Source organism: Danio aesculapii, chromosome 12, assembly GCF_903798145.1.
Source record: "Danio aesculapii chromosome 12, fDanAes4.1, whole genome shotgun sequence".
In the NCBI taxonomy this organism is placed as follows: Eukaryota; Metazoa; Chordata; class Actinopteri; order Cypriniformes; family Danionidae; genus Danio; species Danio aesculapii.
In genome coordinates this window covers 11,787,814-11,920,900 of record NC_079446.1, presented here as the reverse complement: position 1 = coordinate 11,920,900, position 133,087 = coordinate 11,787,814, and the positions used below count along the sequence as shown (strand labels likewise).

Here is a 133,087-nt window from a genome sequence, read left to right as displayed (position 1 = left end):
GAATCTGTCCATTTTGGAGTCTGAGGACAGTGTAGCTGTTTTTATAGCCTGTGGCTTTAAATCCAAATGAGCTGCTTCTCCCCGCCCACCGCTCCAACGTGCATGTCTGCTTCTCAACCGTCAGTGATAAAGACTGACACGGATGAAGCTGAAATAATGTCACTAGTCAAAAATACCAAGTAAGTTTATTTGATGTATTTGTTGTGGAGTCTATTCAAGCCTTTCTGAAACGATGAGGATCAATGTTGATACAGTACATCACCAAATAATTTCCTCCGCATGCTCCAGTTTCCCCCACAAGTCCAAAAACAGGTGGTACAGTTTAGGTGAATTGGGTAGTGTATTAATGTGTATGAATATTTCCCAGTGATGGGTTGCAGCTGGAAGGGCATCCGCTGCGTAAAACATATGCTGGATAAGTTGGCGGTTCATTCCGCTGTGGCGACCCCATGACTCGGCATGCTTTCTTGGATGTAAAGAGAATTTTATGAATTTTGGACAAAGGGTTGAGAAGTTATAGGCAAAAAAAAGCTAATTTTCTCCGAACCACTAGGAGGCAGTGCAGCTCCCTTCAGAACTTTTTTGTAATAACACACACCAAGTTTTGTGTGAATACGTCCATGCGTTACGGAGATAACAAAAGTCAAATTTTTAACTTATGTCAATTTTCACAAGCTCTACATTAGATTTGTTCCCAAGTTAATCAAAAACGGTTCATATAATCAACTTACGAGGACAAGTTTGTTCAAATAGGTTTTGCAAAAAAAAAATTATGATGGAAAAGGACGTCGTAGGGTATGTTTCATTTGTCTTAAGCCAGAGTTTTGATTGTAGCCCATTCGGTTCAAAAGTTCTAAAAATAAACATAAGTGAAATTTTGGACATGTGGTGGCGCTGAAGAGTTTGAGTTAGAGAGTCCAAATTTGTTGTGGTTGAAGATCAAACTGTCCTCTATCAGTGTGCCAAAGTTGCTTCAAAACAGTTGATATGGCTGCCATAGACTCCCTGAGCGGAAGAAGAAGAAGAAGAAGAAGAAGAAGAAGAAGAAGAAGAAGAAGAAGACGAAATGCCTGGTGCTTGGCCCCTCATAAACAAAAACTGGATGAACAACAACAACAAAAAAACTTTATAGTACAAACTATTGCGATTTCTTTTTCCAAAATAACTCAAATGTAATAAAAGGGCTAATATTTTTATTTGATTAATTCATTTATTTGTCAATTATTTGTGAATCTTTAATTCTTTTTCAAGTGTTTAACCGAGGAAGGGAATTTTCACACATAACCTATTATATTTTTCTCTTCTCTTTTAGTTTGGCCGGAATAAAATCAGTTTTTTAAATTAATTAATATTATCCCCCTTAGGAAATCTTTTTGTTTAACTAGCTACAAAACAAACTGTTGTCCAGTGATTTGCCCAATTAACCTAGTTAGCCTAATTATCTTACTTAAGTCTTTATATTGCACTTTAAGCTCAATACTAGTATTTTGCAAAATAAGTAGTAAAATGTATGTACTGTCATTACGGCAAAGACAAAATAAATTATTACTAGAAATGAGTTATTCATTTTATAATCTTCTCTCTGTTAAAAAGCACTTGGGAAATATATTTAAAATGCTTAAAAGTTCATTAATTTTGCTGTCAACTGTATATTATTTAACTATTGTCAGTCTTACGAATCATTTAATTTGAAATATGTTCTCTAGAGTCTATTTTTGAGTGATCGAGTATATATACATCAGTATGCTTGGTTGGATTCATGTATTTTTACCCATTTTTGAAATACAGTATCCACAAGTAACAAACTTTCCCTGGACCAGATATTTCATGAAGGCTGTCTTGTGGCTGTCTGATTCCTTTCTAAACATTATACTCCTGAGAACGGCCTGATGACAGACACCTGAAGCTGTCAAAATGACTGTGAATACCACGCCGCACAACAAAGACTTGTTTACATTGGACATATGATCTAAATACATGATCAAAATACAATGAGCTTCAACTGAACTGATGAGGTAAATAGCAGAAGCATCTTTTATTTTTATTAGAAATGTCTTATGTTTCCAGATTGTAATGCACAACAGCGAGTGTTTGTTCTTGATTTGATAAAGAGCATATCAGCCCAGATCTCAGAGACAAATGACTTCCGCGTGGATCTATTTCCAGACGCTCTGCGTATTGTAACAGTGACTTTTATGAACCTGACAATAGCATTTACAGCTAAAAGATTCACATGATAATGTATATACTATATGCAATACAGAATGGCAAGCCTTTTTGGAAAATAAAGACAAGGTGGTATATATTACTTCCTATTGCAGTGGGGTCAAATAAAGTTCTCTGTGACTTTTGCCCTCTTTTGGCCTTTTCTGAATAAGGAATGAAATTAGATCAGCTAGTCGTTACTAACCTGATTTAGTTTCCAAGTCAAAATTAGGCTTGAAAGCATCACTCTCATTTCTGAGACAGCCATGAAGCTACTTTAATATTCACTTGCAGTGCAAATATAGAGTGCCAGTGCCTGCCCAGTTTTCAGGCACTAGATTTTGGAAAAAATGTTAACATTAATTTTTCCAATGGGGATTTTTTTAAAAACTTAATATATGCAAGAATAGGAAGTTGCTGCAGACTTTCACTGCGTTCCATTCTGAAGGGCTCATCTGCCTTAAACCCCTAAATTCAATTCATTTCATTCACCTTTATTTGTCTAGCGCTTTTACAATGTAGATTGTGTCAATTTAAATGCTCCAATAGTATCTGGATGCAGCCTTTATGATGCAGCCTTTATCTGGATGCAGCCTTTATAATGCAAGCTGAGATTGCATCACTCAGCGGTGCAATCTCAGACACAATGCACTGAAATGGAGCGAGTGATGTCACTGTGAGGGGTAGGGTTAGGGGTGGGGTTAGGTGAGCCCATTAAAAAGCATTGGATGCAGCTCAGATTGCACTGAACCGGGTCTGTATCCAGACCCCTCTCGAATGCCCCGGAGTGACAGCTTCAAAGGGATTAAAAATTCAGGGGTCAAAAAAGCAATTTTTTAGAACACACTTCTGAGTCACCTTAATGAAACTATCAAGATGTGCCTTCATCACACTTTTTGATCAGTCATTAAAGAGCCCTTATTATGCATTAAAAATGCCATATTTTGGTTTCGGGGTCTCCAACAACAGTCTGATAAGCATGCAAGGTCAAAAACACTTTCATTGTCTTCTAATATGCATTTATTTTGACCTAATTATTCCAACGACTCCCATATGATTCGTTCAGCGATTCATTTGTTCGCAAACCCCTCCTTAGCGCGAAGCTAATCTGCGCTGATTGGTCTGATGACTCAATCTGTTGTGATTGGTCGACTGTGTTCAGTGTGAGACAGAGAGAAATGCCCAACACGACTTATCAACAAGTAGTCACAGTGCAGTGTATGTGTGAGCCTAATGCAGAAGTGCATTAAAGCAATGCAGTTAAACACCAGAATATTGCTCTATTCTTAACCATAAGTAAAAACAGAGACACACATTTAGTATTAATCCACACAGTGGCAAAAGCTGAACTATTTTGAAACTTGACCGCCTTCCTTTAACAAACGGCCGATGAATGCCCTGTTGTAAGCATGTAGATTGCTGAAGCACTCATCAGAAAAATGACAGGAACACAGCACAAGGCTGGGGCTATAATGCTGAGGTATTTTTGCAAAAATAAAACTTCAACCACTGACTCTGGGACAAGTTGATCTTGATCTCATCTGTCCATAGAATGTTGTTCCAGCACTGTGAAGGATTTTTTTAGAACTCTAATCTGGCCTTTCTCTTTTTGAGGCTCACCAATGGTTTACATCTTGTGGTGCACCCTCTGTATTCACTCTGGTGTTGTCTTCTCTTGATAGTTGACTCTGACACACATAAACCTACCTCCTGGAGAGTGATCTTGATCTGGCCAACTGTTATGAAGGGTGTTTTCTTCACAAGGGAAAGAATTCTTCAGTCGGCCAGCACAGTTGTTTCCGTGGTCTTCTTTTGGTGTTGCTGAGCTCACTCGTGCACTCTTTCTTTTTAAGAATGTTCCAAACAGTTGTTTTGGCCATGCCTGATATTTTTGCTATCTCTCTGATGGGTTTGTTTTTCAGCCTAATGATGGCTAGCTTGACTGATAGTGACAGCTCTTTAGATCTCATCTTGAGAGTTGACAGTAACAGATTCCAAATGCAAATAGCACACTTGAAATAAACTCTGGACATTTTATTTGCTCATTGTAATTAGGATAATGAGGGAATAACACACACTTGGCTATGGAACAGCTTAGAAGCCAATTGTCCAATTACTTTTGGTCCCTTAATAAGTGGGAGGTACATATGCAAACGGTTGTAGTTCATACAGCATTCACCTGATTTTGATGTGAATACCCTCAAATTAAAGCTGACAGTCTGCAGTTAAAGCACATCTTGTTCATTTTATTTGAAATTCATTGTGTTGGTGGTACAGTGCCAAAAATGTTAGAATTGTGTCGATGTTTCAATATTTATGGACCTAACTGTATTTTCTCACAACACATGCAAATACATATCCAGGACCAGGCCGTATCCTGAGCTGCTACTGTGGTGGTCATGGAAGAGTGGAGAACATGAGACTGATTCCTGTGATGCTCCAGAGACAGACGAGTCTTCGCTGTGGCCAGCTTCCAGCCTCTGCCACTGAGACTGCAGCTCTGCACAAGACGTTTGGCCAGCGGAGAAATTAAAATGATCGTGCCCAACTGAGCCTGGTTTCTCTCAAGGTTTTTTTTCTTCACTTTCGCCATTTAGTGAAGTTTTTTTTCCCTCTCCACTGTTGCACTGGCTTGCATGGTTTGGGATCTGTAGAGCTGCGCATCGTTGGATTTGCTCTTCAGTATTTGGACTCTCAGTAGTGATTATTAAACCACACTGAACTGAGCTCAACTGAACTGAACTTAAACACTACAAACTGAACTACACTGTTCCTATTTACTATGACCTTTTATGTGAAGCTGCTTTGACACAATCTACATTGTATAAGCGCTATACAAATAAAGGTGAATTGAATTGAATAAATGCACTGCAAAAGCACAGGAAATGTGTTGGGGGACCCCAAAAGGTGATGATCTTGCTGTTTTGTCAGATTTATTATAACATATTACAACTTACAAACTTATTTTAACATCCTTATTGAAAGGTTCCTTGTTGGTTGTTAATTTTGAACCCTAATGCTGTACTCACAAAAACTGCGTCACTTGGTCTAGTTTACGCTCGGTTTACCTCATGTGAATTTTTGCGCAATATACACCATTGAGATGAATTCTGCATGATTGAGGCAAATGTGCATTCTACATCAATCACTGTATGTAATATTCTCACGTGAATACTTAATTTTACTTTGCCGAACTTTGCTTCAGTTTATTATGTTGAACCCAGAATAAAAATTTGTAACTTATGACCAGGATGTTAAAATAAACAAAATACTATTGTAGGCTATACTCAAATTTTAATCCCCACTATAAATATATATATTTAAACTTGGGAATCAGTTAAAAGTCTGTATTCTTGCTTTAGGTAGACGCATATGTAAATGAAGGTTGGGTATAGCATTCAGGACAGGCACAAGGACTATTCTTTTGAATAACACACATCTGCTTTCCACTGAACAAACAAACAGCATCAGGTCATGTGGGTTTGAGCCCACAGCAGTGCACACACTTATATGAGCTGAACTAACACAATAATCTCACCAGAGTTTGTTTTATTCTAATTACACCTGACATACTGTCAACACACCCTTCAGTGCATCATGCAATAGCAAAACGAAATTACTCACAGCAAAGGTGTTGGAGGGAGTTTAGAAAGAGAAAATTGAAGTGTATACTGCCTAATAGGAGTAAATAAATAAAACGTCACGTATTTAGGTACCATTTGTAAGAGGTGGGTCAGTGTAATTATAAATGTAAACGCAGAAATTGAATCATGTAAATGACATGCAGGAATTAAACATAAGTACAATGTAAAAACACTATATATATATAAATATATATATAGGGCTGGGTATCGTTCCAAAATGTTCGATACCGATACAGATACCCTGAAATCGATACCGATTCCGAACGATACTTTTTTCGATAGTTTTATTTTAAGAAATATATTTTAACAATATTACATAACACATAATCTCAGACAAACTTTGGTTTTATTTTTTTAGGATGTTTGTGACACTTTTCACAGCAGGTCTATCTCTAAGACCAATAAACAAAGGAACAAAAGCACAAAATGAACAAAGTGTAGTTAACACAATATATTAGTGCAAACAGTTTTAATAAAGTTCAAGCAGTTTTAAGTCAATCAATTTTAAGTATTTGTGAGGCTTACTGCTGCTTAAAGGTTTAGTTCAGCCAAAAATTGAAATTCTGTCATTAATTATCTACAAATGAAGATATTTTGGATTTAATCCAAGAGCTTTCTGATCCTCCCATGGATAAATCATTGAATAAAGTTATTTTTGTTTACTTTGTGCACAGAAGTATTCTTGCAGCTTCATATAATTATGATTGAACCACTTATATCGCATAGACTTATGTTGACTATGTTTTTGGTTCCTTTCTGGGCATTGAAAATGCATATCCAGTAAATCTAACCTTTCTCCACAGTAGAAAAAGGCAGCAAACCTTTAACAATAAAATTTGTAACGGCCCTGTGGCATTCATCTTTCCTTTCTTTGTTCATTTTTACTTTTTCTGCCAGTGTAAATGGATTATCACTTGATGGTCTCCTAGTTCCAGGGTCAGGAGGAGCAGAGACTATAACATTAATGTGAAGAAAACATGAAAGCTAAACTGTTAATGCAGCCAATGATAAGGACATTTATATAAGATGAGTTTAATGCGAGGTAAACTTCATCATTTACTGTTAAAAGCATTTTAGTATCAACTTAGCCAGCTATTTAAAGCCATTGAAACAGAACATAACATAACGTTACACAGCATACGTTAGGTCAAAAAAGGATTAATAAATTTACCCCGCACAAGCTTAGGCCCCGTTTACACTGTCAGGTCTTGATGCCCAATTCTGATTTGTTGCCTATATCAGATTTTTTTGTCTGTCCGTTTACACGTTCTTTTAATTGTGACCCATATCCAATTAATATCTTACACTTGCCGTACAATTTACGATGCATGCATAAACGCGGGTTCTAGCATCTGTGCCCCCACTCAGTTTACGTAATGGTATGGCCCTGATGTGTGTGTGTAAATGAAGATGTAGCCTTTGCCTGTGTGCGCATTGGTGTTGTTGGAGAGAATAAAGTTGTTCTACTGTATGTGTAGCCCGCATTGAGTGTATTATTAGCGACAAAAAGCAAAAGTTACAACATGAAGTTCGCCCAACTTTAAAATGATTTTGAGGCGGAGGAGCTGGGAAAGGGCCGTCATCGCAGCTTGCGCTAATGGTTTATATGCTGTATGATGTAACGATACGAGAGCGATCTCAGGTCTGGTGGGAGCAAATTGTGGCGACTGACCACTTTCTTCCATGTTTCCTCTGTTGTTGTTGTTTACCGCGTCGGAATCTCCACACACGCTCTTCCTTCTACATCATTAAACCGCGGAGAAGCACCACATTGTCACAAGTTTAATGATGATCAGAACAGAACGCCTTAATAAATCCGATCTGCCTCTTTACATGACAGTCGCATTGTCACATATCCGATTTATATCTGATTTACTTCCACATGAAGGAGACCTGAAACCGATTGCTGAATATCCAAACGCATGGGTTTTGTTCTGTTTACACGGTCATCAAACAGATCCGATCTGTGTCACATATGAGCAAAAAATGGGAATTGGGTCACATTTAACTGGCACTGTAAACGGGGCCTTAAACTTAACTTTAACGGTACACAAGCAAGAAGTGCTAAAAGTTAACTGATTTTGTATGTCTGTTTGACAAGCTCTGGGCGAGTGGGCGTAACCGCCGCAAACTTGATTTTCAAGACAGCCTCGCCGCAGCGCAGCCAATAACCAGCATTTGATCCGGGCACGTTAAGGATGCAGGTTTTCTAGCTCTCTGACGTTGACAAGATTATACCGTTGGGTATCGAAATTTGGTACCGAATGAAAAAGATTTTTTCGATACTCGATAGTATCAAGACGATTCGGTCGGTGCTTAAAAAGTATCGAACTCGATACCCAGTCCTATATATATATATATATATATATATATATATATATATATATATATATATATATATATATATATATATATATATATATATATATAAACTGTGTAACAATACGTGTATTGGTTTGAACCGTTCGGTACGAGACTTTCAGTTAGGTACACATTACAAACCGAACGATTCAGACTAATATCTAAAATAGGCATCCCAAATGATGTGACAGGCAACATGCTGCCTTCCCCGCCCACCTCCAAACATTACTCCAGTCAGGAAAAGGCTACACGAGCTCGAAAAATGGCTAGTAATGTTAATGTAATCCTCATAGACCTTTTTCTTGGCTGCTGCGTGGAGGGCGCCATAGCGACCAGCGTCTTCAGGTAGAATGTTTAGAACTTCCATTTACAGCATTTACAACTGGTAATTTGCGATCTAAAAATTGGTTTCAATAGTGTTTTGAGTGGATTTGAGTGTTTTTGTCACACACAACTTTTTTTGCTGCATCGAAAACATACCGAACCGTGACACCACTGTGTCTTATCGAACCAAACCGTGATTTTTGTGAACCGTACACCCCTAATATATATATATATAATATATATATAATATATATATATATATATATATATATATATATATATATATATATATATATATATCATAAGTGCATTGTAACAAGGGATTAGTGTAAATGTAGGTAGTAATTATGTGGGACAATGTATTTGTGGATTTTACTTGGATTATGTCAGCGTGCATTATGGGAATGAGCTCTATATTGTTTTTGTTGTTATGGTGTTCATTCATTTTCCTTTTGCTTTGTCTCTATTTCATAGGTCGCCACAGCGGAATGAACCGCCAACTATTCCAGCATATGTTTTACGCAGTGCATGCCCTTCCAACTGCAACCCAGTACTGGGAAACACCCATACACAGTCATTTTCTCTCTCTCTCTCACACACACACACACACACACACACACACACACACACACACACACACACGCACATACGCACACACACCCACACACTACGGACAATTTAGCTTACCCAGTTGACCTATAGCAAATGTCTTTGAACCCTCGTGAACATGGGAGAACATGCAAACTCCCCACAGAAATGCCAACTGGCCCAGGCAGGGCTTGACCCAGCAACTGTCTTGCTGTGAGGCAACAGTGCTAACCACTGAGCCACCGTTGATGTTGATGTTACAGGGCTTTATGGATGTGTTCTTGTTATAGTTTTTACATTAAATGTTATAAATTGTGTTTGTTTGTTTGTTTAATTCTTGTTTTTAAACTGACTCATGGGAGTAGGTTTGTGTTTTTCTGGCAGTGTCAAGAAAAAATGTTTATTGAGGAAAAAAATTCCCCTGTGGACAAAATGAAAGGAATTTTTTCTATTGGAATGAATCTAAGCTTAAACAAGTTTAACAGGTCGACAATATGCAAATATATTTGTACTAGATGCAGTTGATAAACAATAACAATTGCTGAAGTCATATATTCATTATTAATGTGCATAGTCATGTATTCTTTGTTTTATTGTTGCCCTTGTTTAAGGGTAAAGGATCTGAGGGTTAAAACAACACAACCCTTAAGGCTGCGTGAAATCAAAATTTGTAATGTTTATTTTGCTAGCGCACATTGTGTCTTTAGGTGAACAATTAATCTGTGCAAGTTAATCCACTGAATACAAAGTCTGTTTTGGTAATCTTTAATCAAATCTGATCATTAGCTTCCACATTTCGTGTGGTGGTCCTTCTCTGTTGACATCCGTTTGACGGCTTCAGTTGCACAACCCAGACTCATTCTGAAAACAGTCCTATATACATTTTTGGTGAGCACCAAATATGTCCCGGGAGGTACGTTTTTTTGTTTCAGTTTTTGTTTTCGTGAGTTCATCATAGGCCGCTCTGTACACTTCTTTAAATCTCAAATTTTTCTCACTAGTGCCATTCACGCCTGCTGTTCTCATGTAAATTCACCAGAGGCTGCTGTCACCTGACTGAATGATTGACTGACTGACTGACTGACTGACCAATAGACTGACCCCCGTCTTTTTTTCCCCTAAACTCAAGTGTTTTCAAAAGCAGCGATTGACCTGCCCACCCACCTTAACCCAACCAACAGTTTAAAAAAAACTATCCAGAAAAAGAAAAGCCCACTGATTTTTACAACATTTTCAGATTTTACCACATTCTCACCCTAATATTTACTTGTTTATTTGTCCTGTGGTGAGCCAATACCACAATGGTGTGTTCTTTCTCCTCTCCTTTACATCCCATGCACAAATGATTGTCATACTTCCTTTGAAAATTGGTACATTCTTAAGTTTGCGGATGACACTGTTATTGCAAGTTTGTTGGTTGGTGAGAAGGAAGGAAATTGACCTGTTGTTGATTATTTTACAAACTGAATGTCGAAAGGCTGGTCTAAGTCTGAACACAGATGAAAATTTGTGAAGTTTCATATTGATAGGTCTCTGATGGTGGCATTTTAAAAGGCCTATATAGAATCCATTTTAACCTTCTTATTGATTTGTTGGTTTGCTTCTTTAAAAGTAAAACAGAAGAACTCACTGTCTAAGATTTTAAATACCTGTAGTAAAGTATTATGGGTAAAAGCCAGGTGTTAAAGAAAGCCCATCAAATTACATCGGATGTATCCCATCCTCTTTTTGATTAATTCTAAACACTTATTTCAGGATCTCGGTATAGGGTTCCTTTGGGAAGGACCAACAGATTTAAATTTTCATTTGTTCTTTGTGCAATTGATTTGCTGAATTTTAATGGGAAGAGGTAGTTACTGTTTTTTTTTTTTTTTTTTTTTGTACTATTAACGTTGTTTATTGTTTGTCTTGTGGTATGTAGCAAGTGTGTGGTATGATAAATGTGTTGTAAATCTATTACGCTGCAGAACAAATCGCCCCAAAAGAGGACAATAAAGTTTATAGTAACAGTAATTTTATTTTTTGGCTTGTATTTTTTTCTTACCTGCTTTCTGGAACCGATCTTGGCCTGACCCAAACCCCATCATTGCAGTCAACTCCTCTCTGCATCTCAACTCTGCCAACGTATGCTGCGAGCCACCGGATAATCTGGTAACAGTGGGAAAGCCGTCCTCACAGAGGTAAGCGGTCAGCTGGCAAACGCAAAAAGGAACGGCGTCATACCACTCCGAAGCATTCATTTTGTACTTCTGGCTCCATAATTCGCAATCTCCAGAAATGTATATAGGGCTACGTTTTCAGAATAAGTCTATGTTGCAGATGCGATATTATTAACCACACCCCTCTTACCGTTAGTTTGCTATGAGGGAATGATGCACAAAAAGAAAGCCTCGCCCCCTACTCAATATTCTATTTCAGAGGGGAGTACATTAACATACTTAATAAGTCCTGCAACTTCCGGTTCACATAGACTTTAAATAAAAGATAGATTTTTAAAAGAATATTACAGTTGGTATGTTTGACTATTGATCTTTCATAAGCAAGGTTCCACTCAGTACAATAACACAGACCTAATATATCTAATGTAATCTTTCCAATATAGTGCATTAAAGCTAATAAGACAGGCCATCATTTGTAAATTTTCCTCCATAAAGTCCCCGTCTGCTGTCTGTGATTGAGAATGGGTCTGGATGAAGGCAGGTGCTTCATTTCAAGTCTCGAGTCCAGCTCTGTGTGTCTTTTAACAGAGGCTTTGATGTCTCTCCATCCCTGATAACCGATACCACGGTAAACCCGACACCAGCACAGCACTCCGACGGGATTCAGCAGAGGAGAGAGCAGTACAGTAAGGAAAAAAATGGAGCCTGTTGGTCTTGTTTTGGTGTTAAGTTTTTGATACCTCGCTAATAATGTTGAAGGAGGGTTAGCGAGTTCATCGTTGTACTCTTTCTTACATTTCTATTATCTGAGCGGACATCAGATATATGATACTTTTCAATGTGTGCAACTTGCGTGAGATGCATTGTACTGTATATCCTCTTATAGTCTGGTGATCTTGTTTAAGTAGCTTCAAAGGAAGGTGTCAGAAACCATAAGAGAAGGCTTTTCATTCATTTATGCATTTATTTTCCTTTGGCTTAGTCCCTGATTTATCAGGGGTCGCCACAGCAGAATGAACTGCCAACTACTCTGGCATATGATTTACACAGCAGATGCCCTTCCAGCTGTAACCCAGTATGCTACTGGGAAAAGAAGGCAATTTTATTTTATTTTATTTTATTTTATTTTATTTTATTTTATTCAAATTTTATTTTATTTCTGTATTTGTTAATAACTCTATAAATCATGATAAAAAAATCTCCAGTCTAATCCCATAAGAAAACATAACTGTTTTACATATTGTCAGAAATCTATATTGTATACAATTTTATTCCTGTGAAAGCGTGTGATTTTTAAAAGAAGGCGTGCCCCCAAACTTCAAATGAGATTACAAATTTATATAATTAGTCTTTTTATTTTAAAAAATTACAAATTGGTGTTAGGGTCTTTTTTGTAGCTCATACAATAGAGCGTGGTACTCGCAATGCTAAGGTTGTAGGCTTGATCAGGTCCAGCGTTAGACATAGGCAAAATAGGCAAATGCTCAGGTCCTGGTCAGTACTTTGGAGCACCAAAATGAAAGGTTTTTATTATTATATATTAAATTTTTTATTACCCATACACTACCTGACAAAAGTCTTGTCACCTATCCAAGTTTTGGGAACAACAAAAACCTTCTAGTTGATCATTTGGCATCAGAAGTGGCTTATATGAAAGGCAAAGGCCTCTAGATTACAGTACGCTTATTTTACCAAAAATAAAATATGAACATGCCTTGAATTTCAATTATTTAATTAGGACAGTAAGGTCTGACTTTGCTGAGTCAAAAGTCTTGTCACTTAACAGAAATAATGTACAGTATAGAATATAAAGACATGGTGTAGTGGAAAAAGAATTAATATTGTGAATGACTCCCATGAGCTTGGATCATGCATTGTTCATTGTTAGTCATAGCAAATGCATTCACTAGCATGTTAACAAATGTTACCTTGTTGTATTTATAGTAGCTTTTCCCTTTTCAATTATCTTCATTATGTTGGAATTATAATTTGTTTCTTCAGGGAGTGTATAAAAAAACAGTAACTAAAAAAGCTATATGTAGTTCTTTTGTAAATGTTTGAAAAGCATGATTATTGTTGAAATGGGATGGAAGGCAAGGGACAGCAGGTAAAATCTTGCCTAGGGCAGCAGACTAGCCAGGGCTGGTCCAGGGTAGACTTTTAAAGCAGAGCAAAAACTGATCAAATGTGTACATTCAATGCAATTTAAGTTATTTATTATTATTATTATTTTATTATTTTATTATACAATTATTGATTATTAGGGCGTCACAGTGGCGCAGTGGGTAGCACGATCGCCTCACAGCAAGAAGGTCGCTGGTTTGAGTCCCGCCTGGGTCAGTTGGCATTTCTGTGTGGAGTTTGCATGTTCTCCCCATGTTCACGTGGGTTCTGGTTGATCCAGTTTCCCCAAAGACATGCGGTATAGGTGAATTAAATAAACTAAATTGGCTGTAGTGTATGAGAGTGTATGGGTGTTTCCCAGTACTGGGTCGTTGCTGGAAGGGCATATGCTGTGTAAAACATATGTAGGAATAGTTGGTGGTTCATTCTGCTGTCGTGCCCCTGATAAATAGGGGACTAAGCCTCTCTTACACTGAAACAAATTATTCAAAGATGATTCCTTGGATTTACTCAATTTTTTAACGTGGAGTGGTTGTAAACAATTTATTTGGGCTGAATTTAAACAAACAAATTAAGTTGAACATTATTCAATTTTATTTGTTTGTTTAAATTCAACACAAATAAATTGTTTGCAACAGTTTTGCATGCAACACTTTTTTCAGTGTAGGAAAATTAATGAATAAGGAAATGAATGAATGAATAAATTGTATTGAGCCTCAAAGTTACAAAATATATCTTCCTGATATTTAAAACTATTTTAGCCTGAATATATATATATATATTATTTGCAGCATGATCTAGTTAATAAAAGCAATTTGTTGTTCAATAATTCTTGATTTGACACACCCTCAGCTTAAGTCTGATTTTCCTGCTGGCGATTATGACATTATGCTGCCATTCCTTCACATGTAATCATTTCATGATTACGATAATTCTTTCATGGCTTAAAGGCAGCTTAACCTGTACAACTGCCAGATCATGTGATATTAGTCTAATATAATATACCAGTAGAGGGACGTCCATTTCTGCTCATCCTTCCTTCAAGAAAATGATTACAAAGTGCGAGTGTGTGATACATGGCCTTATAGATTCTTTGTGGTGGTCTGTCGGAAATGAAAGAAATGTTTTAAAAAGGAAATGTATGAAATATGAGCCTATAGGAGATGATTTGGCTGCAGGCGAGCGGTCGAGTCATTATGTTGAGTACGATTGGTCTGTCATCTATCAGTAGGTGGTTTGCAGAACTGTGTCCTGTGGTGGATTAGCAGCTTTCTAATGGACTCGCTGGAAGCCCAGGGGAACGACAGGCCTTACATCTGGCAGGTGTGCAGTTCGGCCTGAATGGCATATTCATAGCTGTACATGGATTTGCTGATTGCTCAGGTTTTAACCTACACACTGTACAACATGGAAAAAGTTTACACAAATATCCAGGAACACGTTTGTGTGATAAAGAAACCATTAAAACATATTTATTCACAGTTACTTTCTCTCTTGCATCAGATTATGGCTGCATTATAGGGTTAGGGTTAGTCAATATGACACTTACATGTTGCACAGCAGACGCTTTTAGCAATGTTTTTCTCATGGTAAAACCTGACACAATGCAGGGGAGCAAATATATATGATACACACAGTAAGATGTTTTTACTTTTTTATTTTGGTGCATAAAGGTATTCTTGAAGATTTGTATGATTATATTTTAACCGCTGAATTTACATGGAATGATTTGACAATGTTTTTAGTTGGTTTTCTGGACTTTAAACATCTCAAGACCACTGCGGCCAAATGAGGATGAGGGAGCTCTCAGATTTCTCAGACCTCTAACCATTGACATCCATAGTATGGAGACATAGTATAGTAGACGTCCAACCTCATATTAACACATAATCACACATGTTTTGTGTCTAAATGCAAAATTCCTCAAGGCAACACGTTATTTTCCCAAGAGATGTACAGTAGGTATTAAATTAAATAATTTATCATTTATCAAAGAATAGTCTCCACAATGTAAAAAATTATATGATCAATTAGTCCTGACAGCATATGTTTTAGACCATTGCAACTTATTAAACTAAATTAATCTTGTTCTAACTTAAATTTATAAGTTATGCAAGCTGTTATGAGTCAGTTTAACATAATATAAGTTAAATGGACTCACAAGGTTAATTTGATTCAGCTTAAAAATGTAAGGCAACCAGGATTTTTCTACAGTGCAATCATATCTTCAAAGACAAATAATTTCTAAACTCCTTGTTTCTGAGAGTCTACCCTGCTCTGATTGGTCAGATATGCCAGTCTGTTGTGATTGGTTTACTCTTTACAGCATGTGCCAGAAATTAACAATGTTGGGGGTAACACATTACAAGTAACATAAGTTACGTAATAATAATAACACTTTTCTAAGTAAAGAGTAAAGTAACGCATTACTTTTAAGAAGTAAGTAAAAATATTTGAGTTACTTTTTTGAAAATGTAACACGAGTTACTTTTTAGTTTAATTAATTAGCTTTTAAAAAATAAATTGCTGAATTAAAATTAAAGTAGCCACAATGAATCAAGCAATCAATGAGAGAATGTGTTCATTATTTTGAACACATCGAAGAAAAGGAAAAGGGGATTATAGTCTCAATGAACAGTGATTTTACTTAAGACAAGTAGTCAATAGGCTCATTCTGAAAACGTAGCCCTATATACTTCGCGATTTTTGTAGCCAGAAGTACGTACGGCTGCATTTCATATTTGAAACATAAGCTACCAGCTGACCGCTTACCTTGGTATGGACAGCTTTCCCGCTGTTACGTTTGTCCAGTTAGCTTGCCATGTATGTCGGCAGATTTGAAGAGCAGTGTGGAGTTGACTACAACTATGGGGTTCGAGTCTGGGTAAAAAAACGGTTCCAGAAAGCAGGTGAGACAACAACAGAAGCCAAAAAATAAAATAAACAAGTAAATAACAGGGTGAAAACGTGGTAAAAATCAGGTGAGGGCTTTTCTTTTTCTGGATTGCTTTTTAAAACTGTCGGTTGGGTTTGGGAAAGTGGGTGAGCAGGTGAATCTGTGCTTTAGAAAACATTATTGGTTGGGTTTAGGGAAGGAGGAGCATGGGTCAGTCGATCGGTAATTCAGTCAGTTAGTCAGTCAGTCAGTCAGCAGTGGCCTCTGGTGGATTTATGCAAGAACAGCAGGCAAAAATGGCACTTGCGAGGGAAATTTGAGAGCTCAAAAACAGGAATGCAAAAAAACGTACCTCATGTGATGTATTTGGCGCTCTCCAGATGTACATAGCGGTACGTTTTCAGAATGAGCCTAGGTTGCAACTAGTACAACAGTAGCAAACACATTGCTTTAAACTTTCAATAACAGCATGTATAGCTCTGGGGTCAGGAAGTTCTCAGATAATATTATCCTAAAATAAACTTGTTTTGATTGTGTTTATTTTAAGATAAATAAAGGTGCAGGTTATACAGTGTGCTGTTAATTGCAGAGCTCCGCTGTTAAAAAAAGAAAGAAAGAAAGAAAGAAAGAAAGAAAGAAAGAAAGAAAGAAAGAAAGAAAGAAAGAAAGAAAGAAAGAAAGAAAGAAAGAAAGAAGTTCTGAAAGAGATCAAGCCTCAGCAGCAGGTCATAAAAACTCAAAAGTAATGTAACACATTACTCACCATAAAAAGTAATTAAGTAACTCAACTAGTTACATTTTTGGGGAGTCACTCAATATTGTAATCCATTACTTTCTAAAGTAACTTTCCCCAAAACTAGAAATATAACCATATGTGAATTTCAGCTCTGGAGGCTTCATCAATCCTCAATGATTGTAGACACTGTATAATGGCAACAGTGGCATCAATCTTACCATATCAATTAATTCGAAAAACAACGATGAAACACTGGAAGAACTAGTTGATTCACCACTACCCTCTAACTGGATTAGCTTTGTTGTTGCTGTCATTTTATTTGTCATTCACTTTGTTTGATCTTTTTAACATTTCACATTCAAGGCTGTACATCTGACACTTTACAAATGTTATATCTGAGATGCATAATAGAGGTACTTTAAATTGTTTTTTTACTTGCTTCTGCAAACCGAAATTGCATCGTAAACATAACTACAGGCAGAAGAAGTGAAAGAGTGAGAGGCAGGTGTTCAGTAGCAGTAAATTCGCTCTTCACACAAACTGAAAATGGTGAATATTCAGGCCCAGTCATGCTTGTCTGTTTCTGTTTCTCTCGCTGTCTCTGTTCATATGAAGCAGAGACACAAATAGCCAGACTGCTTTTACAACCATTAATTCTGGAATCTAATATGTAACTTTACAGTTCAAATGAATGTTGAGTGATTGTGTGTGTGTGTGTGTGTGTGTGTGTGTGTGTGTGTGTGTGTGTGTGTGTGTGTGTGTGTGTGTGCGTGTGTGTGTGTGTGTGTGTGCGTGAGTGTGTGTGTGTGTGTGTGTGCGTGTGTGTGTGTGTGTGTGTGCGTGTGTCTGTTTGTGTTTTTAGGACTGACATGACAGGACAAGCAAAGTGAATGTTTCTCTGTTAATTCCTGACAGCCCAGACATACAGCTAAAATAAAACAAAATGAAACAGACTGAGAAAACAGATGAAGGCAAAGCAGTCCATCAAACTACACCTCAATGTCCAGTCACGTAATTCACAGATTCTCAGAAAAGGACATAATTAATGTGTCCTTTATGTGAGCAGAAAAGAGCTCTTTAAGCCCTGTCATACTTTTGTGTTGAAAGGTTACGAGTGTCAACTGGTTGGGTGAGTTCTGAGGGTGGAGTACAGTAAATACTGGAGGAAGGGGTTTGACAGATGCTTTAGGCCTGCTGAAGCCTGAGAGTGTTTACATCTCTTTACAGGAATCTCTTTTCACACTTTATTATATCCCTCAACTCTTAAACAAATATAAGGAATTAAGAGGGGTTCCACTTCTGAGTACAACAAGAAAGAATAAATAAATGAATGAATGATGTGGTGAATGAATAAATGATTTATTGAATGGATAGATGGATGAATGATTGACTTATTGAATGAATTAATGATTGAATGAATTAATGATTTATTGAATGAATGAATGAATTTGTTTATTGAATGAATGAATGAATGAATGATTGAATAAATGAATGAATGATTTATTGAATGAATGAATGAATTATTTATTTATTGAATGAATGAATGATTTATTGAATGAATTAATGATCTATTAAATGAATGATTTATTGAATGAATGAATGAATGAATGAATGAACGAATGAATGATTTACTGAATGGATGGATGGATTAGTGAATGATTTATTGAATGAATGAATGAATTATTTATTTAATGGATGGATGGATGAATTAATGATTTTTTGAATGAATGAATGAATCATTAATTGAATGGATGGATGGATGAATGAATGATTTATTGAATAAATGAATGAAAGCAAGAAATGATGGATGGATCGAATGATTGAATTGATAATTTATTGAATAAATGAATAAATGAACGTTTGATTAATCGGTTGATAGATTGAATGAATGAATGAATGAATGAATGAATGATGGATTGAATGATTGAATTAATGATTTATTGAGCAAATTAATGAATGATTGATTCTATGATTTATTGAATAATTGATTCATTGAATGAATGAATGATTTATTGAATGAATGATTAATTGATTCATTCAAAGAATGCATGAATAAATGAATAATTAATTGATTGAATGTATGATTCATTAAATTATTTATTTAATGAATGAATGAATGAACGAACGAACGACCGAACGACCGACCGACCGACCGACCGAACGAATGAACGAACGAACGAACGAACGAACGAACGAACGAACGAACGAATGAACGAACGAATGAACAAACGAACGAACAAACGAACGAACGAACGAACGAACGAATGAATGAATAATGAACGAACAAACAAGCAAACGAACGAATGAACAAATGAACGAACAAACGATTGAATGAATGAACGAATGAATGGGTTGTTGGTTGGTTGGTTGGTTTGTAGGTTGGTTAGTTGTTTAATTGATTGATTGATTGATTGATTGATTGATTGATTGATTGATTGAACGAATGAAGCTCAAGTTGTGTCATGACGTTTCCAGATTGTGATTAACAGTGTAACTCTTTCTGTCTCTCGCCAAGCTGAGAGGATCAGAAAATGAAAAAAAATATGATCTGGAAATCTGGAAGGCTATAAAAAGAAAAATAAGTGCTTCCTGCCGGCAGTTTCTGAGGACGAAAATGTAATTTCCAAATGGAAGTTAAGGGGAACTTATAGTGAAAGGCTATAAAAAGATATTAAATACTTCCTGATTGCAGTTTCTGTGGTCTAAAATATCCCTAAGGACTGGGAATCAAGGGATCTGAAGATGGACAATGCAATTTAAGAACATTAATAAATAACACATCAATGCACAGAAGAAGATGCAGAGGTTTGCTTGTCCTATAAAGAATGTATTCTGGCAACATGTTTTTACCAGATCTCTGGCTAACTGTGTGCCTAAACTCTGACTCAGCTCTCAGGTAATCCTGCATTCATATAGTTTTATCACAAATTATGTAAATATGTTTATTGTAGGCAACACGATGGCTCAGTGGTTAGCACTGTCGCCTCACAGCAAGAAGGTTGCTGGTTTAAGCCCTGGTTGGGTCAGTTGGCATTTTTGTGTGGAGTTTGTATGTTCTCCCCATGTTCATGTGGGTTTCCTTCGGGTGCTCCGGTTTGCCCCACTGTCCAAAGACATGCGGCTATAGGTGAATTGAAAAAACAAATTGGCCGTAGTGTATGTTTGCGAATGAGTGTGTATGGATGTTTCCCATTACTAGGTTGCAGCTGGAAGGACATCCACTGTGTTGGCGGTTCATTCCGTGGTGATGACCCCTGATGAATGAAGGCACTAAGCCAAAGGAAAATGAATGAATGAATGTTGTAAAAATAAGATTGGTGTGTTTATTGATTCAAGGCACACTCTTAGAAATGAAGCTACGAGAGCTAGCACTTTTCAAAAGGCCCACATTTGTACTTTAAAGTGTCACGAAACACCAAAACACATTTTTTGAGCTGTTGACAGTCATATATGTGTCCCACGCTGCTAAAAACACTATTAGGACACATTTTTTCACAAAAAAAAAAATATTATTATATGTTATTTCATGCAAATCCGTTCTTCCGGTTTGAAACAAATTTTTGAAGCTTCGTCACGGCTATGAGATCCTTGCGTGTATTCCAGTGTGTAGACTGGCTGTTTGTACCTGGGAGTACTTTATGACGTCTCTGAGTGTGAGGCATTAATTCATGAGAAAGACTTGGTTCAAACTAATCAGCGTGCTGTATTGTGTATGAGGTGCAACTTCATTAATGTGCATGATAGCTTCGAAGACAGTTTTTACCTACAGTGTTCAGATGGCAGAGAGACGCCACGTTGTGTTGCCAAAACAAGTGGAAGAAGAAGAATTGTTTGGAGACAGGTCGTCAGTGTTGCGTTTCTAAATGTGCTGCAACAAAGGTTTGTATTCATTTCCCGCTATGAGAACGCAGCTGGACTCACGTGTGGATTACAGTGCACGCGACACGCCACAGAAATACATTTGTAAGGAACTTTTTTTTACCAGAGAGCTTTTCGCATCTAGAAATGGTGAAATCCCGATTTGCTGCTCGTCTCCTTTTAAAAAAGACGCGGCTCCAGTTGGTGTTGATTGTCCTGTCTCTACAGATTTGGTAAGCGATCAGTGCCCTTTGTTTGTTTACTCAGATGGCAAAGTTAGTCAGTATCGTCAGCAGTACTCTTTCAGTGTTTAAAGACAGACCTTAGTCAAAATGTTTTAGTTACTAAGTTTACAGTACGCTAATATCACTACAATACTATGGACTGAAAGATCCACAGCAAATGCTGCTCTCCGAATGTAAACATGTAAACAATCAAACTATTTCCCTCGTGTAAGATTTTCACCACATTTTGTGACAGGATAGTCTATACACACACGGCTTTCTTACGCTACCTATCTGAGTGCATCTAAGTTAACGTTTTTTTTTTCTCCCATACGCCGTGCGATAACATTCTATTAAAACTTCACTCTTCTAGCAGTTTATTGTCTGCAATATCTCGTTTGTCACGTGGGGAGCATGCATGAAATGTTCCTGAATGAAAGTGAAAGTGCCAAACTGCAGTTAAAAATTTAAAATTTGTCAAATAATTCGATTACTGTTGCCCATGTAAACACAGTCACGGTCTTTCTCCCCTGCGCCTATGTGTTTGTTTTGCCTCTGTGAAATCAGCGTGTGCTCAAACGGAAACTCCCATTTTTATCCAAAACCTTCCCTCTTTCCCTCCCTCGACACTCCCACCTAAACAGAGCTGGACACACCCACTTTCCTGACTTTTTCCAAACTAGAGGTGTGATAACACCCTGCTGAAACAGGGGGGTTTCGTGGTCCTTTAAGAGGCCATTTACATATCAAGTCATATTGGGAGTGACGTGCATGTTGCTTGGAAGTAGTGCAACATGCTTGCACTTTCGAGGCGCCCTCAGTTGAAAACATCTAAAGTTTTCAGAATGCTGCGAGCACACTGGACAAGAATTGACTGACACATTTCAGTAAGCTAATAACCTCAGACAAACACAGAACACCCAAACACTGCAGTGCTATTTTAATTTTCTCCATAAATAAAACTTAGAGCAGCACAGGGGTGCAGTGGGTAGCACGCTTGCCTCACAGCAAGAAGGATGCTGGTTCGAGCCTCAGCTCCATCAGTTGGCATTTTTGTGTGGAGTATGCATGTTCTCCCTGTTTTCGCCTGGGTTTCCTCCGGGTACTCCGGTTTCCCCCACAGTCAAAACACATTCGCTATAGGTGAATAGAATAAACTAAATTTGCCATAGTGTATGTGTGTGAATAAAGAAGTGTGTTGGTGTTTCCCAGTGTTAGGTTGCGGCTGGAATGGCATCCGCTGGGTCAAACATATGCTGGATAAGTTGGTGGTTCATCCCCTGATTAATAAAGTGACTAAGCTGAAAAGAAAATGAATAAATGAATGAATTAAAATTATATCAGAGCTGCAGCAATGGTTTGCTAGTTTGTCATCCTCTGAGATAGTGGTTCATGGTCACCTAGCAAAAACAGACAACAAGGGAGTGTGAGGAAAATGGTGAAGGAAGCGATGTGCTCATGTTTCCACACGCTTTTAGATGCAATTTATGAACGGCCCCTAGGGGCAGGCGTAGACTTAACCAATAAGTGAGGTAAGCAGCCACTAAGAGCTAACTAGGATTAAGGGGCCCCAACTAGTGCCAAGAAGTCTATATTAATCATATAAATCTTTTATACATTTTCTATCATTAGTTGTAAAATCTGTCTATAACTGTTAAGATTTTAACGTTCTTACTTTTCAAAACCAGGGGCGTCCATACTGCACATGCGCAAGGTGTGAGCACTTCAAAGACACTGCCAGTCTGCCAGCGATTAGAGTAAAGCTGAGAAAGAGTGTGCAAGAGTGCGACTTTTGAGAAAATTTGGGGGAAAATGTTGAAATAAGACAAACAATGACACGAAGCTTCATCTGCGATCCTGCTTTCTGACCGAAACACCTGTCAGATGAAGAGCGCTGTGAGCTTGTTAAGAGAGCGCCTGTTCAAATCAAATAAAATTCTCAGTGAACAGTAATGGCTCGTTTCCACTGACTGGTACGGTACGGTACGGTTCGGGTCGGTACGGGTCACCTTATCATATGAGCTTGCATTTCCACTACCAAGGGTACCCTTTTGGTGGGCGTGGTGTACGACAGAAAGTTTCAGTCAACGTCATTCTCGCTCGGTTAAATGTCTACAATAAAGCTGTACAGGTCGCTCACATATCATATAAGAAGCTCTTCTCACAAAACAGATGCTTTACACACAGAAATACTGGTGTAGAAATGTTTATTACTAACTTTTCTATGAACATGAGTTGATTATAACTGCAGATCAATGACAGTGCGAAACAGCCTACTGTAACGTCTGTAATTATATTAAATAAATAACTAAATAAATGAACATATATAAACACATACCGCCCCATACAGTCTCTGATGTGTTACCTACAGAAGAACTACAAACAGCAGACATTTTCGTCCGTATTTAGGTTCAAAAACAACCCAAAATATAGCCTACAGTCAGTGTAAACCTCTCATTTGTGTCTGTAATCTTCAGCAGCACATGTAGCCTCTGTTAGAGAACAATTCATATTCTCTAACAGGCTCATATTAGTGCAAAAGGTGATAATAACAATAATAGTTAAACAAGGCAGTTTGTTCACATTTGCTGAAAAAATAATGTGCTCCTTTTTTCAGGCTCCTCCCTTGTTTTTTCCGCGCTTCACTCTCGTGTTTGTCAGCGTCTGACAGGATCGGGTTTCAAAAGCACGTCAATAATCAAGCGCAGGTTATTATCATCAGCTCAAGAAGTTTGTTATTTCAGATATTGACACGCGGCGAACACAAGCAAGAAAGTGAAACCACTCGCGCCTCAGACTGGCTCGTAAAAAAAAACAGGGCACAGGGTAAATCTGCTCTTCTTCTTGGATTTGTGGCTGTTCATCATGACGACTGCAAGGTTTGTTTGAGCCCAGGTCGACCATGGCTTGTTATTATATGTATATATAATTCCGCTGTAATCTCTCGGCTGTGCGTGTATTTTAAACATGGCGGGTTTTTTGTTTTCATTCTGGCTTGTTGCGTAAGCGAATGACGCCTCTCTGTAAACCAATAGCGTTCAGCTGCGCGTCTAGCTCCGTCTTTTGGTACCCTTTCTCGTGTTTGGTACCCTTTCGAAAAAGTGGTATGGTACGTTTTGGTTCGGTATGCCTTTTGACAGTGGAAACGGCCATAAAAGCGTACCAAACCAAACCGTACCATACCGTACCACTCAGTTGAAATGGGCCAAAACAGCCGCTGATTCACAAAATATTCAGCAATTATTTAATTCATTTGAAAAATACTGACAAAACAAGTTTGATTGTGAATTAAATTTGTTTAATTTTTTTTTTAAGTAGTATTAAATTTATCACAAAAATGACTAATTAACTGTACACAGTTTGTGAACTTTTTTATTTGTGAATTTATTGCATTTTTAGTTTCGTATGTATCATATTTGATACATATTTTAGACCCATTGTGTCACTAAAAGCTATAAACTTTGCACACCTGTAAAACCATGCTGAATACAATGTTTTACTTGTACAAAAATACAAAAGTGTTTTTTTTTTTTTTACATTTTGCTAAAGGGCCTAAATAAAGACTTCAGATAAAAAAAAAGATTTTTTTGCTGTGCATTATTTCTTGGCTTAGGTATTAAAGGGTTAAGAAGATAAATGTTCCTTTAACCCTGTACTGCACGGATTATGATAGATCTATAAAAAATATATTTGACTGATATTTATGATATGATGCCATATTGAATTGGGTAAGCTAACTTCTCCGTAGTGTATCTGTGTGAATGGAAGTGTGTGGGTGTTTCCCAGTGATGGGTTGCAGCTGGAAGGGCATCCGCTGCATAAAACATTTGCTGGATAAGTTGGCGGTTCATTCCGCTGTGGTGACCCCAGATTAATAAAGGGACTAAGTCGAAAAGAAAATGAATGAATGAATAAACAAATATGTGTGCTGCAGTGTGCTGCTTTTTCAACCAAGGCTATCATGCACCACACGTGGACTAGTTTATGGAGATTACTATGAGAAAGGCTAGGATGACTACGCAGATGAGACAGAGGGAGTCGGCAAATTTAACATGATGCTGATGCTGCCCTGTTTACAAGGTATGTAATGTAGGTATGTTTACAATGCCAATGGATATTGGATAAGATGAAATCATCCAGCCTGAAATATACAACAATCTCTTTGAAACTCCAAGTGGTTTTACAAGAGAAAAGTTAAAGGACTACAAGTCTTTGGATCCCAACAATGTTGTTCTGTGTGATCATGTGCAAGAAATAATGTTCCATAGTTACCAGATTCAAAACTTTGCGGTGCTAAAAAGGTTCTGCCTAGCCAAAGACAAGGAAAAAAAATGGAGCTATACAAGGCCTGGGTAATCCTCAACAATATTCCGGGGGGGTTTATATTGAATATGTTGCTCTGTTATTCGCAGATGATGTTGTTCTGTTGGCTTCACCTTTAGCATGCACTGGGGTGGTTTGAAGCCGAGTGTGACGCAGCTGGGGTGAGAATCGGCACCTCCATGTCCGAGGTCAAGGTGCTCCACTGAAAAAAGGTGGTTTGCCATCTTCAGGTTAGAGGAAAGTACCTCAGGTGGAGGAGTTGAAGTATCTTGGGGTTTTGTTCACGAGTGAGGAAAGAATGGTCGATGTACCGGTCCGTTGTGGTAAAAAAGGAGCTGAGCCAAAAGGCAAAGCTCTCGATTTACCGGTCAATCTACGTCCCTACTCTCACCTATGGTCATGAGCTTTGGAAATGAGTTTTCTTTTGCAAGGTGGCAAGCCGTACCCTTATAGTGAGAAGCTCTGTAACCCGGGAGGAGCTCGGAGTAGAGCTGCTGCTCCTCCACATCAAGAGAAGTCAGCTGAGGTGGCTCAGGCATCTGGGCGAATTTCGAATGCCTCCTGGACGCCTACCTAGGTAGGTGTTGCAGGCATGTCCCACCGGGATGAGACCTCGGGGAAGACCCAGAACAGGCTGAAGGGACTATGGGGGGGGGGGGTAATTCTGACTTCAACTGTATCTTATCTTCTTATTTTTATATTTCAGTCCTCACAGCCACCATACATATTGGTACATCAGATGTACATGCTAGTACCTAATCATTTCAAGAGGTGAACCTTTCTTCTTTTTAGGAACATTTATGAATGTTTGATCATTTATGGGTGTATGTCTCGCTCCAGCTTTATTTCTGAAAGTGCAATAAAGTGGTCGCATTTGATTTTAATGTTCAATTTACGCTATTAGCAAACAATATATTAACACTTTTAGCTCAATAAATGACTAATTAGTAGGCCCACATGGAATCTGAAAGCGCAGAATTCCGCAGATTTTTAGCCCATCATTGATTCTGTTTATTTACTTGTGTAAATCTGTGTAAATATTTATTTATTCAGTTTTTAAATTAATTTCAGTAATATTATTGACTAATAAGAAAATATTCAAATGTTTTTTTTTTACAATACAGTTTGCAAAGTAAAAATTTCTGTCTTTTAGTAGATATATTATACGAGAGACTTTTACCAAATAAAGTGAATTTGTATAAAAAAGGTATTACTTTTTATTTCATATATTAAGGTTTTAGTTATTTTAACAAAATTCTGCACAGAAATAGCAAAAAATGTCAGCAGATTCCATCTGGCCCTACTAATTAGCTGTTTATTAATAGTAAGACAGTTGTAGTTTAGGTATTGGATAGGATTAGGGATGTAAAATAAGATCATACTTTATAAATGATTGATATCTTAATAATTGGCAGGTAATAACAAAGTAGTAAATGGTGTGAATTGTTACATAAACTAAAGGTATATATATAGTTTGCTAAAGACTAGTTATTTTAGTTTTATTTCAAGTGACGAACAAGAAATATTTAGTGATCACAAGAACATTCCTTCTTCGTATTATTAAATCAAGGAACAGTTTATGAGGCCAAAAATGGAGCAAATGCTGCTTGGAATAAGAGGAAACTCAGGGATTTAATGCACAATTAACCATTTTATTGTTTGGTCTGAAACCACATTCATTTAATTGCACTTTAGAACCACTTGACTGCACACGCACTCCTTCAGGAGCCAAGAGATCCTGATTATTTCTGCTCAACAGGAAAAGAGAAGAAATGCGCAGAAACACACTCTAACAAACACAAACACAGACATTCCTCTCCCATAAATGCCCTCCACAGCATTTCGTGGTATGAGCACCTCATGTTTATTTGTCTGTTTTTGTCTACGAAGCAAAAAATAAAAATAAAAGAAATGTACAAAACGTTTGGTGGGACTTTGAATTGATTATATACAAGAAATATACTCCTATGTAGGTTTTAGCCTACATACAAGAACAGTTCATTTAGACTAGAAGATGCTGTTTGCCCATTGTCAGTCTTGGACAAAGTTTAAAAATCAGGCACGAGGTAAAGTACAAATATCCTAAAAATATATTATTACAGTATAACAATTAAAGGTCACACTTTATTTTGATGGTCTGTTTGATGAATTTAAGTTACATTGCATCTACATTCCAACAAATTCTCATTAGATTATAAGTAGACTGTTAGGTTGAGGTTAGGGTTAGTGTAAATTGACATGTACTTGCAAAGTTTCTTATAGTCAGTTTAATGTCTGTTGAAGGAGCAGCATCAGCAGATATTAGGCAGACAGTCTACTAATACTCTAATGGACTATCAAAATAAAGTGTTACCCAATTAAGACCCTGATTTTAAATTTAACTTGAGTCAAAGGACAAGCGTTTTAGATTTTTAATGTACTTTGAGGTGCTGTTTGTAAGTTTTTGACTCTTCTAGTGCATAAAAATACTATAATATGTTTGTATATATTAAAGAAACATGCTAAGTGAACATTCTTGTTTATCTGAAAAACAATGCTAAAGTCAGATATTCTGCTTTGAAAATGTGTGTTATGTGCCAGAACGTCTGTCTTTGATTTGGTCATTTAACCCGCCCAATGCCAGTTTAGCCAATTATTTTCACCACCCCGGGTAGCCTTGGTGGAAAACAGCGTATTTGATTCATTCAGTCAGGAAGACTCTCAAAGCAAGTGTCTTTGACCGAAATGCGACCTCCGGTGGACAGTAGCAGACTCTGAAATGGGACGCAGATTCAGAGTTCCACGTGAGGTGGTTATTAATTAGCCACAATTAGCAATTATAGTAATTATTAATTAGGTGAGCAGGATACATTGTAACCTCGTGTCCTAACAAAACACTACATGATGAGATACGTGATAAGCAATTTGGCTGTTTGCACCAAACATGATAGAAATTTAAAAACAGCCATTCAGAAGCACAGAATATGTGCACTCACTGCACTCCAACGAAATGGTAAGGTTTATGGTAAGGTTTATAATCTAATTAATACATATTAAACCTCTTTAACATTATTAAATGTAGATGCTAAATCACTGATATGCATGTGTTGGCAATACCTAGTTCAACCACTGGTGTCAAACTTACATACGGCATCTTTGAGTATTAAAAGTAATTACTGATGAATGATTATTCTGTATTTTGTATCTTGTAAGTCGCCATACTCATAATAATTCAAGTATAAATTAGTGAAAATAACAAAATAAATTGTATATCCTTGTATATGACAACAATAAACAAAAATGTGTGCTGATAAATATAAAATACAATATTAAAAAGACAAAACAGGATAAAAAGTTTAAAATTTTAAGATATTTCTGATTTTTAGATAAAATTACAGAATCTTTTTTTTTCCGTGATAAATACACATGATTATATTGAATATGTTGCTCTGTTATTCGCAGATGATGTTGTTCTGTTGGCTTCACCTTTAGCATGCAATGGGGTGGTTTTGTGCCGAGTGTGACGCAGCTGGGGTGAGAATCGGCACCTCCATGTCCGAGGTCATGGTGCTCCACTGAAAAAAGGTGGTTTGCCACCTTCAGGTTAGAGGAAAGTACCTCAGGTGGAGGAGTTGAAGTATCTTGGGGTTTTGTTCACGAGTGAGGAAAGAATGGTCGATGTACCGGTCCGTTGTGGTAAAAAAGGAGCTGAGCCAAAAGGCAAAGCTCTCGATTTACCGGTCAATCTACGTCCCTACTCTGACCTATGGTCATGAGCTTTGGAAATGAGTTTTCTTTTGCAAGGTGGCAAGCCGTACCCTTATAGTGAGAAGCTCTGTAACCCGGGAGGAGCTCGGAGTAGAGCTGCTGCTTCTCCACATCAAGAGAAGTCAGCTGAGGTGGCTCAGGCATCTGGGCGAATTTCGAATGCCTCCTGGACGCCTACCCAGGTAGGTGTTGCAGGCATGTCCCACCGGGATGAGACCTCGGGGAAGACCCAGAACAGGCTGAAGGGACTATGTCTCTCAGCTGGCCTGGGAATGCCTCAGGATCCTCCCAGAGGAGCAGGGGGAAGTGTCTGGGGAAAGGGAAGTCTGGCGCTCTCTCCTAAGACTGCTGCCCCTGCGACCTGGCCCCGGGAAAATCGAATGAAAATGAATGAATGATTGAATGATACATACAAACACACACACACACACACACACACGCACAAACACAATTGTTTTGTGAATTCTGGGGACATTCCACAGGTTTCCATTGCTTTTATTTCAGCACAAACTGTATTTTCTCACCCTACCCAAACACTATCTCTAAATCCAATCCTCAAAGCAAACTGTGAACACCTCCTTTACTTCCTGAAAGAAATGAATTCTCCATGGTTTAAAAGCCTTTTGAACAATGAGAACATGGGCAATGTCCCCACAAGTCATCTTCTCCTTGTGATACCCATGTCACTACAAACATTACACACGCACCCACACACACACACAGAGGAATGCTGGCTCCTATGGCGGTCTGCTTATTGACCCAGAACTGAACATCACAGCGGGAATGAGACATTGGTTGTGTCAACAGTTTTCCTAATACCCCAAATCCTCAGACGTTTGTGCAGATGTGAGATCTACAGGTCAGAAGAAGTCAATCGTGTCAAGAGACCTGAAACAATCAGCGAGATTAATCAGGTTTCATCTGAAATGCCAGAAACAAGTGACCTAAATCAGAAAAATGTTAAACACTGTAAAAAACAATTAGTTTCTTTGTGTTTTAAAAAAGTGAGAAAATCTATTGTAAATTGGGCTCGGAGTTAACTTAAGTTTTATAATTAAGCATAGAATTCCTTTATTTCCCAATACTGGGTTGCGGCGAGAAGGGACTTTGTAAACAATATACTGGAATAGTCGGTGGTTCAATCCACTGTGGCAACCTCTGATGAATAAGGAACTAAGTCAAAGGAAAATGAATGAATAAATGAAGAATTCATTCATTAAAGGGCACCTATGAGGTATAGTGTATCCACAGACATATTGGAGTGAAACAAACACAACAAGTCTCTTTTTTTTTAATTTACTGACGTTAAAATATGACCCAAATCCAAGTGATTTTCCCCACCCACCAAATTGATTGACAGATGCCATGTTTCTATAGCAACATGTATACACATGTCCACACAACTTTTTTTTTTTTGCAAATAAACTGGGATTAAAATATTTGTTCTAACTCTCTGTGATTTTTAGAAGTTTATAAGTTAAAATGCTTTAAAACAGAGCATGTGTGTACTGTGGCTGAGAGAGCTTAACGTGCTGCAATTTAAGAAAAGATCTTCATCGGTTGGACAGCACACGTGTTGCAAATCTTCACAACACAAACAAATTAAGAAAACCTGCTGCATTTTCAGCGTTTGCAAATAGCACAGAACGCAATGGAAATGTTTCAAGGGGACCCTAGAACGTGTTTAGGTTATGGTTATTTAGGTAAATTGGGTAAAAATACGAAAACAAGGAAATCGGGATGTTAAAATAAACAAAAAACTCACCTTATAAGATCACCTATGACTTCACTGAGCAATAGTTACGACACAATAAACATTTCGCAATGGTGTCCATCAAGTTTTAAGGTTGCCCTTGAAACATTTCCATTGTGTTCCATTCTATTTCAAGTGTTGTAAGAAAATGTAGGTGTTTCGTAATTTGTTTGCGTTGTGAGAAAATGCAGTGCGTTTTATTTATTTGTTTGTGTTGTGGGGAAAAGCAGCGTGTTTTTAACATAGACTGTAAAAGATCTGGACGTAGTATCCGTGACGTCACCCATAGGTTTCTGAAGAGCGCAAATGAAGCTACAAGTAGGTGTGGCTAACCGTCGCCATTTTGTTCACGCGTCATCGCACCGACCGCGGGATACCAAACAAAGGCAAAGACGCGGAGCTACAGACGCCTGCTAGCATTTAGCTTTGACAGGCTTTTCTTTGGAAGAAACGCTTAATACTTCATTACCTGCGACTTGTTTGTGTTCTGACCACATGTGCTTGAGTGTACACTATATCAATAAAGGGTTTAGTCTTTTAAAAAAAACTGTTGTAATACAGTGAGCCACTAAGCATTGTTCTTATGATGTTTTTCTACAGGAGGAAAACGCCAATTACTTCCAAATATAGTCTGTGTTAGTAAATGCAAGGCTATTTATGAAATCCAGGCATAACACTGCATGACAACATTTCAGATGACTGTTCTAGAGCCTACAGCTAACCAGTCTGAGATTTTGGAGTGCTTTACAAGTTCTAAAGAAAATTATAAATGATAAATTATCTTAAATAAAACAATACATTTATAGAGATGGTATATAAGTATATAAGAATTTCACTCACCTGGGAAATGGAGGCGACTTGAATGGTTTGTGACCACAATTCAGCGTCTAATCAGAGTTCAGCGGCTAATCAGCCAGAATGACATGATGGTGACCAGCAAGACCTAGCTATTACTCAAGTGATAATTATGCCCTTAATTATGCAGACTTATTATAACTTAATAAAAATGAAATGGATGAGTTTTAAAAAAGTTCAACCCCCTCACAGTTGTAATGAAGGGTAATATTAGCTATATGAACCTAAACCATCTTTTTGTACCAGGCTGTAAACATATTTTTATCAGCTGTAAAATTGGTCAATTTAGCATTGCAGTCAGTGAACATCTGGACTTTCTGGAGCCAGCCCCTATAGGCGAGTCAATGAATTGCAGTTTCAGTTACTTCCACATTGGCTTCACGAGGGTTTTTAATATGTATGCTTTGTGAGGATTTGCAAACGGATGAAGATCTTTTCTTAATTTGCTGGTGTTTTTCTAATTACATGTGTTACATCCACTGTATGTTTGTATAAAAGACAGTAAAATCACTATCTAATTCTTAATCGCTATAAACACTGTGTGTGTGTGTGTGTGTATGTGTGTGTGTGTGTATGTGTATGTGTGTGTGTGTGTGTGTGTGTGTGTGTGTGTGTACTGCAAACAACAATTATGTGAGACTCATCATTTCAGAAAGGCTTGAATAAACTGCAGCACAAATACATCAAATAAACTTGCTTGGTATTGTTGATTAATGAGCTGTATTTCATCTTCATCCGAGTATGTCTCTGTCACTGACGGCTGTTTATCTGACGTAACGCAGAATAAGCAGTCATGCAAATGGAAGCGGTGGGCGTGGAGAAGCAGCTCAATCGCATTTAAAGCCACAGGCTATAAAAACAGCTACAATGTATTCAGACACCAAAATGGGCAGATTCTGGAGGCTATAATAAATTATCTGACGTTGTGTTTTGATCTGAAACTTTACAGACACATTCTAGAGACACCAAAGGCTCATCTTACATCTTGTAAAAGGTGTAAAACCGGTGCCCTATAAGTAAAGCAAACTAATCTTATTTTACAGTTCACTACAGCAAAAATGGCAAGAATATTTGTATGAGGAAAATAAAACGCAACACAATCATACAGTTGCAATCTTTTAAGTTTATTATCTCTCGTTTGTAATAGTAAGCGCATCAAACCTACTTTAGGAATTCTAGTAAATTCACATTTATATAATACAGTGTACATAACAGTAAATATGTGTAATATACAGTATCGTTTGTTCCTGCAGATCCTTTCCAAATAAACCCAATGAAACCTCTTTTCATCCTCTCGTGCTCCACACACTCACAAAGTCAGTGAGAATCTCCATGAAACACTCCATGTTCCAACAACAACAATTATGCCTTTAGCTGACTGTCAGAAAGCAATGCATCAGATCCACCCAGAGATATGTGCTCTGATACTGTGTAACACCACGGAAATATTCTACAGAAAACACGAAACCAAAAATGCACATCTGTCAAATAAAAAGTGGATTATTTTATACAAGAAAATAGGATATGGCAAACTGTACAAAAGTTAAAGTTAAAGAGGGAAAATTGGCAAATCATGTGAACGTCCTGTAACTGTAAGGTTTGATATTAAACACAGCAAATCTTTACACATGATAAGTCAAATCAAAACAACACCAACCTGATGTCAGGCTCAAGCATTTGTTTTACAAAATGTATATTATACTTTAAGTGCTACATTCTAAAACAAAAAAACAAAACAAAGAAAATGCCTTCATTTAAAGATATAAGAATGAACAGTGTGTTTGCATTGTTCCAAAAACATATGGCCAAAAAACATTTGTGAGCAGAAAAGTCTTCTTCAATATCTTGGGTAATATTAATATTTAAATATTAATAATGTACAGCGCTGCATTACTTTTTAAACTGATTGTGCTTCACAAGAATACTGAATACTGACAGTCATGCAGCTAGAGAATTGTTTCATATATTCGGGAAAACTATAGTAGTAAACCTCCGACCATAAACTGACCATTTTCCATTTTCATGTATATAAAAAGCCCAGCTCTGTTCAGACTGTCAGTCCAAATACAAACTGGTGTACATATTTGGAACAGTTTATATCAAGCAACAATTATACATCCTTTAAAATCTGCTTTTTAATATTTCTGGTATTACATTTTTTGGAGTTTAGTTCCATTCTGGAAACTCTGAGATCAGATTTGTAAAAATCTCGCCCCTTAAAGAGATATTTCAGTCAAAAATTAAAACTCACTCCCCTTCAAGTGGTTCCAATCTTGATGAGTATTTTTATTCTGTTGAACACAAACAAAGATATTTTGAAGACACCAAAAAAACTGTAACTATTGATTTCCATAGTGTGAAAAACAGATACTATGTAAGTCACTGGTTACAGGTTAACATTTTTCCAAATATCTTCTTTTGTGTTCAACAGAAGAAAGACACTCATAAATGATTAATAAATGATGTAAACAGTGACTAAACGATATCTTTTATTTTGGGGTGATCGTCCTTTTAACTAGCTAATAACTTTACATTAACAACCAAACTGTTGATAGTAATGTCTCATAGGTAGAGGATTAATAACATCAATTTAAGGACTCTTATATTTATCTTTATTTTTGAGCTTACTTCATGTCACTAAAGGTCAAGATTGTTTTCTAAGGTTGTTGATATAATGCAATAATAAAGTTAAGTTTCTTTTAGCTTTGTGTGACTTTAATGTCATCATCAGGAGCCAAAGGAATTCATTTTATGTGGCCTGTTTATGACATTTTTCTATCTTTAAAGTGACAGAAACCCAAATTTTAAGAATTACTACCTTTTTATTTTTGCCAGAACTTTCCCTTTAAGTTCCAATCAAAATCTTTGTTATGCTGTTTGCTAATTCTAGTTGAAACTATTCTTTCAAGAAACCATGAATCATTCATTCATTCATTTTCTTTTGGCTTTTCGGTTCAGTCCCTTTATTAATCAGGGGTTCCCACAGCGGAATGAACTGCCAGCTTATCCAGCATATGTTTTACGCAACGGATACCCTTCCAGCCGCACCTCAACACTGGGAAACACCCATACACCCCCATTCACACACATACACTACAGACAATTTAGCCTACCCAATTCACCTGTACCGCATGTCTTTGGACTTGTCGGGGAAACCAGAGCAACCGGAGGAAACCCACATAAACACGGGGAGAACATGCAAACTCCACACAGAAACGCCAACTGACCCAGCCGAGGCTCGAACCAGCGACCTTCTTGCTGTGAGGCGAAAACATGAATCATTAAACTATATTAATCATAAGCAAACTTATGTCTGCTGTTTGTATGGTGTGTTAATTAGAAGAGTTCAGATGCAAAAATCTATGTGCCGTTTATGTTTAGTAATTTCACATTAAGGGCAATACATATAACCTATTATATGTCATAATTGTAAAATGACTGAACCAACACATAGGAACCTGAGAAAAATACTCATTTTAGAGAAAAATTTCAGAGGCACTTCAAGGTTTTTGTATCTGAACTCTTCATTTGCAGCTTTTTGGTCTAGATGGGACAAGATGCAGCCGATGTGAGGCCATTTTTGTTGCCGATTGTTCTTTGACGTCGGCTTGGTGTGTCCCAGGCTTTAGAATAACAATGCTGATGTTCCATAATTTAAAATAGCTCCACTGGACACACAAATAAAATCTAAACATGAAATCAGGATAAGATTTAGATCACATTTGGACTGACAGTGAGAATAAAGCTTCTGAATCCAAATATGAACGCTGCACACAGTAAAAAGCAACTAGTTACTTTACTTAAAAAAAAGGCGTTCCATTTAAAGCAACAAGTGAGAATAATTTTTTAGAATTATGCAAATAGTTCATTTAATTTTAAGGCAATGGGTTAACTCACTTTTATTAAGTAAAGTCAATTGCAATCTCATGACAATTTCTAACTCTTTGATTTAGTGGCTTAACTTGAATGATCTCATTCATACATTTTAGTATCATTTGCTCATCCTCCATTGAGAGGTGGGGTTAGGGGTGGGGTTTTGTCAGGCACACCCACTTTTATAAAATTGTACTAAAACATACAAATAAGATCTTTGTTTGGGAAAAGAATGATGTAGTGACGAGTGTTTCCCAAAATCGTAGTTTCCCTGTCGCAGATCCATCATTTGAACCACGTTAGTTATAATGTAAAACGTCCATAATGATGCTCTAAACAGGGTGGTGGAGTACTTCTTTAGAGAAATTATATTATATTGTTTTACACGCACACTGTAAAACATTGTTCTGGTTAATGTAGTCGCAAGCGTACAAGTTTGCGATGCAGTTTGAGAATGTTAGTTAGAACGACGGATTCGAGAAATGCCAAATCAACGAACTATGTTTGCAATGACGGAACTAACCATTGTTTTTGGAAACGTACCCCAGGCTGGTAAAGAGACCTACAGGTAATCGCTTTAAAAGCAATGGGTTTACTCAATTTTTTAAGTAAAGTGAACAAATTTTTTTTTACAGAGAAGTTAAGTTCAGCTATTGCTTCCTGTGAGCAATGTGCTGCAACAACACTATAAGGCCACTGACAACATAGATATAACATGAAACATTAAAAGATGAGCGAATCTACACACAAACCCTGAGAAATGATAAAGCCCTGGAGATTTATTTATGTATTTACTTCTGGCTGTCTTTTAAAAAAAACTGTTCTACCCAAACTGTTACATAAGATCACTTCAGTTTTTGATGAAGTATTCATGAACATACTCCTAAACCTTCGATTCTCAGTCATTCGGCACATTTCCCACACGTCCAATTGTCTTTTTATAATTTCCTGATACCTATCCAGGTTTTCCATGACCGTGGGAACGCTATACCTTCAAAAGAATCACCCTGAACGTTCATATCAGTCACCAGTTAATTTTATGGGGAAGCTTGTTTCTTTGGTGTGCGTTTATGAGTGTATGTGTGTCTTCTGTCTTTAACATTTTTCTATCTGGGTCACAGACTGCATGGCCAAGTGCTTTTGTCATGGTGATGACCCAAGCCAGGTAGTGACCAGTGTCGTGTTACTGCTGTAATAAAGAAAAAAGTGAAAAAACAAAAAGGAAACCACTATCATCTTTCACACAGACCACCAGGATGAAAACAAAACCGCTGCTTATTAATGCTGTCTAGATTGTTCTGAATCACCTGCCCAGATTTAAACAGAAAAACACTGATAAAGACAACATATATTAGTGGTTTCTGTTGAAGGTTTTTTGATAAAGTGATAGTTCACTCAAAAAGGAAAATGGCCCCATTATATATTTTCATGTGGTTTTAAACCTTCTCAAGAAACTCAAGTAGGTTTTGAACAAGTGAAAGTTGAGTAAATTTTGGCAGAATTGTAATTTTTGAAAACATTATCGCTTTTTAAAGCAATAGGATTAAAACAATAGAATTAAAACAATAGAATTGTACCGAAATATGAAAGAGCATAGAAAACTTTGGCCCAAATAAGTCTCTTTTGGATACATAATATTCTCACTGTTCAGACTTACTGTTACAGTCAAGCCTGAAATTATTCATACCCCTGGAAAATTCTGACTTAAAGCTTTTGTTCAAATCTAAATAATAGTTTGTTCCCACGATGATGCCTCGTCTACATCGTCTTATCTTTTGGCAGAAGCTTGTGTCATTTCCAGTCCAAAAAAAACTTGCTGGTTGAATAAAAGTAACTTTAAGTCAAAATTTGTCAGGGGTACGAATCATTTCAGGCTTGACTGTACATAACATGGTAAAATTCAACACTGTGAGTTGTGAAAGGACCTGATACACCTGTGTCTCTCTACAGGGTTAGTGTGATTTCACCAAGTAGGACATTTATGTTGATTCTGGAACAACATTCCAATTAGCCAGTCAGATTTAAGAGATATGTTTACATTTAATGTTAAAGGGTCACGAAACACTAAAACACATTTTTTTGAGATGTTGACAGTCATATATGTGTCCTACGTTGCTAAAAACACTAATTCACGAGATCTTACAAATGTTTAAAGAATAAAGCGTATTTGGCGTGCTGTCCAGGGAGAGGGCTCTGAGCTCTGGGAAGACACCCCAACTCGTGTTTTTCCCCTTATCGGGAAACAAAGAGACGATGGGGTTTGAGTGAAGTGTCTAGCTCGGCCCCAGAACGCTCTCCCTGAGTAGATAATGCTTAAGAGGTGAGGTGTCGGGGTGGTGGAGGGATGCTAAAGTGGTGAGATAATGCAGGTAGGACAATATTTGGTATTTATATGGGTTTGGTCTAATGCTGATTGGATAACATAATGATTGTCAATGATGTATTAGAAATGCTGACACATCTGCCCATGCTCTTTTCGAATTTTTTTTATAAAACATCACTAGGACACAAATATTTAACTAAAAAGTGAAAATTGGTTGTGTTATTTCAAGCGAACTGAATCTTGCGGTTTGAAAAGAACTTTTGACGGCGATTAGATCATTGTGTAAATTCCAGCGTGGAAATTGGATGTCTCTACAGGCCAGTACAACGTGAATTAGAATTTTCAGCATTAATTTATGAGAAAGACTTGGTTCGAACCAATCAGCATGCTCTATTGTGAATGAGGTGCAACTTCATCAATATGAATATTAAAGCGATGACTGTTTTCACCTGTTACAGATTTCAGACAGCAGAGAGACGCCATGTTGTGTTGCCAACCGTAATTAAAACAAGTGAAAGAAGAAGAATTGTTTGGAAACATGGGTCGTCAGTGTTGGGTTTATAAATGTGTCGCAGGTTTGTTTCCATTTTCCGGCGGTGAGAGAACAAAAATACATTTGTAAGAAACCTGAGAGCTTTTCTCATCTGGAAATAGTGAAATCCGAATTTGCTGCTCATCTTCTTTTTAAAAAAGATGTGAGTTCGTGTTGATTGTCCTGTCTCTAGATATTTGGTAAGTGTGTGATCAATGTTCTTTGTTTATGTTTATTCAGATGGCAAAGTTAATCAGTATTGTCAGCAGTACTCTTTCAGTTTTTGCAGGTTTCATGGCCCTTTGAGGCCCCGTTTACACTAATACGTTTTAGTTTTAAAACGACGTTTTAGAATGAAAACGGTCCGCATCCACACCGGCGTTTCACCCAGCATTTCTGAACATCTCTCCATTCACACTATACCGCTGAAAACGCACATCATGTGAGCCCACACACTTTGGCATACACCGCAGCGTATGCACGCTTCTGAGCTCCATGGCAGTCAGCGGGAAAAATTACCGGAGTTTTTTTGGGAGAAATAACAAAATGGGAGGATGGCGAGAGATGGGTCTGAAATACAGGAGACTCCCAGGAAAAACGAGATTTTTGGCAGGTATGATTAAAACTGATATTCAGCAATAGAGAGGGCATTTTTCATATTTTTCAGTAAAAATTAAAGGAGGCAGTAATGTTATAGGCTTTGTTTTGTTATAAATATGCATACAGTGAGGATGGCGGTCATATAAATATGCAGCTACACGATGCCTTAACAATTTTGGTGTCTGTTAAGTTGCTAATATCAAAATGAAAAATAGGCAGTTCCTTATATCATGTTTTCATTTTATTGGTAAGAAAGAGAAACAACGTAGTCAGGGTGATGTGAATGATGTTATAAAATACACTGTTCCCTTTGAAGATTTAACCAACGTGACCTTGGGAGTTTCAAACTTGCGAAGTCTGAACTTACAAGGAACGGATGCAAGACTGAACTGTGTGTAGGCTACTTAATGTTGAGGAAAAGCCCCAATCAGATAGGCGAGTGTCTGCAGCCACACCTCGGTTTTCAGATGTCCACCCATCCACACTAACACAGACCAGCAGCGTTAAAAAAAAAAAAGGAAAACAGCCTCATCAGCTTTTTCAAAAAGCTTTCAGCGCTCGAAAACTCCAGCATGGTGGGGACTGAAGGTGTAACCGTAGCAAAACCTATGCGTTTTAAAACGAAAACGTATTAGTGTAAACGGGGCCTAAATTTAGGCTTACAGTTAGGGCTATGTGCTTCATTGTCATACAACTATTAATCCTCTTTGATTTTGGTGATAATTTACAGTTAGGATTTTTGGTGAGGATTAGGTATAGACTACATTTTTGAACAGGAATGATATTCTAAAATCAAAATAATAATTCAGGATCCTACTTGGCAAAATCACACCTACACACTAAAGTTGGACACTTCTCTGATGTTTCACTCTCTGTGAGGCACCAGAACTAATCTTTCAAAAAAATTTCTCTAAATCATTTTTCTATGACGTATCCCTCTCCCCATCCTGCCTCTGGTCATATATAAAGCACGAGAGCACAATCCAGAATGCATACATGTGGTGTTGATCTCTGGCAGGATATGGGTTATGGTTGCGTACACTCAACGCACAGCAAATGACTGAACTGGCCACGTTTGACATATAACCATATGCTTTATGGATGTTTGATAGCAGATCCTGTTCTATACAGAGCCAGAGAAATGGAAATCACAAACAGTGAGGAAAAAAGTATACTTACTAGAGTATTATTAGTAGGTTAAGCTGGATGTGGCATGTGGCTTGCATGTTTGTTAGGTTGAAATGTGTTAAACATGAAACAACGATTATGAATATCTTTAGGAAAGACATGAATGTCCATGTTCGAGTTCATATGGCTTTCCTTGAATTAAAGGAACATGCAAACAATATTAAATAAACAGTGCATTCTTTGCACACAGTTTGGCCATAATCAGTGAAACTTGAGTTTACAGCCTAAATTTAAGGATATACTGATACATCAGCTTCACCAGTGGTACATCAACACTGTGAATGTGGAAGGCAATGTAAGGTGTGTATTTGTGTGTGTTTGACTTCTCATACAGCAGATGTGGCAGTTGGTTTGACAATGATGCTTTGCGCAATATCCTCTCTGTTGATCTTCTTCAGTGCTGTGCAAAGCGTATCAATGTTAGCCGAATCCTGGCTCGCCCAGTGCGACAGAAGTGCCTGGATGGGCCGTTCCTCCTGCTTGAAATTAGCAATGTGTTCTTCTTTGTATCCAAGTAGCCCGGCTAGGCTGCACCAGTCGGTTTCCTCATTGGCTGCTGACTCCTCTCCTTCACAGGTACGATTTAGCAGTTTCTCCACCTCCTCCCGTGTGTGTAAGGGCAAAGTCAGAGTCGAACCTCCATCTATCTTGACAACTGGAACAAAGAGGATTTATTTAGCCATCTGGATGAATACAGCTATAATTTTATTATATTATATTATATTATATTATATTATATTATATTATATTATATTATATTATATTATATTATAAATTCATTCGACTTAGTCTTTGATTTGTCAGAGGTCGTGTTGGAATGTCTATCCAATTCCATGCGTATTCAATAATAAGGCCAGGAGAGGGTTTTCTTCAATGTCAAAATATTAGTAATTTATTAGATACAAATGAATAATTTGATGAACAGAATTCTGGGTATCCCCAATGCAATACAAGAAATATATTTAGGAGGTGCGCACAAATTTACATTTCCCTGACTCCAGCATTTATACACAGCTGATATTAATAGGTGGAGTTTTGGTGTAACGTCACTTTCATTCTGAAGTCCTATGGCTGTTGCACCCAAACGTACTTCCTCTTTCTGCAACCCTTCTCTTCATACCAGAACTGAACAGTTAAGTGTACCTTCAATATATTTCACAACTTATACAAGCATCCAGTTCCTTGTGACAGTAAACATGTCTAGACTTCTTGTGACAGGAAGTCAGGAGCAATGCCCGACTATTTTTATTCTTATTCTGCTATTTCCCTCTTGTCAGCAATTCCTCTAAGTATGAAACACAGTAAGAAAGAAGAAGTATGTTTGGTTAATGTATGGTATCACACAAATTAAAAGGATTGATTAATCTGTTGTTAGTCTAAACATTTTTTCTAATAAAAAATAAAGAGACAAAAGTGATAAGAATAAATTCCTTTATCCCTCAGTCGCCACAAAGGAAAGAGCCGACAAATATTACGACACAGCGGATGCCCTTCCACCTGCAACCCAGTACTTGGAGACACCAATACACTCTCACATGTTTGATTTTCTTTTTATACACACAATTAGGCTGTCAAACGGTTGTATTAATGCAATATCACACTCTTAGCAGTGCAATGTGGCTGTATATCATCACTGGTGGGACGCTAAGGCACTCGGCCTTATATTATATTATATTATATTATATTATATTATATTATATTATATTATATTATATTATATTATATTATATTATATTATATTATATTATATTATCAAATTAAAAAATGTTGTCTTTAAAATGTATACTCTACAGTACCTACCTAATATTTGAATATTCTATAATTTAGGATTCTAACTTTTTTATATAAAGTTAACCTTGTTTAATTTAAGTCATATGTTATTTATGTGCCCTATGTTACACAATTACTTGATTAATTATTTTACAACTATGTCTAAGGTGTTGCAGGTAAATATAGACCCCTCATGTAGCAATTTTTGGCGTACCAAAGATTTAGTCCCAGCTTAATTCTACAACTTGATTCTGTTTAATTAACAACTTGAGATTTTAGCCTTCACCTCATTATTAGCTAAGCGCCATATAATGCTCCACTGGAAATCAAATAAGCCTCCAACTACATCTCAATGGCTTGTGGATACATGTTTTTTTCTAAAGCTAAAAAGGTTAGATGCTCTGGCAAAACTCATTATTAATTTTCATTCATTAATTTTCCTTCGGCTTAGTCCCTTTATTCATCAAGGGTCACAACAGTAGAATGAACCGCGAACTTATCCAGCATATGTTTTATACAGCGGATGCCCTTCCAGCTGCAACCCAGTACTGAGTAACATCCATACACACTTATTCACACACATACACTATGACCAATTTACTTTATTCAATTCGCCTATAGCACATGTCTTTGGACTGTGGAAAAAACCGTGCTAACCATTGAGTCACCGAGCCACCCATCTAAGAAAGGAGGATGAGTAGGGGTGGAAGTGGGGATTCTTCAAAACGAAGATGGCTGTGATATGGAACTTAGGGTATTTATAGTGTCTAATGAATCGTCTGATTGGTGAATCATGAATTGGCTAATGAATGACCAGCTGTGTTCCATCATAAGAGATTCCTCTCGAAATCAGTTTATAAATAAACCCCACTTATTTCTTAGTAATTACATTTTTATTTGTTTTAACTTGTTATCTTATACTGTTTAATTAGACATTCATTCATTTTCTTTTCGGCTTAGTCCCGAAAATTTATTAATCTGGGGTTGCCACAGCGGAATGAACCGCCAACTTATCCAGCACATGTTTTATCCAGCGGATGCCTTTCCAGCCGCAACCCATCTCTGGGAAACATCCATCCACACTCACTCACACTCAAACACTACAGACAATTTAGCCTACCCAATTCACCTATACCACATGTCTTTGGACTGTGAGGGAAACCGGAGCACCCAGAGGAATCCCACGCAAACGCAGGGAGAACATGCAAACTCCACACAGAAACGCCAACTGACCTGGCTGAGGCTCGAACCAGTGACCTTCCGGCTGTGAGGCAACAGCACTACCTACTGCGCCACTGCATCACTGTTTAATAATTTGTTTACTTAAAACATTGACAACGTTTCTGAACGTTTGATTGTGGTTCGTGAATGACAGCATTTAAGTACATTTCTGGACACTTTTATTACTCTTGTTTTCATTTTTGTCTTTCTATTATTTTTTTATTTATTTACTTTTCCCTTTCCTTCTTTATTCTTTTTTTTAATCCTCCCTTTTTTATAAAACAACAATAACAAAGATAACTATATGTAACCATTTGTATAGTAATAGAGTTCGTTTTTTTGGCAATAAAAATGTGAACATAAAAAAGGAACCTGTTTTGGAAAGAAATGCTTACCATAGATGTAGACTGCTGAGTTTTTATATGTGTAGTTTGTCAAGAAAGTCTTGTCATGTCTAAATGTGGCACTTTGTTTCTGTAGCATCATCAGCCAATGAAATTACTCTCCTTGCATTAACGCTCTGAATCGTTTACATTTCTTAGAAGTTCCATTAGTGCTTCTCTGAAACCCTGTGCCTCACTTACAGTAGCTTCACTTGCCTTTATCTTCTATGATTCATTTTATGCATGTACTATACAGTTGAAGTCAGAGTTATTAGCCCTCCTTTGAATTTTTTTTCTTTTTTAAATATTTCCCAAATGTTTATCAGAGCAAGGAAATTTTCACAGTATGTCTGATAATATTTTTTCTTCTGGAGAAAGTCCAATATGTTTTATTTTGGCTAGAATAAAAGCAGATTTTAATTTTTCAAAACCATTTTAAGGTCACTATTATTAGCCCCTTTAAGCTATATATTTTTTAGATTGTCTACAGAACAAACCATCGTTATACAATAACTTGCCTAATTACCCTAACCTGCCTAGTTAACCCAGTTAAGCCTTTAAATGTCACTTTAAGCTGTATAGAAGTGTGTTGAAAAAGATTTAGTAAATTATTATTTATTGTCATCATGGCAAAGATAAAATAAATCAGTTATTAGAGATGAGTTATTAAAAATATAATGTTTAGAAATGTGTTGAAAAAAATCTTTTCTCTGTTAAACAGAAATTGGGGAAAAAAATAAATAGGGGGGGGGGGGGGGGGCTAATGAATCTGACTTCAACAGTACAAACCAGGTGAAGATTGGTCTCACAACCACAATCATGGAGGAGAGAGTTAATTAAAAAGTCGTCCAGAAGACCACCATCGACACCCTCTACAACAAGGGTGAGCCACAGGTCATCGTTTGAAAGGACTGGACTTTACTGAAGTATATGAATAGTTTTTAAATTGTGGTAAACAGTGCACAATGAACATGAGTAACCGCAGCCTTCAAAACACTGTCAAGCAAGACCAATTCAGGAACTTCAAAAAGCTTAACGAGATGTGAAATAAAGAACTGCAAAAGATGTGCACAGAGGGCATCAGCAAACAGCCTCCAACTGTCACATTACCAGAAACACTTTCGGAACAGTAAACTGGTCTATGACAAAAAAATCAACCGACTTTCCAGTTAGAGGAAGATGCAAAGAATATAAAGTGATTGAAATTCAGGATAAGGTTATAGAGTACTTCATTCTTCCATCTACTGACAAGCTTTAAAGAGATGTAGATATCTCTTTCACTACGATGACTAGATGTCCAGATTTTAGAAGGACAGTTCTGTATTTCAGCTATATTTCTAGTGCCTGCCTGATTGTAAAAACCAAGTTCCATTAGAAGATATGATTAGAAGATATGTCCATCCTGTACTCCACTTTGAGAAATCTGCCAAAAGCACTTCTAATTGGTAAGCTGGTTATGCTAAGTGTGTTTATTTAGCCAGCCAACCTGACCTAAACCCCATACAGGATCTGTGGTGTATTGTCAAAAGGAAGTCAAGAAACACCCAATATAACTAGAATCAGATCAGAATCAGAATCAGAATCGGTTTTATTGCCAAGTGTGCTTCACACACACAAGGAATTTGTTTTGGCTACAGAAGCTTCCAGTGTACATAAAGTGACAAGTGACAACACAAAATAATCTGAAAAAATAAAATAATAATAATAAAAAATGATGAACATTAAACAGATGCGGTTAGTGAAGAAACCTGGATGTTGAGTTGTATGTACAGATTGTTATAAATATACAGGTTATAAGGTGCTGTGTACAAGTGCGAATGTAGAAAGTATTGCATTGTATATTGATATAAGGTGCTGTGTACAAGTGCGTATGAGAAAGTATTGCACATATTTATTGCACAGTAGGGGAATATTTAACTGTTCATAAGGTAGACAGCCTGAGGAAAGAAACTTTTCCTGTGTCTGGCTGTTTTTGTGCTCGGTGCTCTGAAGCGCCGACCAGACGGTAACAGTTCGAACAGGTAGTGTGCTGGGTGTGAGGCGTCCAGAGTGATTTTGCGAGCCCTTTTACTCACTCTGGAAGAGTACAGTTCTTGAAGTGTAGGAAGGGTAGTGCCAGTGATTCGTTCAGCAGTCCGGACTATTCGCTGTAGTCTACGGAGGTCAGTTTTGGCAGCTGAGCCGAACCAGACGGTGATTGAAGTGCAGAGGATGGATTGGATGACAGCTGAGTAGAACTGTACGAGCAGCTCCTGTGGCAGGTTGAACTTCCTCAGCTGACGAAGGAAGTACAGTCTCTGCTGGGCTTTCTTCACAATAGAGTCTATATGAGTGTCCCACTTCAGATCCTGAGAGATGGTGGTGCCCAGGAACCTGAATGACTCTACTGCAGCCACAGTGCTGTTCATGATGGTGAGTGGGGGGAGTGCAGGGGGGTTTCTCCTGAAGTCCACTATCATCTCCACTGTTTTGAGCGTGTTCAGCTCCAGGTTGTTGTATCTGCACCATAACGCCAGCCGCTCCACCTCCTGTCTGTATGCAGACTCGTCACCGTTCTGGATGAGGCCGATAACAGTAGTGTCGTCTGCAAACTTAATGAGTTTGATGGAGGGGTCTTTTGCAGTGCAGTCGTTGGTGTACAAGGAGAAGAGCAGTGGAGAAAGAACACATCCCTGGGGGGCACCAGTGCTGATGGTGCGGCTGTCGGATGTGATTTTGCCCATTCTGACTAGCTGTTGTCTATCTGTCAGAAAGCTGGTGATCCATTGACAGACAGAGCTAGGAACAGAGAGCTGGGCCAGTTTGTACTCAAGCAGTGATGGGACGATGGTGTTAAAGGCAGAACTGAAGTCCACAAACAGAATCCTTGCGTAGTTCCCTGGTTTGTCCAGATGTTGTAGGGTATAATGCAGTCCCATGTTGACTGCATCATCCACAGACCGGTTTGCTCTATAGGCGAACTGCAGGGGGTCCAGCAGGGGTCCAGTGATGTCCTTCAGATATGCTAGCACCAGTCTTTCGAATGACTTCATGGCCACAGATGTTAAGGCCACAGGTCTGTAGTCATTGAGTCCTGTGATCTTTGGCTTCTTTGGGATTGGGATGATGGTGGAGCGCTTAAAGCAGGATGGAACTTTGCGCTGTTCCAGTGATCTATTGAAGATATGGGAGAAAATGGGAGCCAGCTGGTCAGCGCAGGTTCTCAGACAGGCTGGTGAGACACCATCTGGCCCTGGTGCTTTCCTTCTCTTCTGTTTACTGAAGATCTGACGCACATTTTCCTCACTGATCTGAAGATCAGGGGGGGAGAGGAAGATGGCTGGAGGTGTTGATGGCTGTGTAGGGCGATGGTCCGGGCTGTGTTTATGTGGTGTTGATGGCTGTGTAGGGAGATGGTACGGGCTGTGTTGATGTGGTATTGATGGCCGTGTAGGGCGATGGTCCGGGCTGTGTTGATGTGGTGTTGATGGCTGTGTAGGGAGATGGTCCGGGTGGGTGTGAGGTGTCTGGTCATAGGTGTCAAACCTACAGTAGAACATATTCAGCTCGTTTGCAATATGTTTATTGCTGTCGATACTGGGGGACGGTGTCTTGTAATTAGTGAAACTATACACTAATAAAGAAATAAAGAAATCTTCCTTCAGTCATCTTCAGTGCCACAGGCTGCAACACCTCAAAGATGCATTAATTCATGCTAACAGAGCCCTGACTGCATAAAAACATCCTTTATGATTTCAGGAAGTATTTTGTGATACAAAATTGTAGTTTTTTAAAAGCTGTAAGTCATTATTATTGAAACCGATGCAAAAAAGGTAACACAGGCTCATTTGATATACATGCCTCAGTCTACATTTCTGTGAAACTTTCAAAACATATTTCAACTAGGGATGCAACGATAGTCTGAGGAATAATCTTTGTTTCAAGGTTATAACGATTATTATGCATCCATTAATTTCAAAACACTACTAGTTTTGAAAATCACATGAAAACTCACCAGATTTTAGTGTTATTTATTGCTGCTCAGTAACCAATTAATACACCACAAAATAATAATAAAAAACTAATTATACTTCATTTCTCTTTAAACTTAAAAATTTGTTTTTGTCATTTAAACAGAAGTTATAATTCTACACTGAAAGTAAATGACAGAACAACAAATAAATAAATAAATAAATACAATACTAAAAATAAGAATAAATGTATTTTTGTATTTGTCTAATGTAAATCTAAGCTACATATTATTTCATATTATTTCCCTCTACAAAGTATTTCCCTTTTAAAGACAACAAATGTAGTCAGAGGCTGCTAAACTTCTGTCTGAAAGGCACTTTTGATCAACTATATTACAAAATTGTTTGGTATTTTAATTAGTTTTTTGGAGTCTTTGGAGTAGACATGTATTTATTTTTTTTTTTAAGTTCCCAGGTTCTACAGGTTGCAATGTCCCGAATTTTGCTTGCCAATCTTAAGCCAATTGTAATGGATTGTTTTGGTTCAGTGGGAATTTGCCCAACAGCGCAGAGCCCGGGGGACCAGAGTGAGTGCTCCGACTTGCCCGGTGTACCTCAAAACTTTAAACCAGCGCACTGTTGGCATAACTTTGTTTAGTTTTGTTCGGTGCAGAAACGCAGTGTTGAGAAGCCTTTGCTGTACCATTAATTAACCGTGAGGAATTAAGCACGGTTAATAGTGAAATCGGTTAATCGTTGCATCCCTAACTTCAACATAGGTTTGGCTGTAGTTTCTAGGTTTAAAAAAAACACTATGAAGCAGTATGATGCCAAAAACATTTGTTCCTTTTCACACTAATGATATTTACAGGGAAATTTTTATGAATGAATAAAGGATTATTTTGTGCAGTTCTTTGCACAACACCAAATAAATTCTACAAAAAATAACATAATACTGTCCAATGTATGTTTGTCTCACCTATCTATAGTACCTACTTTTCAAGTATAGTCAGTTTGCTTGGTAGCTAACTTATGGCCTGTTTCCACTGACTGGTACAGTACGGTACAGTATGGGTCGGTACCTTTATCAGATTTGCGTTTCCACTACTTAAAGGGTACCCATGGTACTTTTTTGGTGGGTGTGGTGTACGACAGAAAGTTTCAGTCAACGTCATTCTCGCTCAAGAAAATCTCACTCAAAGTAAAGCTGTACGGGTCGTTTACGAGAAGCTCTTCTCACAAAACAGATGCTTTATACACATAAATACTTGTATTTAAATGTTCATTACTAACCTTTCTATGACCATGATTTGATTATAACTGTAGATCAATGATAAAAATAGCCTGCTGTAACGTCTGCAATTATATAAAATAGATGAATAAATGCAACATATATGAACACATACAGACCCTTACAGTCTCCGATATGTTGCCAATTACAGAAAAACTACACACAGCATACATTTAGTGCTTCTTTGGGTTAAAAAACAGCACACAACATATAGCCCAGTCAGAGCAAATGTCTCATCCGTTTCTTTAATCCTCATCACAGCACATGTAACCTCCTGTTAGAAAGTAATTCCGTCATTCCCAGTTCATAATAGTTCAAAAAGCGATGCTAAACATGGCAGTTTGTTCATGTTTTAGGTTGCTGAAAGAATCATTTGTTCTTTAGCTTTTTCTGGCTTCTCCTTTGTTTTTTCACGCTTCACTCACGTTTGTCCTTTCTGAAAAGAATCGGATGTCAGAAGCACAACAATAATCACGCACATGTTATTATCATCAGCTCAAAAAGTTCGAAATTTCAAATATAGATGCGCACACGAGCTTTTAGGTACCTTTTGCCAGTGGAAATGGCCATAGAAGCGTACCGAACTTACCGTACCACTCAGTGGAAATGGGCCATTAGTACAGTGTTGTACTTAAGATGCAGAGTGCTTAATTCAAGTCCAGTGAAATACAGTTCCACAAAATAGACAAAAGTAATGTGAAATCAAGGTTAAATGACATGTTCACAGCGCACGTGCATCCTGCATTTGCTTCTGAAAACCCTATAGATTGGGTTTAGGGAACGTTTACCAGTTAGGGGTTTGCTGGTGATCTCCAGCCACTTCTTCACGTGAACGTGCACAAAAAGCACACATATCAAACATTTACAGCAAAGCTTGTCCTAAATAACGCATTTCAAATTTTTTAAAAAGTAGACAGTGCCCTCTAGTGGATCTGTCATCTGAAACATGCAAGAAAAGGCACCCAATGCAACGTATTTCACAACTAAAATGTATTTCAGGAATAAATGTAGGCTGAGGCATGTATTTTCGATGAGCCTGGGTTGAAAAAAGGCTTAAAATAGTGAGTAAAGAATATATATTTTTTGTAATTAATTTAATTCATAGGTCTCAAACTCGATTCCTGGAGGGCTGCATCTCTGCACAGTTTTGCTCCAACCCTAATCAAACAAAGCTGATCCAACTAATTAAGATGTTCAAGACTACTAGAGACTATTAAGCAAGTGTGAGCTGAAGGTAGTTGGAGCTAAACTATGCAGAGCTGCGGCCCTCCAGGAATTGAGTTTGAGACCATTGATTTAATAAATATATATTTTTCAATTAAATTAAAAAGATTATTACAAATGATCACATTTTTTTGAGATGCAACTGTATGTTCAGATGATCTAAGGGTTTGTACCTGTATGTGGAGGCCCCTGGCCGTCCTGCAGGCTCTGACTGTCCACTGAGATGCCGCTGTCACTGTGGAGTTTCTCGCCCTCAGGAGAAGGAGTCTGACTGGGGTTTGCGCTGCACGCTCGGTTATTGGCTTGCTTATTCTGCTTACAACTGTTCCACCTGAAAGACATCAGAAGTTAACATCAGCATGTATTTCTGTCCTAAAAGACAACTTTTTTCGCCGCCAGCCATTGTTTAGACAGGCAGACACTCCCACCCAAACACACCCCATAAGCTGAGCCAGAAACTGAGATGTCGGGCCACTCAAACAAACAATGATTTGAAAGCACCAGGACATTCACACCCTAAAGCAACCAAAGCGGGTCAATGTTACATCCTCCTGCTGTGATTTTAATATTTTATGACCCCTTTTCTCCATAATCGCCATCTGTTACTGTTCAGAAAACTCTCAGGCTTGTTTTAATTTTCATCAACATTGATTTATGGCTGCAAAAACATGCAGTGTAATAAAATGCTTGAATTTTTACAGTAAAAGACTACAATAAAAGACAAATTAAAGTCTTTCAATTGATTAACGGTGAAGTCTCTTACTATATACAGTGCAAACGCTAAGAAATTTAACCGAACATTTCATACATTTGAAGTGAAAAAAATCCTCTTATTATTTAAAGAGAAAAAACACCCTTTGATGCATGACATTTGAGGATTATTTATTTAAATGATTGTTCATTCTAATCAGTATATTTATCAGTATAAATATTTATCAGTATAAAACAGTTACTGAGTTTTGTTATATTTATTTGTTTGCTTTAAGCACATCTAACTACTTCCTCTCCCCCCCACGTAATTCATCCTTTATTTATTGTAAATATTTTTCTTTCACTGTATAAAATATTTTTACTGGTTTCACTGGAAGTATGGGCAATAAACAATTGCAGTGATATTTGGTTCTTCAGTCGTTTCTTTCTCCCTCCATTTGTTACACACACACTCAACTATTATATGTTATGCCAAATACCCTTAGTTTAATATTAACATCTAAAAGAACGTAACAATGTAATTCCAAATCATTTATTTTAAAATACAAGTTAATGTTTAGATTTCAAAGATGTTCAAAATTAATCATAAATGGTTTATATATGAATATGATGACATATTGCTTATATTCATGAGGTCCAAGCAACATTTCCAGGTTTTGATGAATAGGTTACTATTTGTTAATACTTTATATTTAAGTACAGCAGTTTTCTTTTTACTTTAAGAACAGTAGCCTACCATATTTAATTAACTCTTAAAAGCATATTTTAAACGTTGTCTTTTCCTTTATTTATTTTTTACCTACAGTGTTAATGTTTAAACTATTTAAAATGTTTAAAGTGGCTGACAATAATAAATATACTTAATAATAGGAATTAATCGGCCTTGTCATTGAGGTGGTACTTGATAAAAAAGTTTGAGAACCACTGGTCTAGATTACTGTATTGCCAAATCTATAAATGTGTCAGAAATGAAAGTGGTGTTATTTAATATGATCTGAGATCAGTGTCTCTGCTTTACCCCACATAATAAACAATGTGCTCGTGATGAATCAGATGGAAGAACAGCCTAGAAGCATTTTCCCCTTCCTCACTTTATATAAATAGCTGAACTAAAGCCTACATGGCACTGTGGTTAATAAGTGAAGATAAAAATATCACGGGGAGGAAATATCTGACCGTTTAAATATGATGAAAGCCACCAGGCCCAACAGCACCGCAGCCAGTATGGAGGTGTAGATGGGAATGAGGTTGTCGCTCAGCCCATGGAGTCTCTTTAGCCCAGGGTCAGCCGTGGTCACGCTCTCAGTAGGATTGTCAGGTGAAAGCTTCTCTGTATACGAGACAACTGATGGACCAGGAGAAGAAAATGTATGTATTGAAGGAGAAGGTGTGAAATATGGAGTAGGAGGAGGAGCAGAAGGAGAAGGAGAGCTGTTAGGAGCATCTAAATCTGTTGGAGGAATGGGGAAAAGACAAAGAAAAAAAAGACAGTTTACACAGTCTGTTAGTTGTTAAAAAGCAGTTTTAGTTTGCATGATGGCATGAGAAAATTCTAAAGCAAGTTAAATAAACATGAATCATGTAGTTTTTTCAAGTAAGCCATAAAAGCATGATTGAGTCAACAGTGGATAGAGGCAAACAAACAATGCATAAAAAATAAGTTATGATGCATGTCATGTACTGTTTCACACACACACACACACACACACACACACACACACACACACACACACACACACACACACACACACACACACACACACAAGAAGATGTTTTAAAAACACGTTTGGACCCCACTGCCCATTATATGGACAAAAAGAGTTCATTAAAATATCTTCTTGTGTGTTCTACAGAAATTTCTACAGTAAAAACTCAAGCAGGCTAGAATTATTATTTTTTGGGTGGGGGATTATTTATTTATTTATTTATTTTAGGGGTTTTCACCTTTATTCACCTTTACAGGAAAGCATTGGGAGCAGAGAGAGTGGAAGGATCAGCAAGTAGGGAATCAAACTCCGGTCACCGTGAGCATGTCCGTGCTATATTTCGGCGCACAGTACCACTAGGCTATTGGCGCAGACAGAGGATTATTTATTTAAGATACATGGAATCTGTGCAGGGGCGGATCTAGGGGTGGGGCCAGAGGGGCTTAAATCGGTTTGGCCCCTGTAGTGCCCCTCTCCTCTAAGTGATTGCTGATTTTCAGACATAAAGATGCACTTTAATTCATGTTGAACTCTGGATGATATCTGCTACTTCAGCTATTTTTCGTGTATGACAAGTGCTTTCATCCCTGTAGATTGACTGGCTTGTTTGTTGACGATGGTTTGTTCTGTAGACTATCAAAAAAATATATAGCTTAAAGGGGCAAATAATTTTGACCTTAAAATGTTTTTTTTATTTTTTTTAAACTGCTTTTATTTTAGCTGAAATAAAACAAACAAGACTTTCTCTACAAGAAAAAATATTATCAGATATACTGTGAAAATTTCCTTGCTCTGTTAAACATCATTTGGGAAATATTTAAAAAAGAAAAAATATTCAAAGGAGGGGGCTAATAATTCTGACCTCAGCTGTATTGTTTCAATTAATACGGGAAAAAAAGTGTTTTTATCAAAAGTAATATTGTATTTTTATTTTATGCGTGTGCAACAATATCATTTGTACAAAAAGTATGTAAAAAGTTGTTACTCCAGCCCATTTAGAGTGTCAATATGTTATATGTTATAACTAATGTGGTTCAAATGAAGGATCTGCGACAAAGCAGCTACGGTTTTGGGAAACACTCGTTACTACATCGCTCTTTTCCCAAACGATGCATCATACTATGATAGTTCAGCCACGAGTTATGTCGGTGTGTGGGAAACGCACCCCTGGTTAGTACTTAACATACTTGAACACGTTCTTCACAGTTAGAGATTAATCCAGAATACAGAGTTAAAGTTATTTCAGTTTGGTGAACTAGTATCCACACTGGTATCCACATTATCCAACTAAACGTCATATGTTGATCACAGTTACAAGGTTTATTTTCTACGATTCTGCTCATGGCTGTCATATATGCATTGTTTTAAATGAACTATTTTAAGCTGTTGTGTCAACGGTAAAAGTGTGCTTCATAGCGAAATCGATAGTGAAAGCAAAGATGAGTTCTGTTTTGTCATTTACCCTGCAACACGGATACCTTCTGTTCAGAATTACTGTGCATTTTTATCGCTATAAGAAGGTTACACAACAATTGAAGGACATCATTTACCGAAAATCTTCAGTTAGCGTCTCCTGATTTCTGATATCTATACATACATCCTGTCTAAAAAATTTGCTTTTTTTAAATAGCTGCATCATGCATGACATTTACCACAAATGAAAGCAGTGCATCAGGGGTGCCTTTCCGAAAACCATTGTTAGCCAACTAAGGTCGCAAGTTCCATCGTTACAAACATAGTTTGTTTATTTGGTGTTTCCCAAATTCATCGTTCCAACAAACATTTGCAAACTGCATTGCGAACTTGTACGCTAGCAACTACACCTCTAGAGCTGTAGTTAATAGCACAGTTCCTGGTTGTGTTCAACTCCCAGTTATCCCCCCTACGCCCTATTCATTTAGAACGTTCCAACATTTAAATGTTGTATTTTTACAGTTCAGTTTTAGCGATCTTCATATTGACAATTGCGTTCCCTTTCTAGTGCACTTTGAAAACATTGATGCCACTTGGAACACAGTCGTGGCTCATGGCGAAAGCTATAGGTGACCTTTTATTAAAAGCGGATATTATGTTACGTCTCCAAAGCTTGTGAACAAAAATATATATGATTTATATATGAGATTAGAGTGTTAGCTAAGTGGTTTTATGTTTTAGAAGAGATTATGGAATATTCTCATTAATATTTGTAAAGCAAACATAGGCCCTATATGTGCTGTTTACATATATTTCAATTAATATGAAAAACGAGTGCATGTTTTATTAAAAGTTATATAGCATTTTTTTAAATGCGTGTGCGTGTAAAAAAATATAATATGCACAATAAAGTATGGGTTTTTTCCTCTAAAGAAGTTGTTACTCCTCCCCGTTTAGAGTGTCATTATGGGCGTTTTTAGTTATAACTAACGTAGTTCAAATGATAGATCTGAGACAAAGCAACTAGGGTTTTGGGAAACACTCGTCACTACATCGTTCTTTTCTTAAATTAAAATTTCTGGTAAATTTCTGTTACTCAACCTCTGTTATTTTACAGTAAATGTCTGTAATTTAACGGCCGTTATTTTAAGTTTTTTTTTCGGCACCCCAGCTGCCGAAAATAAACCTTAAAACTACAGATAATTTTTTCAGTGTAGATATTGTAATAAAGAAGGAGTTGTCCAACACGTATGTACTTTTTTATGAGAACAATTCTGTACCTTCATTTCAGTTGTACCATAAAGGTACAGGACAGTATCATAAGAGTTTTTTCTGTGCCATATAAACTACAACTTTTATAAAGGTATAAACTGTTTCTTAAGTAACATTTGTACCACTTTGTACCATTTGTATTTGTACCACTGTGTGCAATACTGTATATATATTTTAATTTATTAATATATACTGTATTATTAATAAGTCAAAAAGTGTTATAAGTTCTAAACATTTAGTGCAAGCACCAATTGAATAACTTGGCCCCCCTCTGTAAACTGTGGCCCTACCTTGGCCCCTGCCTTTAGAAATTCCTAGATCCACCACTGAATCTGTGAAATGTGTTAGCTACTAAAAAGTGTGGGAAAAGTTTACAGATTCCATTTAGGTCTAGTCAGTACAAAACAAAACAAAAAAGACACAAAAACAGCCCAGAAAATGTAGTAAAATTGAGTAAAAGCAGATTAGTACTAAGACTGCTTTGTCTTGGCCCTGTGAGCTCTGTTCGCCGGAAAGCTAAAAAAAAAAAAGAGATTCTTTTGATTGGATTATCTTTGATTCAATTGAGGGCCGTAATAAACAGGCTTTGTCCTGAGTCAAACCTAATGGACACTCGACTAGTGCAGGAGACTGTGATTAGATTGGAGAGGTAGAAGCTCAGCCCAAGTAGGACAGACCTCGCCCCGGGCCGTTGTGTGTGTGTGTTAGTGAGTTTGTGTGTGTGAATGGGTGGTGTAAGTTATACCATGGACAGATGGACAGACACATTGAAGATCATCAGATATTCTGGCTGTAGGGGGATGGAGGGGTCACTGGGGGTTTGGTTTGGGGAAGAGCCATGCTCTGGGGAATGTTCTGTATGGATTTATTGATCTAAGTACTGCAGCACAAAACATTTTGGAGGGAAATTTGGCCATGTGAGCTTGTTTTGTGGCAAGCTTAATAATTTACCAAATTCATGAAACACAAGCTGAACAGAAATAGCGTCTGTTGAAACAGTTCATGAATGTGATTTCTTATTTTTGAAGAGCGCTGTTAAGCCCACTTCCCTACTTCAATGCCATTTCTTTGTGATACACAATACACAGTTGCTATACCATTTCAGATATTTGTTGAGAGGTTATCTAGATTCTGCAAATAGTTTTGCACATTATTGTGTGGTTTCTAGGGTATTCAGGTTTACAATTTAATTTTTTGTTAAAGGTGCCATGGAAGGAAAATCTGGATATACCTGGATATACAGTGGCACCTGCAGTCGTACAGCTGTATGCACTGTGCATACCTACCATGAGAGGGTGGGAATTAATGGCGCTTTTTTATTTATTTATTAATTACATAATTTAAATTGATTATTAAACAGTATACACTCCAACATATTGACAAAGCAAGAAAGAATGACAACAAATAAAGGTGTGCGTTTGTGTGTTTTAAAGCATGTATGTACTTGCATAGTGGGAGATGGGTAAATAAATCTATTGGCTTTAGTTTTGCTGGTGGTTTTTCTGCACACTAACAATTACAATCCATATAACTATCGTTTAAAACAAGGTTCAAAATGAGAAAATGCTCCTTAAAACAGATAAACTTAATTGAGACATTTGCCAAAAAGCCTAAAACTAATGAGACAAATACTGATCCCCCACACGGAGTGGAGACCGCAGTCTCATCAGCACCTGAGCCGGGGAAACTGTCTCTTTCATCAGACAGATCAGATTGGCTACCGTTCAAGGTGTTTTAAACTATTTCATCTGACAGACTGGCATAAATAAGCAGACATCTCCACTCTCACAACGAGTTTCTGAGTTTTCCCACAATTCCAACCGAGTCTGTTCCACTGAGGTAATGTGGGAAGATGTTCAGTGCTGTTGCGAATATTATAAACGCCTTTCCAGCTCATTCAAATTATTTGATTAAATGAATTAAATTGTAATTGACCGGCGCAACATGGAAAATAGTTTAATTTGGCTGCTCTGAAACTGAATATTTCACTTTAATTTTATTTAGGCTAGATTATTATTTTATTTGACAATCCTGTTTGGGATTTGGCATTTATGAAGCATAGCGGATTTGTTTTGAAGCACTTCACCTCAAATGTTATTCGTTCTTCTATTTTTTTACTCCAGTCTTTCCAGCTCAGTCAAGATTGTGTGCTTTTTTGTGTTTAGTTATGTTTTTTGTCCCTCTTCGGGTAGTCTTTGTTTCTTTTTTATTTTTTTTTTGTAGTATTAATAAACCCATTTATTTTCTGCAATTGTGTCCTTGTCTCCTCCCTACCCAAGTGTGACAAGAAGCCCCCATTTCTTACTAACTAAAGTATGTAAAAGCAATTCTGACTATAACAGACACTATGGCTGCACAATTAATTGAGTTTCAATTAAAATTACGACCTCAGAATATGAAAAAAAAAAAACAACAGCAATCAAGATAAAACCATCATTGCATAATTTCCTGCCTCCTTTCCAGCAGTCTACATTCATTTCTCTGCAAAGTCCAATTTCACATGGAAATCAGTAAAATGATGTGACTTTTATAGGACGTGCTTGATTCATTAACGTTTATTATATTTGTTCGCATTTTAAAAACACTACAATAGAACAAAAGACAATGACAAAATCACTCACTGCTCTTGAGTTTTATGGCTTTAATAAAAACAAAAGTTTAATTTTAATAGTGAAGACTCTGCCTAAAATATTTTGCAGTTTGTTTCATTTGTATATTTTTATTCAGCGTTCTCTCATTATTTTCAATCTCTAAGTATTTCTCATTCAATTTTGCTGTGATTTTGTGAATTTTCAGGATCTCTTAAAGTTAAAGGCGTAACAGCAACCTTATTTAATAATATATATAGGTTAAAATTATAAATATATATATAGTAATATGGCCCACTCATATGTTTTAAATAATCGTGATCAAAATATTGACAAAAATAATCATGATTATGATTTTTCCCCATAATCAAGCAGCCCTGACAGACACCAATAATTGTCTAGAAAACAAGATTAGAGTGTCTTATGAGTCTTTATATTGTATTTGCAGGTAAATAGATCCAAAATTCAATTTTTCGATTCATATCCGTTCCCTTTTCCTCCTGCAGTCTCTGAATAATATGACAGTCCATAACCACACACACACATACACAGTGAATCACTGGAGAAGAGACACCAGACACCATCATAGACAGAGATGTTCTTTGTCAAGAAACAAAACCCCTCACCCCCCACCCCATGTCTCTGTATCTCCTCTGCTTCTCCGTATTGCTTTCTTTCTTTTCCATTATCTCTCCATCGCATCTCTCTCATGCATGGTTGACCTTTAGTCTGGTGGTTATCCTCCTCTTCATAAAGACTTGAATACGCACTTCTGTCTTTTTCTTTCTAATGCTCAGCTTCCCGCTTCTTTATCCCTCTTGGTAGTTTATTCTACTTTTGTGTACTATTTTTCTGCATTATTCCTATCCAAATATTGCATCAGTGGCATTAAAGGGATATTTCACACAAAACGGAAAAGTTTGTCATCATTTACACATCTTTTACTTGTTCCAAAGCTGTTTTCTTCTTCAGTTGAACACATAAAAGATCATTTGAAGAATATTTTGATGCTGAAAACCTGTAACCATCCACACCCACAGTATTAGTTTTTCCCACTATGAAGGTAAAATGGTTGCAGGCTTTCTTTAACCTACCTTTAAACATGTTTAGAACAAATGAAGATTGAGTAAATAGTAAGTATATGTTCATTTTGGGTGAATTATCCTTTTAACATGAAGCGTAACATGTAAGGAAACATTGCTTCCATGTAACTCATTAACTGGTCATGCCAATCGACCACAACAGGTCAAACTAGTGACCAAGATGGGATTTTACACTCTAGGATTTACCAAAATGAAAATTCTTGGCTAAAACCAAAAACTTCTTATGTACTGGGCCAAAAATCAAAACTGAAACAGTAGTTTTTATTTTGTTAAATAATAACACTGACATTCTCAACAGCAACACATACATTGTTTCCAACAAAACCACGTCTAAATATTTGATATCACCTGTTAGAACTTGCAGGAACTGAGCAATTAAATTCTCTGTTAAAAAAGACCTTAAATTTACTCAATACAAGTTTTACACATGTTCATAATTAAAAAAATAATGTCCCTCAGATTGGTAAAATGTTTATCTGGTTGATGTCTTTGAAATTCATTCATTCATTTTCTTTTTGGCTTAGTCCCTTTATTAATCTGTGGTCGCCACTGCGGAATGAACCGCCAACTTATCCAGTATATGTTTTACACAGCAGATGCCCTTCCAGCTGCAACCCATCACTGGGAAACATCCATACACACTCATTCACACACATACACTACGGCCATTTTAGCCTACCCAATTCACCTATAGCGCATGTGTAGACTTGTGGTGGAAACCGGAGCACCCAGAGGAAACCCACGCCAACACGGGGAGAACATGCAAACTCCACATAGAAATGCCAACTGACCCAGCTGAGGCTCGAACCAGCAACCTTCTTGCTGTAAGGGAAACGTGCTACCCACTGCGCCACCGCACAGCCCAGAAATTTCATTTGGATCAATCTTAATCAAATCAATTAGGGTGTTTACATAAAAGTTGTGACTGAGCCATAAATCTGATAACGAACTGTTTCAAGAGTTCACACTTAGCTGATGATCTATCAAAGCTTGTTTGGTATGCTGTCCCGGGAGAGAGCCCTGAGCTCAAGGGATCCTCGAGCCCAGGGCTCACTCCCATTCACAGAGTGAGAGGGGAGCTTGAGCTTGGTGGATCTCAGAACTCCCCGTTTGCAGTAGCTAAGGGAACACGTGAGAAAAAGGGAGCTAGACGAGTGCTTGATTGCTAAGTCTGTTATGCATAATGTATATCTTTGGATGGTGAGAGGAAATCGGAGAACCCGGGGAAAACCCACGCGGACATAGGGAGAATATACAAACTCCTCACAGAAATGCCCACCGGCCTGGTGGGACCAGGGCCGGCAGTATTCTTGCTGTGGGGCTAACAGTGCTAACCACTGGGCCACCGTGTCGCCTGATCTATGGTAAAGGGGGAGGAAGGGGAGAAATAAACTTCACTTATTTGTGTCCATGTAAATGTAATGATTGAAAGTAATGGAGTTCCACTGGAGCACACTGAAAAATGATACAAAAGTCTGAGGATCTGTGGTCCTGATTGAGCGTTCACACATTGTGTGGCGAGCTGGGTGTACACTAAATAGACTACACTTGAACTACAAAGAGAACAAGGCTGGACAACCAGTCACGACACATTTTATAGCATAATAGTTACTGGATAACCATAATCATGTATGCATGTTAAAGCAAAATCCGAACCCACACACAGACATGCATTTATTTTTCCCAATCCCAACTATGTGATTCAACAGCGAGAAGGTGACTAGTCTTTAATGAGCAGATAATGGTTTGAATGGTATTTCCTGTAAGCAGGACCAGACCGTGTCATTATGTTTATTGGAAGATACTCAACAACAACATGCCTCGTCATGCCGGAGCTCATGTGTGCGTGTGTGTTGTTGGCGTGTGCATGTGCTCTCTGCGGCAAAACGTGATCCTGCTCACAAAAGGTCAGTGTAAGTAACCTGAGAGTGCAGCGGAGAAACCCAATCTCTGTTATCGACCACAAACGCTTCTGTACATATGCTTTCTCCCTCTTGCCACTAAATCTGTCTCCTGATACACATCTGTCTTTCCTTTTCCTTTCTTCTCTGGCTTCAAATGCTTCTTTTGCTATTGTTGCAGTTGCAAGCCAACAAATCCTACAATCTGTATTGTGTCAACAGAGTCAAACTGTCCCTCTCTAATCACTAAGTTAAGCTGTCTGGACTAAGCTGACCATATCATGCATTGCTTAGAGTCAGAGCTCACTGACGGGGAAATCTGATCTTCAATCAGTACTTCCTATTACCTGATTTAATTAAGTGCTAATGCGTAAATGCTGTTCGCTTCCACCCTTGAACCTCCTGTCAGCGATAAATAGTGTCAGTTGGTGGTATTTATGCTTTAACATGCACAAGATCCTATTTATACAAATGCATGCATTACACACTGTATTTATTATTAGGAACCTGTATTCTGCTTCTGAACGCTAATGTTAAAGTTTTTAATACATTTTTTAAAATAAGAAAAAAAGGTGGGATTTATTGTTCACAGAAGAGTGAATGCCAGAGCAAACACTGGTGAAACACCTAAACAATCATAGGGCCCTATCATATACCCGGCGCAATAAGGCACAAGACGTGTTTGCCACGATGTGTTGCTGTTTGGCATGCACTAAATGCAACCCAGGCTCATTCTGAAAACGTAGTCCTGTGGACGTTTCTGGAGACTACAAAATATGTCTCGTGAGGTACGTATGGCTGCATTTAGTTTTTTTAAGCGAACGCTGTGGGGCTGTGTGACACCGTTCCTTTTGGCGCTTACCGGCTGAACGCTTACCTCTGTGTGGAGGGCTTTCCTGCCACAACCAGTTTGTCCAGTTAGCTCGTCGTGTACGTCGGCAGCTTGAGATGCAGAGAGGAGTTGACCATGACAACAGCAACCAGGTTCGAGTCCAGGGAAAAGCGGGTCCAGACATCAGGTAAGTTCCAGAAAATAAAATGAGCGAGTGAATAAACAGGGTTGAGAAAGGCGGTGAGAATCTGAAAACGTGGTAAAAAACAGATGAGGGCTCAATCGGTAAAATTGGTTGGGTTCAGGGAAGGAGGAGGAGGGGGGTCAGTCGATTGGCCGGTCGCCCAATCAATCATTCGGTCAGTCAGATGGACAGTTGTCCGTCAGCGGCCTCTGGTGGGTTTACACAAGAACAGTGCGGGTGCAAACGGCACTCGCGAGAGACATTCGAGATATGAAAAAGTGCACACAGCGGCCTCTCGCGGATTCGCGAAAACAAAAACTTTAGCCATACGTATCTCCCGAGACGTATTTTGCAGTCTCCAGAAACATCCACGGGACTACGTTTTCAGAATGAGCCTGGGTTGACTAAATTCCAGGGGTTTCATTACCACGACGTAAAATGGGCATGGCTTGGTCGGTGTTTGGACAACGCCCCCTTTAAAAAAAACAATATTAAGAGGTCACCGATTATCCGCAGAATAGTTTTTTTTGCACGCAGTCATTTCAAATACAGGATCACGTTAGCTCCGATGGATGAAAAACGAAGGAAAAAAGAATCAAACAGGTTATTTTTGTTTTATAATGTTATATTTTAATAACTTCATTGGCAGGCAACGCAGTGGCGCAGTAGGTAGTGCTGTCGCCTCACAGCAAGAAGGTCGCTGGTTCGAGCAATTTAAAAACATGCACTATAAGCTAAATTGTCCATAGTGTATGTGTGTGAATAAGAGTATATGGGTGTTTCACAGTACTGGGTTGCAGCTTGAAGGGCATCCGCTGCGTAAAACATTTGCTGGATAAATTGGTGGTTCAATCCGCTGTCGCGACCCCAGATTAATAAAGTAACTAAGCCGAAAAGAAAATGAATGAATATAGTGCAAATGCATTACACATTTATTTTGTTTCTTTTATTACATCAAATCCCTTTAACTCTACAGGAATGTCTGTTTATTATTTAACACTTTAAAAAGGATTGACTGATACAAATCCCTAATCCCTGCTAAATACAATTATGCTTAGTTTTGGTTTTGTTACCATCTTCTTCTTCTTCTTCTTGTATAAAAAGATCTACAAAAATTCCCTCCTAAAAGATCCCAACACTTCCTCACCCCTCGGTTCTGAATTACATGGTCTAAACTGGCTCTGATCATTAACTTCTCCAACAAATGAACATCCATGCTTGAATGTCAGTGATGTCATCCAGACACACTCTTGCCACACAACATAGTAGCTGAACCTTGACACTCGGGGTTGCAAAGGGTAAGATTGTGAGATAAAAGAATAGACGTAAATTGTTCCCTACTGAAAAGATTCTCTTGGAAACTTTGGTGCAAAAAACGCAACAAATTCTGTGTAAGAAGCCGAAATTCCACGTTGTGCATCTTGGAATGTCAATGATGTAACTCCAGCCACAAGCACAGTTATATGCCACAGGAAAATCCATGGTGCAGAAGTTTCAGAATTGTATAAGACTTTATATGGGGTGACACAAGCTCAGACGCACGCCGGATCATCACCCCGGGACCCCCACATCAGGGCAAAGACTTACGTTACCCCACAAAACAGCCCATCTCTCTATCCACTAATGTCATAGGGCACATGCCAGATAACTGGGGGACGAGCAGTGGTCATGAATGAACACACTTTATTGTTGTAGTATAAGAGGGTGGAGAAAAAAAAGAAAGGGAGAGATTGATTATTTCTGTCCAGTTCTGACAGACATCTCACTTTCAAGGCACACATTGTACTGGGCAGAAATAGAGGTCAAAGTTAAAGAGTCAATATGGGTGATGATAAATCTTTAGGTTTGCATGGGAGGAATATTGACCAATAAAGCTCCTCTGTGTGCTTGCAGTGTCAGAACAGCCCTCCAGTGTCTCATGGCCACAAAAATGCATCACTAAGCAAGATTCAATTATGAAAAGCTTCATTTTTAGAGTTAAGTCTCGAACATTCTGCAAATAAATTGTTTTCTTTAAATCGAAAAGATTAATTGAAAGTTTAACTTATTACTAAATTAAATTTATCATCTCCCTTTATGTAAGTCAAAAATAGTTGCTTTGAGTGTAGATCTTAATAATGGCAGTACAGTGAGTTATTAAATGATTTGGGTCGTTGAAAATAGCTTCAGGTATAAGCATTAAATGATGGTAAAAGAAAAAACATAACAGAAGACAAAGAGTAAAATTAGTGATTGGTAGTAAAGCCAACACGGAATCTGTGTCTGTAGAAATCTGCAGAAAACTAAGCAGATTTCCACAGATTGTTGAGCCTGTCATTCCATCTACACTCACAAGCCCCTTTATTAGGTACACCTGTCCAACTGCTCGATAATGCAAATTTCTAATCAGCCAGTCAAGTGGCACCAACTTTTAGGTATGTAGACATGGTCAAGACGATCTGCTGCAGTTCAAACCGAGCATCAGAATGGGGAAGAAAGGAGATTTAGGTGACTTTGAATGTGGCATGGTTGATGGTGCCAGACGTGCTGGTCTGAGTACTTCAGAAACTGCTGATCTACTGGTATTTTCACACAAACCATCTCTCGGGTTTACAGAGAAAAGTGTGAAAAAGAGAAAATATTCATTGAGCGGTAGTTATGCATGCGCAAATGGCTTGTTGATGCCAGAGGTCAGAGGAGAATGGCCTGTTAGTACCAACTGAGCATTGTGTCAGCGCCACAGTCAACCTGAGTATTGTTGCTGACCATGTTCATCCCTTTATGACCACAGTGTAGCCATCTTCTGATGGCTACTTCCAGCAGGATAACTTGCCATATCATTAGGCGCAAATCATCTCAGACTGGTTTCTTGAACATGACAATGAGTTTACTGTACTCAAATGGCCTCCACAGTCACCAGAGCTCAATCCAATAGAGCACTTTTGGGATATAGTGGAAGAGGAGATTCGTATCATATGAGGAATACTTCCAGTACCTTGTTGAATCAATGCCACAAAGGATTAAGGCAGTTCTGAAGGCAAAAGTTGTCCAACCTAGTACTAGTACCTAATAAAGTGGCTAGTAAGTGAATTTACTTATGTAAATGTGAGTAGATTTATGCAGTATATTAATTCAGTTTGTTTTTTTAAAGATATTAATTTCTTAGATTAATGAATGATGTGTAAATGTTTAGATGTTTATATTGTTTGTGCACATAGCAGGTTAAAAGGTATTATTTTCTATGTCTTTTCGTAGACGTATAATGAGAGACCTGCTGTGCAGGTGGTTCTAATAGATTGAATTTGCATTGTAGACCTTAAATAAAACCTATAGAGTTGTTTTTTTATTTTATTTGTTAAGTTTTCAGCTCGTATACTCACAAAATCTTTCTCAGAAATCCAGCAAATAGCAAGCAGAAATAGCAAAATAAAAGTTCACAGATTTTGTCTGGCCTTGTGCTGCTCAAGTTAACTTAAAAATATTTAGTTTTATTTATTTATATACAATAATTTGTATTCTCTTTTCATTTTGAGATGAAATGGGATCTGTGAATAAGAAATGTGACCACATCTTGAGGCACACACCACACACCAACACAAGTTCATGCCTTTTGGTAAGATTACACGCCACTTTCATGCTACTGTCTCTACCCACACATGACTAATCTACCATTCGAGAAGAGAAGGACAAAAATGACTGCAATCTGGGTGTTTAACACTAGGCCCTTTTCAGGGATCTGAAGGGCTTTCTGGGTTTTTTGGCCCATAAGTGAACCCTTCCAACAATCCATTTAAATCAAACTGAATCAAGATCATCTCGGAAGCTGGTGACTTTACATACCAATCATTTTAAACCATGCAAGAGAGATGAGACTAGGCAAATTTTTTATGTTAAAGGCATAGTTCAACAACAACAAAAAAATTTTCTTTTTTTTTCTAAATCATTTAAAATGTTTAAATCATTAAAAAATTTAAACCATTAATTTTTTTTTTTTTTTATTTACACACCCTTTACTTGTTTCAAACCTTTATGGGTTTCTGACTTTTGTTGAATATAATATAAGATTTTAAAGAAAGCTGGAAACCGGTAATAACTAGATTAATTAGTATTTGTTTTTTCTACTATGGATGTCAATGGTTACAGGTTTTCAACATTCCTCAAAATATTTTCTTTTGTGTTTAACAGAATAACGAAACTTATAAAGGGAGAGAAAATAGTGAGTAATTTTTAATTTTTTGGTGCACAATGCCTTTAAGTAAGCATAAAGTTTAGAAAGGTCTAGCAAGTTAATAAAAGTGTTGTATGTAAAACTAAATAGAAATCATGTGCAATAATATATTTGGATTGAACATTTGCTAGTCAATAAAATCTACTGTACACTGCTTAAATATTCACAATAAATCAAATCACCATCAGTAAAAGCTTTACAATTTGAATAAAATTGTCAATAATAATTATATTAATATTTAGAAATCACATGAAGTGAATTTAAGGAATTTTAACCCTTTAACTGCCTGCTCTAACAAATGGTTGACCATATTTTGACTGTTTTAAATGATGACTGTTAAAGTTATTTGAACAATGACTGTTTTAAATAATGGTTTACACACACAGCATTGTTAGTTTACAAAAAATAAAACAAACATAATCATGTTGCACTACTACACTTGATTTTGGTTTTATTGTAAAAAAAAAAAAAACAAGAAAGCATGTTAAATGAGAATCTGAAATATAGTATGGCATACTTCAAAAAATTAAAGATGATTTAGTATTCAAAAATGTTTTATTTAGAATATGTTTTTAAAATAAGTTGGTTTTACACTTGATTTTTTCTGATTTTCCATGGTATATGTATTAATTCTGGTACTTTTACCATAAAACAACATATCAAACATTTGGTAGAGGTTGATATTTTAGAAATTATGGGATGTGTTGTGGACTCAAGTGTGAAATCACCCTCAGATCATTTGAGATATTTCTGCAGCCTATGCTGTCTGGTTAACTCTAATGTTCCTGATACAAACAAATGTTCTTTATCTGAAGCAGCTTCACTTTTTTTGTAGTGAACAACAAACGCAGTTTAATTTGCTTTATTCCAGAGATTTCCATGTTTAAGCAGAAGCCAGGAAGACCTGTAATCACCCATGACCTATGACCTCTCACCTCAGCAAGAGGTCAAACGAGGTCAGAGAAAATCTCTTGTTGATTATTGTCAGATAAACATCAGGCACGAGTTCTTACAAACACACGCACACACATCTGAGCAGTTTTTAAACTGATCCAAACCACAGAATCACTGTTTGCTGATTAGCTAATTAGCCAATTACATGCCAAAGGCAATCCAGAAAAATAAATATTCAACCAAACAGTGAGTAAATTCTCATTTTTGGATGATCTATCTCTTTAATTAACAAAAGTTAGTGTGGCGTAAGTTTAAAGAATGATTTAGTACTGCTTCAAATTGTGTATACCATAGAGAAGAAAGTGTTGTATTATCCTCCCAAGTGAGTGGGTTTCTCATGGCACATCACACAAATATATTAACAGATTTCATTATTAAGTAAATATATGTATAAGCAGTTTCAAGTCATGCATTCATGGCAGACTGTACATTATGGATATTTATGTAGAATTCAGTTTTTGTTTTTATAATTTTGCTTGTGTTAATGCCAACTGCATAAATTGTGGCTTTTAATAGTCACCTTCATTTCCTTTAAAAATATATATTTTACACTTGGTACAAAAAGTTACCCTCAGGACCTCAGCGACAAAAATGTCCTTATTAAAACCCATTAAACTGCAATTTTTAACCCCAGGGCCATTTAATTCTAAAATGTTGCAATAATTGTTCATAGGCTTTAATTCTGTTGGAAAGTTAAAATTAAAAATATAGATCAGATTTTTGTAGAGTCGACTGGATAAATTATTCATATCATTTTATGGGTATGTTGGGATGGATGTCAGAATGTGGAAAATTGTATGTGCGTGTAAATAGTTGAAAGAAAGAAAATATATAGTACTGTGAATCACACACTTGGCATTGTCATAGGGCCATATAAATAAATTCAAAGAGGGTTATAGAGCTTTGAATATTTTTTTCTTCTTCATTCAAACACACCTTATTCCTCAATTGAACTTTTTCATTTGTTATTTGCTTTGACACAGAAATAAAAAGTGAGCTTGATTTTGATTTAGAAACACATCGGGCTCTATTGTAATGATGATTGTTCAAGGTTTGAAGAGCCCAGCACACTTAGGGCATGTCCGAATCCAATCTTGCTATTTTAAGTATGGGAAAAACAGTTGTTAAACCCAGCGCTCCCCTAAAAGGGCTGTGCTTATCCTCTTAATGAGTTATGGGTATGATTTGGACATTTTAAAAAAGATAAAAACAGTCATCGCACCCACCGCATGGTCTAAAAGGGTTGTCCTTATGCTCTTAATGAGTTATGGGTGTGTTTTGGGCATTTTAAAAAAGGGAAAAACTGTCATCGCACCCAGCACATGATCTAAAAGGGTTGTGCTTATTCTCTTAATGAGTTATGGGTGTGTTTTGGGCATTTTAAGAACAAGATAAACAATTGCTGCACCTAGAGCAAGGTCTAACAGGGTTGTCCTTATCATTTTAATGAGTTATAGGTGTCATTTGGGCATTTTAAAAATTCAAAAAATGATTTATGGGTGTTTGGGGCCTTTTAGGAAAGGGAAAACAGTCATTGCACCCAGTGCATGGTCTAAAAGGGTTGTACTTTGTTCTCTTAATTAGTTATGGACTTGTTTTGGGCATAACGTGCATTAAACCAATCAGAGTCTCATCTCCCATTCCCTTTAAGAGCAATAGATAAAAAGAAATAATTGTCATTATGACCAAAATAATAGTTATTATGATTTTTCCCATAATCAAGCAGACCTAGAAACCCCTTTTCAAAAGTTTGTACTTTCATGTGCCCAATATGCTAATGTTGTGTAAATGTAAATGGTGTTACGTAAACGTCTCCCTAAATGATCAAATCATCTAAAATCATCTAAAATTTTAAAATTTCACACTTTCCTACTGAGTCACAGATGCTGTCCATGTACACACGCGCACACACATATTACAAAGAACTTAAAATGACCTATATATATTGCATGTACCACTTTTGCCATTTTAATGGTAGAAACTGTCGTCACACCCAGCACATGGTCTAAAAGGATTGTCCTTATTCTCTTAATGTGTAATGGGTGTGTTTTGGACATAACATGCATTAAACCAATCAGAGTCTCATCTCTAATTCCTAAGTAAGATAAATAAATAAATATGATTACAATTTTCCTATTATAATTTTTTTCCACTGATGTTGTGTAAATGAATCTTTAGTTAAAATGGTGTTGTGTAAACATCTCCCTAAATACTAAATAAATATTCCCTTCTACTAAATAACAAATGCTCTCCACGCACACACACACAGACACAAAATGCTCAAAATGACCTCATATATACTGTATGTAATGTCATAATTAGAATACATTAAGAAAGTACATTGAGAATCCATTTATGTGCCCTGCTGCACTTAGTATGGTTTCCTTTGATGGCCCAACTTACAAAGGCTCTTTCTCTGATCGTCTTCTGAAACCGTATTAGTGGTGAGCCACAGAACAAAGCCTGTAATGTGGACTGCAGATCCTTCAATGTGATCCTTTGCTCAAGATACTGCCTTAATTTTATTCACAGTTAAATTCAGCTCAGTAATAACATGCCAAATGTTGGGTTTCTGGCTATGCTAAGAGCATCTGACTTTAGAATGAGTTCAGCAGGTTGGGCAAGAGCAAAAGCTCGAAATGTTTTGGTCTTAGATTTAAATCATATGTTTTCTATTTGTGGACAAATCACATCTAAATATAAACAGTGATGCCATGTTAATAAGTCAAATCTTTTTCATTAATTTGTTTAATGTATGCAGTCCTAGTCTAAACTGTTATCACCTTTACATTTTTAAATTTTACATTTTAACATATATAAAACTAATAAATAATTTAAATTTAAAAGACTAATATCTATTACGAAATATGTTATGTTTTTATGTCTGCTCAGTTGTTGAATGCAAACAGTAATATAGTCAAACATTAATATTCTGAAACAATATTACAATTGAAAATAGCCTTAAAATGTATTAACACAGGAAACTTTCAAACTCATTCTTCGGTAAAGTTATTTTCAAAAGTAATGTATTACAATCTTATGCCCATCTAACTCTTAAACACAAAAATAACATTACTAAACACATTACTTTCCTTGAAAAGTAGCATATTTAGTTACTGTTTTTTTAAGTGCTTTAAAATCATAATATATTATTTTTTAAAGTAACTTTACCCAACACTGTATTTTAATATGTGCGCCAAAAACATTATTATCAATGTTGAAAACAGGAGTGATCCTTAACATTTATGCCTAAACCATTATGCATTTTGGGGGGGTTCTATGATGAATAGATCATTTAAAATAAATAAATAAATAAATATTTAGTAACATTATAAATGTTTTCAAAGTCACTTTTGATCAATTCAATAGATTCTTAAATTTTATTTTATTTTAAGTTACTTTGTAAACATATTTCAATACACCAATGGTCTCAAACTAAATTCCAGGAGGGCCGCAGCTCTGAACAGTTTAACTACAACCACCTCCGACTCACACCTGCATAATAGTCTCTAGTTTTGAACACCTTGATTAGTTAGCTGTGTTTGATTAGGGTTGGAGCAAAACCGAATTGACTTTGAGACCTATGAAATATACTATTGTATTTCTGGTCAAATAAATTCCAGCCTTAGTGAACATAGAATAATAACTCTTTTCAAAACATTTAAAATATAATAAATGATTCACACAATTTGAGTATATTGTTGTGAAATTATAATACACAGGCTTTAAACCATCTCTGTGTTTATAATTTTGTACTATGTGATAGACGGGCAAGGTCATTTTATCAATACCTTCAACACTAGGTAAAAAACAATGGACCAGTCAATCACATTTAGCAGCAACACCTTAGCAACCACCCACAACACACTAGCAACCACATAGTGACACACAAAAAAGAACAGAGCCATTAAGGGTCAAGACATGGGGCAGTTTGTTTGGCCAGTTATTTTAGAACAGGGGGAGTAACAGAAAACTATGCTTATATAGCACCTTTAAAAGAAGCATCTGAAAGTGCTTTACATACATATAAAAAGGTCAAAGGTAAAAGATACATGCAAGGATACACGCATAAAAGACCATTCAAGACCTTATACTGTAAGGTAACATACTGTAAGATCTTTAAAATCAATTCAAAAACTGACAGGAAGCAGTGCAAATTTGTTCCAAAATATGCTAATACAAAAATATTATGTGCTCCCTTGCTTTGGGCCTAGTCAGAATTCAACCAATAAATTTTATCAGTTTGTTAACCCGTAATAAAAGATGTCTATATTGTTGGGGTGAGTGAGGGTCAAACTACTGGTGGGAAAAATTAGTAGTAGATTATCTATACCATGTATTTGGTCACTTGATTGTTTTTTGCACACTTTATAGTAGGAAAGTGAGTTCAGACAAAGCATAAGTGTCATGGTCTATTTATAGTTTCGGTCCCACTTTATTTTAAGTGGCCTAAACAACTATGTACTTACATTTAAATGATCATTTGATACAATGCACTTCTTATCTGCATACATGTTTTTCCCATTTTAAAAAATGTCTACATGTAATTGCATCTGTAATTAATTTGTTATTACATTTATAATAACCCATCCATTACACCCACCATTAAACCTACCCATACCGCCAAACCTACATTTATAATAACCCATCCATTACACCCACCATTAAACCTACCCATACCGCCAAACCAGGGCTTAATTTGTGCTGGAACACACCGTATCCGGCACCTCTGAAATCTGATACAGCACCTAATTTTACCGATCCCCCTCCTCAACCGCCCTCCTCCCCCGTCCACTGTTCACTTTCACTTTTTATCCGCGACTCCCCAACCTTCTTCACTTTCGTCCGTGACACCTCTACATCCTCAGGAAACATACTGGATCCGTTAACCTGATCTCTTCCGGGACCTCGCAATTCACAAATTAAGCACTGAACCAAACCTGTGCCTAACCTTTCTCGTATATCACCTCAATAGCACATAATGCATATTGTATTGCACAAGTGTTGTGTAATACAATATGAAAACATTTAGTACACTGTATAAAACAATTAGTAACTTAATAACTGAGTAAACCCATTGCCTTAAAAATATCAAGTTGACTTTACACAAAAAAGACTTATTCTGAATACGTACCCCAATATACATTTCTGGAGAGTGCCAAATATGTGTCAGAAGGTACGTTTTTATGCAGTTTTTGTTTTCGAAAATCCACCAGAGGCCGCATTGTACGATTTATCAGATCTCAAATTTCTCTTGAGAGTGCCATTCGTGCCTGTTGTTCTCGCATAAATCCACCAGAGGCCGCTGTCTACTGACTGACTGACTGACTGAACAATGAACTGACCCACACTCCTCTTTTCCTAAACCCAAATGATAGAGCTTTCAAAAGCATCAATTGACCAGTGCCCACTCACTTCCCTAAACCCAACCGACAGTGTTTTCAAAAGGAATCAAGAAAAAGAAAAGCCCTCACGGTTGCCTGATTTTTACCACGCTTTCAGATCTTACCACATTGTCACCCTGGTATTTACTTGTTTATTATTTGGCTCTTGTTTTTGTCTTACTTTTTTTCTGAAACTGTTCTTCACCAGACTCAAACGCTGGCGTCGCAGTCAACTCCCGTCGTCGTGATGTCACAAGTTGGGTGACATAATCGGTGGGCCAATCGACAAACTGGTAACAGCAGAAAAGCCGTCCATACGGAGGTAACAGTCAGCTAGTAGGCGCGAAAAGGAGCTGTGTCATACTGCTTCGTAGCATTCATTTTAAAGACGAAATAAAGCCATACGTACCTCTGGCTACATAATTTGCGATCGCCAGAAATGTATACAGGGCAACGTTTTCAGAATGAGCCAGTGTTGGTAAATCCATTGTAACCTGGAATGGTTAAGGGTATAGTCATACTATGTAAAGTTGCCTTGAACCGGGCTAAAACACAATTGTTCTCGCTCACATTTCCCCCGACGGCTTGCACTCATATTGCATTCGAGCCGGAGCATCCTTGCGTCATCGATGATGCACTGTTCAGGTTAAGAAGCTTTCTCGCTCAGCACAGTGGAGATTTCTTTATATCGTTATATCGGTTTAGTCATTTGAGATGCAGTGACACGCAGTCAAATTTTTCGCCGAACAGATCAGCCACCTTTGATGCTCATAAACAATCATAAAGTCTGAAGGTGCACCTGTCGTGCAGTGAGGGGTTTTTATCTTTAATGATCAATGACAGTTTGCGTTCATTAAACAGTAAAAATGATTAATAAATCCATATGAAGCAGTCCCTTAAAAGTTACGTCACGTCTTCAGTTTCGGGCTCAGGCGCACTTTGCACTAAAACTGAGCTCAAGTGAAGCGTGCTCTGGAACACCTCTTCCAACAGGGCCAGGGCACTCACACTTCTCAAACGATCCGGGAAACGGGCCTGGGCACAGTTCGGATAGCATAGTTTGAGTGCGCCCTTAGTTGACTTAACCTAATTTTTATAATTATGCAGGCAAATGGTTTACTTAATCATTTTAAAGTAATGGGATTTACTAAATTTTTTTAAAGCAAATTCAACTAATCGCTTTAAAAGCAATGGGTTTACTTACTTTTTAAGTAAAGTCAAGTAATTGCTTTAAAGGTAATGGGTTTACTTACTTTTTTAAAACAGTCAACTAATCGCTTTACAGGTAATGGGTTTACTCACAAGTAAAGCAAAATAAATCACTTTTTACAGTGTACATTTGTAATTATTTTATGAGGCAAGTAACTATTAGTTAAAGGGATAGTTTACCCTAAAATGAAAATTTACTCACAATTTACTCTCCCTCAAGTAGTTTCAAACCTTTATGGTTTTTTTTCTTCTGTTAAACACAAAAGTTGTGCACAAAAATATTTTGAAGAAAGCTAAAAAACTGTAACTATTGACATCCATAGGAGGAAAAACAAATATTATGGAAGTCAATTGTTACAGGTTTCTGGCTTTCTTCAAAATATCTTCCTTTTTATTCAAACTTATAAAGCCAGTAAATGATGATGGAATTTTTTATTTTTGCATGAACTATTCCCTAAGCCACTTAAAATGAAAAAGTGAATAAATTCCAACCCAGGCTTATTCTGAATACGTACCTCAATATACATTTCTGGAGAGTGCCAAATATGTGTCAGGAGGTATGCTTTTTTTTTTTTTTACAGTTTTTGTTTTCGAAAATCCACCAGAGGCCGCTGTATATGATTTATCAGATCTCAAATTTCTCTCGAGAGTGCCATTCGTGCCTGCTGTTCTCATGTAAATCCACCAGAGGCTGCTGTCTACTGACTGACTTACTGACTGACCAATGGACTGACCCACACTACTCCTTCCCTAAACCCAACCAACAGAGTTTTCAAAAGCATCGATTGACCAGTGCCCACCCACTTCCCTAAACCCAACCGACAGTGTTTTCAAAAGGAATCCAGAAAAAGAAAAGCCCTCACGGTTGCCTGATTTTTACCATGTTTTCAGATCTTACCACATTCTCACCCTGGTATTCACTTGTTTATTTTTTGGCTCTTGTTTTTGTCTTTTTTTATAAAACTGTTCTTCACCAGACTCAAATTCTGCTGTCGCAGTCAACTCCGTCGCTGTCATGTCACAAGTTTGGCAACATAAGCGGTAAGCCACTGGACTTCTGCCTACATAATTCGCGATTTCCAGAAATGTATATAGGGCTACGTTTTCAGAATGAGCCTGTGTTGGTAAATCCATTGTAACCTGGAACGTTAAGTTGACTTAACTTAATTTTTAGAATTATGCATATAATTGGTTTACTTAATTATTTTAAGGCAATGGGTTTACTCACTTTTTCTAAGTAAAGTCAACTAACTGCTTTAAAAGCAATGGGTTTACCGACTTTTTAAGTAAAGCAAACTAAATCACTTTTTACAGTGTACATTGTAATTATTTTGTAAGGCAAGTACCTATTAGTTAAAGGGATAGTTTACCCTAAAATGAAAATTTACTCACAATTTACTCTCCCTCAAGTAGTTTCAAACCTTTATGGGTTTCTTTCTTCTGTTAAACGCAACAGAAGATATTTTGAAGAACGCAAAAAAAAACTACAACCATTGACAAAAACAAATACTATGGAAGTCATATGGTACAGGTTTCTGGCTTTCTTCAAAATACCTTCTTTTTTGTTCAGATCTGCATGTAAAGCCTGTAAATGATGATTAATTTTTATTTTTGAGTGAACTATTCCTTTAGGCCACATAATATAAAGTGGGACCATAGTTTCAATTTGATTTTGATTCTCTATTCTCTTACCTTGACAGACAGTGTCACTGACAGGAGTGCAGCTTTTCACCTCCATCTCGGGCTGATCGCACACCGTGCATGGCAGGCAGGGGTCAAAAGAGGTGTCCTGATCTGAATACGTGTCATCCACGCACACTTCGCACACTGTATCATGGTTAAATTTACAGGGCATCTGCACACCCTGGCCTACAGGACACACAGTGCAGGCCTCGCAGCGACCGTTCAGTTTGTTGAAGAAGAAGCCGTAGTTGCAGACACACAGGGCATCGTTGGCATCCGTGCAGGGCGTCAGCATGCGCATCAGCTCAGAACACTGTGTGCAAGGCAGGCACTTCTCTTTATGGCTGAAGTTCTCCGAGAACGTCTCGCCTGAGGACAGAAGGAGATGTGGTTAAAGTACACATGGGATCAAAACTAACATTGCTAACTATCAAACATTGCTAACTATCAAAACTAACACATTGCTAGTTTGGTTGTGAGAAATTCATCTGAGCATGTTATTGAGAAAAAAAAAATGTTTACCCTTGTAAATAAAAACCTGACAATGCACTTCCTGTTTGTTTTCAGTTAAATACTCAGATTATGTCTGTCTGAGGCAAACTGTCAATTTCGACAACAAGCAAAAATGGTGAGGAGGTGTCTGTTAGGTTGTAATAACTCTCATGCCAACTTTATTTTATCCAATCAGCTCACAGTAGAAAAAACAAGCCACACCCACTGTTTTCTTATTTAATAGTCGGTTTCTCTAGGAATGGCATCACAACATAAAAAAATGGTTGCAGCTTCCCAATCATGCGGACTTTAAAAAGACAAGCTTTTAAAGTGTACTAAGTTTGTAGTTGTGCATTATATATGTCTCTTCAGATCTTTTCCGGCTACTTTGGCATAATGCTGGGGGAGAAATGAGAATGATAATTATTACAAGGCTATCTGGGATTCTTGATTTCTTACTGGTCACTACAGTACATTCCAAGGTATGTTATTCCGAGATAACAGTCACGGCAACTAATAACACAGGCTCATTCAGGTACCTCATAATCATTTTGACCATCAGTGAATACGTTCACATCCTTATACTGTATGCTTGTCTGTCATGCTGCTGTTTTTGAATGTTAGTCACCATCTCGTCACTGTCTTGTCTGAGTAATAGGTGTGTTTACAAAAAAAATTTGTATGTTATTTTCAGCCATTTTCGTTTCTGTCAGCTTTGCCTTTGCTTAAAGAATTAATAAACAATTACAGCTCAGAACAGTTTAAGTTTTTTTAATGTAATAAGCGGAATAAAGTACATCCAGTCATTTTGACAGAATAAATCCCTTATTGGCCTTATTCAATTTGACCCTTCGCTAAGCTCCGCCCTACTTAGTTACTGTTGCTACGTCTGTCAAGCTTTCGTGTCTGGCATGGCTTTTACAATGTGTATGCGCCATGTCAGACATTGCCAGGGAAATAATGTTATTTTTGCCAAACAGGTGAGATATCTGAAAACGGCAGACAAAGGCAACCGATTAGAAAATAATACAATCAAAATTGAAGCTAGCTTAGCCTAGCCGCCTCATACACTGAACATTCAACAGCTTAGTTCATGCACAGCAGGAGAGATGAAATTTAAAAATAACCTAATAATAACCAATTAAACCGTGATTTCTCTATTTTTAGCCAAAAAGCCTGATAGACTATTGTTGTGCAATGAAATATAGCGTTACTAACAGACGAGAAAACACGCATGGACAGTGCTTCTACATAGTTCATTCATAGAAAGAGCAGCCAGAAAGGGGAAACTGATGGATTTGTGCTGAATATTAGCATCATTGACCCATAAAGTTGTACAGTAAGTTACCTATTACTGTCAGAATGTTTGTGTGACCTTTATAAATTAATGAAAAACAGCTGCTGGTAAAGCATATTTATTCCAAGTGCTCAGTTTGTGATCACATCTCTGTTTTGTTCTGTTGATTTGTAATTTCAAATATGCGTAGCTTGAAATAAATAGAAATATGAAGTTCAGTAAAGTTAGCAACAGATTCGCAGATTCGTATTTTCCGGATCAATAACTCATGACCTATTCGCTATTAGTATGACTAACGTTACTATGGCAAAGGCTTAAACTGAGCAGCAATGCATAATATCGAGCGAAAAAAAAGAAAAAGACAGCTGTGAAACATAACCTGCTTTGTATTTTTGTAGGAAACTCAGTTTAGATCTGTTTAGAGTAAGAGGTGTGTGAAATTTTGCCGTTGGTCTGTCACTGAATGTGTCAGGAATATCAAAACAAAACTTTTCTCTGCTCCTTTAGCGCCCCACACACCGCTTTATCCACGCTGGCATTTCTCTCCTTGGGTTTTTGGTTTTGAAAAGGGAAAAAAATTCCACCACCCCATCCAAACTTTTAGGATACCGGGTGTCAGATTTGCACACCTATCCTTGGGTGGCGGTTTTTGGGTGTGGCTTAGCGAAGGGTCAATTACGATTGTTTTAGAACTTCCGATTCAGTCGTCTATGGAATCATAAATGGCAGAAAACGGTCAAACTACTTGCTCTACAAACAAGTGTGTTCATGACTATACATAAAAAGTAGAATAATATAATAAAAAATATCAAAAAGCTTAACGACCTGCTTTAAACATCTAAAAATCAATGGAAGTGAATGAGACCGGAAGTCTCGAACCAAAAAGATGCCAATGGCTGCGCTCGAAGAATATATGAAGAATAAGGTCAAAATGACAGCTGATAAGCCTGTCAGCTTTAGGGCTGGTTTATACTTCTGCGTCAGATTGACCCATGGCACAAGCCTTTCGCAAAGCCGTGCATTTATACTTCTTTGTGCTGTTTGTGTTTCTCTGCAATAATACTTCCAAAACGGTAGTTGGTAGTAGGTATTTATGCTCCTCTGTGTCGAGTTTATTCACAGTTATTTTGTTGTTTAAGTAGCTTAAACTCACTCATTCAGAGGTGGGAACCGACAGACATGCAACAACTTGAATCATAAGGTAAACACAAAAGTTTCCATCTGGAGCTCCTTCAAGAGACTCAAAACTTGTACTCACGACACATTACACTCGCCTAATCGGGCTCACGGCTCATCACCAGTACCAAGCCAACCAAGCCGACCAATCACAGAGCTGGCGGTATGCATCGTTGTGACGTGTAGATACATTTTTTGAAAGGTGCACATCGGTATCAGCCACGGCGAGGGCTATGCAACCACAAGAAGGCTTCGCTAGACCATATGTGTGCGCTTGATGCAGAAGTATAAATCAGCCTTTATTTTGCAATGACAACCGCCTGGAAGTACTTTATCCCTTACTTATCACTGTACAACTTTCCCTTTACTTAAACAATAACACCTTCAAAGTGAACTAAACAGTGTGGGTTGTTTGCACCACGCAAACCAATAACATGAAATCACATCAAACAGCATTGCAGCATAGGTTTAGGTTTGGTTATATGCAAATAGTCTCGAATTTAGCAAAGAACACAAATATCTCTGTGATTTAGTTTAAAGCCAGGAGAAAGAGAACTGCAATAATAAACAGAAGAAACACGATCCAATTAAAAGCTTGTTCCATGGATTTACTGAATCATGATTTTGTGGCTGGATTGGATTAATTATATCAATGATGATCTTAAACTTAATGTTTTCAGGCTACTGTTGTTTTACATAATTATCACAGAAATCACACAGTTAATGAGGTGCTATATAAATATATATATATATATATATATATATATATATATATATATATATATATATATATATATATATATATATATATATATATGTATATATATATATATATATATATATATATATATATATATATATATATATATATATATATATATATATATATAGTTTTACCAATGATCATGATAATCAATATTTGACATTATGGATAAGTTACTGTCACAGTCACACAATGATGACAAGGACTTTTAACTCTTTTCATCAATTTATTCAACACAATGTGGATAGTTTAACCGAAGAAGGCAGGTAAGTGATATTCATGGATGGAAAGTGATCTTGTAAATACTTCACAATGTAAACACGGATCTTCATTCAACCATCAGAGTACAAAGTCACTTCCCTAAATCAAAGCATGTGCATCCACAGGTCAGGAGAAACGTCCACAGGAGAAGGGAAACATCCACGGAAGAGGATGGAGAGGATGAGGTGAACCATGTAACTTCGATTCCAGCCGAGGATCGACTGGAAAAGGTGAGACTACATAGGGACTGGTAGATGCTGGTGCAGGTGTGTCTCATTAGAACTCAGGTAAATGTGCTCGGGTGAGATGAGAGGTGGCTGGTGAAGGAGAGCGGTAATTGGAGCTGCAGGAATGAGATGGTGAGGGAAACTGGTGATTGGAGCAGCAGGAATGATCAGGGTATGTGACAGTTACATTTGAACAAATTAAAATCAAATACTTTATCTGTTCAAATTATTTTGAGGAAAAGTCTAAAATATTGTTTATTCACATCAATTTCTATAAATACTGTATGTATAATTAATAAGTATTGTGCTTTGTCTCTGGTTAAAGTGTGTTTGTCGTGATTGGGCAATTGGTGAGATGATGTGGCAGTTTTTGAACATGTTCATATTCCTAATGATTATGTGCTATATTAAACTTGTTATTGATTATGTCTCAATATACATTCCAATATTTCCTTTTAACCTTTTTATGATGCATTGATCAGTATTTTATGCTTGCATCAACCAGAAAGTTTAGTTGAACTTTATACTGCCTTTGTATTAGAGCAGTTTACTGAGTACATGGTGGACATGGTAAACTCTGTGCTTTTACTTCCATAGGCTTATGCATGATGTCTTTCTTGAGGTTTCACAAACTTCTGAGGTGTGATATAATCTGCCTTTATCAAGCATGTACATATTTCGGCATCAAGTGTATAAATATTGAACCATTGTATTCACACCTATTCTGCTAATTCGGCATTCTGCTCATTTCTGTTGCATGATACTTCTCCTTTCGAAGAGCTCTACACACAACACTCTAAATGTTTACTTTGTTCTCAGACTATTATGAACTATTACTATCTGTTAGATTTGGAATGCTTTTTGATTAAATTGCTTCATTCCATGCTGTTTCCTCAACCTGCAAGCCTTTATTTGACCAATTATGTGCATCACAAAGAGCTGTATCCTTCTCAAACTCTATGAAAAGAGCGTCATTCATGTCCCATCAGGTGCACTTAGAAGACAATCTCTTGTGAAATCATGTGATTTTATTTTTGATTGTCAGCAGGATGTATAGTTATAATATTATATATATATATATATATATATATATATATATATATATATATATATATATACACAAATAAAGTTATAATAATATTTATGCATCATCAACCTAGCATGCAAGCATGCAGCTAAACTGCCACACACAGTTTGGTAAAAAGACAGGCAATGGTCAAACAGGTACAAACAGAATCATAAAGGTAATTCAGAAGCGTAGTCAGAAACAGGCGAATGGTCAGTACAGGCGGCAAAACAAAATCAACAGTAAACCAGACAAGGATCGAAACATGGAAGGACAAGACCAGGGAAACACGTTGTAATGCTACAGAAAAAAATAGACTCAGCAAAGTGTGTGTGTGTGTGTGCGTGTGTGCGTGTGTGCGTGTGTGTGTGTGTGTGTGTGTGTGTGTGTGTGTGTGTGTGTGTGTGTATGAGAGGTGAATATACAGTCCAGGTAATCAGTCCATGATGACTTTCAGAGTTCTGGGAGTTGTAGTTCATTAGAGTAGCAGATGTGTAGTTCTCCAGTGATCTGCACAGGCTAGATCGCTGGTTCGATTTGATTGACTATATGAAATATAGTGGATATTATCGATGCATTTATTGTGTAAAATAGCTACTTTTCACATTCAATGTGTTTTTGGCCATTATAAATGCGTTGTTACTTTAATTAAGTGTAAGCAGCGTTGCAAAAATGTACCCAGCAAAGGATCTCCAATCTGTTAACAATGTCGAAAAAAACACACTCACTGCTTATATGCCCTGCTTGTGGGTGCAGTGTGAAAAGAGGCTTAACACTTACACACCTATATTTTTTAATTATGTACACTGGGTAAATTGGTGCCACCATTTTAATTTTTGAGGTAAACAAAAAGTGTCATACATCATTGTTTTTTGCCATATATAACTACAGGAAAAAAATAATTATGATTTCATTATTATGAAGACTGGAGGAAACAAATATTGAAATGCAGTATGCTTGTGGTATTGCATTACCATCTTCTATCTATCCTATTCAGATATATTAGAGGATAGAGGTCTTGCTATCACTAAATTATTCAGGAAGCTATTTCGTCCATTCGTGTGTGTGTGTGTGTGTGTGTGTGTGTGTGTGTGTGCCTGTGTGTGTGAGAGACAGCACAAGCATTGTGTCTAGTCCCCTTTGTAGCACATTGCCCTAGTATCCCATACCATATCAAGTGCTTCAGTGTACGCCACTGGCGGGATATTCATGGAAGCAGTGACCAGACGGTGAGACAGAAAGATAACACGCTAATGCCATAGTTATCCTCGGATCTATCCATCAAAGCTGGTGAAATGATATTGTGTGCTTTTTGTGCTTTGTGTGAGTTGCGCATTATGGGTTCCCCAGTGTGCAGGAGCTGCTAATGGCCCTAATGACAAGGGGGGTAATGCGTTGGCTTCTGGGGGCCAGTTATCGGGCTTTATTTCATAGTCTAAGATGGGTAATCTGTGCATTTCCTGCAGATGAAATCCCGTCCACTCAGCCGTTCTCCCTGCGAGTCTACTCTCCTCCTGATCTCTGCCCTTTCAGAGCCATTAGCATAATGCAAGCCATCAATAATGCATGTCTGTGCATTATAACAGACAACCAATGTGTGGGGGCTGTTTTTATTTTATCCGTACAGTGCATGTGTCAATTAACATTAGTACTATAAAGTGCTGAGGTCATGTTATATCAATAGCTTCTGTAAAGCAATTTCCAAAAAAAGAAACCTAGGCTGACTGCAAAATACGTAGCTGGTTATTTTAGAAAACACCACTAGAGACCTAATACTCATGTCTTACTATACTGAAAATACATTTAGATGCTGAAAGATATTTAGACTTTTATATAGACATTAAGATACTGAAAACATGTAGTCAGACAAAATGGGCAATAAATGCAGCCCAGGCTCATTCTGAAAATGTATCGCTATATACATTTCTGAAGAGTGCCAAAATTTTGCAGTTTTTGTTTTTGCGAATCCACTAGAGGCCACTGTGTACACTCTTCCAGATCTCAAATTTCTCGTGCGACTGCCATTCGAGCCTGCTGTTCTTGTAAATTCACAAGAGGCCACTGTTGACTGACTAACTGACTGACCAAACGACTGACCCACCTAAACCTTTCCTAAACCCAACCAATCGTGTTTCTAAAAGCACCAATTGACTTGCCCACCCACTTCCCTAAACCCAACTAACAGTATTAAAAAGCAATCCAGAAAAAAAGTGCCTCATCTGATTTTTACCATGTTTTCAGATTTTACCACATTCTGACCGTTATTTACTTGTTTATTTTATTTTTCGGCTTCTGTTTTTGTCTAACATGTTTTCTAGAACTGTTCTTCGCTGGACTCAAACCTTGTCGTTGTAGTCAACTCCTCTCTGTGTCTTAAGTCCGCTGACCTACATGGCGAGCTACTGGACAAACTGGTAACAGCGGGAAAGTCATCCATACGAAGGCAAGCAGTCAGCTGGTAAGCGCGAAAAGGAACGGTGTCATACCGCACCATAGCATTCATTTTAATGACGATAAGTAGTCATACGTACTTCTGGCTACATATATCGCGATCTCCAGAAATTTATATAGGGCTATGTTTTCAGAATGAGCCTTTGTTGCATCAATTGTCGCATTAATAGGGGTGTAATGGATCACGGTTGATCCGTGATTTGTACAGATCACAATTCACGGTTCAGAACAAACGTGACTCGCAGATTAATACTTTTTTTTTACATGTAGATTAATCCTAAATTTGAAACAATTGCTGAGAGACCACCTCTCTCGTCAGTCAAATCACATGTATAAAAGCATTCAGGCTTAGGAGGTTATTTGGGGTGTTGTGGGTTTGTTTTCTGTTACCACTTGTTTAGCCTGCATTAATGCATTAAAACAATTAATCATTAAAAGATCAGGATCTCAAAACCCACGTAACAATGATGGTGATTTGCATATTTTTTATTAATCCTAATAGATTCAGTCTTTAGTCTTTTGAGTTAGTTATAAGTTACAAACAGTCAAATAACACAGAAGTACTGGGATAACAGATTATAGTTTAGATAGAACTACTGATGTTTATGGTAAAGATTAAAATCACCTTCATAGGCATTTAATTTGACGCTCAAAAATAAAAGTTGTAGGCAGCAATTACATTATTTAACCAACAGGTGGCCATCAAAAACATGCCACTGAATAATTCTTCAAAAATGACCCATCTAGCAATGAAACATGAGGTTTTATGAGTCAATAACTGAATCATTTATTGAAAATGAGACTAAATATACATTTAAATATATACATTTTATACTAAATATACACTTTATACATTTAGCATTATCAGCAACAGTAGTAGTAACAGTGAATTTTTCACAGTACTGAATATTTTACTATTTATTTTTATTGAGCTGATTATTTTTTCATTTTATTTTTAATAAAATTACAGCTTCTAAGTTCTGTTTGTTAAAACTAAAAGCTTCTTGCAGTACCGTTTTTGTAATAAAGAAAAGCAAATTACATTAGTCTCCTCCCCTTTTTGGTTGATCCGACAAATGATCTGATCAGTGACTAAAAAACTATAATGATATCCAAACCATGAAATATAATTTAATTCATGATAGAAATCCTAAAAATGTATGTAACCCATGAAATGCTTTTTGTCCACTGTAAAAAATGCTGGGTTCCACACAATCCCTTCATCTCTTCTGAACGCAAATTGATTAAGTTAACTTATTGGTTTTTACATTTTTAAGTTGACTGAAAAAACAATTAGGTTGCCCTTTAAAAAAAAAACAAAAAAAAAAACAACTGTTTCGGCTCATTTTCAATAAGTAGTTGGAACAAGCAGAAAAAATGAAGCATTGTTATGACTTAAATTAATATATTCAGACTGGTTCGTTATGGTAAATATTAATCAGTGCCTTTTTAGATTTTGACAGTGTTGGGCAGTAGCATTGCTACAAGCAGTGACGCGACTAGCTAAACAACATTTCTCAGTAGCGTGGCGATGGTGTCGCTACTTTCTAAATCAAATAGCTTTTCAGTAGCAAAGCTATTTTTTAGTCAAGTTGCGTAGTAGCGTCCACACAAGCTACATTTACTGATAGCAGATCAATAAGTGACAGCACCGACTTTCACAGAGCTGTGAGGTTGGTGTCTTGCTAATGAAAGTAAATCCATGATGGCGCGAATCAGATTTCTTCTTCCTGTTTTACGGTGGTCAACAACAAACTTTTTGCTGCGTTTCTGCCACCTCTCACTCTGGTCGGCGACATCGCCAGCAAATTAAGGTAACACGAGAAATTTGCTTGATGAAAAGATGACTGAGGGAGAGGAGTTATTTCTGAAGCAGGATTCCTCTTGACCATACTTTGAGAAGTTCATGTTAAGATGCAATAATGTTAATTCTGATGCTGTGCTCAAAACATACTTTAGTAATTTATAGTAAGTACTGTAACATTTTTTAACTACACAATAGTGAAGTACTGAAATTAATTTGTCATATATATATATATATATATATATATATATATATATATATATATATATATATATATATATATATATATATATATATATATATACACTATATATATATATATATATATATATATATATATATATATATATATATATATATATATTAGTTTACTGTAGTAAAGGCCTAAGAATACTAAGGTTATTACTATTAGTTCACGATAGATACTAATGATCCTATATTATGTAGTGTAATTCATTAATGAACAGTTATATGTATATGTATATACACACACACATATATATATATATATATATATATATATATATATATATATATATATATATATATATATATATATATATATATATATATATATACACACACACACACACACACACACAATAATGCTCATTCCTAAATATTTCCTTTTACTATAAATTACTATAGTATTTTAAATGTGTAACACCTGGTGTTTGGGATTTTTTGTTTCAGCTGTTATATTATATAGTTTGTTTCTGTCTAGTACAATACTATTTACAGTAAATAACTGAACTGAACATTTATGCCTCATATGTTCATTGACAGTTTTAGTGATCACTAAGATATGATTGTCTTGGATTTAAGTTGCTTCAATTTAAAAATGAAAATTGCAAAAATAGCTTAGATGTAGCTAAGCTACTTTTGCCAAGTAGCTTTTAGCTTAGCTTTTAGCTTAGCTACGTTTCCCAGATTTTAGTGTAGTTAAGCTACATTTTATGTAGAGTAGCTAATAGCTTAACTCATTTTTCAAGTAGCTTGCCCAACACTGGATTTTGAAAATTACTTTTTCAATTAAATTAGGTGACATTTTAAAATACACAAAATCAAACTATGGTTAATTTATAACTGCTCAGATTACCTATTATTATCAAACCACGCACTCAAAGTTTTATTATGGGACAACTAAACTGTTTTATGTTCAATTCATTTAAATTTCTCTAAACTTAAATTTACACATTTGTTACATAATTAAATAATCAGTCTAGCCTCTTTGATATAATATAAATATAATTTGTTAACAATCTAGATTTATTTTTCTAGATTAACAATCTATAAAAATATTTTATGAAAATCTAGAACACTTTTGGGAGGTGCAAAACTGCAGAATTCCAACTTTTAAACATTATAAACATTTAAAAAACTAATTTATTCATTCATTTTCTTTTCGGTCTATTAATCTGGGGTTGCCACAACGGAATGAACCGCCAATTTATCCAGCAAATGTTTTATGCAGCGGATGCCCTTCTAGCATCCTATCACTGGGAAACCCATACATTCTCATTCACACTCACACACTATGGACAATTTAGCTTATTCAATTCACCTATTGCACATGTCTTTGGACTGTGGGGGAAACCGGAGCACCCAGAAGAAAGTCACACCAACACAGAGAGAACATGCAAACTCCACACAGAAATGCCAACTGACCCAGCCGAGACGCGAACCAGCAACCTTCTTGCTGTGAGGCAATCGTGCTGCCCGCTGTGCCACTGTGACGCCCCATTTGAAAAATTATGAATTTGAATTATTCATGAACAACATAGTGGAAATTTTGGGTCCAAATACCAACCTAAAGAAGGCTGACATGTCCATATTTTGTTCATTTAACACTATTGATGATTCTTACTGTAGCTATGAATGCAGCTAGTATGAGATCATATTCATCGAGAGGCTACATGGAATTTCTTACTTTGCCAAAATGAATGTGTTAATGTGTCAACTTGGCGTTTACTATTCATGGATTTTAGTGAATAGAAACAATCGCTTGATTCATTGCAGGACCTCAGAGCTCTGATCTGTTACCATGATTTCATACCAGCGCAGCTTTACATTTAAAGTGTATTTAGATTGGATTTCAGAGTTACTATTAACAACTTTAACATCACACCAACACCAAGGCTGTTTTTAAAGTCCTGAGCAGTTTTGGCACACTTATAACTCTTGTGTTTTACACTTTACAAAATGTACACTTTAGATTACTTACGAATAGGGCTGCACAATATAAAATTTCAGCATCGATATCACAATGTGATCATTCGCAATAGTCACGTTGGTCACATTGCAGGATATGCAATGTTGAGTTTGTATTTTGATTCATCATTTGCATGCCTTTTTTCAATGCCTATAATTGTATAATGACTTTAAAAGCATTAAGGTATAAGAAATATACCAATATATATTATCATATATATATATATATAAGAAGACCATAATTACGATTAATTTTATTGAATTATTTTTATTTTAATCATTCAGTTATTTTATTCATTTAGTTATTTCAATTGTATCTGTTTCTTGGCAGTATTTATAGATTGTTATGCTGAAAAATCCTCACAACACATGCAAATACTGTCAGGATCCAGCCCTTACAGTCCTGTCACTCCTGTCTGTGTTTAATGTCTCTTTGTTTGTTTTGTGTATAAGCACATGGTTGTCTCTTTTGTTGTGTTGGCCATGTGCTCCCCTTGTCCCGCCTCCTTGTTTTCCTATGCCTCGCCCCCTTGTTTAGTCCTTGTTTGTCTAATTATGGTCACCTGTTCCTCGTGCTCTTTACTCTTCATAATGAGTTCATTTTCCACTTGTCCTTGCCGGTTCGTCATACTATCTTTTGTGTGCTTGTCGCTAAATCTTGTTTAGTGCCTGATAGAGGTTTTTTATATAGTCTAGCTTTGTTTCTTTTTTCTAGCCTTAGTCTAGTACTAGTCTTTTTGATCTTTATATCGAATTCATTTATCCTTCTGGATTCAGTTTATTTATTTTTCTTTCAGCAAGGTTGCTGTTATTTTCATTTATTATTGTTTGTAGTTCAAGACTAATTACGAGTTTTCATTTTGCCATTTTTGTAATCCTCAGCCCCAGTCTGGACCTAGTCTTTTTTTTGTTCTTTATTTTTTAGTTCCGGTTGTTGTGTTTTGCTTTGTTTTATTTTAAGCTATAGCTATCCTTTCGCCCTTTTGTTTTAATTTTTAGTAGTTTTGTTTAGTTCATTTTGTTTCATTTTTATTTTTCGAGTTATATTTCCCCCCCTCCTAAATATTTCTTATTTTTGTTTGTTTGTTTTTGCCTGCACTTTTAATTTTCTTGTCTCCCCAGCTGTCTAGTCCTGTTGTGTTGCTTGTCACTTGACTCCTAAGTCTTCGCTGGTTGTGGATCCCCTTGATTTGATGTTTCATCTGTTTGCCACCCCTGTCCCATACCGGAGGGTCGGCTAGCTACTTGACTGCCTGGCCTGAAGTTTGGAATTTCCCCTTTCCCGACCAGCCTGTTTCGCCCCCCATAAGACACTCCCCTCTGTATCATCCTGAAGTCCTGAGTCTCTCCCCTCACCAGCCTTTTCTCCTGCCATCACCCTTCACTATTGTGTGGACTGTCCTTCAGCGTTGCCTTGTTTACCTCCTGTAAATAAACCTTGTGTTCTCCTGTCTATTCTGCGTTTGGGTCCTCCTTGCCAACCCTGACAGTACGAACCGGCCGAACAAGAACCCAGCAGAATGAGCATCACTATTGTCCGTCCCACCACTAAGGAGGGGAGATTGGCCCTCAAGCGAGGACTGGCTCAGCTTCGCCAGCAGGGTCTGGAACCTCGGGCATTTGCCCAATTTTTCTGGACCATGGCCAGGGGCCTCGACTATGATGACTGTGCTCTCAAGAAGGCCTTTAACCACTCCCTAGATGACCCTTTGCCAGAGTGGGAAATGGAGCAATTACAAGTTTTGAATTTCTGGGACTTCTCTAATTATGTTCATTATCGTAAGGACTGGCAGATCCTCAATCCTCCTGACGATGTTAGCAGTGATCTCCCCACCATCCCTCTCTCCTTGAATCAAGACCACCATCATCTTCCGGCTCCCACTGTGAAACGGAGAATCAGGAAGAAGCAGGTGACCCAACTTGCTGCTTGCCCCAGTGTGTCCTCTGCGCTGGTTTCTATTCTTGAGTCGACTGAATCCACCACAATCACCTCAGGGGAAACTAAATCCCTTGAACTCAATTTAACTTCCAGAGAAGTGTCCCAGTCAACCTCTGATTCCATGTCGGTTAAGTCTGACCCAGTTACATTGCAGTCAGTCATGTCCAGTGTTGATATCCCTTTGTTTGTGCCAGCCCAAGCCACGCAAGATGTGAAAGACCCGTTAACCTCCCGTCCTGGGAGGCGTACGGGTAGGAGAGCCCGTGCCAGGGAGGCCAGAGCCCTTCGTTTGAAGACTGTGTCGGCTCCAGCCCCAGAGCGCCCGCCTGTGTCGGCTCCAGCCCCAGAGCGCCCGCCTGTGTCGGCTCCAGCCCCAGAGCGCCCGCCTGTGTCGGCTCCAGCCCCAGAGCGCCCGCCAGTGTCGGCTCCAGCCCCAGAGCGCCCGCCAGTGTCGGCTCCAGCCCCAGAGCGCCCGCCAGTGTCGGCTCCAGCCCCAGAGCGCCCGCCAGTGTCGGCTCCAGCCCCAGAGCGCCCGCCAGTGTCGGCTCCAGCCCCAGAGCGCCCGCCAGTGTCGGCTCCAGCCCCAGAGCGCCCGCCAGTGTCGGCTCCAGCCCCAGAGCGCCCGCCAGTGTCGGCTCCAGCCCCAGAGCGCCCGCCAGTGTCGGCTCCAGCCCCAGAGCGCCCGCCAGTGTCGGCTCCAGCCCCAGAGCACAGCTCAGTGCTGTCCCCAGTCTGGGTCCTTGCCTTATCGGCACCACCCAGACGTCTTGCCCTGCCGGCACCACCCAGACGTCTTGCCCTGCCGGCACCACCCAGACGTCTTGCCCTGCCGGCTCCCCACGGGCCACCTCCAGCCCTGCCGGCTCCCCACGGGCCACCTCCAGCCCTGCCGGCTCCCCACGGGTCTCCTGTCCAGCCGGCCCACCACAGGCCTCCTGTCCAGCCACCCCCAGCTCTGCCGGCTCCCCTCGGGCCGCCCCCAGCCCTGCCGGTTCCCCTCAGGCCTCAAGTTCACCTGCACTTCTATTCTTGTCCCACTCAAGACCCCTGTCCTGCCTGTTCCTGTGGATCCTCTCTGTATTGTCCCTCAGGCTCCACCCTGGTCCTTAACCAGGTCCATAGATCCTTCAGATGTGGCCCCCAGCCCAGTTTATGCAGCCCTGAAGGGTGTAAATGGTTTAGCCCCTGTGCGGGTTCCTGCAGCCCTGGAGGGCGTCACTGACCCAGACCCTTTTCCAGTTCCAGCAGCACTGGAAGGTTTCTCAAATTCAGCCACTCAGACTTTACATGTGACTTCAAATGATGTCTCGGATTCAGCCCATGTAACTGTCCCTGCAACTCCAGTAGCCCCTACAGAATTGACCTCTAATCCAGTATCTGCAGCCCTGGAGGGTATATTAGATCAAGACCCTGAGCCTGTCCTGACAGCCTCAAAGTACACCTCAGATTTAGCCCCTGTTCCAGTTCCCTCAGCATCGGAGGGCTTTACAGATTTGGCACCTCAGCCAGCTTTACCAGTCCCAGTGGGCTCTGATTCAGCCCTGAAGCCTGTGCCTGCAGCTCTGAAGGGCAAACCCAAGTCTAACCCAGACACTGGGCCCCGTCCCAAGGTTTCCCATGTTAAGAGACTGAACGTATCTAAAGGAGCCTCGACTTTTCCTATCCCCCCCATCCCCCCCTCTGTGTTAACGAGCTCTAGTGCTTTCCAAAGATCTGCACCTCCCTGGTTGTCCCAAAACAACTTCCCAGGACTATTACCACCCCGTCCAGCCCCACCTCCAGTTTTTCCAGTCTACCCAGGTCTTGCTCCTCACTCTCCCTCCCAGTTATTACCCCCTGGGTTTCCAGCCCTCTTCGATCCTTCAAGTTTAGCTTTCCACCCCCTTTCCCAATTGTTACTTCCCTTCCCTCTGCCTAGATTGGACGCCTGGAGGCGTCCGTTCGGGGGAGGGTACTGTCAGGATCCAGCCCTTACAGTCCTGTCACTCCTGTCTGTGTTTAATGTCTCTTTGTTTGTTTTGTGTATAAGCACATGGTTGTCTCTTTTGTTGTGTTGGCCATGTGCTCCCCTTGTCCCGCCTCCTTGTTTTCCTATGCCTCGCCCCCTTGTTTAGTCCTTGTTTGTCTAATTATGTTCACCTGTTCCTCGTGCTCTTTACTCTTCATAATGAGTTCATTTTCCACTTGTCCTTGCCGGTTCGTCATACTATCTTTTGTGTGCTTGTCGCTAAATCTTGTTTAGTGCCTGATAGAGGTTTTTTATATAGTCTAGCTTTGTTTCTTTTTTCTAGCCTTAGTCTAGTACTAGTCTTTTGATCTTTATATCGAATTCATTATCCTTCTGGATTCAGTTTATTTATTTTTCTTTCAGCAAGGTTGCTGTTATTTTCATTTATTATTGTTTGTAGTTCAAGACTAATTACGAGTTTTCATTTTGCCATTTTTGTAATCCTCAGCCCCAGTCTGGACCTAGTCTTTTTTTGTTCTTTATTTTTTAGTTCCGGTTGTTGTGTTTTGCTTTGTTTTATTTTAAGCTATAGCTATCCTTTCGCCCTTTTGTTTTAATTTTTAGTAGTTTTGTTTAGTTCATTTTGTTTCATTTTTATTTTTCGAGTTATATTTCCCCCCCTCCTAAATATTTCTTATTTTTGTTTGTTTGTTTTTGCCTGCACTTTTAATTTTCTTGTCTCCCCAGCTGTCTAGTCCTGTTGTGTTGCTTGTCACTTGACTCCTAAGTCTTCGCTGGTTGTGGATCCCCTTGATTTGATGTTTCATCTGTTTGCCACCCCTGTCCCATACCGGAGGGTCGGCTAGCTACTTGACTGCCTGGCCTGAAGTTTGGAATTTCCCCTTTCCCGACCAGCCTGTTTCGCCCCCCATAAGACACTCCCCTCTGTATCATCCTGAAGTCCTGAGTCTCTCCCCTCACCAGCCTTTTCTCCTGCCATCACCCTTCACTATTGTGTGGACTGTCCTTCAGCGTTGCCTTGTTTACCTCCTGTAAATAAACCTTGTGTTCTCCTGTCTATTCTGCGTTTGGGTCCTCCTTGCCAACCCTGACAAATACAGAAATGCACTGCAAATAGCACACACAACAACGAAAACATGCTGAGGGACGCCAAAAATTTTATTTATTATTAGATTATTAGCCACTGCAGAATTATCTTAATCAATCTAACATTATAAATTCTTTCCGAATAGAGATATTAAGTTATCTGGTGAAATTGTATTCATATCGCAATACTTATATCGCGGCCCTACTTACTAATTACACAAATAATAGTTTAAAAGAATATACTTTAGTGCAAATTGAATGTAGGCATTTTTTGGACACTTGCCTTTTTATTTTGCAAGTAAATGAAAATGTATTACAGTTTAATAATATATTAAAGTTGGCTGAATTAAATGGTTCTTTTTTAACTCCCTTAAACATCTGCATTCATAATACATATACTTAATATCTCAAATATACTTTATGTCTGCTAATAAAATGTGTCTCGTGTATTTAAATATATTAACAATTAAATGATAATGATAATGTTGTGAGTAAAATTGAGAAATGACATAATTAGCTAAATTTTTTAGATATACATTTTTAAATTAATATTATATTCGATAACACTCTTCTGTTAAAATGTCCCTCGTTATTTGTGGCAGTTACGTTCTAAAAATAGCCCACAATAGGCAAAATTCGCAAAGTAGTCCGCTTAAGTCTTTCAATTAATATAGATGTTTTAAGGCTGTAAAACCCCTCACTACACACTTTATACACTATTCTCAGACAGACATTAAGATTTTCAGACTTTTCTCTCTTGTTTAAACACTCACAGTTCAAACTTTTGTAGAAAGATAAGTCCAGTATTTTAGAATGAAACTAAAGATCAAAACCATTTGATCCTCATTTATTTATTTTGTAATGGCTCCCTACAACATCCGTAACTTCTACCTTCGTTTAGCAAGTCCAGAAGTTCAACTTTTTGTGCGATGGTTAGCTCTGGCTTTTGGATGCTCCTGCTGGTGCCTTGGATGGTGCAGAATGTTTCGTCAACATTGTGGAGAGAAAACTTGCAGCAGTACAGCACTTCAGAGTAACACTGCTAATTATCAAAGATTTATGTAAATTTGGCAGGCTGAACGCAATCTTGCGGAGATTGACAATGGTCTACAGCCAATCAGGACGCAGAACACAGTGTGCCAATCAGGACGCAGAACACAATGTGCCAATCAGGACGCAGAACACAATGTACTAATCAGGATGCAGAACACAATGTGCTAATCAGGATGCAGAACACAATGGGCTGTTAAAAAAAAAAGCCATGTGAAATTGCACGGCAGAACTACGAAGCTGCGAAAGGCGAACCGCATTATAGTGAGCGAACACTGTAAATGTGCATAAGTATGCAAGTGACTTTTTAAACACTACAAAAGAATGTTATTACACAAACACAAACACTCTCACACACATGCAGAGAGAAAGAGAGAGAGAAAGAAAGAGAGATACTTGTTTGTGTGGACACAAGGACACAAAAATGTATAATGACATAGGTATGACGAGGTGTCCACTATTAAATTGGTTTAAAAGGACATGCCTTGTGTTCTCATAATCCAAATTGCATATTTAACAGGATAATTTGACATTCTAAATCAGGGTTGGGATAAGGGGTAGGGGTAGGGTAAGGCTATTTAATAGGTGGTTTAATAAGTCCTCATAAATCACAAAAAAAGACCTACACACACTCGCTCACACTCAGATATATACTACAAGTAAAATATTACCACTAGCTTTCCATCATCCTATAATAATGCATATTTTGAAGTATTACATGACAAGTGAATGATGGAAATCCTGTTATTCACAAAAAAAATTTTTAGTTCTTGATGTGGTTTTGAACTTGGGTGAGTAAAGATTAATGCGAATAATGGAAGTTGAGAACATATTTGCCAAATAAACTCTGAAGCAGCTAACATTACAATCTCCATTATGCTTGCCTTGTTTGCTGCTGGTTGCTTAGTTACCAATACTATAGTCAGCCACTCTAACAACTTGATGGAAACGCACTTAAGTCACATAAAAGCTTAGATCGGGCCCAAAGAATTAAACCCGACCCTACCCTAGCCCGTGCACCTTGTGTCCGAGCCCGACACAGTCCGACACATTAACTGTAATTATGAGCCTGATTTATACCTGACTATTTTTTAACACATGGGCTGTTATAACACACGTTCTCAACTACAATCCTCAGCAGTTTGAACTACAGAAATTAGTTTAGATTTACTGTCTCTTAATGAATAACGCAACAAGGTAAGCCATGGTAAGCCTGCTTCATGTGTCTGTTCATCATAGAAGTCCCTGTTTTTTTACTATCACCTCTTTACACCGCACGCACGAGCAGAGCGTGAGCAGCGCATGTTTTTTTGAGCATATATGTTATCAGATTAGAGCTTCGCATACAGAAGCAGCACGTCAGTGCAAAATGTGAGCAGAGCTGAAGCAGTGATCATTTTGCTGTGATCATTTTGGCGCTGGGTCTATTTTTGATAATGACCAAAAACACATTGAATAATTGTCAAAAAATTGCAATTTTACCCAATAAATGCAAAGACAAGATCCACTGATTTTTATGCACTGTTTCTGCTCTACTGTACATACGCGCATCGCACACACTGCTTTACCTCTGCTTGTGTGTTTGGTGTGAATGTGTGCCAGTGGAGGAGATGCTGTTGCAGGAGCTAGAGCGTTGCTGTGCCTGACTCGTGTTGCGAATTGTGCAACTTTGTAGATCTACACAAGTGGTGCTGAGGCCGACTTTGCTAAAATATTTGTATAATATTTCTAATTATGCCATAATTAGATCATCACCCAATTAGGCTAATTAAGTTTAAAAAAAAAGCTTGATCACGGCCCGGCCCAGCCCGACCCGAAGTTAGTGGCAGGAAGGTCGGGTCAAGTCTGGGCTCGGGCAGAGACTCTAAGGGCTCTATTTTAACAATCTAAGCACAAAGTCTAATGCGCAGCGCGCAAAAGCATTAAAGGCATGTCCAAATCCACTTTTGCTATTTTAAGGAAGGAAAAATAAGCTCTGCGCTGCTGCGCATGGTCTAACAATGTTGTGCGTATTCTCTTAATGAGTTATGGGTGTGTTTTGGGCATAAAACAATCAGAGTCTCATCTCCCATTTCCTTTAAGAGTCTGTTGTGTCGCGCCATGACACATTTGCTGCTTACATGGCTGACTTAAGTGTAAAAAGTGTAAAAACTGAACACTTCACTAGCAAGAAAGTAGTTAAACAACATAAGCAGTGAAGATAAAGAATGAGCCTCCTCGTTCAGCCTTTACTTTCACTTTCTCTCTTTCGAGGATAAGGAAACGTGTTGGACGCACTCACTGAAGACATCCATAAGCCAACATAATTAATTTAATTTGTTAAGCGCAAAGATTTGTTTCAAAACTATTTCTAAATTCAGATCTTATTTCCAGAAACGAATAAATGAACAATAATAACGAAGTGTGGTCAAAAAACTGAGTTATATCCAAAGACACATCCTATGTCCCATATGGTTCAAAACAGGTGGACAAATCTAAGATTGTTTTAAATAAAACAAATATAAATATACATATAATAAATAATACTGCTAATAATAATACGTTATACAAAAGCAAACTGTCATGAATAAACTGAAAAAAGCCCCCCGAGGTGAAGATGGCATGTAGGCAGTGGTTTTGATATTTATGTAGAAAATAATAATTTTTGTAATATTTTAATCTTTTAATCCTTTTAATCTTTTTCCTATGTAAAGATGTCTGCGTATTGCTCTACATCCTGTGTGTATTAAGCAGTGTGTAAGCGAGGCGCACAACTAACGCACTCTGCACTGGAATTTAGACCTGCTATCACCTGGTCTATTGCAAAGTTTATTTTAGTTCCTCAAAGTAACAACGCGCCAACAATGCGCCTTAACACCCCTCTTTTCTACACCGGAACACCCATGATTCCACAAAGTGGTGCAAATGGATTTGCTATTTAAACAACGTGGTGCAAAACGGGAAAATTAGGGTTGCATTGGTATGAAAATAGCAACACGTTGTGGAAACACATCTTGCGCCGGGTGTATAATAGGGCCCTAAGTCACATTTAGGAATTTATCTTTTTTTTTTTTTTGGCAAAAATTCACTACAAGATGGAAATCCAGGTACTGTTACCTATAAAAAATAAAACTTCCGCACTTGTTTACCCAATGCAAATTCACTTCACATCTGAGATGAAATCCCTCAATGAGGGGCACCAGTCACAAGATAAATACCAAAGCGAAAGAGTCATGAATTCTTCTGCAGTCCACTAATGGAGGACTGTATTTGACAACAGCAAATAACAGAAAACAGATTAAGCTAAAACCTGAAAATCTTCCTGCAGGCTACAGGCAATAACGTTAAACAGAAGGTAACAGGTGAGGCTTATCTGCATTACTGAATCAGCTGTAAACACAGTTGTTGTTGCTGCTGTAGAGTAAAGGCCTAAACCCACACTAATGGTTGAGCCAATATTGCTGCGTTGCGCTGGTCAAGATGCTTAAAAAGGTCACGTGTTCAAATTTTTAAAAGTATTTTAAGACTTTTAAGAAGTATTAACCACTTCTTGATAACACTTTATATTATAGCTCGCACTAATAATAATAACAATAAATATATAGCGCCTTTAAAACATACAAAGCGCTTTAAATAAAAAAAGATACAGATATAAAAACAGTTTAGAATAACAGTAAAATTGAATCATTCAAAATTGATAAAACATTCAAATATCGAGAAACATACAACAAAGCAAGAATGCACACCTCACGAATAGGCGAGTGTAAAGTAGTGTGTTTTCAAGGATGATTTAAACAATTTAAAAGATTCAGCGTGTCTAATGTCACAGTGGAGAGAGTTCCAGAGCCTCGGAGCCAGGGAAGAGAAAGCCCTGTCACCCATAGAGTGCAGACAGGTGGAGGGGACAGTTAAAAGACCAGTGTCAGAGGAACAGAGGCCATGTGAAGAGGGAGTACCATGTTAAAAGACAGGTAGTGTGGAGCCAAACTGTGCAGGGCCTTGTATGTAAGCATGAGGATTTTAAAACCAATACGGAATCTGACTGGTAGCCAATGGAGAGATTCCAAAACTGGTGTAATGTGTTCTCTGTTTTTGGTCCTTGTCTGAATTTTGAACTTATTGTAGTTTATTGATGTTACTTTTGGTAACGCCAGTAAGGCATTGCAGTAGTCTAAGCAGGAAAAAATGAAAGTGTTAATCAATTTTTCTGCCACAGAATAGACAGCATGTGGCGAATTCTTGAAATGTTTTTGAGATGAAAAAATGAAGTTTTTACAGTGGTCAGCACGTGGGGATCAGATTAAACCGTAAACAGACTGTACTGAAAAAAAGTGAAACTACACTAAAAAATAATAATTTTGCTGCTTGTTCAAACTACTCATTTAAATTGAGCTGAATTAACACAATTCTTCAGTTTTTTGGGGGGGACAACTTAATTGTTTTATGTTTAATCCACTTAAATTTATAAAAGAATAATTAAGTTAAGTAATATGTTTTACTTTAAGCCAGCAGTTTTCTACTTTGTACCAAAGTAAAATATATTCATATATTTATAGATATAGATATATTTAGTGTCTCTATATTAAACATTATTTTTACTTTGCGTGAATGTATTTTTTCCTGAACACAATATATATGTTTGCTTTATTTTTAATTCAGATTAAAATAAATTTTATATTTTGAACTATTATACTTTGAGTAAAATGATACTTTTTTCACTTTGAACTAAAAAAAATTAGCTGTAACAAACTACAACCATTTTTTAAAGTTGGTTCAAATGTAATTGCTTTCAGTACGTGTACCAATAGAGTATGCACAGATAAGTAAAAGGGAATGATATGAAGGCTTTGAGGAAATATGGAGAAAATTACAAGAACTAATTTAATTCACAGCCCATAAAAATGTTGTATTTACTATGACCCTGGACCACAAAACCACAGGTATACTTGCACAGGTATACTTTTATCAATAGCCAAAAATACATTGCATGGATCCAAATGTTTTTCTTTTATGCTAAAAATCATTCAAATATTAATCAAAGATGCTGTTCCATACAGTGTTTTTGTACATTTCTAAATTAATCGTCACTTTTTATTAGTAATGTCCATTGCTAAGCACTCCATTTTAGACAACTTTAAAGGCAATTTTCTCAGTATTTAAATTTTTTTTAAACCCTTCCAGATTTTACATATACAAATAGTTATATGGGGCTGCACGGTGGCGCAGTGGGTAACACGTTCGCCTCACAGCAAGAAGGTTACTGGTTCGAGCCTCGGCTGGGTCAATTGAGGTTTCTGTGTGGAGTTTGCATGTTCTCCACACAGATTGCTCCGGTTTTCCCCACAAGTCCAAAGACACGTGGTACAGGTGAATTGGGTAGGCTAAATTGTCTGTAGTATATGTATGTGAATAAGGGAGTATGGATGTTTCCCAGGGATGGGTTGCAGCGGGAAGCGTAATACATGTGCTGGATAAATTGACGGTTCATTCCATTGTGGTGACCCCTAATTAATAAAGGGACTAAGAATGAAATAGTTATATCTCTGCCAAATCATCACCTTGGAATTATGAGGTTCTATCTGTGTTTTGAATGATTTTGAGATATTGAGCTTCAAAGTTTTTGCATTCCACATAGTGTTTAACATTTGTTTTTTAAATATAAAGTCTTAAAATGCAAACAACTTATAAAAAATCATCCCATAATGTAAATAAGTTGTCAATTATTAAGAATATGTCAATAACTCAATTTTGACAAAAATGTCAGAAAGAACCTTATAATTCTAAGGTGACGAAATGTCCTATCCAAACAAACCAAATATAAAAGGAAAGCTTGTATTTTCATGTTGAAATGTTGTAAGTTATATTTCAAGATATCATATTATGTTATGAAAAACAAGAGATTTTTAGTTAGATCTGAACGCGTATACCACCAACTTATGAAGCTTTATCGCACTTCCTCCAACTCCCCAACACTCCTATCACTTTAGAGCATGTTTCGATGTTCAGTTTGCAAGGCATAGTGTACCATCAAAGTGCAATGCAGCTAAAAACGACCTCTACAACATGATAGAACACAACACGTGTATTCCAGCACTTATATATCCTGTAATTGAGTTTTATAACAAAAAGTAGAGGAAAATAAAAGTAAGCAAGGCACCTTTAAAAGCAGGGAAAACGTATTTTACCCCCATAATTATTACAACTCTGTGTTGTTCATATGCAACTGTTATCCCCTTGTTTCTCATAATTACATAGAGTACTGTAAAAAAAACACAGCATTGCTTCCTTATCCCTGCAACCACCCCACCAAAAAAAAAATGTTTGGGTTGCATTTCTTAACTTCTAATGTCGCTAGTTAACACGTTTTTTTCAACACATCCCCTAATTTATAACATATTAGCCTCTACCAAATGTCAGTTTATGGTAAAAGTACCAGAATTAATACATATACTATGAAAAATCTGAATGTATGAAGTATAAGACCAATTTAATTTTAAAAATATTCTAAATAAAACATTTTTGAATACTAACTCACCTTTTTTTTTTTACGTATGCCGTAAAATATTTCAGACTCTCATTTAACATGCTTTCTTGTTTTGTTTTGTTTTACAAGTGTAGCAACAGGATTATGTTTGTTTGGTTTTCTTGTAAACTAACAATGCTGTGTGTAAACCATTATTTAAAACAGTCATTCTTTAAACAACTTTAACAGTCATCATTTAAAACAGTCAAAATATGGTCAACCATTTGGTAGAGCGGCAGTCAAATGGTTAAGCCTTCCATATTGTTTCCCTACTTATATTGGTGTACTGTTTTACTATGTACTGTTGTTAAAAATTAAGTAACTTTTTTAACCTACTTTTTTATTGTCAATGTGTGAAGAGCCATATAAAATGGAAAAAAAAAAATCACAATAACAGGTCACCAGAAGTTTATCAGTATGGGAAAAACACTAGCTCGGCATATACGCTATTGAATAGCCCTGATCTAAAGTTTTAAATATGATATCGTAGTGAACCACCCCTTTAAGGAAAACTTAATAAAAACAGGTTAAAACCAGAAACTTTTTTTTTCCTCTTAATCCAATGTACTTTTTAATGAAAGACACAGAAGTTTCACTTTGTACAGTGCAGATTCTACACATGTCCCCTTTGGTACTTTTTTCTTTTGATTAGACTTTAGGAGGTCAAATAAGGAGGTGACTGGTGATTATACACACCTGGTTTTTGAACATTACACAGCCCCTACGCGTTAAGAATTAATATTAGCTGGTTATCTTCAATTATCACTTCTTAAACAGATGTTTTCATTCCTGTACCATCCCAAATACTACTTTCACGTGTCAACACATTATTGCTGAAGTGCTGTCAAGCAGCGTTTCGTGACTTATGAGGCTGTGAAAGGAACAGTTTGGACTTTTCAGCATGTAATGGTTAAAGTTGATGGATGAGAAACGCAGATCCCAGAACAGGCCCTTAGGGAAGGGAATTACTGAAACAAGAATGTTTAGGGTTGTAGTGAATGACAGGAGGTTGGTGGTCTGGTGTCGAGAGGTCTTAGTGGACATGCCTTTCCCTGACCCTTACCCAGGGCTACTAAATATTAACATCAAAACAAAAAAAAAGTATGCACAGAAGTCAAGTATAGGCTTTAAACTGGTTTAACTCTGTGTGATAACATGTTTGAATGACAATTATGCAATATTATCCTGAAATAAAAATCCTAAATGTAATATTTCCTAGACATCAGTGAGGTGAAATGGACATACAGTTGAAGTCAGAATTATTAGCCCCCATTAATTTTTTTTTTCTTTTTTAAATATTTCCTAAATGATGTTTAACAGAGCAAGGACATTTTCACAGTATATCTGATAATACTTTTTCTTCTGGAAAAAAAGTCTTATTTGTTTTATTTCAGCTAGAATAAAAGCAGCTTTTAATTTTTTATAAACTATTTAAGGCAAATATTATTAGTAATTACTAATTTTTTTCGATAGTCTACAGAACAAACCATCGTTATACAACAACCTAGTTAAGCCTTTAAATGTCACTTTAAGCTGTATAGAAGTGTCTTAAAAATATCTAGTAATTTTTTTTTTTTAAAGATAGAAAAGATAAAATAAATCAGTTATTAAAAATGAGTTATTAAAACTATTAAGTTTAGAAATATTTTGAAAAAATCCTCTCTCCCTTAAACAGAAATTGGGGAAAAATAAACACATATATATATATATATATATATATATATATATATATATATATATATATATATATATATATATATATATATATATATATATATATATATATATATACATAAATTTATATAGTTAAATAATAATAATAATAATAAAAAAATATATATATATACATTTTCTACATGTTAAATTAACAGCATAATTTTTACATTTAATAAACTCTACACATTTTTCCAAACATTATATAAACACTGTACAGACTAAGAGATGACTATTTTTGGTCACATTTCTGGCTACTCTTTCTCTATTCCCATTTGTCTCTCTCTTTCTCCTTCTATCTTGTCTTGTTCAGCTGGGTCAAACAAGCAGACGTGTGGGAGAACATGTTGGAAATGCTGGGATTCTGGCAGGCTCTGTCTGGACCAGGACTTGGCTCCGGACCAGGCTTTGTAAATAAATAAATTTAAAAAGTCCAAATCCCAAACCTGTATGCAAGCAAACTGTCATGTGAACCTGCCAGTGCAACATGCTGTATGACTCAACTTTATTATCCCATTTAGGGAAACTAAAATTGCAGCAAGGTGCCATACACAAGCCAAGTTCTATGTACACATTACCAAGTTTTACCATAAAACGTACAATAAATACATTTTCAGATACATTTCCTTCCCCGCTGGACTTATTTAAGTATTTAATGGCCACCGTAATAAACGAATTTCTAATTCTGCTTGTCCTGCATTTACTGTAGGAACTCTAAAAAGACGCCCTGATGACAACAACCGAAACACAGAATACAATAGGTGATCTGAGGTGCATAAAATAACCAGGGCTTTCTTCAAGACATCATTTTGGTAAATTACCATTGGCCCAGTTTGATAATCTTGCCTGCCACCTTTACAATTCTACCCAACCTGTTCTTATTTGACAGACTTAGATTTCCGTACCAAGCTACAATGCCAAAGGGTAAAACAGATTCAATAAATTGTCATTATAGAGGTACAAACCCTAAAAGATCTAAATATCCTCAGAAAAAAAAACAGTATGCAGGACACCACTGAACTCTGCCTAAATGAATAAATCTCACTTGTAGCTGTGAATAGCTGAAAACACCCAAATTGGTCTCTGGACAATCCGGACAACGTTTTGTCAAGTCTCATTTCCTAAAAGCATTTCCCCTTTAACAACTAATTACCGTTCAAAACTCAAAAGCCCTCTGCCTCCCTCTCAAGTGAGAGTTCAGCACAGGAAATGGCATTTTAAATAATGCAGCTGCTTCATTTTGGCACGGCTGTGGCCAGCATCTCTGTAAATACTCACTGTCAAGACACGGTTCACACACTGTCTGCGTCGCTCCGCAGGGCTTCACCATCCCTTCCCCAGGCTGGCATTGTTTGCAGCACTTTCCACTGGTTGTAAAAGCTCCCGAGGGACATGCGTCCCTACTAGACAAGACTTCCCCCTATAGAGAAAGAAAGGGGGCATATGTGAGAAAAATTAAATAAATAAATTGTTTTGTTTTCAGTGTAAGATTGAAGATTTTAAACTTTTCCAGATGCATTTTATATATTTTATGGTGACTGATTTTTGATCATGTTTGTGCCTCATATTTTGTTTTGAAAATACAGCTCGATACACATCACAAAACAGAAGAAAATATGTGCTACAACTTAAAGAAATACGAAGTAAAATATTCATTTCACCACCTTCGGAGTGACCCGAAGGTCTGACTGAATGGTGAAAATAAAAAGGGTTATCCGAGCTCATTTTCAGCTAAGTTAAGGGAAATGGCACTAGTTGGCTAACATTTCTTTCCCAAACACACATTTTAGATGCTATTTATCAAACTTGAGTTAATGAACTGATTCTTTCACTACTTTAGACTAGTCACGATACTGAATTCAAAGAAAAAACGCTTTTCCCCGCTAACATTTAAGGCACTGTTGATGGCTTTCTTAAAACAGCGCTGATTTGCCATTGTGTTCACGTGCTCAACAGAAATGACTGTGATTGGCCGAGAAGGTCATCAGTTCACCCTCCACTGTTTACCGAGCACAAACACAGACGAGCAATCTGCTTGATGACTCTACTGATCTTCACGGCTGCTTCGTGCTCCAGTGTCCATGTATCTGTGTTTGCACTGGGTGAAGAGCGGTAAACTGATGAGAACTGGTGAATACTATGGTAAATCAGTGCTGTTTATGAACGCGCTCAGCGGCATTTGAATGTTAGCGGGAAATGGACGTTTTTAAAACCTCAGTACAGGGACAACACTATTAGTCAACACGAGGATGTGCTATAGAGGACTGCAGTGCTTTATTGCTCACCCGGTTACATAGGCTGAAGCAGGAAAGCGTCCCAGCAGTGTTTAACTGGTGCCATGAACTGAAGCCTAGGAGGACACTTGAGCATATTACTCCCAAAGAGATTGTGATGTTGTTTGATGCTAAATTGCTTTTAATTGTTAAATTAAACTTACTGAACGATATTAAAGTGATGTTTTTACCATTTCTGCATTTTTAATTCTCGGCAACAGCTGGAGGTTTATAGTCCACAGCATGTTACTGCAATGTTTACAGTGCTGGTCCTATACTTCCGGGTTTATTCCCACCACAGCCCCGCTTCGGTTCTTCAAAATGGCGGCCGCGTGAAATAAGCATATTCTGACTACTGGGCTGCACATCAAATTCAAGTGTGTTAAACTTTTAACATGAAATTTTCAGGCTCAACATTACAAACCTAATCGGTTTATAGTCAGCACTAAGCACTAAGCTCTGCTTCTTGAATAACATGGACATACAGTGCTCAGCATATATAACATTTACATTTAGTCATTTAGCAGACGCTTTTATCCAAAGCGACTTACAAATGAGGACAAGGAAGCAATTTACACAACTATAAGAGCAGCAGTGAACAAGCGCTATAGACAAGTTTCAGGTGTGAAAAAGTCTAAGAGCAAAACATTAGTAATGTTTTTTATTTTTTTGAGAGAGAGAGAGAGAGAGAGAGAGAGAGAGAGAGAGAGAGAGAGAGAGAGAGAGGGCGTATATATAAGCACATATATAAGCACACCCCTCACAAATCTATCTTTTAAATTCATGTTTTTAATAGGAAGCTATACAATATTATATTACAAAATAACTTACGATAACGGTCCAAAAACAAGTACACATAAATTTAAATGTTAAAGAAAAATCTTAAATATATATTTTTTTAAAAATAGGAAAAATCAAGAGAAGCAAAAAAATTGAAAACGTTTGTTGAAATTGTGTTGGTTGTAATTATTTTTTGCAATATTTTGTTTGAATTTAATTGTTTTATCTTTCAATTTCTAAATGTTTGGTGCTAAAATATTATTTTAATTAATACATATGTTTATAAAATTTTAAATGCACCAAAATACATTGCCTATATTCACTGAGAAATGGATAAAAATATTCATTTTCAAAATGGGGTTTACTCAATTATGCTGAGCACTGTACTTTGCAACATAATTTCACCAGTGCAACAGTGCTTTAAAGGGATGGTCACACTCAACCTTTCATTCCATTGACTACAGTGAACACAGTGAATGCATCACATGAAGACATGCAACCAAAGGAAAATCAGGTAATGCTTTAATTTGTTACAAATGATACTATTAATTACTGGCTTATCATCTGCCTATTATTAAGATATTAGCTGTTTATTAGTATTTAAAAAGAATGATCTTATTCTACATCGCTAATTCTACCTATTGCCTAAACCCAACTAACACCTTACTCTCTATTCAAAAGCAGCTAATTAGCAATTAGTAGCTAATTAGTAATCATAGATGCACTGTAAAAAAATATCCGTATGTTAGCAGTTTTCTGTATTTTGTGATTCATGTTTTTATTTTTCCCCATTTATTTATGCTTTTGAATTGCTCTATGGCACCTTGATCTTTCTTCCAACAACCTAACCCTCACCCAACCCTAATCTTAACCTTGAAAAGTTTGAAAACGTAACTTTTAAAAACTTTTTTAATAGTTTAAAATGATATATTGTCTGGCTTGGTGTTGTATATATTAATAGAAAAACCTTGAAATAAACTGCCAGTACATTTACAGACTTGTTCCAGACATATTATTTCTTACACATTATGTTATTTCAAACTACTAAAATATTAATAAAAGTCACTTTGTTAAACTGTAGAGCTGAATTTTTAACATCAGAAGTCAACAGCGAAGAGATCAAGGTCCCATAATGCATTTAACAACCATAAATAAGCAGAAAACACTTCACAAAATACAGAAGCTGTTAATTAACAGATATGTTTTACAGTGTAATGGTTTGTAAAAATGTTAATTGTACATTAAATTAAAGTGATGGAAAATCATTGATACATTGATGAATTACATAAAATAAAAAAAATATATATATGAAAGAGTACAACATTGTATTACAGACACGTCACATGCTCTAAGCAGAACACAGATGATGCAAGATTTGCAAATATGGCAGCTGAGAAGGCCTCTTCCTTGTGAGGAACTTTTGGAGCCTGACGAATTCGATATAGATACGTATTTAATACTGCTAAATATGCTCCAGAGTAAAAGAGAACAGACTTTAGTTTTGACTTGCATACATTGTGCGAGCTGTCTGGTTTATTTACTACTGCTAATGGTACAGAAACATCAGCAAATAAAAATGTAACAGTGTTTTCTCTAGGATTTTTTTCCAGCTGTGGCGGCAGGCCTTTTTTACATAGGTCTACTAACTACCTGTGGCGTTTTTTCAATGACAAAAGTTGTGTGCGCAGTATTAGAAGTCGAGATTGCATTTATGTAATAGCCTACGAACATGCGAATCTCTTTGCTTGCGCGCCGATTTCCTCTGCTCGTGCACAAAATTTCTTGCACGTCCCCTCAAATATACACTGCTCAAGCGCAGATCTTTTTGTGCGCTCTCAAATAAACAGTGCTGAAGTGCGATTTAGTGCGTTTATGTAACAAGTATGTCTCCAGCATTTATTACAGTTGCTAGGAATATTTATGAATGTCTCCAATAGACCTACAGAGCGGTATTAATGTGTCCTGAAGTAAAGTGAAACGGCTATACGTTGTGTTTGCTGGCCTCACGCATCACGCACCTGACAGTCAGTCAGCACGTAACCTTAAAGGGTTAAACAAATGACACACAGCACTACTACGGTTAGAGAAAAGTTTGCGCTGTTATAATGACCTTTTAATACGTTTTGGTGCGATTATCACCCGCTATTAAAAAAACACGACTGAATGTTTTGAATGAAAAGCTGTAATGTAGCCGTGGCGGGATCAATTTTGACGTGGCGCCCCGCCGTGGAAGAATGAATCTATTGGAAACCATGTGTAAAGTAAAAGAGTCAAGTAAGGCAAAGCTAGAAACGTATGTAAACTAATATGACACTACAGCTGAACAACTTGACAAAAGTAATGCAATGAAATCATACTGTACTTCGAGAAACTTCATTTAAAAGCCTGAAGATGTATAAAGACGTGAAACCACTCTGTTTTCATACTCTTATGTCTGTGCTTTGGTTGGATCTTTCTCCAGGGGATGCAATCCCAGAAACCGACAACTTCCCACTCAGACTCAGAGCTACAAATACTATTCGGATTGCATTGGAGAAAGACTCACTTGCTGCATTATTTAGACCTGATGATGTCTGAATGTGCTTATCAACAGCATTGATTTGGAAAGATCGGAGAGCTTCAAATGGAATAAATGCATTTTACAAGCCTGTATTATCATATACAGCAAATCTTTACAGTGCATTAAACATTGGTTCAATCCTCTGTCCTTAGATTTGGACATTTGTCTGACTGATTGACGGCTACAGCCTAAACATGGCAGCTGAACAAGGACGTTCTGTGTTTCACCTCATGTCTTCTGTCTGAAGGGTTTTATTTATGTTCACATACTGTAAAGAAATAACATAATTTATGATGTCTGTAAGTTCTTCAGAATTTAAAAACCAGAGCTGTGTTTTCAATGCATTGCATGTTAGTTTACCTGAAATAAAATGAACTTATCATAGTGGTGTCCCACTCTTAGGGGTAAATTTTGAAGCCCTTCCCTTTCACACTCTGTTTCAGGGGCCAAGGGGAAGGGGAAGAGGTAGGGGTACAAAAATAGAATTGGGGTTGGGCCTTAGTCTCGTACAGCAGGACGTCCATTTGAGAACTGCATAGGGCTGGGAGAGTAATCAAAATGAAATTTCAAACACAATTAAGCATGCACATCTTGTCAAAGAAGCACAGTTGTGTGATCAGTAGTAAATTTCCATCTGAACGCCAGAGGGTACTGTCGAGGAAACTCCAAAAATAAATAATAAACTCAGGAAATATCTATGGCAGTGTTATTAAATGTGGCATTTGCATGTGCTTTCAGGTGTAGCAGCATTTAATACACAGAATGATTGACTTGATTTCATTAGCCAAATTAAATTAGCTGCAATGATGAACATAATTTAATGTAAATGCTGCTATATCTGAAACCACATGCTGGAGATGCTTGAACCGGCTTTACTGTCAAAACGCACATGAAAATCATCTTCGATTAATTGCCCAGCCAGAAACTGCACTAACTTAAACTGACCCTTCAAGCATTCAATTCACCCCTTTGAATCACATAAGATTTAACTGTAACTGAATTTTGTTCAGCCATTTTAGTGATTGATGTCAACTTTGCCCCTCAAGAACTGTTTCTCCCTACATACAAAGGATGACACTTGGAACCAGTGGTGTAGTCCTTGCTATACACACGTTTACTCCGTATGCCTACTTTTTCCCAGAGCTGTTTGGGTATTACGACTTCTGAGGATCAATAATTGCGTATACCCTCGGTATACTCACTTGTTTTGCTGATAAGACTTCCCTAATTTACATGTATTTGCGTCCCCTTTAACTGCATACCAAATGTTTTTTTTTTAACTAGCATCTTAAATTGTTACAATTGATGCATTTTGTATAAATCGCGCCATTCTCCGCCCCCTGACGAGCGCAACAGCTGTGAGAAAATTTCGTGAGTTTTCCGAAGTCAACTGAATGATGATGTCTCGCTGAAACCCTCAGGTAAAATTAGAAAACAGCATAGGCGTCGCTTTAGCCCTCCTATATTTCTATTCAGGCCCCTAAAAGTTTTACTGTACACTACTATATTATTGCCTCAGTCTCCTTTAATTTTGATAAGAAATCGCCGGCAGACTTCAGCTGCTCCGTTTTCAGCTAGTTTTACATTACATTACAGGTGTGCAGTGCGAGAGCACAAGGTGTGTGTTTATCGAAAGATTGTTATAATATCTGCATATACAGAAACACTTGTATCACGTGTGCCCCAATGGGTCATGGAGGAGCATTCGGGTTTCCCCATCTACTGTTTCCTCGGCGCTCCCCTCATTATCACAGCTGCTTCTTCCAGCGAAAATGCAGCTCTTAACGAACATTTTGCTATGTTTATTTCAAAATTAACTATGAAAATAAAACACATTACAGTGCATGTGGCATTAACTATAGCATACATTCATGCACAGGATTAAACACAGTGACAGAACCGCCCAGTGAGTGTACTCATTTTAACTGCATATCAGAGTGAAACATCACGTATTGTATCTTATTATTTATTTTCCTATTATGACTTATATTATGATAGTGAAATATGTAAAATAGCCTGCACATTTTTATATGTTCATATTTATGCCATTTTGAATTTATAAAGTGGGCGTTTTATTTAATACATGGAAAAAATGTATTGAATATAGAAAACGATTTGTACTACAGTAAACAGGTACTGTATGTTGAGCCTATTTGGCTCATTCAGAACTTAAATGCCTATGCCTGTCTATGAAATACAGTGGAATACTGCAAGTTTAGTATACAACCCTACCATATTAGTCAAACATTTTAAATGTATTATTTTAAATTCTTACTTAAACGCGTAACAATATGCGATTTAAAAGGGAAACTACTAGTATATAGTAGCGACAGCAGAAGACAGATTCCGAACAGCTTGGTTTAAAACAAGCATGCACAAATGTGACAATCAAACATAATGGCTGATTGATGTTTAAAGGAACCTATTAAATGTAAAGTAATAAGCCAATAAAGAAAGTTTCAATATTAAAATGATTAAATTAAATCTTATTTGAATTTTTGAAGAAGTGTGCTTTGCTTTTGTTTTCCAGATTTTATTTATTTATTTAAAATTTACAGTTTATGCTAACAACATACAGTACTTGATATAGCTGTCTTGAAACATAATTTTTTTCGTACAGTATTTTCATTTTTTTACAAGTCCCATTAGAGTTAAACAGTTGGGTTTTACCACAGCGTTATATATTCAGCCAATCTTTGGGTCTGCTGGGGGCACTATTAGCTAAACATAAATCATTGAATAGAATTAAACTATTAGCATCTATCTTTAAAACGAACAAATTTGTTTATTTATTCATTTTTTTTAAAAGGATAGTTTTCCTCAAAGAATGAAAATTTTCATCATTTACCCTGCCTTGACTTATTCTAAACTGGTTTGTCTTTTTTCGTTCTGTTGAACACAAAAGAAGATATTTTGAAGAAAGCTGGAAACCTGTAACCATTGATCTACATTGACATAGTATTTGTTTTTCCTTTCGTGGAAGTTAATAGTTATATATATATATATATATATATATATATATATATATATATATATATATATATATATATATATATATATATATATAGATATATATATATATAGCTAATGAATCAAAGAAACATTGACTTTCGTCGTTTATTTGCCTACTTTCATTTAAAATTTGGGTTGGGTGCAATAGTACACCACCTTTTTTTAGCACTACACCACTGCTTGGAACGTGCCTCTCTAGGAGTATGGGGTCTTTACCTCTGCAGAATAACACATACTCAAGGATGTTCAACTGCCCCTCGGGATGTTTTCTGTAGTCCTATGCTGATTACATCCTGCTGTCAGGTGATAGTCAAAAGGTCTGCCTGAATGGCTCAACTATCCTGTGCAAAGTACCGAACAAAGCAGAGTTTTAATCATCTCTGGACAAGCTGCAGTGGGTGTAACCATAGGTTATCAGCCTGGGACGCCAAGAAAAGTGACTCTTAGATGTGAAAGGAAAGTAACGATAATGGGGCTACATCCACTGTAGCTGATGTTTTCAAAAGTTGAGTGAACGAGAAAAAGCGAAAGGAAATTAGGATTATATTCATTCATTCATTTTCTTTTCGGCTTAGTCCCTTTAATTATCAGGAGTCGCCACAGCGGAATTAACCGCCAACTTATCCAGCATATGTTTTATGCAGCGGATGCCCTTTTTTGATTATGTACAGACTTTAACATTTTTTACAGTGCGGTCTAATCTAATTCAATGATTTATGCTATGCTAAACTATAATTCTCACATCAGAGAAGGAAACTGACTGAATGGATTGAAAAATAAAAAAAAACTCACCTCTTGGGGATTACTAAAATGATCCTATTTTCCAAAAAAGTGGAGTGTTGTGTAATATTTGACAGATTCATGAGCTAGATTTAGTGAAATGCTAAATACTTTGTGAAATACTGTTTTAGGGCATTTCTGAGTCCTAAATTTGGGTCTGGCACACCCATTATTATTTTCACCTAATTCTGCAAGTTATGGTTTACTTTTAGCCTTAAGATGATTTGTGCATATGGCCACTGAACATTACATTTTTCAAATTTGACCCACAGGAAAAAATGTGCTGCTGCAAAAAAAACTTGCTGATTTGCCTGATAAATTGATTTTACCCTTAAGCCACCTATTGAAGGTCTGAAATACACACTGGTGGTGGTGGATCAATTTTGTAAATAGGCAGAAGCCTTAGAGCATTGGTGAAAAAAAACAATATCAAGATATGACATGCTTAATAGCGCTGAGAGTGATAACGGTCTTTCATTTCCAAAGTAAGACTAGCATTAGTGAAGTACTTAGAGATCAAATGCATTTTCATATCCCTTATCACCCACAGTAATCGGGTACTGCTGAGAACATGAACTGTATGAAAAAGAATAACCAAGGTTAAACATGTGGTGAAAGATGCTCGAGGCAGTTTTCTTGCATCATATGCACATTTTTAAACCTTGACTGTCTAAACATTCAAGTGTTGAACGACAATAGACATTTACTTCTTCCTCAGTGTTAAAAATTTATAGAATTACAACTTCAACCAGGTGACACGGTGGATCAGTGGTTAGCTGTTGCCTCACAGCAAAAAGTTTTCACATGGGTTTCCTCCCGGTGCTCCGGTTTTCCCTATAGTCGAAAGACATGCGCTATAGGGGAATAGAATAAACTAAATTGTCCGTAGTGTATGTGTGTGAATGAATGCGTATGGGTGTTTCCCAGTACTGGGTTGCAGCTGGAAGGGCATCCGCTGCGTATGCTGGAATAGTTGGCGGTTAATTCCGCTGTGGCAACCCCAGATAATTAATGAGACTAAGCCAAAGGAAAATGAATCAATATACAACTTCAATCTTGCAATTGTAGATGTAAGGAGATAGTTCACTCAAAAATCTACATTACCTCATATATTCTTCATTATTTGATTTTATTCATGAGTTTTTTCTTAATTGAACACAAAAGAAGATATTTGGAAGAATGCTGATTGGTTGGACTTCATAGTAGGACAAAAAATACTATGGAAGTCAATGGGTTCCAGCTACCAGCACCTTCCAAAATACCTTCTCTTGTGTTTAACAGAAAGAAGAAACTCAAACAGGTTTTGAACAATTGACGGATGGGCAATTGATAACATAATTTTCACTTTTGAGTCCCTTAAACACTTATAAATATCTAGCAATTGGAATATTTGGTTGGCATAATTGTGACTGTGCAACTGCAACATTTCTCAAATTATTGACAATTTTAATGTGACTTTTTAACCAACTTTTCAAGAGTTCACACTTAGATAATGCTTGACTATGATAGCAGGTTTGGCATACTGTCAGCACATCGGCAGCTGCTGCACAGATCAATCTATCTCTAGTTACCTATCTATCAATAAATACATTTTTTTTTACTTTTCATCTGCACCAAGGCCCGCGGTAACTTCCTCCTATGCTGTTTCCTTAACCTGCAACTCTTTATTTTACAAATTATTTAGATCCTGAAGAACTGTATGCTTGTGAGGAGTTTCATCCATGTCTTTTCAGGTGCACTCAGTCAGAAGACAATCACCTGTGATATGTCATTTTGTTTTTGATTGTCAGGATGATGTAGGCCTAAAGTTATAATACAATAGTTATAATGATATTTATACATGATCAAACTAGTGTGCAACTTAAGCAAAACTGATACTAAAATGGTTTTAAACTTGGTTTTGCAGTTCGGGCCCAACAAAAAATTTATTGCCGTTTTTAATTGTTTAAGTTCATTTGATTGACTATATAAAAATTAGTGGACATTATCGATGCACTTATTGGGTAAAAAATTGCTACTTTTTACTGTCATTCAATGTGTCTTTGGTCATTATCAATGCACTGTCACTTTAATTGAGTGTGAGCAACGCAGCAAAAATAGACCCAGCGTTAAAACTATCGCGGCACTGCTGCTTCAGCGATGCTTCTGCGTGCGGTATGAAAACTCTAATCTGTTAACATGGACGTCAAAAAAAACACGCTCTGCTCCCACTTGTCGTGTGAAACAGGCTCAAGGTTCCAGCCTGGTCAATGAGCACTAGGAGGGATACGAGATCAGGTTTTTCTCGAGAGCCCCAGTTCGTTTTTTACCTATACTTTGGCTAATACAGTGGTTCTAATTGATTCAGTATGTATGCGTTAAGTGCTTGTGACTGTTATTACAATTCGCTTATGTGCATATTTTTAGACTTTTGGAGGAAACCGGAGTACCCGGGGAAAACCCACGCGAACACGGTAAGAACATGCAAACTCTGCGCAGAGAGTAACAACTGGCTCAATTAGAACTTGAACCATTGGCCCTTCTGCTACAAGGCAGCAGTGCCAGTCACTAGCCGCATTTCCACTATCGGGCCAGTGCGAGCCAGGGCTTTAATCGGGCCAGGCCGGGCCAATAGCCCGGGAGGTTGAGAAATGAGGCCGAAATCATGTCGCGTTTCCACTGTCGGGCTAGTTGCTCGCAGCGCGTCACGCAACACCGCCCCCAGAACGTCCCCCGAATCAAACGTCACACAACCCGTCACACAACCCGCCCACTTCAGCGTGAACAAAAAACTCAAATTATAACCACAAACACAACCTGGCATCACTACGAGAGCTGGAAGATGGAGAACACCGATGCGATTGCTTTTTTACTGTTTGTGGTCTGTTGGTGTAAAGCCAGACAGCGATTCCTGGATAAGGACATTCGAGTTCGGCGGCATTTACTTTTTTCTTCTTCTTAGTGAGTTGATCAAGCGCGATAGCAAAACAAATGTAAGGGAAGAAAGCATCTTGTCTCCTCTTTACCTGACAGGAAAACTCCGCCTTTGTACGTAACCTCGCCCCGAAGCCCCAGTTGGCCCTCCTTGGCCCAAGGTATTCGGCGGGCCGAAAAAGGCCGGACGCTGGCCCCAAGGAAGCCCCGCTTTGGCCCAATTACACCCCGGAAGTGATAGTGGAAACGCGACTGGCCTTGGCTCGCCCTGGCTCGCTCGCTTTAGGCGCGATAGTGGAAACGAGGCTACTGAGGAGGAAGAAGGGCTCCAAAGGGGGGAAGGGGGGGTTCCAAAACGAAGACAGGGGATGAAGTTTAGGCAGAATATTTATAGTAATTCTGGAATGAGCCGGCTAGCTAATGATTAGCGATAAGGATCATATGTAATGTAATGTGTTTATATAGCGCATTTATTGTGTATGGCCACACACCCAAAGCACTTTACAGTCATGAGGGGGGGCTCTCTCCACACCACCATCAGTGTGCAGCATCCACTTGGATGTTGCAATGGCAGCCACAGGACAACGGCGCCAGTACGCTCACCACACACCAGCTATTGGTGGAGTGGAGAGACAGTGATAGAACCAATTCGGTGGATGGGGATAATTGAGACGCTAGGTAATAGGTAAGAGCCGAGAGGGAATTTGGCCAGTACACCGGGGTTACACCCCTACTCTTTACGAGAAGTGTCATGGGATTTTTAATGACCACAGAGAGTCAGGACCGAAAGTCTCATCCGAAAGACGCCGCCCACTGACAGTTTAGTGTCCCCTTCACTTTACTGGGACATTAGGACTCACACAGACCACAGGTTGAGCGCCCCCTATTGATCTTACTAACATCACTTGCAACAGCAAGCTAGTTTTCCCATGTGGTCTGCCATCCCGGTACTGACCAGGTTCAGGCATGCTTAGCTTCAGTGAGTAACCGGTCTTGGGCTGCAGGGTGATATAGCAGTAGTCGATCATATCATATGCTCCTCTCGAAATTAGTTTGTGAATCTTCACTGATTCTTTTTCAGTGAGTAAGCTGAAAGGTGTGTTTTATTTGCTCAAACTTCAAGATTGCCTAATGAATTATGTATTCTCGCGATGATAAATTGTTGTTTATCCCATAACAAAACATGAGGGGTTTTGAGCCTCGTACTGAAGCAGCTGTGGCATGGTTGATTTCTGAGGGTGTAACATGAAAGCCAAGAGGCGATTGGCTGAGTGTGCGCTGTACAGGGCTGTCAAAGTAACCCTGTTTCACACAGGTGTCTGGAATGACTTTTTAAAGAGTTAGAAGAAAGGCAGAGATAAAGAGTGAAAGAAAGAGAGATTAGATATTTCCCTCCAGGCGTTTTTGAGTCAGCTGGAGAAGTGACAGAGATGAGTGAGAAGAGGAGGAGGTTGGGAAACACAAATTAACATTCCCTTCGTTTCTACCTGTCCCTCACATTACCCCCTGGCACGGGGTAACCTCCTCCTCACACACATAAAAACACAAACACACCCCCACAGGTGCATTCCAACTCAGGTAAAGTTCAACAACCCCCAAAAGTTCAGCATGACTTTAATGGATAAACCTTGAGATATGGCCATGGTGGATTTGCGCGCAATTATGAGCTCCACTGATTACCACGTTTTAAGAAATGTGTGAATGGTCACTGACGCATGTCATAGAACCTGTTTGCAGTCACATTTATCCTGACAGGAGGCCAAGCTGCTGGAACTTGTGCAGTTTTGTTGAAACAGATACAATCAGTAGCGCCAGAGTAAAATCAGTGCAGCATTTCAGAACATGTTTATTATTGTTACTCACACACTTAAGAATGATCCTAATGAAATACATTCACAAACAATGCTTGGTCTGTGATTAGTATTTGTGTTAACGGTCACAATTCAGTGAAACTCAAAGCCCTGTTTTGACAAAAAATTTACTGTTTAATGTGAATAATAGAGGTGACACAGTGGATCAGTAGTTGGCACTGTCGGCTCACGGCAAAAAGCTCACTGGTTCGAATCCCGGCTGGGTCAGTTGACATTTCTATGTGGAGTTTGCTTGTTCTCCCTGTGGTTTCCTCCGTGCGCTCCGGTATCCCCCACAGTCTAAAGACATGCGCTATAGGTGAATTGAACAAACTAAATTGGCCGTAGTGTATGTGTGTGAATTTGAGAGTGTATGGGTGTTTCCCAGCACTAGGGTTGCAGCTAGAAGGGCATCCGCTGTGTAAAACATATGCTGGATAAGTTGGTGGTTCATTCCGCTGTGGCTACCCCTGATGAATGCTTTGTTTACTACAGTCAGCTGCTCTAAGGGACTGTTCACAAAGAACATTGCTGCATCCCAATTAAGATACATGCATCCTAAATATATGGAACATAGAATTAGTATGACCCAACCCATAGTATGTTAAAAAGAGTTTACCAAAGGTTCACGAATGGTCTACTATTTCCGTTAGAAATTCGAAGTATATAACCATCCCTAGTCTAACCACTAATTATTGCCCACAATACATTCTGTATTTGGCATGAATTCGATTAGAAGAACAAACTTGGTGGAAAAGTGTAAAAAACGACAAAAAGATGGACGTGCGAAATAAGCTGTCAAGTAGAGAGCAAGCTGCAACTTCCCGCTCTCCCTCAGGAAGCCAATACGGAAGTAACTGAAACGGCAATTCATCGACTCGCCTTTGGGGGCTGGCTCCAGGAAATCCAGATGATTTCTGAATGCAATGCTAAATTGGACAATTTTGCAGGTGATAAAAACTTGTTTACAGACTGGTACAAAAGATAGCTTTGATTTTATAACTGCATAATTAATGGCGTGGCCACTTGAGTGACAGCTAAGTCTGGCTGCTCGCTATCTTCCGGCTCAGCTGATTCCGGCTGATTAGCCGCTGAGCTCAGCATATACATCGTATTTTTGTTTTGTTTAATATTTCTTTACAAAGTCAATTGCCTTTTGGAATTTTTTCCTGCAATTATCAGATACTATGGCATGCTGTGTGCACTTAATTGTACTCACAAACCATTCAAGTTGTTTCCATTTCCCAGGTGAGTGAAATTATTTAATTATATACCATCTCTATAAATGTATTTGTTTGTTTAGGATAATTTATACCTGTAAAACACTCCAGAATCTGAAAGACTGATTAGCTGTAGGTTCTAGAACAGTCATCTGAAACGTTGTCATACAGTGTTATGCCTGAATTTCATCAATACCATTGCATTTACTAACACAGACTATATTTGAAGTTTTTGAAAGTAATTGGCGTTTTCCTCCTGTAGAAAAACGTTGTAAGAACAATGTTTGGTGGCGCAATGTATCACAGAAGTGTATTTAAAAGTCTAAACACTTTATTGATATAGTGTACAACCAAGCACATGTGGTCAGAATACAAACTAGTAGCAGGTAATGAAGTATTAAGCATTTCTCCCAAAGAAAAGCCAGTCTAAGCAAAATGCTAGCAGGTGTCTGTAGCTCCGCTCCCGCTTCCTAGCTTCTTTTGCGTTGTTCAGAAACCTATGGGTGACGTCACGGATACTACGTCCATATCTTTTACAGACTATGGTAGAGAGGCTTCGGTAAAGTTGTTTGAATGACTATTAATTACTCTCTAGCCAACTGGAATTTTTTTAAATCACCTTTTACGTGTTGTATTTCATTTGTAACAACAATGTGAACTTATATAAAGACGTGTTTGGACATTAACTTCTGAATGCATAATTATCCAAAGACCTGAGGAGATTTCTCTGCATGAATGACTCACGAATAGCAGATTTACCTGCTGCTTCAATATGGTAGGTAGTTAAATATGAAAGAAATATGGATGACAAGTTGAGATGAATGACAGGGGATATTATAACTACAGTAAGCAACATAATTGTCTGTTAATTAGGAAGTAGTATGCCCAAGGTTTGTATACGCTTCTGTTACACACTTAAACGCATGTACACTATCAGATAAAAGTTTGTAGTTTCATATGAAATCATCACTACAGTCATTTTTGCTTTTATTACTATTACCATTAATAATAATAATAATAATAATAATATTAATAATAATAATAATAATAATAATAATAATAATAATAATAACAATTAATATTAGAGTGATTTCTGAGGGATCATGTGACTCTGAAGACTAGAGTAATGAAGCTGAAAATCCATCTTTAAATCACAGTAATAAATTATTAAATTGAATTATAAACTACTTTTGAACAGTTATTTTATAGTGCAATACCATTTCACAATTTTACATTTTGTACTGTATTTGTGATGAAATAAATGCAGCCTTGGTAAACAGGAGAAGCTTATTTTAAAACATTTTAAAATTCGACTGACCCCAAACTTTTGACCGGTAGTGTACTTTTTCTTCCCAAAAAAAATACTTGGAAAAAAACCTTAAGTATGGGAACTGGGATGTAACACATGTTTTGCCTTTCCTTTTTTCCTTTCCAATGTGTGTGTGTGTGTGTGTATAAATGTTTCCCAATAATGGGTTATGGCTGGAAGGGCATTTGCTGCATAAAACATATACTGGAATAGTTGGCGGTTCATTCCACTGTAGCGACCCCTGAAATAGAGACTAAGTCGAAAAAACATGACCTGCCTAGGCCATGTCTGGGTCATTTTCAAAAGCTGTTCACATCACCATATTCTGTAAAATCATTTTAGGCATTTTGTTGATTCATCCATAACAGCAAGTTTTTTGGGGGAAAATATACCATTAATGTCTCATTGTCAACAACAATAATGTGATTATCGTAAAGCAGTGACATCGTAAGAATGTGTATTACATGTTCAATCTATAGGCAAGCAAAATTACTTAACCAAAATATTCTAATGGCATAATTGTGACATGTTGTGTCTAAAAAATGAATAGAAAATGCTGATTACGCCACTTTCTCCTTTCCAAAAGGCACTGGAAAGTTTGCACTCCTGGGGTGTCTGCCATCGGTAAGCACATTAACGTAACAAATGTAACAAGCCTATCAATTTCAGTTATTATTGATGTCTGTAGTAAAAACTGTGCATGCTCATGGAGTTGTGGTCCAAAATTTAGGAGATTTGGAGTTTGTTTAAAGCACTAATCCCAAGTATGAACAATAGAGAAAATTATACTTAAAAAAATGGATTGTATAAATTAGTGGTGGGCCGTTATTGGCGCTAACGTGATGCGTTAACGCGAGACTCTTATTGCGCGACAAAAAAAATATCGCCGTTAATCTATTCTCAAAGTTGGGTTGGGAGCTGGGTCTATTCTACGCAAGCTATGATGACTTTCACCTTGATATTTTAGCGCAGATGTATACCTGACAGGTGAGCTTCTGATAAAAAGGTGCCCTTCTGAATCAAATCAGCAAGATGCCCTTCTGGATCTTTCACTTACTTCGAAGGCACTACTGACTACGCTTACATGGACATCTGTAGTCTAGTTATTTGCATTAAGGTGTTTATGTGAAGTGCTTTCATGTAAGACTTTCCTGTAATTTTGGGTGACGTTAACTGCAGTTCGGTAGTTTCACTTTCATTCATGAACATTTCATTCATGGCCCTGTGACAAACTGGGGTAGTAGATGTAAATAAGGAGTAAGGACTGGTGAGAGTGTTATGGAATTTAATAATGCACGCCGAATGGAAAGAAAAAAACATCCGCATTTCGCAATGTTTGTGTGTGTGTTTGAGTGTGTGTGTGCATGTGCGATCCTTTACTGACAGCCACGTGTGTGGATCTTGTCGGAAAATATGGTGAAAAGTCCTACATGACAGTAATAGTTTGATTGTGTTGTTTACTTCAATAATACCACTAATATCTGCATACTCTACATTCCATTTCTGTTTAGTTCAGTTATGGCTTTAGTCAGATTAAGGTAATCAAAAATCACTGTTTCCAGCTTATGTAGGCCTACAGTTCAAAATTCATGTTTAACTGAATAAACAGTTAGTAAACAAAAGTACATCTTATTGAACATCATTTATTTTCATCTCCAATTTTCATAGTAGAACAGTTTCTCAAGCAGTTATGCAGGAGATGAGCCCCTGGTCTAATACGCCACCTGGCTTGAGAAACCAGTTATCAAAGATATTTAGTAATTATATGGGTAGCACACATATTCTGAATGCCTTCGGCAGAATTCAAATGAGCCATTTTAATCTAGATTAATCTAGATTAATCTAGATTATTTCCAAAATTACAGTGAGATCAATCTAGATTAAAAAATGTATCTATGGCCACCTATAGTATAAATAAAAAAACTCTAGGCATAGACAGGAAGAACAAGTATGTCAAATATCTCCTTCATTTAGAACCTGCTGTCCAAACAAACGCTGTTTCATCAAGTGATTTACAGTGAGTCGTCATGACACATATTGTCCATGCTGAATTACCAAAGAATTTTCATACGGATGTATTTGTCAGTTGCATAATGTTTCTCCCTCCCATTCTCTCTGCCACACAGTCTATGATGTTTGAGAGCTGCTGTTTGTGTGCTTGAATGCACTTAACTCTTAACCCTTACAGCCTGTTGGCACTTGTCAACATTTCAAAGTCGTCTACTGTTCTGTCAAAGCTGACTCTCACTAATGAGCACACTAGAGCTAATGGAGCGCTTTCTCTTGCGCTTGCTTTAGTTTGTACTTTACTGCTACAGTATATGATTCACTGTTCTAAGAAGCCTTGAGACTAGAAGACAATTATTAAGTGTACAGGCTCCTGCTTTTCTTTTTATACTGTTATTTTTTTCTGTGCCTGTAAAGTCTCTGTAACTGCATTTCAAACTGGCATATAAGGATGTACAGTAGAGTAAGTTCTGATCCATTTGGATTGAGTTTCTTAACTCAATGCTATCAGTCCACAATTTTTGTCTGGTAGACCAAAAATATGTATTTTCAGGGTTATTGCAATTAAGTGAAACCATAACATGTAAATCATTTACTGACTGCAATAAAATTAAAATGATCTAAAATTAAACAAACAAATAAATTGTTAAACTTACATAATAAGTAAAATATTAATTAAATATTAACTATAGGTAATTGGCAAGGAAACATTACAATTTTCATTTGCTTAAATGTATTTGTTAAATTTAAAACTAAAACACTACTCAAAAAAGGTGGTTTCAACAAACTTAATTACATTAAGACAAAACTTTTCCACAAAACTGAATTGAGTTATTTCAACTTATTTTAATTTTGGTATTTTATGTAAATAGAACCCCCATGCAAAAATCATTTTCAACCAACTTTGTCAAATCGTTTTTATTTAAATTACCAGAATTCTGTTATTTGTTGCAGGTCAACCTGTTTTAATAATGCCTACAGTTGGCTGACCTCAGAAGTAACATTAGCACAGTTGTGGCTCAACGAGTGAAGTAACAAACAGTATTGTTGTTAAAGAGCCCATATTATGGGTTTTTGAAAATGCCCTTCCATGTAGTGTGTAACACAGCTCTAAGTGAAGTGAAATATCCAGCTAAGGCTTAAATCTGTAAGTGTACAGTGTTTAAAACTATTGATTCATCTATAAAAGAGTCGACTCATAGTGCTTCAAACGAGTCGTCTTGATAACGAGTCATTAGGTGTTTCGCGATGACGCAGCCACGAAACACAAGCCTCGCCAGTAGTTACGCGCGCAAACCAGGGAGATTTGAAACCTGCGGCCCCGCCCACTAACACAGAAAAAACACTAGACACACACACACAGACGCCGCCGGTCCAATGAAGTCACGCTGTGCTCAGATGGATAATATTGACAGTCTCTACCCAAAGATGAGTTGTGAACTGTGAAGAATCAGTGGTTGAGGTTTATTCACTAGTGTAAGTAAGTGCGATTAAAATTGTTGCCTCGTTTAACTTGTAAATTATGTATTTATTGTGTTTTGTTACTTGTTAACCTGGTACAGTACACGCGGTTACTCTTTATATTCTCTTATCACATGTAAGCCACGTTAAAAACGCGACGCGTGCCACTTTGTTTACGGATTTAACGTTAAATGCTTTTGTGAGCTCGCGTTCCACTGCCGTTTGTCGTTGCTATGGCGATCGTAAGCTAGGAGACAGGAGACTCGCGTCGCTTTCCCTAGTTCTGAGGAGCGTTGTGTGTGTGTGTGTGTGTGTGAGAGAGAGAGAGAGAGAGAGAGAGAGAGAGAGAGAGAGAGAGAGAGAGAGAGAGAGAGAGACTCGCGTCGCTTTCCCTAGTTTTTCTGAGGAGCGTTGTGTGTGTGTGTGTGTGTGTGAGAGAGAGAGAGAGAGAGAGAGACTCACGTCGCTTCCCCCAGTTCTTCTGAGGAGGGTTGTGTGTGTGTGTGTGAAAAAAGCCTTACACTATGAAGCGCGTGTGCACTGTGACTACTTTTATATAGTTGATTACCAGCTGGGCATTTCACTCTGTCTCGTGCTGAAGCCTGTCACTGTCGACCAATCGCAGCAGGCTGTCATCGGTCCAATCAGCACAGATTAGCTTCGCGCTGAGGAGGGGTTTGGGAACAAATGAATCGCTGAACGATTCATATGGGAGTCGTTGGGATAATTAGGTAAAAATAAATGCAGATTATAAGACCATAAAAGTGTTTTATGACCTTGCATGCATATTAGACTGTTGTTGGAGACCCTTACAACCTAAATATGACCCTATTTCATGTATAATATGGGCTCTTTAATGAATCTGATAACAACCAAAGCATGAATGCTACTCTTTTTCAAGGAGGTAACCTCAAAAATTTAAACCTTACATAAAACTCTAAACTTAAAACCCCCTGAGATTACTTTTATTTTTAACATTTCCCCCTCTTAATGCAATTTCACGCAACATATGCTGAGAATTTATATCTACTAACCTGGTAGTCTACAAACCTGGTAATATAGAATTATTAGCCTCCCTGTTTATTTTTTCCCCCAATTTCTGTTTAACAGAGAGACACATTTCTAAACATAATAGTTTTAATGACTCATTTCTAAAAACTGATTTTATCTTTGCCATGATGACAGTAAATAATATTTGACTAGAAATTTTTCAAGACACTTCTATACAGCTTAAAGTGATATTTAAAGGCTTAACTAGGTTAATTAGGCAAGTTATTGTATAATGATGGTTTGTTCTGTAGACTGTTGAAGAGAAAAAAATAGTTTAAAGGGGCTAACAAATTTGACCTTAAATGGTTTTTAAAAAACTAAAAACTGCTTTTATTCTAGCTGAAATAAAACAAATAAGACTTTCTCCAGAAGAAAAAATATTATTAGACATACTGTGAAAATTTCCTTGCTCTGTTAAACATCATTTGGGAAATGTTTAAAAAAGAAAAAAACTCCCAATACAAAATAATTAAGTTAACTTTTCTTTTTTTTCTAATTCAAGTGCACTGTAAAAAAAAAAGTTGAGTCAACTTAAAATTTTATGGCAACAAATTTAAACTTAATAATTTACTCAACTTAAAACGAGTCAAGTGCAGTAATTGGGTTGAAAGTTGAGTCAGCTCAAAAATGTCCTGAAATTTGTTGCCTTAAAATTTTAAGTTGAGTCAACTTTGTTTGTTTTTAAAGAATTGTGTTGTTTCAGCTCATTTTAAACAAGTAGTTTGAACAAGCTGCAACATTTATTTTAGTGTAAAATGAAAATGGGAAATATATAAAATACAAACTGCAATAGTATCTTAATACTAAAATAACACATTTTGGTAACACTTTACAATAAGATTTATTTAATACCATTAGTTAATTAGTTATCTATTAACTGACAACATGAACTAACCGTGTGCAATATATGTTTACAACAATTAAAATTATTTTCATTTATTCATTTTCTTTTCAGCTTAGTCCCTTTATTAATCTGGGTTCGCCACAGTGGAATGAACCGCCGACTCATCCAGCATACATTTTACGCAGCGGATGCCCTTCCAGCAGCAACCTATCACTGGGACACATCCATACACTCCCATTCACACACATACAGTACACTATGGACAATTTAGCTTTTTAACACGGGGAAACATGCAACCTCCACACAGAAATCCCAACTGACCTTCTTGCTGTGAGGCGATTGTGCTACCCACTGCGCCACCGTGCTGCCCAAAATATTTTAATTTTTGTTGTTGAATATAACATTTTAATAATGCTGAAAATTAAATTGTAAACATTAAGACTAATAAATGTTAACAAATAAAACCTCATTGTAAAGTGCAACCGACTAGTAGATTTCAACCAATAAGCAACCATTTCAATTCCAACCACCCACAATTTACATCATAACAGAGCATTTGCTTCATTAAATGCTAAATATGTTTTTGTGCAGAGAACAGACATTAAAATGAATGTATTATTATTATTAACATCACTTTAAACTTGCATGATATGTTGAGTTTCTGACACAGCTAATAGTTTATGGGTCTAGAAATCTGCAAAGTGTGACTGACCAACCACATTTTCATTGGTTTTCTCCTTTGTGGAACATACCTACAAATCATGGCGTGTGAAATGTTCTGATTGAAAATAACATCAGCGATTATCTACAGCCAATGAGAGAGTAGCATCCACTAATGCGTGTATCTGCAGGCCAGTGGGAGGTTGGGGTAGATGCTTTTTTTTGGTCTATTTGGACCCAAGAAATGAAGGAAAAACTAGTGGACATTTAGCAGGAGAACCCATGTCTGTTTGACGTGTCATCACAACCGGGTCGAAAAAAAAAAAAAAAGTTGAGGAGAAATTGCTAATTCCCCTCAAAAGCTAGGTGAGCAAAATAAGTTCTTTTTCTACCCCACTTCTTTCTCATTATGTAGTTAATAACACAAGATATGTGACCTCGCGTTGTTTCCATGTCACTTCTCGCGTGTGTTTGGTTGTGAGATGTAGTTTGTGGACCGAGACGATTCTTCCTATTGTATAGTCATGCAGTGTGAAACCCCCTGTGGCCGATCCATCTTGCCGTTTAAACACAGCACCGACGGAATGCTAAACCCAGATAGTTATGCACTGTGAAAACATCTGTGACACGACTACTTTGAAAATTGTGCAGTCTGAACTCAGAATAAGCCTATGTAAAATGAATGAAAGAATGAATAATTATCTAGAAATCTGCAAAGTGTGACTGACCAACCACATTTTCATTGGTTTTCTCCTTTGTGGAACATACCTACAAATCATGGCGTGTGAAATGTTCTGATTGAAAATAACATCAGCGATTATCTACAGCCAATGAGAGAGTAGCATCCACTAATGCGTGTATCTGCAGGCCAGTGGGAGGTTGGGGTAGATGCTTTTTTTTGGTCTATTTGGACCCAAGAAATGAAGGAAAAACTAGTGGACATTTAGCAGGAGAACCCATGTCTGTTTGACGTGTCATCACAACCGGGTCGAAAAAAAAAAAAAAGTTGAGGAGAAATTGCTAATTCCCCTCAAAAGCTAGGTGAGCAAAATAAGTTCTTTTTCTACCCCACTTCTTTCTCATTATGTAGTTAATAACACAAGATATGTGACCTCGCGTTGTTTCCATGTCACTTCTCGCGTGTGTTTGGTTGTGAGATGTAGTTTGTGGACCGAGACGATTCTTCCTATTGTATAGTCATGCAGTGTGAAACCCCCTGTGGCCGATCCATCTTGCCGTTTAAACACAGCACCGACGGAATGCTAAACCCAGATAGTTATGCACTGTGAAAACATCTGTGACACGACTACTTTGAAAATTGTGCAGTCTGAACTCAGAATAAGCCTATGTAAAATGAATGAAAGAATGAATAATTATTCACTTAAAGAATAACAATGTGAGCAAGCAAAATAAACATTATAATTTGGACTTTAAGGCTAGTGGCTGAGCATTTCTAGAGAGTTTAAAGCATTTGGGCACAATAAGATGTATGGTTTGTAACAATAATAAAGATACATTTTACTGGATCATGTATACAATGAAGACTATTTAGGGTTATTTTACATTTGATTGTTCAATTTGCAAACCTGAATACTGTTAGACTCGCCAAAAAGTCAGAAAGCACTGTTTATTTTATTTTTACTTTGCTCTGTTGTATTTATCTGCTTGTAATTCGTTTTTAATTCTTTATATATGATTCACTCCAGAATTATCCCAATCAATCTAAATTAATAAATTTATTTGAAACAGAGCTATTAAAATCTTGTGAAACTGTATTCATACCGCAATATAGAGTTGAAGTCAGAGATATTAGCCCCCCTTTGAATTATTATTATTTTTTTTTTATTATTTCCCAAATGACGTTTAACACAGCAGGAAAATTTTCACAGTATGTCTGATAACATTTTTCCTTCTGGAAAAGTCTTATTTGTTTTATTTTGGCTAGAATAAAAGCAGTTTTTAATTTTTTTAAAATCATTTTAAGGTCAAAATTATTAGCCCCTTTGTTTATTGTTTGTTTGTTTATTGTTTTTTACAGGAAAAGATTAAAAAAATAATCGGGCCTGACTCAGCATGAATGCTGTTTTTCAGCAGGTTCCTGCTCTGCAGAACATAAAAAACAGACAAGCATATCATCCATCAACACAGTACAAACAATCACCAAACTTATAAAATAGAGAAAAGCAGGCTACTATTTCAGTGGCTACAGCAATAGTTGAACATCAGATGACGAGCATGTTTTTTTTTTTAAGTCTCAGTGTTGGAGTTGTTTTTAGATGTTGTGGGATCTCATTCCAGGCTTTTGTGAATACATAACAGAAATATCTCTGTCCATAACAGTTTTTAAAAGCCGGTAATGGCAAACATCCATTCGTTGCAGATCTGGTGGAACAATCAGTCCTTGTGTTACGTTTTGGTACCAAAGCACAAAGGGCTGCTGAGGTAGCGCTATTTAAAATTTTAAAGTACAGTTTAATCCCTGTGTTCATAACGTAGTTTTGAAATGTTAAAGCACAAGAAAGTGATAGAGCAAAACAGTGATGTGTCTATCCAGAAAGTCTGTTGTGGACCTTATAGGCCCTATTGTACAGACTAGCTATTGGCTCCAAGATACCATTTGTTGTGAGAGACCAAACAGGCAAACAGTAAGACAACGTAGACAAAATTGTGGCATGAAGATAAGTTTCTGACACAGAAAAAGACAAATTTGTTCTAAGCTATATTTGTTTTCAATAGTCTACAGAACAAACCATCGTTATACAATAACTTGCCTAATTACCCTAACCTGCCTAGTTAACCTAATTAACCTAGTTAAGCCTTTAAATGTCACTTTAAGCTGTATAGAAGTGTCTTAAAAATATCTAGTCAAATATTATTTACTTTCATCATGGTAAAAATAAAATAAATCAGTTATTAGAAATGAGTTATTAAAACTATCATGCTTAGAAATGTGTTCTCTTTTTTCCGTTAAACAGAAATTGGGGGGAAATTAACATGGGAGCTAATAATTCTGACTTATTTAATCAAATATCCTACATATATATATATATATATATATATATATATATATATATATATATATATATATATATATATATATATATATATATATATATATATATATATAGGAATAAAACAAATATTGTAATGTACTGTAATGTAAGGCATACAGTAATTCAGCCCCCACAGTAATTCAGTAACATGACTCTATTATGATTGGCCACACACTCCGATTCTGATTCAGAGCCACATTATAATTGCCCCCGTGCCCATTGTTCTGTTCAGATGGGTGTTCCTTCAGCCTCGATTATGAAAACAAGACAAAACATGCGACCACAACACATCTCTATCAGGAAATTGGTAAAGCAGGCAGACCTGCAAATGTGCCTGCAGTTATGTGGTATACTCAATTAATTATCTGTCATTACTGCCACTGATTTTGCCTAAAAAGCATACACCCCTCATTCAATCCACCCACAGAAGCAAAATAACAATTAGCCCTAAAATAACAACATCTCAGCCTGTTACAAAAGTAAAAGAACACAACGTGCTGTCAGTCAAAGTGGGAGTGAAAAGATAATCAGAGTAATTCATCACAAGTAAAGAGTGAACTACTTCAAAACTCTTTGTAAGTTGCATTGTAAGTGTTCATAATGCCTTATTATAAGGTATTATTTTTCATAAAGAATTACAACATCTACATTGTTGAACCTTTAGAGGGTTATAACACGTGACATTGTGTGTTGATCATGTGTTGTAATGTATTATACTCTTTAAAGATGCGTAAGTGTTATAAAGTATATAATGTAAATGGCTTAAATTATTTATGAGAACATACATCTGATTACCAAGGAATTATGAACGCATTACTGTGCAACAAGAATGCTTGACAAGAATACACACACACAGTGCTGGACAGGGGTTAATTGATATATACAGTATATATATATATATATATATATATATATATATATATATATATATATATATATATATATATATATATATATATATATATACACTGTAAAAAATCTGTATATATATCAGAATGAACCACCAACTTATCCAGCATTTATTTTACGAAGCTGATGCCCTTCCAGTCACAACCCAGCATTGGAAAACAACCATACTCATACACTACAGCCACTTTTGTTTATCCAATTCACCTATAGCAGTGTTTCTCAACCACGTTCCTGGAGGACCACCAACATTGCATGTTTTGGATGTCTCCTTTGTCTATCACACCCATTACAAGTCTTTCAGTCTCTGCCACTGACCTGATGATCTGAATCAGGTGTCTTTGGTCAAAGAGACACAGAAAATGTGCAGAGCTGGTGGTCCTCCGGGAACGTGGTTGAGAAACACTGACCTATAGTGCATGTCTTTAGACTGTGGGGGAAACCAGAGCACCCAGAGGAAACCCACGCAAACACGGGGAGAACATGCAAACTCCACACAGAAATGCCAACTGGCCAAGCTGGGACTCGAACCAGCGACCTTCTTGCTGTGAGGCAACAGTTCTAACTGCTGAGCCACCGTACCACCCATATAATTCATTTTAGACTTCACATAAATGTCAGAATATTGGAAAATATCCATTTACATACATTTTTTCATCCATTGGAATTACAAACATGTGCATGTATGCTTAAATATGTTGGCTATATGTCTTATTGTATATATTGACTTATATAATAGCTAAAATATGAACATATATAATGTATATGATTACATCTAATATCAGGGTTTCTGCAGGTTTCACCAAGTTAAATTTAAGACTTTTAAAGACATTTTTAAGACCATTATGAACAAAATTTTAGAATTATACAGGGCCAAATGCTAAGGATTTATTTTGAATATCCCAGTTGGAAAAAAATTTCACTAGCCCAATCAAAACATGATTAAAAGTAATTAATTAAAAATATTGTATATAATAATAATTATTATTATTTATTATTATTGTCATTATTGTTATTATTATTATTATTATTTTCAAATATATCCATTCACAAACCCTATAACCATTACCAAGAATAGAACAAAACACTGCAGTCTTCAGACTTCAGTCTACAATAATAATAACTTAATAATAAAAAATATTGATCATGTCAGTATCCTCAGCAGTAAATAAATGGAGAACTTTTAAGCAAATGTCACTGTAAGGAAAGTAATTTAATGCTATTTTAAAATAAAAAGATAACATTTTATTGACATGTATTGTTGGTGATTGTATGGGTTGTTAATGGCCAGATTGAGTAGCTACACATGGACAAAGCAAAATTAAAACCTGTTTTGAAAAAAATTAAGACCTACATAACAATATTTCAGTAGATTTAAGACTTTTTAAGGTCTGAAATTTAGCTTTTGAGATTTAAAATCATTTTAATTCTTTTTAAGACCCAGCGGATACCCTGAATATATGTACATTTTGTAATTACAATGAATGAAAATAATTTGTAAAGGCCATTTTCACAATATTTTGAAATATTTTATTAATATGGCATTAAAACATGGACTTGTGTGTCATATGTAAATTTGCATACATTTCCTTGTATAAGGGAAATCATAAAATGATCAATAAACGAGTTTAAATGATATAAAAGTAAGCAAAAGGAACTGTATATTGAGTAGCGTAGTCTAATCGTAGTCTATTAGCTTATATTACATGAATGTTAAGCATTTTAAATCCCCAACGTTTAAATTAAATCAAACAGATTATAGTCGCATTTCTACAGTAACACTTACAAATAAATGAATGATATTTTACCTTCTCTGGGTGTGACAAGAGCAAGAAAGAAACACTTGAGTTGTAAATAAGTACTTACCACGAGCAGAAACACTAGAGTCACAGTGAACATGCTGGAAGACGGTGGTCCTGGATGAAGTAGTGCCGGTGGATTATTCACTCTTTACGGTGACTCTGGTATAAATTTAGCATCATAGTTCCTTCAAGGACTCAAAAAAATCGCTCTGATCCTCAAGTCCGCTGAAAGTTTGCCTAATAAGTGTGCAGCATTGTTGAGCAATAGTGGACCTGAGTGCTGTTTTTCCAGATGAATTCTTCTGATGTTTGCGATGATGAGGTTGACACTCGACTGCAGACTACAAGTGCGCGTCCACTGATACAGACTTTAAAGAGGGAAAGATTCACCTCCTCTTTCTCGTATATGAGAACAGTTTCCCCTCCCATTCGCATCCAACTCACAGTCGATCAGTTCGATAAATATGCTTGAGTTTGTTACATAAAATGTTTTTTTTTTTTTTTTTATTTCTATATTCATACCATGTGCAGCAAAACATTATTTAAATGAACTCCAAACATTTCGTCATGATTTGGTAAGAGCGCTTCCTAAGTTAAATGGTGCACTAGGCATAACGCGAGTTAGATAATGGCAGATGCATCTGGAGAGGGTCGTAAATTAATGTGAAGTGACAGTTTACGAGGCATTAGGCTTTCATGAAACATTAAACTGTAATAATGTAACATGAAACATCTTCCTCTGCGGAGGCTCGAGCACACGCACTCGATGAATTTATAGTCTCCGCTAGAGGGAGCGCGCACACTAGTATACAGTTGAAGTTAGAATTATTAGCCCCCTGAATTATTAACCCCCCTGTTTATTTTTTTCCCCAATTTATGTTTAACGAAGAGAAGATTTTTCCAACACGTTTATAAGCATAATACTTTTAATACCTAATTTTAATAATACCTAATTACCTAATTTTTTAAGACACTTCTATACAGCTTAAAATGACATTTAAAAGTTTAACAAGGTTATTTAGGTTAATTAGACTTTCTCCAGAAGAAAAAAACATTATCAGACATACTGTTAAAATTTCCTTGCTCTGTTAACTCATTTGGGAAATATTTTAAAAAGATTAAAAAAATTGAAGGGGAGCTAATAACTCGGACTTCAACTGTTTATATATATATATATATATATATATATATATATATATATATATATATATATATATATATATATATATATATATATATATATATATATATATATATATATATATACACTGTGAGCATAATTATATCCATATTTTTTTCCAATTGATATATTTAATTAATAAGTACTACTTAATAACTATTGACTCTGTATGTAATTAATGATAAGAGTTGCAAAATGTTACAAAGTGTTACTTTTTATTCAAATGTACCTTAATTATTAATCAGGCTTCCACACAAACTGCCACTGAACCACTAGACAAGAAACATATATTTGAAAATTTAACGCTGAGAAGCAATCGTTATAAGATTTCAGTAGAAACGTTTGTGTTAAATCAAGAATAAAACCATTAACAACAGTTTGATCTCCAGAACTGCAGCAAACTTGGGAGTCTCCAGAAATACATGTGACATAGGCTATAGTAAAATAAGAATCTTGAAACAAGACCCCCTTCATAAGAATCACAAACTGAAGAGTCATAAAATAGATAACATAAGTCCCTCCATCTCCTACCCTGAAAGGTTCAGACTTCAGTTTACTTTGCTTATTAATTGGGGTGATTTTTCAAGATCCTGAATTGTTTTCCTTTTTGTGGAATTCTGTGACTGCAGCTTTATTCAGTTTTAGGCCGCAGTTACACTAGAGTTTGAGCTTGCGAAATTCTGTCGTGCGGCGTTGCGAAAAGGGGTGGGATTAAACAAGATGATTAGACATTTAAAAAAGCAAGCGATTGCTCCATATTTTAAATTTCTGTCCAGAGAGGTCGTGTTTTGATCTTGGATTGGTCTCACGCAATCATGTGATGCAGTTTTGCAGGTCAGAGTTCACCAAGCTTGAACTTTCCAACGCAGTGAGCTATGAAACTTGTCGCACGAGCTTGCGTTTCCGATCTGACACGTATGAATGGAAGTCTATGAGAAGAAAAGTGCAGTGTAGATGACGATCACTGACAGATAATAAAGCGTTAAAGTTCATCTTCACAACAATACCACAGGACAGCCAACCTAGTGCTGTGTTTGTTCCTGTTGTTTTTCTGATTTTTGATACAATGAGGGATTCATCAGCCATTTGTTATTAAAGGGAGAAGCAGCAGAGACTATTATGTATGGGACTTTGACAGACTTTTTACAGTGTCTGCTATAATGTTAATGTTGTTTTTGGTGTGTTTACATAGATAAATATGGCCACTGTGTAAATGCACATGATGATTACGATCTTATTGCCACATTAGATCATTATGATAACTCATAAGCATCTCATAAGAAGCATGAGATCGCAATGACATATGATGATGTGTGCAGCTGCTGTAGTGCTGTCCCAATTCTTAGGGTGAATTTTTGAAGTGTAACTAAAATTGTTGCCTCATTTTGTGTAGTTTGCAAAATATATTTTTAATTATGTGTTGTAACTTGTAATCACTCTGCGCGGCTTGTAATCACTTAACAGTTATAGATTATATGGATTATAAGGTTAAACCTTTATGTGCTATTTACAAATTGTCCAAAACCACGTTGAAAACATGACGCCATGCATCTTCCTTTAGTGATTTAATTTTGTGACCCTCTGCCGTTTGCTATGCTCATCATCAGCTGTTCCTAACATTGTTATTACTTGGCATTAGGGTAAAGAGTAGAGCAATATGCTGGTGTATAACTGCATTGCTTTTTTGCATTCCTGCATTGGGCTCTCACATATTCTTTTCGTTTCTCTCTGTCTCGCACTGTACCCAGTCAACCATTCACAACAGACTTGGTCATCGGACCAATCACAGCAGATTAGCCTCACGCAAAGGAGGGGTTTGGGAACAGATGAATCACTGATCAAATCATATGGGAGTCGTTGGGATAATTAGGTCAAAATAAATGCATATTATGAGACAATGAAATTGTTTTTGACCTTGCATGCATATCAGACTGTTGTTGGAGACCCCCAAAACCAAAATATGACCTTTTATAATGCAAAATAGAGGTTCTTTAAAAGGTGACTTGGAGCCCATAACTAGGATAAGTCACGCAATACCAGGTCTATGCACACTTTTTGGTCCTCCTGTTCTTTTCAATGTACTGTGGCTTCTTTAGCTGGGATTTCTCAGTTTGCATTTTC

General features: G+C 37.1%; 1 protein-coding gene across 3 annotated transcripts; it reads right to left on the bottom strand.

The window, feature by feature from the left end:
* Nucleotides 1-40,199: 40,199 nt before the first annotated feature.
* On the bottom strand, nt 40,200-130,163 carry ngfrb (nerve growth factor receptor b). 3 transcript variants are annotated; one of them, XM_056469086.1, is made up of 6 exons: nt 129,851-130,163; nt 102,585-102,726; nt 75,309-75,668; nt 52,040-52,313; nt 50,326-50,483; nt 40,200-40,968 (listed from the first exon to the last, which is right to left on the bottom strand). In XM_056469086.1, the coding sequence occupies exons 1-6, from the start codon at nt 129,881-129,883 to the stop codon at nt 40,640-40,642; spliced, it is 1,296 nt and encodes a 431-aa protein (XP_056325061.1). In that variant the 5' UTR covers nt 129,884-130,163; the 3' UTR covers nt 40,200-40,639. The 3 variants fall into 3 exon arrangements, with proteins under 3 accessions (XP_056325061.1, XP_056325062.1, XP_056325063.1); XM_056469087.1 differs by having other exon boundaries at nt 52,040-52,208; XM_056469088.1 differs by having other exon boundaries at nt 52,040-52,193.
* Between the last annotated feature and the right edge of the window lie 2,924 nt (nt 130,164-133,087).

Excerpts from the sequence above, each read along its gene's own strand:
- ngfrb (XM_056469086.1), bottom strand. The coding sequence starts at position 129,883 with ATGTTCACTGTGACTCTAGTGTTTCTGCTCGTG. Across the intron at positions 102,727-129,850 it reads CTCTAGTGTTTCTGCTCGTG|GGGGAAGTCTTGTCTAGTAG; the intron begins GTAAGTACTTAT and ends CTTTCTCTATAG. Across the intron at positions 52,314-75,308 it reads CAGTGACACTGTCTGTCAAG|ATTTAGATGCTCCTAACAGC; the intron begins GTAAGAGAATAG and ends TTCCTCCAACAG.